Source organism: Catharus ustulatus, chromosome 1, assembly GCF_009819885.2.
Source record: "Catharus ustulatus isolate bCatUst1 chromosome 1, bCatUst1.pri.v2, whole genome shotgun sequence".
Taxonomy (NCBI): Eukaryota; Metazoa; Chordata; class Aves; order Passeriformes; family Turdidae; genus Catharus; species Catharus ustulatus.
In genome coordinates this window covers 60,933,266-61,077,444 of record NC_046221.1, presented here as the reverse complement: position 1 = coordinate 61,077,444, position 144,179 = coordinate 60,933,266, and the positions used below count along the sequence as shown (strand labels likewise).

At 38.8% G+C, this 144,179-nt stretch overlaps 1 protein-coding gene across 2 annotated transcripts; it reads left to right on the top strand.

Annotated features, from left to right (window-relative positions):
• Positions 1-26,702: 26,702 nt before the first annotated feature.
• LOC116993075 (tubulin polymerization promoting protein) lies at positions 26,703-92,649 on the top strand. 2 transcript variants are annotated; one of them, XM_033053350.2, is made up of 4 exons: positions 26,703-26,842; positions 40,786-41,016; positions 72,071-72,224; positions 83,891-92,649. In XM_033053350.2, the coding sequence occupies exons 1-4, from the start codon at positions 26,718-26,720 to the stop codon at positions 84,083-84,085; spliced, it is 705 nt and encodes a 234-aa protein (XP_032909241.1). In that variant the 5' UTR covers positions 26,703-26,717; the 3' UTR covers positions 84,086-92,649. The 2 variants fall into 2 exon arrangements, with proteins under 2 accessions (XP_032909241.1, XP_032909249.1); XM_033053358.2 differs by lacking the exon at positions 26,703-26,842 and adding an exon at positions 27,011-27,095.
• Positions 92,650-144,179: the final 51,530 nt, after the last annotated feature.

Genomic DNA, 144,179 nt, shown 5'->3' with positions numbered 1-144,179 from the left:
TGAGGTATGGGAGCATTGGAGGGTCTTCAAGGCTTCTTTGCTGGTAAAGACAAATTTTCAGAAAAATTTTCAGCTGCAGTATGGCAAAACACTAAAACTCAACACTCAAACTGGATAGGAAAAGTCAAGGCGTAAGCTAAAAATTCCATATAAATATATGGCTAGAACAGCACATAAATGTGTGCTTTAAAATAGAAATATATGTATCTGTGAATATATTAACAAATTATTAGTGTTTCATTAATCTTCATTAATTAGAAGGAGAAATTTTGACATTTCAAACTGAAAAGGAATGGGGTTTAGGGAGTTTTTATTTTTATTTTATTTTGTTAGGGTTTTTTTAATGGAAAAGAAAAAGCAAGATCTTGGATATACTGTAAATTGACATCAGTATGTTATTTGATGTAAACAAAAAATATTTAGTTTTCAGTTAGATAACATAAAGGTTTGATGTTGCTATTTGAATAGAAATGTAGGTAATGTTCCAATTCTATGAATTGATCTGCTACTCTCTTTTCCATAAAGCAGAATGAATGAAATTTCACTCTTATAAATAAATATACTCCCTTACATCCCTTTTAACTCTCAGTTTTCCAAAGGTTTAACTTCATTAAAACCCGAAGACAGAGATAGAGAAAAATATTGCTTTTCCTGATGAGGATGGTAGAATTCATTTGTAAGTTGTCTTTTTTTTTTTTTTTTTTTTTTTAATTTCCAGAATCTAGCACTCTGTTTTTGCAAATACAGTTTACAGTAGGCTTGAGGAAGAAAATAATTATTTTCAACCCTTGACAAAAGTTATGAAGCATAGCTTTTTTTTTTTTTTCTCTAAACTATGTGCTACAGGAAAACCTTACATAGCATAGAGATAACCAATTGTATTTTCTTTCCTTAAACTGATGCAGCATTTTGAAATGAAACTAGTAGGAAACATGTGCATGATCTCATTATAGCTTCGTGATCATTGCACAAAGCAATAACGCAATGAATATTTTAATAAGACCAGAAACCTTAATTGCTTTAAGATTTTATTTCTGTTGCTATGGTGATTCTGAGAAAACTCTAATGCAACAACTGAATCAACTTCCTGCCATGGAAGCAATCCAAAAATCAGAACAAAGGCCTCCTAGAGACTGGACGTGATGTCCTGGATTGTTATCATTCAGCATACATGTCTTAGTAAACTAGCAACCTTTCCTAGTTCTACTCCTTGAATGCTGCAGCTTCTTGTCTAGGGGGGAGAGGCCAAGTGTATTCTGGAGGAACTTTCCATTGAAAATTCTATTTTTACAAGAGATTTAATGGGCAACTGGTTTTGGCATATGTTAAAAAGGCATGAGATAATTACACTCTTCTTCAACAGCTTAATCTTAAAGAAAAATGCAGTGTAGCTCTGAATATCTTTTTGTAATGAACATTACTGACCTTATTTCCATTCCTTCTCTCTTCTGGTCTTTGGGGATATGTCCTTTTGCCTGCTGAGAGAACAGCTGAGATGAGTGGCGCAGGAATACAACATGGCAAGGAAAGGTAAGGAAAATGCCAGTTGTTGCCACCTGTCCTAGTATCCTTGTCTCCCAAACAGCAGCAGGAAAATGAAGCCAAACATTCCAGGTTTAGCCACATGTTTGCCTCTTTTTTACACCATCTCCTTTTGCTGTTTGCAGGAGCAATTTAGATTTGTTCTGCTCATCCTTGGAACAGCTGCCTTCAATCTTGCCTGGGCCATTGAGAAATCTCAAGCCAGTTTGGAGGCAATGTAATGAAGACACAGTAATAGAAATGACATCATGGATAGGCAGTTTTTATGATACTGGTTCTTTGGTAAACTGAGAATTCTTGTATTTTTATGAGACACATACCCATTTTTTGGTGAAAAGAACAGATTTGTTTTTCAAAAGGTTAGGTGTTGTCTGAGAAATAATTCCTAGGAGTCTACAGCTACAAAGGAAACCTGCAGACATAATGTCTAGTCATTTTCTGTGTTAAAAAAAACAGGTTTGAAACTGTCCAACTATACTCATATCTTCAATATAATACCCTCTGTAAAGGATAAGAGAAATGTGAAAAGTCACCTGGGTATTAACAGAAGCCTTAGAAAGGTGTTAAATCCATCGTCAGAGAACTTGAAGCTAAATACATCAGTCACAAAATTAAGTGACACAAGTCTGCTGGGGCTTTTTTGCCCCTGTACCTACAGTACCAAGATGATTTGACACGGGCATAAATATTCCTCTTGGCTGCCTTGATGCTGAGCAATGGCCTTGTGGGTGGCAATGCTTAGAAAGATGCTTGTCCCAATAACAGCAGGGCAGGAGGAAGATGGCAAAATGTGTAAGCATTCTTGAACCCTGGCAAAAGAGAATGGGAACAAAATTCAGAAAGTGTATCCAAAATTTATATTAAGTTCGTGCTATTCTTACTAGAAGAAACAGTAGCAACACTGCAGGGAAAATAACAGGTGTATTTTGTGGTGTTACAGAAAAGATTTAGACAATCCTTGAGTTCAGCGCAGCCTGGCAAGGCTCTTTCAGCCTATGCAAGAGATTTCAGTGGGTCTCTCAACCTAAAGGAATCACTTTATACCACAGAAAATGAAAGGCACTAGTAAGTTCTGGAAAGCAATTTAACTACAGCAGTATATTCCAAAACAATGTTCTTAGATCTGTTGCGACTGTTTTATGACAAAGATATTGCAACAAAACAAAATCTTTCTAATCTCAGAAGACCTATTTTTATTTGATAGTTCTTTATTTTGCTTCTGGTTATTAGCAAGTGTTTGAAATTTCCTTTGTTCAATTGAAGGAATGTTTCACAATTTTTTTTATTTTTTTTTTTTCAGAAAAGAAATTATATGTTTTATATCGATTTTTTCCTACCTTGCCTAGTCCAAGACATACAGAATTGAACAATTGCTTTAAAATAAGGAGTTAACAACCACAAAGAAAATTTCCATGTAAAGAGTGTCAAAAGGCATAGGAAAACCTGAGCTCTCTTCTTTCATGTTAGTATTTAAAAATACATATTTTAAATCTGTGGAACTATAGCGCGTTCTATATATTCTTCCTACAAAGGAACAAGTGAACTTTCTTCTTTCTACATCTTTGATTCAAGATTAAAATCTTAATGTGGGAAATAGTCTTCATTCTGGAGACCCCACACGTAAAGTTTTGCAAATGCCCTTTCAACCTAGACTGTATTATTTTAAATTCGAAGTTGCACCAAATGCTTGCATAGGTATTTTTTTGTAGTGCAAACAGAATTCTGATAGGAAAAGGTTCCTTTTGTAGTCTGAAATCTGTTTCAGTGCTGTTTGGTTCACCTATAAATTCCGTGGGGCTTGTGGGGAGTGGGGCATTGTTCCCCGGGGAGATTACAAATATCTGTGTAAAGAAGTGGCCAAACTTGTTCCTTGTAGCCTGGATTGCTGTAAAAGATAAGAACTGTCTTGGCTGTCTCCAATTTTACCTGGAGGATACAACACACTGTGGGTACTGCGCACACTCACCTGAACTGAATGTATTATTAGCCCACACTGAAATGAAAGTGCACTATTATGATTGATATTCCTAATAAATAAGAGCTTTGAGCAGGTACAAATGCAGTTTTAAATTAATGCACTTCATTAATTAACAATTTGAATAGTAGGAAGACTGGCCAGGGAACAGCTGGTCCACTTCCCTGACCCCTGATTCTGGTGGCTACAGTCTGTTGTGCTGCCAATCAAGAACCACATGCTTTAGTGCTTTCCAGTTCAGTCTTGAGTATAAATTAAGAGCTAATCAGAGTTACTGTAAACTGCTTCAGAAGAGCGTTTGTCAAAGTACTGAAAACTTACAAAATTCTTATGGAGGCATCAGGCACCCTTGAGAGCATCCTGTGGTTCAGTCTGCCTTTTTTCCTGCTACTTGCTATTCTCCACATATGTATGGTGATGGAACCTAGGAGAGCAATTTTTCCTGTTATGAGGATACATACTGGGTTTCTCTGCTTGACTTTAAGTACCAGAAGAGCCATTTCAGCCTCTCCTGAGTCTCATTAAAACCTCATGTAAAACAGAGGGGGTGATCATGTAGCCATATAAGCTTTGTCCCTTACTAAGTGATGCTCTTTCCATAATGAAAAATTGGTGGGACCAGAAGCAAACAAGTGTTAGCTTGTTCTTAACAGGGACCCATGTGTGATCAGTTCCAGTGTCTTTCACTTGGGAAGTAACTGCTGTGGGAATGAAGGAAAGCATTTGTACATCTGTATCCCACATTAAAAGCTCTTGTCTCCAACCAGACCACCACCAAATGGATAGCAGAGTTTGCTGTGTTAAATATGCCTAAAATATGGGGAGTTGTTAGTGGTCAGTGTGTTGAGGAGTGCATTCAGTGCTCATGGATGGAGTATAGCTCCGAGCTGAAGCTGCAGGCTGGGCTCTGGGCGTGGGAGCCCAAGCCCCAGGCAAGGGTCCGTGACTGCCAAGGGATCTGTGACATGTCCAGCCAGGTGACTGCACACCTAGCGTTAAAGAGCCATGAGGTTCCTTTCTTCAGGCTCCCTCCTTAGAGGCACTCAGCTCGAGCTGTTATTTTGTTATTGCTCCAAGATTTAATCATTTTAAGGATCTGGACATCAGAGACTGCTAAGGGAAACCTGGGGTTGAGCCCATAAGGAAACCTTGTCTGACTGGGAGTATGGGGGATGTAGCTGCCAAATGGACCTTGGTCCCAGATTAGGTGATACCAGAGTGGCTCCTGGATGGTCAGACAGGGAAGTCTCCTTAACAGTTGCCCTCCTTTGACCATCCATGTTGACTGAAATTACCTTGTAGCATTAAAACTTTCAGTAGTTTCTGCAACACTCCACCTGTCATCAGTCACTTTCGCCACACATGGGCAAGAACTGCTGGCTGAGTGGAATGGGGTGGAGCAAGTGGATATTTCAGTGAGAAAGATCTAAGAACTACTAACTAAGAATAAGGTAGTAGCAGGTTACTTTTCAGGGTCTTTCCATATAATTCCTTGATGTTCTACTGCCTTTCCAAAGCTGATAAAATCTGCAGGTCTTGATCAACCCCAGTTAAATGCTATTTTGAGAAACAAACAGTGCAGAAGTCACTTGCATATTTTGTGCTAAAGAAGTGCACAGAATTTGTCAGCAGGTTACAGACTGCTTTGACTATTCACTTCAAGCCACTTTGATTGGATAAGGATCTGGAGTTTAATTAATTTTGTCACCATTTTGATGTCTATTTCTATATTTACACCATTTCTACATGACTAATGTCATGTAACAGCCATAAGAGAGTAAGTAAAAACTGTATTTTCTATGTTGCCCTCTTTTTTTTGTAGCCTTTGTATCTGCTTTGGCAGGGCTTTCTGCCAAGATCTAATTGACTGGAATATTCACTGAACTCAAAATCGCTGTCAATGTTTGTTTAAATATGCAAGTATTTGTTGTAAATACCTGTGATGATTGGTCAGCTGTAGCCCTTCATGCAGGATCTGCTAAGATTAAGGACACAGTTTACACTGGAAAGAACTTTTTTTAAAAATTAACAACAACAACAACAACAAAACAAACCTATGTAACTTATTTTCTAATGTCCTTTACCTTTAATTACTTTTATAGAAATTACTAGTGTCTTTGTTTTTCAACATCTAGAATGAAATTTTATTTGGTAATTTTTTTCACGCATTCATTTTTTTGTTTGATTTTTTTTCCATGTACTGTGTGAGTCAGATCTGTTAGTGCAAGGTGTGGATTTCTGGCAGTATCTCAAGTACATACACCATGGAATCATCTGTTTGTTGTTCATCAGATAGCAATCATGTTTTCTACAACCCAAGAAGTAAATGAGCATCTTTGAAGAAATTTGGTGAAAAATCCTGAGACAGAGTAGATACTGGTTTTAAGTATGTAATTATTTTAGATACTTAAAACTTTTTCTTTTAAGTATCTAAGTATTTTAACTGGTTTTAAAGGGTATTTTTTGGTTTTAGCTGGTTCACAGGATTCTTGTCATAGTATACTTACTCATGCTTCAGAAATATTGCCTGAAAACTAGATAAAAGCAGAACAGCTTGTAAAAAAACATGGAGGCACTGAAGCGTAGATTTTATCATTCCAGGAGGAGTTTAAACCACAGCCACCCAACAAACAAGCTGAATTAAGGTGTGTTCAGCAGTTTGAAGCTATGTATCATATGGATGTCAAAACATCTTTGTGTGGCAACTGCTAGAGGTTGTTTCTTCTTTATAAGGAAAGGCACCTGGCAAGTGCAGTACTGAACAATTTAATTGACAAAGCCCTTAAAGAAGACAGAGATAAATCTGAAAATTAAGATGTTTTATTTTCAGTTCTGTTATTTATTTATGTTTGTTTAAATAGAGACTCATCAAGTTGTTTGTTATGAATAGTTCTTACAGCTTTCAGATGGTGTCCGTAATCAGAGCAGTAATGAGGAGCCGTGACATTTTTCTTGGAATTGTTTTTAAAAGTAGCCCTTGCCCTGTACCTTCTGGGAACATATGTGTGCATATGCCCATTTCAATGTGCATAGAAGGAAGAATTCTTTTTCAAGAGCATGAAGTAACACCAGCAACCCAACAAATTTTTTCACAAATTTTTCAAGGGAGACCTGAAAACAAACAAATAATTGCTTGCAGTTTTGTTGGATTTTTTTAATGAACTGTTTATTGGTGCATTGTATTGTGACCTATTTAGCTCGTAGCATGTTTCTACATAGCTGCCCTTTACTGGTTCAGTAGAAATGCTAATTTTCTCTTGTCTATGCACATACTGTCTCTCACAAAACGCTGCTGGGGATATTTTTCTTCCAAGAGACCAGTTTGACAATCTTTTTGACTGAATGGTTGGGGTTTTCTACTGAGCAGTGTCTGGAACTAGATTGCTATGGAATGTATGCAGATAATGAAAATTTCTCTATAATAATGAATAGAAAGAATCCAGCTGTCAGCCCCTGTTTTGTGTGTTCCTGATACAAATAAATGAGGAAATTTTAAAAGGCCTTTTAAAAGCTCTAGCCTCTCTTCTGCAGCAGCCCCTGATGGCTTACCCTTCACTTACTCAATTGTTTGGGTTATGTTTACTAGTCATTATTGACCTCTTTGTTAACATAGCTACTGTTGACATCACTCCCTATCCAAGAGAGATAAGGCCTTGTGTTCTGTTGCATCGTTACAGGGCAGCTGTCCAAGTGCAAATTGTTCATCTATATTCGAAATATTTGTCTTTTGAGCTTTGTAATGAGACTTGTTTACATGGGGGAGGGGAGGAGAAAAATCCTTCTAAATGAATGCAGTAGACTCATTATAAAACCCCACCATAATTCAGTGAAATAACACGGAGAATGTGTTTTCCAGCTGCTGTTTGTAGATCCCTGTTGCTAGGGTGCTTGATATCACACAGTATAACCCTGTCCCATGGTTACGGTCTGCCTATCTTTGCTTTTCTTAACAACAAGGTTAAAGACTATAGCCTCATTACTTATCTGATTAGAACCAGCTCAGAAAATTAATTCTAAGAGAAAAGAATCTTATGAAGCTCATATAACCATCAGGATGTTGGATTTCATTAATGAACTGCTAAAGCCGTGAATGACTCATTGGAGAGGTGGACATGAAAACCTGCCTTGCTTGCATTCATTTTATTGGCTTTAATTAGGGGAAACATGTCCTTCAGTGTGATAACTTGCTGCTGTAAGAACAATACCTTTGCAGAAAAGGGAAGCTTTTGCTCTTTAGAACAACACTGGCTGTTTGCATCTTGCATTAAAAGCATGAGCCATTTAACCATGCAGTCACTGGACAGCTGGATCACACATCTCATTGCCCCTATCTATGCCAGTAGGTTGTAGAAGACTGCTCCTTCTCAGTTCACTCAAACATCTCCTTGGTACTGATTAACCAGTGTCAAAATGTGTTGTAGGAACTGCAGGAAGCAAGCAAGCAAGAGTACTTCCTGACAAAATCCCAATGCTTTGTGCTCTAGACAAATAAAACAACAAAAAGGAAGAAAGTAACACATTAACACCTCTGTCTGGGAAAAAAGAAAGCAGAGGTCAGAGAAAATATCACAAGTTTATTCACAGGTTACCAAAATACTCCTTTGGGCCTCTAGTTTTCGCTGCTTGGTAATTACAGTAATTTCACAATTATAAGCCGCACCATTTTGACTAAAATTTTGGTCCGAACCCAGAAGTGCGGCTTATAATCAGGTGCGGCTTATATATGGACAAAGAACAAAAAGTTGCTGTTTTAGTTTGGAGGACAGGTGTCTGCTGAGAAAGGCAGGAGCTTCTCTTTGAAATGGAGAGTGTAAACCCCCTCCCTCTAAATTATTATAATTTTGAAATCAAGGGGCTTTCAGGCAAAGATATGGGAATTAGGAATAACAGTTCTTTTCTAGGGAAATTAAAAGAGAACTACAGTACTACAAAGAAACAAACTCCAAACCCTGACAAAGTCAGAGTACAACCTGACACCCCGTCAGGCAGGGTGTTGGTAGCAGTTCCATTAAATGGTGGCTGCATCCTCCTGCAGTGACAGATGTGATTCAGTTGAAGCAGTGCTCCTGCAGAAGGTGCAGTTTCCCTCTGGAGGTGCAGTGGTGATGTGGAGAAATCCGGTTTTCCTCTGGAGTCCAGTGGAGAAAGCGGCTCCCTTAGTGTCCCAAAACCTCTGTTTTTATCTTGGTAAGAAATGTTGGGCTGTTCCCCCTGGCTGGAGCAACTTCCAATGGGATGAAGTAATTTTATCAGTCCCACAGTGGGACTCAATGGGCCATTAGCAGAAAATGACTCACTGGGGGAAGGATGGGTTGTGAAAAGATAAAGAACAATGCCCCACCTGGTTTCAATGGATGGCCCATTAGCAGAATATCTGCCGTTGAGATAAGGATCACTGCCCCCACCCTCAACAGACAGTGATAGAATAGATACCTTTTATCACACTCTGTATTGTAATGTGCGGCTTATGATCGGGTGCAGCTTATATATGGACAAAGAATGAAAAGTTGGTGGCACCTGGAAGTGCAGCTTATACTCAGTGCAGCTTATAATCGTGAAATTACTGTACATCCCATTGTCTTCAATGGTAAACCTTGTTTACCATTCATGAGCTGAATCAATCCTTCCCTGACCTCATTAGTCCAGCTGTTGGCTGTATCCTAAGCTATGTGGCTGCTTAGTTGCATCTGACATGCTAGTCTTTCTTTTTCTACCACCAGTCAGGAACAGAACAGCTCAGAGGGCTTTAAACTCCTGAAGAAATCCAACTGCTGTTAGTCTGGGCTGTAAATCCCCTGGCTTGTTATAATCCCTCAGTCCTGTGACCTGCACAGCACTTGAAACTTCAAAGTGCCAAGACTGGGGCTGTTATAAAGCTGCAATCAGTCCTTTTAAGATGGGACATTTTGGTCAAAAATGCTTTCGTGAGTTTGTCAAGTTTTCACTGCATTGATGCCTTGCCATAAAGAACTTTCACCAATAAATTACCCTTCTTTTAAAGATTGAAAAGGAGATTCTGAACAACATCCAGTTACTCTGCCATGGTTCCTCTGTTCTGGGAGCATACTGGCCCAAATTCATCATTTGTGATAAGACAATCTCAGGGTTATTTTTGTGTTTTTACAAGAGTAGTAAGTGTTCTAGAAATGGCTGTTAAGAATGATTTGTTTGTTATGACTCTTTGGCTGTGCTTTCTCTTTTTTCTGCTTATGTCCAAACATGGGGGCAGGATTGAAAAACTAAGATATAGCTTGTCATCTGCTGATTGCCTTCCAAGAAATGACTTTCTTCACTTGAGTTAAGATGGTTTATCACCTCCATATGATCACTATAAAGGACACATAATATCAGACTGTTACTAAGTTTGTAGGTGTGCATCTGCCACACTGACCACATTTTAGTTAAAGGGCACCATTGATCCTTTTGATTTTCCATATTTTTGGGCAACTGAAACCTATTTGAAGGGATGAATAACAGGCTACAGTCATAACGTGACCTACATATGAATGACCAAACACCATGGTCCCAATTGCAGTGGGGACTTGAAAGAAAAACCCTTTAATGGACAAGTACAGGGTCCGACTTCCACCCCACCAGTAACTCACCAATCTCCTGTTTTAGATAAACATAAAACACCTGTAAATGAGCTTCACACATTCTCTTTGCTGCATGTGTGCAATACAAAGGTAAATTTAAAATTTGAGTGACCAGTTCTGAGGAGACAGAATATTAGTCCAGGAGGATCTTTCTCTGGTTTGACAGGAATTACTTGAAGAGTGTCAAGGAACACCAAACTGAGTATTCCACCAGAAGGATGCTCTAACCACTCCTAAATTTCCAGTATTCATGGGATATTTAGAAATACTCCTCTGCAAAAGTAGAGTTGAAGAACCACCATCAAAAACTAAGCAGTTCTGCAAGTAGGCTACTGAAGTTTTAAGTTCCTATAATTTCCATAAAATTCTTACCTTTAAAATGGTCCAACTGCTTACAACCAGTCCCGTGTCAAATCATATGGTAACAGAGGGGTTAAATTACCAAATTCAATTCCGAAAGAGTTCCTGTCTGTACAGGTGTGGCTAAAAATAGTCGACATTACCAGTTCTTAGTCTTATCAGGAATTGTTTGTCAAACTAAACCCCAGATGTGAGAGAATTCATAGATATTCCTGTATGCTCGTGGTGCCAACATGACAGTTCTGTGAAATTCCCTGGTTTGTTGAATTTTCTCTTCCCATGCATGTGCCATAATTTTCTCCCTTTTTAAACTGCTGCTTGTAATGTTCTGTTTTCAAAAGGTTATAAATATACTGGATATCTGGATGATCCAGAACATTTACCACCTTGGTCACCTGCAGCTTTGCCTAGCTGAGTCTTGAAACCTTTCAGGGCTAGAGATATCAAATATCTCTGGCAATCTGGCTACACAGCTCCTCCTATGGCAAGCTTGTTCTGATATTGTTCCTGACATCCAGAACAAAAATGATAAAGCAGGACCTGTGTACTTCATGTTGGAAAAAGTTCACAGCTTTAAAAAAGCAAGACATCTTTCTTCAAACGACATCTAAAATTTTAGCAATCCATATTTTAAAGGGGAGGAAGTGGGTATTATGTCATACCAACATTTATCCAACTAAACAAGGTAAGAACTTGTACCAGGTTGAAAAGTGAACATATCACATTATTTTTGCTAATTTCTTATGGTGAAAATCCAGCAATCCTGAAAATGGTGATTTACTTTCTTTTTTCCTATCCTCCACACTGCTGCCTTTTTATCCCAAGATTTTCCAGACATGTTCATGGGCATCCCTCTAGAACTGCTTGGAAAGATTATGCAGACTTCTGTAAGAACATTATTATTATAATGTCCACTGATAAAGGGTTGTTCCTATAAAAAACTATATAAATCATGTATAAGAATCTGAAGCTCTCAGGTGGGTTTAACTGAAGAGATATTGTTGTGGTAAAACACACTCTATTCTTTTTCCCCTGCGAGATACTTCTTCACTTCCCAACTCCACTTTTTACTTAAAATTCTTGTTCACACTACCTTTGACAAAATTATTATGATTGTGCTACACTGCACATTCTTTGTTCTTAGAAATGACACAAAAACTTTGTTGAGCTCTGTCAACCCCCTTCAAGTCAATGTGTGAGAGAAAAATGTTGCCTTCTCTTTGCAGTCAGGGTTGTCTTTGTGGGTTTAGTGGGTGTTTTCTCATGAGTTCTGTGGGGAAGTAATAAGCATGGGTTTATATCTTTATTTTATTACGGAACATTATTATGCAGATGGTATGATGAAGCAGATTATATTCTCTTCTTTGTTCCCTTGGGAAGGACTCAGACTGTCACAGACTGGCAGCCAGTTTGTTGGAACAGTAGCTTTAGAGTATGACATAATGTGCTTTCAAATCACTTCTGAGTTGGGTCAAAGCAAAAAAAAACCTGAAGGATTGACCACAAAGAGAGGATTTGCCTGCTGTCAGGTTGCTGAGGGACTCCGACCTAGATATAAGTGGAACTGTGGCATTTTCTTTCCAATAGTATACAAACATTTGAAGAGGGGATTCCACTTCCAATTTTAAGTGCGCTTTGGCATTGGTTCTAGAACAGGCTCTGTAACCCTGTCTGTTTTCAACTAAAATTCCATTTCACTTTATTTTTAAGGTTAGTCTTGTGTATAATTTTAGTGTGGGAAAGCAACTGAGAAACTCTACTAGAAATTACGTAATTCCTCTGCAAGTAATGCAGCAACTATTAACACATTCTCTGTAAATTAATTTCATGTGACTTTTAAAGTGAAACAGTTGTAGAAATCAAGCTCCTATGAGAAATGTTGAGGTAATGCTTTGCATTTTGCAGATTCTTCTGTAAAATAGCTTCCAACTTTATTTCTAAGCTTTGACTGTATATCATAACTTTTCATTAGCATAGTTATGCAAAATAATTACCATAACTAGCTAAATAGCTAAATATACCAGGAGTTTAATTCCGTGATCCCTGTGTGTCCCTTTAAACTCAGTATATTCTCCAATACAGTCTCCCAGGAGAAAGTAGTGTAGATTTTTATAGTGGCAGATAAAATGGCACTGGGAGGCAGTGTTTTCAAGAACAGAGCTTTTAGCCATTCAGTGTTCTCACATGAAGCAAAAAAACTCTTGTAAAAGTGCTAATTTCCATGCCATATTTCATTCTTATTTCAGGCCAGGATTTCTGGTACTCTATTGCCTTATTGTGCTGATTGCAGCTTTGCTTTCCCTCTCAAATTCAATTTAGAGCTCTGATATTCCTTTGTACCCTAGTGTATCCCCATTTGATCCAAAGGAGGGAACTGCTTGGAGGTGATGGGGAAGCTGACCAGTATACTATGAATTAAATTCAGTAGTAAATTAAATGAGAGAATGACTTCGGGAATACATACCAGGCAGAATCTAGGCTCTTGTAAATGCATCTTTCCTTTGTTGCTATCAAGGTTTTTTTATGTATTTACAAGAGAAGTAAATTTGAAATGGCTGTAGGTATTAATACATCTTATTCGAGCAGATCTGTGAAAGCACTGTGGCTGGTATAATGCAATAATTGCCTGGGATTTCCAATCTATTCCTGTTCACTAGAATGGCCAGACACACTCCTGGCCAGCAGAGAATGGTGTAGCCATTATTGCTGCTGTATTTTGGTACATGACTTGAAACTGTTGGTTTTTTTTTTTTTAATTGTGACACTGCCTCATGTAGAGCACAGTTAGATCTGTTCTCCTTTCCTATCTGCATGGCTGGAGATATGTGCTAGTTTTTTATTACATCCTGTTGTGTCTAAATTAGCTAATTTCAGTTGAGGACCAATTAATGCAGCATAAAACTCTGTGTCACACAGAAAACTCTGTGTGACCATACAGAATGGGATGGTATTTCACTCATTCTGTCAAAAGAACCAAGGTGTGTATATTCAAGTGGTGTGGCCAGGATTACTTCTGGTAACATGTCCTTGTTTCCAGTTACAGTAATTTCACGATTACAAGCCGCACCGTTTTGACTAAAATTTTGCTCCCACCCCGAAAATGCGGCTTACACTCAGGGGCGGCTAATATGTGAATAATTTTCTGACATTTCCAACCCCAGAAGTGCAAACCGAGGTGCTGAATCAAGCAATTGCCAGTAAAACCCGGCTTTTCGCGATTGTTACAAATTGGTTACACTGTTTTGTGGTGGGTGGAGCCAGGCTCTGTGCTGGTAGTGAGGGTGGGGGTGGGAGGAAAGGTGGGGAAAGGCGGGGGACTCCCTCCTTCAGGCAGCGCAGCCCGGGGAAGAGACGGGGGGCTTCATGCTGCCATCCCTGCGGCCCGGGGGGAAGGCGGGCGGCTCCCGTCCTCGCCTGCTGTGGGAGTGGGTGGTGCTCCTTCCCCTCCTGCCGCAGCGGGTGCCAGCAGGCTCCATCCCCGCCTGCCACCATGGGTGCCGGCGGGCTCCGTGCCCACTGGCCGCCGCGGTGCAGCACCTGTTCGGGGCGAGCGAGCCCAGCGGTGGCGGCAGCTGGCCCTGAGTGGCAGTGCCGAGCTGGGCCACCTGGCCCCGTCGGCAGCCCCGTGCCCGCATGGCCCAAGCCAAGCCAGTAAACGCCTCCCCCGATCCCGCGATTCTGTTACTATTTGGCAACTTTGTTGCATGCGGGTCCTCACTGCGAATGACGGAGCGGCTTATACTCGGGTGCGGCTTGTGTATGGACAAAGAGCGAAATGTTTGCCAATACCCGGAGATGTGGCTTTTAGTCAGTGTGGGTTGTAATCATGAAATTACTGTAATTCTTTTCCTAGTAGCTGGAACAGTGTGATGTTTTGAATTCAGTATGAGACTGATGTCAATAACACACTGATGGCTCAGTTGTTGCTCTGCAGTGCTTGCCCTGAGGCAGGGGCTTTTTAGGCTCCTCTGCTCTGCCAGTGAGGAGCTGCATAAGGACCTGGGAGAGAGCATGGCCAGGACAGCTGACCCAAACTGGTCAAAGGGATATTCCATACCACAGGGCATCATGTGCAATATAAAAACTGGGGAGAGTTGGCTGGGAGGGGCTGATCACTGCTTGGAGATGGGTTGGGCATCAGTCAGTGCATGAAGAGCAATGGTATTGTGCATCACTCGTTTCGCTTGGATTTTCTTCTCTCTCTTTTTGTTATCTTACTTTTCAGTATTATTATTAATTACTATTGCACTTAAATCTATTTTGATTATTAAACTGTTCTTACCCCATGGATTTTTATATTTTTTTGATTCTCCTCCCCATCATGGTGTGGGGGTAAGAGGAAGGGGAGTGAGTGATTGGCTGCTTCGTGCTTAGTGGCCAGCTGGGGTTAAACCACGACATACCAGAACAAGGGACACTGCTTACTAAGTCCTTGGCACATGTCCTGGATTATTCGTTATCTGTAACTATATCCTGGTTCTGCTGAACATAATTTTTGTACCTTTCTAAGTTCTAAGTAATTGTTATCATTCTTTTTTTTTTCATCATGTCCTACCTCTGAGTCTTATTAGCATTACTATTTTATTAATTATTGTTTTGCCTTCTTTTCTAACAATAGTCTGTTCTTTGTTTGCCTAATTAAATATCTCGATAAGCTGCATGTTTATGTGCTGAGACTGTGATGACCTGTTGTTCTGCACCAAGGTCTGGAGTGTGGGTGAGGTGAGAAAGAAGGCGCAGGGCACTTTCTGTAGCTCAGTATGAAAGACCTGACAAACAAAAGGCTTAATAAAAAATCTGATTTAAGAAGACAGAATAAATAAGACAAAATAAAAACAGGAGTAGAGTTGGGTGTAAACCTATTGTCCCTTCAGATACTGAGAAGCACGCAGCATCGTGTGGGCCCTGGGCAGACTTTGGCACAGTATGCTATGCAGATACCATCTGTGGACAGAAGCTCCTCCTCTTTGGTCCTTCAAGATACTTAATGATGCTCTTACAAGCAAACATCTCTATTCCTGGAGGTTATTGAGGTGAGAACTTCTGGCTGCACTGTTGAACATGGGCAAGGTGGAGCAGGAGCTGCCTGTGGGCTCCTCTGCTGCAGCCAGCTGCTGAGGTGACCCTGCAGACACGGGACACAGAGCACAGCACAGCCTGAGGGCTGCACTGGTGTGCACAGCACAGCCTGAAGGCCATGCTGGGTGTGCAGCACAGCACAGAGCAGCTCTGTGCCTGCTCATGCGAGCTGCCTTGTGGATCACCAGCTCCTGTGCCTAAAGCAAGTGGCTTCCCAGGCAGGATGAGCACACCCACTGCTCTAGGTGTTACCAGCACTTGTTGTTTGTTTTTTCCCCTCTGTGTTCACTCACATATATGCTTGATTCATACCAGTCCTGATATTTCTGTTTCTCTGCAATGTTACTTTTGTATGCTGCTCCTGGAAGTATAGTGGAAAATTCTGTCTCTTTCACTCAGTGCTTTTTTTACCCCTTTGTCTCAAAAAATGTAAGAGATCGTGAGTTTAGCCTCTGAAGTGTTTTACTTTGAAAAAATACCTGTCTGTGAAACTAGTTCTACTTTACATTAAAATCACTAGAATCCAAAATAAGAAGCTACATTCAGTATACTCATCTTTCCTTCTTGCTGTCAGAGGAAGTACAAGACTGGATTGTCAGACCAGGGGCCATGAAACACAGTGCTCTGATTTATTTTACAAAATGCTATTCTGGACATGAACTGACAGAGGTGTTCTGAGACAGTCATTATGTAACCTGGGTTTTTTTCAGTCGCTTCTGGGTGTAGTTCAATATATGAAGAATGGCAGGGCAAAATTTAGTGGCTTTATTGCAGACTTACTTTGTTGGGAAAAAAGGTAGACCATGTTACATACTGTAAAACTTTGCCAAATAATTTTCACAGAGATTTCTCTCTATCATGCACTATGTGCGCTTTTATTTTTTTTTTTTTACCCATATATTTCATTTTGGTTTCTTGCTTAGCTCTTTTCCATTTTACCCAACTGGTAGACCAATAGTACTTTGAAAAAATATTTTCCATTTCCACTTAATAAATCAATATTATTTTAAGCCAACTATTCATGAATCATTTGCTTACAGGGGAATGTAAAATTCACTGAACCAGAGCTTTGGAAACTTAGTTATAGAGCTCAGTTGAGATGGTAGCTGCTAAATCAAGGCTTTGAGTACATTGTAGTCAACTGCCTTAGGGACTCTGATGTCCCTAGAAACCTGAAGAAGTTACCCCTTTGATTCCAGTTATTTTCACATCTCTTTGCCATATGAGAAAAACTAATTCTTCTGGCCCATATTAGAAGTTCTTCTGCTGTAACAAAAGAGTGTAGGAGCATATTGAATGAATTTCCAATGTTGAAAGGTTTTTTGTTTGGTAATTTAGTACTGATGGATGGGTTTCTGTTGATATTTGTGGATTTTTTTTCTCTTGTGGCACATCAAGTATCTTTCTTCTGCATCTGTGTGATGCAATCAGAGAACTAGTTACTGTTCTTCCTCTAAATAGGATATACATCCAATGTAAAAGTACAAAGCTGACAAAATGCATCATGTTTGCTCTAAGTAGCTCAACTGACATGATTTTAGTGATCATTCAACCATGAGCATTTAAATGTGATCTAGGGCTATTCTAGGAGAATCTGATCCCCAGTGTAGCTTTGTTGTCTGACATAATTTGTATGGCTGCTCCATGTACATATACACACAAAACACAAACAAACAAAAAAAGCAGCCTCCCCTCACCCCCACAAAATAAAAAGCAAGGACTATACCTCAGCATCTGAGGCTATGAATGTCCTCTAGCAATGCATGCCTGATTTAACCCCATTTTAATGCCCGAGTTCGTTTCCTCCTTACACTAACTTGCTTTTGTTCACCGCAGGATTTTTACATTCCTAGAGCAGAAGTAGCAGAGTGCATTTTCCTGTCTCGGGTATTCCCATTCATAGCCTGACACAAAATAACCTACCTGTAGCAGTACTTTGACACATTGTAGTGTAAAATTCACTGGTTTACATGTGGATAAATACTCTACCCAGACATCCTTTTACAGGGGTGATAGAAGTGGAAGAAGTCTAATCTAAATGCCTGAACACAAGGATAACTTGATCAGCTTCAGCAAAATTTGACAGACCATATGCTTGTGTCTTTTAGTGTGGAAAGAACAGCCTCCAAGTCATTGATTAATAGAAAACATTGTTGTATTAATTGTAATTATTGACCAGAAAATACTCTAATTTTACTCTAGTTGACTGTTTACTACATGTTTTCTAGTTGCTTGGTTTCTATTTGCAGTAGATGAAGACCTAAATTAAGAGTGGGACTCAGCCATTCAAAGGCTTCCAAGGAATAAGCACCAAGTAGGCAAATATGACATCAGACAAAAATCAGAAACAGCTCAGAATTTGAGAACCTTGTTTGCATTTGACCCTTTACTTCATGTTGAACCATAGTCCTAAGCAGTACCAAAGAGATTATGTGTTGATGTGGTTTGGTTTGCTTTGGTTTGGTTTGGTTTCTTCAGGCTTTAATATGACTTTCTTCTTTTTTTTTTTTTTAATGTAAAAGAAACTGAGAAAGTAAGGGAATTGCAAATCAAATGCTACCTCCTTTTATGTTAATGATAAATGTCTTAAATTTAGTGGGGCTAGAACTTCAAGTGTTGATTTTAGGTTGAACTTCCATAAATCCATGTATGGTGCCAGTACATATTCACACTGATCAGATGAGCTCTGACAAAGATCTGTTTGTCTTAACACCAGTAGAAAAAAAGTACCACAACTACGTCTGTTGAATAGGTTCGTGTTATTCTCTCTAGACAAGAAATAAGATGACAGGTGGTAGCTGCTTGGATAACAATCACTACGTTTTAACACAAATCTACATCTCTTATCAATTAATTTCCTAATCAATGAACACTTGTTAACTGTTGTCTGTTAAAAAATGTCACAATAAAAGAATTACTTTCACACAAATAAAATACTTGTGTGATCTAGTGCCAGGGGCACTCAGCAACATTTGAGATGAACAAATAGGTGATGCTGAGCAATGCTTCCCATATTTTGCTACTTGCTGACACAAAGTAATTAACGCTAAATTGAATAAAAAATACTCAGCGTCTCAGATTCCAGCAGCTAACTGCTGCAAGTACCTCCTCAGGAAGCTTCTGCTCTGTGGTCAGTCTTGCTAAAGTTTTCCTCTTCCATTTTGACTTTCCCAGCTCTCCCTGATGCATTTGAGAATGTAGGTTACCTAAGGCAAAGCAGTGCTGAAAAAGCCTTGCAGTAAGGAAACAGCATAGCATGGCCATTTCCATATAAATACCATCAAGTTTTTTTACTGTCTTAACTGCAATGCTGAATCTTGGGTATTAGGCTTCAGTGAAGCTTGCTGTCTCTTCAGTTCTGAGGCCCACCTCCTGGCCATTTCCCCTCCTGTTAAAAAGAGAAATGTGATTTATATCCCTTCTAATAGTATTTTAGGGGTCTGAAAAAGTGCTGTGCTAAGAAAGAGTGAAATGGGGACTATACATGATAAATTGAATAAACTACCAAAAAGGGACAACAAAAGGTTTTCCAATGATTAACTGAGGAAGAAAGAAATCAGAGAATAAATAAGGCTTCAGCAAGTACTTTAGTCTTTGTCCATTGTATGAAATGATATGGAATATAGACATTTGGAAATGGCTCAGTGCTATGGGCTTTTGAATGTGTCGTCTTTAACTACAAAGTCAGTGGTTTTAACTAGAGTCACTTCACATAGAGTTAAGATATTCAGTGGATGAAGGACCTGTCTCGTCATAACCTATACATCCCTGAATGCTTCCCTAATAACTTTTTTCCTTTTAAGTAATGACTTTGTGCTACAATATTCTATGTCACTCAGATTCCTTACTGCAAAATAGACTATCCCAAATTTATGTGAGCAAAACAGGTGTAGAGGGAAACTGAGAACGTTGATAGCTTCCCCATGGAAAGTCTGTACAAAATACAGAATACTGGAATCCATGTTTCTAAAATTGTGATCCAAAGCAGAGTTTATGCTTTCCTACAGCTGTTCTGCGTTGTCCTACTTTTTGTTAATTTTCACTTTTTGGAAGGGCATTGGGGAAGAGAATGTAATAGAAGTTGGAACAGCATTCTGTCTGAGAAAAAGACCATGTGATGAGTTCTCCCAAAAAGGGTTTATGTGCAACAGTGAAGACTGGTGAAAAAAAGAGTGTTTTAAACTTTGCAGCTTCTGAAGCTCTGACTGAAACATAACTTTTCATTCCAATCTTTGATTGAAGGCTTGGCATTGAAAATTTTATCATGGTCAGTCATTTGCAGGACTATGCTCTGTATTGTTAGAATGATCAAGTTATTTCATTAATACATGTACACATCTGCTGCAGTCTGGCTTCCATATCTGCATGATTTTATCAATAATTTATATTTCAGTAAAAGTGATGAGCAGCCCTTATTCCTTAAATATAATCAGATCCGCTTCTATACAAAGTTACAGGAGTGCTTATAGCAAAATACAGAATGTCCTAAGTCAAACTTTTTGTGTATGGGAATGGCTCATAACTCTTTATGCTTGGTTACTGATTCAAACTTCTGCCACACTGTTCATGAAATTAAATATTCCTTGCAATTTCATATATTTAGAAATACTTTTGTATTGCTAGTGGGTATCTGGCAGGTGCTAGTTTTGCCCTCCTGTAAAGTGACTATGCCTATTCATGTAGCTGTACATAAATTGACAGTGTGTAACATAGTAGGACGTATTGACAATATGTATGTCGCACTTAGGTATATTAATGACAATATTTATGGCTACTGGTATAACTTGGAAAGCTGTACATAATTTTCACAAGATGGATTTTTAATTTCTATAACTATTCCAAGAAGTGGTTAAAGCAAGGAAAAAACTGAACAACCTCTCTTTTTCTAAATGTAGTGACTACTAGGCATTTAAGAGTTATTCCATAATTTTGATGGAAGTTTCAACCAAATTAATGCTTTTTGATTTTGAACTTATCGTATTTGAAATTTACAAGTGAACTAAAGTGATCTTTCATAATAATTAGGTGACCTTGGAGATATATTTCCCTACCCAGCCCTGATGGCTCAAGAAATCCTTTTATTTACTCTTTACAAGTTCTGGCTCAAGATAAGATGTGTCTTCTGATTCACTGAGTAACATAAAGTTTATGTAATCTACCATTTTGTCAGCATTATATCTCATGTCTCTCAATCTGGGAACTAATGTTAGCCACAGAGTTTTCCAACTCTGGTGGAACTGGCTTAATGTATTAGCAAAGGAGCTGTCTAAGCAGGAAAGAATTCTGTGTCTTGTGGAGAACCAGGCAAGGAAGAAAGAAATAGAAAAAAAAATTAAAATAACAAAACATTTGAACATGTGAGGATAGGCACAGAAATCACAAAATAACAGGAAGGGGCAGTAAGTGAAACAGAAGTGGTGTGTTAGTTGATGGAGAGAATGAAGTAGGGAAATATGTACAGCTTTCTTTTGAATAGATTTGTGTTCTTCTTGCAGTGTTAATTAAAATCAGTGATATTCTCAAATTCAACATGAAATCTGGCTGTGCTTTTCTTACTGTATAGCTCTGGAAAGGGAAAATGCAGAGCAAGTTTTCTAGTGTCTGTAGAAAGACATCTGTTGCAATCAGACCAGATGCAAGAGAGTTCATCCTTAAGCTGCAGCTTGTAGGAATTTTGTACTCTGAAAGTCCCAGTGGGACCCAGGTTACAGGCAGTGCCTGCCCTCTGCTCCATTCCTGGGTTCTAAGGATACATACTCCTGCTGCAGTAGCTTGGGAGTATTTAAGTACAGTGTGTCAGAGACACACTTGATCAGCCATTTAGTCTGTTTAGAAGAGCAAAAGAGAATTTAAAATGCTAGGTCACACTGAAAAATCATCAGGTCAGGTCTCATGGGAACTCACACAATTGGCCCGTTCTGAGAAGAAAAGATGGTATCCTTCATCCACAGCAACAGCCTACAAACACAGCTGTACTAACCTCCTGGGGAAATGCTGCTAATCTTAGGATAAGATAGTGAGATCTCCAGGTTGTGGTCAAGGGTCTTTTCTCTTGTGAGAGAATAGACTTCCTGAGGAGATTGAGATAATCAAGGGTTGGACTACTCTCCAGATTTTCTGCAAGGCCCTGTTCTGTGGCAGAGCGCTACTGTCTCATCAGTGTACAACTGAATAGATTCTTCTCTGGACTGAGAAAAATCAGTCTTTGTGCAGGGATGAGAGAGGGCTTCTGGGAACTCTCAGGAATTATTTGTAACAGTGTAATTGTATTATGTAACATAAGTGTTCTGAGCTCTGTAGAAATCCACAGCATACACAATAGAATTCACATTATTCCATTTTCTGAAAAATGTCCATGGCACACATAGGACCCAATGACAGCATTATTGAGCTAAAAATTAAAATAAATAGAGACAAAGAAGAACTGCCAAATTTGCTTTAAAATATGGAAGAAGTTAATTTCCATACAGGATAAAGATGAGCCCAAAGTTACATTACTTTATTAAAGTAGTGTGATAATATGCTGACCTTGGCTAGCCTGCAAGGTGCCCACCAATCCCACTATCACTTTCCTGCCTCAGAGAAGGCTCACGGGTCAAGATAAGGGTGAAGATATGACTCAGTAAGAACCATCTTGGGCAAAACAGATTCAGTGTTGGGAAATTAATTTAATTTATTGCAAATCAAAAGTAGAATAATATGAAATATAAACAAAATCTTAAAAGACGTTCCTCCTACTACTGGTCCTTCCTTCCAGGGCTCAATCTCACTCTTGACTTCTTTATTTCTTCCTCCTGAACAGTGCATGGGGATGGGGAATAGGGGTTCAGGTCAGTTCATAATGCTTTGTCTTTTCCTCCTCATGTTCTTCCCCCAGTGTGGAGTGCTCCCATGGGAGACAGTCTTTCACAAAATTATATAACACAGGTCCTTCCCATGGGGTGCAGTTCTTAATGAACTGCTCCAGTGTGGGTCTTTTCCACAGCATGCAGTCCTTCAGGAGCAGACTGCTCCAGTGTGCAGATGGGGTCACAGGTCCTGCCAGAAAACCTGCTTCATCATGGGTTCCTCTCCATGGTGTCAAAGGTGCTGTCAGAGGCCAGCTTAAGGATGGGTTTTTTCTTCTTTGCTTTGTCCAAGCATCCACTTGCTCGGACATAGGATGCTCCTCAGGCAGCAGGGTGGATATCTGCTCCATGAGCTGCAGGGGCACAGCTGCCTCACCACGGGCTACATCCCAGGCTCCAGGGAAATCTCTCCTCCACTGTCTGGAGCACCTCCTCCTACTCCTTCTTCCCCTCCAGACCTTGGGGTCTGAATTGCTGTCTGTACCATTCTCTCACCCATTGGCTGCTGTTGTGCAGCATTTCTTCCCCCTTGTTAAATACACTGTGTGCTGCCACCAGCTTCAGCTTTGGCCAGCAGCAGGTCTGTCAGAACCAGCTGGCAAAACTTTGTCATGCAACCCAAATACTAATAAACCAAAAATGGTTTTTTGTGATTTTATACTAGAATTTTCTGAAAATTAATTTGGGAAATGTAAAAAGACAAACATCTTGAACAACAAACACCAGTTGAAAGAATGTAATAAAGGGACCAACAATTTGTCTCATCCCTATCCTGACCACTGGAGGAGGCCATGAAGGTATAGGGGGCTATAGGTAGACTGTGAACTGAAGAGTGGAACGGAGGCTGGTGTGAATTATGTTGGCAGCACATATAGGCCCTGAGGTATTACTGATTTATTTTTGTGACTCATTTGTCTTTGCCAAAACTTCATAATGCCATATTTTCAACAATATGACTTCACGACTAGGAACTACAGTAATTTCACGACTATAAGGCGCACCCTTTTGACTAAAATTTTCCCCCGAACCCGGAAGTGCGCCTTATAGTCCGGTGTGCCTTATATGATCTACAAAGCTGCGACATTTGCTACCTCGGAAGTGTGAGCCATGAGCTGTGGGGGGAGCCGGCAGTGCCACGGCAGCCGGGTGGAGGCGGGCCCGGGGGCCCACGGTGCTGCCCCTCCTGGGTCCAGGCGGGCCCGGTGGCTCGCGGCACCGCCCCTGATGGGTGGAGGCAGGCCCGGGGGCCCATGGCTGCCAGGTTGAGGTGGGGCCTCGGCCAGCAACCGCGTGAGGGGAGCTGGGGGCAGAGCCTCGCTGCAAAAAAAAAGTGCACCTTATAGTCCGGTGTGCCTTATCTGATCTACAAAGTTGCGAATTTTGCTGACTCCCGAGGGGTGCGCCTTATAGTCCGGTGTGTCTTATGGTCGTGAAATTACTGTAAATTACTAAATTCAGTTAAATTAAATTGCTAAATTAAATCTCTAAAATCCTCTCCATCTGAGAATGTAGTGTGACCAGAAATTAAGTGTTGTTAGGTTCTTTGATAAAACGCTCATCTCCATGCTCTAAATTTGGCACAGAACAACAATATCAAGCAGGAGAACCCTAATCTTTATTGGGAACTCAGAAAAAATTCCCCGTCCCAGTCTCAGGAGTGTCACAAAAGGGAAGTGATGGTCATCATCCAGGTCTGAAACAAACCAGGTAAGTCTGGAAAGGCTCAGAGAAACTTAGGCGTTGAAGTAGTCAGGGATACTATCTAGAGGGTATAACACACACTGTGGGATGCAGGGGAGTAAGAAAGGATGGGATGGGATGGGATGGGATGGGATGGGATGGGATGGGATGGGATGGGATGGGATAGAATGGAATAGAATAGAATAGAATAGAATAGAATAGAATAGAATAGAATAGAATAGAATAGAATAGAATAGAATAGAATAGAATAGAACATTCATCAAGTCCAACAGTCTGACTGTGACAGGGCTGATTGATTCAAAGTTAAAGCTTGTTTTTAAGGACATATTCCAAAATGCTTCACACACTGACAGGCACAGGGCATCAGCAATCTCTACAGAAGACCTGTTCCAAGGTATGACCATGCTCTTGGTAAAGAAATGTTTCCAAGTGTCAAGTTTGATCCTCCCCTGATATTCAGGGAATCTTAGGATTATACAAGACATCTTTTCGCTGGTGTAGGGGACAAAACTAAAGGCAGAGAAAGGGAGGGCTTATCTTGTCTTGGAAAAAATGGGTCATAGATGGCTAGGAGGACAAAAGCAGTTGCCCATGTGTAAACAGGTTGCTGGGCTATGACCCACACCCAATGATCACCTGCTGTCCTGCCATCTTCCTAAATTCCATTTCTAACTATTTTCCTAAATGAGTGAACTCTTTTTGGTGTGGATGTGATTGTATGAATATCTAAGAGTCAGCAATTGAAATCAGACAAGGGATTATAGGGCTTGCAAATCAGCAGTCATCAACTGAAGAGACTGGAGTGAGTAAAAACAAGCACCAACAACTACACTGCAGATCAGGGGCTATATGTCAAAGGGACTATATGGTCAAAGCAATTTGACCAAGTGAGAGTGCAAATATCAAGCCAAACTAGGTGGAGAATTAGAGGCTTGAGAAGGAAGTATGTCTCTGGAAATAAGGCGATTGGAGAAGGTGACTTCCAAAGGGACCAAGAAGTCTATGCCAACTGGTGGAGAAGATGTAAAATCTGAAGATCAGGTGAGAGACTACATGTATCTCTATGTGTGTGTCTGTGTGTGTGTGTACCTGCATGGGAGGAAGCTGGGGACAACAGTGATCCAGGCTGGAAGGAGGGCCTGTCTAAGATATTGGGAGGTGTTTGCTCAGGAGAGACCCACAGTGTGCGTGTTTATGTGCTGCTGTGTGCAAGGAAGTCTGTACCAGCAGCTGAAGTGGACTGTGGGGTCTGGGGAATAGTGTGTCCAGATGCCAGTAGCTCGGTGACCTAGGATCCACAGCCAGTTACTGGGTGGACAGTGTGTTTAAGCCCAGCTACTGAGAGAACCCTGGTGCACATGAGGAGATCTGTACCAGCCCTTAGAGACAGGTTCATTTGTGAGGGTAGAGCAGCTGAGAAGATCAGAGATCCAGGTACCAGCACACTGATGAAAAGCCACTACAGTGGGATTGCAAGTCTTAAGAGCTCATATGTCCAAGGTACAGCAGTGGGGCACATTGTGGATCCAGGGGTAGACTTAGTATCTAAGGTCAGCTACTGAAGGAATCCACATTATGCATATGCATATACGTCCTAATAATACACTTCCATCCTGATTAGCCAAAGGGCAACAAGATGAGGCCATTGGTGTTGTTCATGCCTGTGTGAGTGCTGAGTGTTTCTGGCTGTATTGATCTGTGCAGCTGTGCATGTGTGTATGCACGTATGTATTGCAGAAATGAGTTTGTGCATCTGTGCCTACCAAGAACACGTTTAGTTTCACTACTGAGTACCAATACAGGTAGGGGGTGAAGGGATTTTGAGCAGCCCTGGGGAGAAGGACTTGGAGGTGTTTGCAGATGACATTGGTTTTGCTCTTATAAGAGATCACAACTTCATTTGCACTACCACAAAACCTTCACTCATACGAACAGCCAAATTCAACCCTAACATGAAGGGTCCTTTAAAGTCCCTTTATGATATTCTGGGTCATTTCAATAATTGCCTAAAGTTACTGAAATCAGAGTTTATAAGCTAATTTTAGAATAGTTTGTAAACTATTGTGTATCCTGAGGCAAGTATAGGTGTATAACCGATTTTTAAAAATTAGCCATGTGTATCTCCTTCAAAAAAATTGACAGTCCACTGCACATTAGCATTTTGCTCTCCTCCCTCACGACTGCAGGTAGATTGTTTTAACTTCATTCCAGCACAGCTGCAATCCATTTAAAGTCCACCAAGCTCTGCGGGGTCATCGGACTCTGGTTATAAATTCACAGTTGAGGGTGCACAAGGGCTGTCTAGATTCCTGCTGACTCCTGGACTGTGTCTGTGCTCTAGGATTTTGGATGGCATTGCTCTAGGGGAGGTTTGTGCCTGCGCCTCTCCGCCGTGCCGGCCCCCGGCTGCTCCCAGGCGTCCAGCAAGCTACGGGAAGGCGAGGCTTTACTGCATGCCCACAGGCTGCACCACACAGCCCAGTTCTCCACATGGTTTTCATCGACGATCCTCGCTGAAGCACAGCCGAGCGCCCATCCAGACCCAAACGCGCCAGAGCCCGGCAGGACACGGAGGGCATCGCTACCCCTCGGCGGGTCGGGAGCAGGAGGCGCAGGATGCGCGAGCAGGGCGAGGCTCCACCTGGCGCCGCGCACCTGCCGCCGCGCCCCGGGGTGAGCGGGGACAGCAGGAGCAACGGGGGAAACGGGGCCGGCGGCAGCGCGGCCGCCCCAGAGGCCATGTAAGGAAGGCAGCGCGGGCCGCGCGGCCCCTCAGCCGGCGCGCGGGGCGCGGGCGCGGCCCCAGCCGCACGGCGCGCGCCGCCTATGGGCGCTCGCGGCGGGCGGGCGGCGCCGCGCGCCGGCCAATGCCCGCGCGGGGGGGGCGGTGCCGCTGCAACGGCCGCGCCGGCTGCGGACACCCGCGGCTGCTCCCGAGCGCGCCGGACGGAGCCCGGCCAGCCCTGCCAGACCCGCCGCCCTCCACAGCCGGCGGTGAGTGCGCGGCCGCCGCTCCCGGGCCCGACCGGGCCGGGCCGGGCGAGCGCCGCTCCGCCGGGGGTGGGTGGGGTGCGTGTCGGGTGCCGTGCCCGCTCCCTCCGTGCCATCGCGCCGCTAATCGATTGCCGCTCGGCTGCCGAGAGCGCGAGGGGAGAGGGTGCAGGCGGCGCTGCCGGGGGTCTGGCGGCTCCGGTGCCCCCTCCCGGTGCCAGCCCCCACCGGAGGGGCGGCCGTGCCCAGCCTGGCGCGGCCGCCGCCGCCCTCCGTTATGTAACGCCCGCGGGGGGCTGCGGGCGGCGGCCCCGCGTTCCTCCTCGGGGGTCACCTGCTCGGGGGTCACCTCCCCTCGATGTTCTGCGCTCCCCTCCGGGAGCCGGGGACAAGGGGCGGGCGGGGAGCGGGGCTCGGCGCGGAGCTGCGCGCCTTTGCCTGCCTGCGGGTGGGCTCCGCAGCAGCAGCATCCCCCGATCGCCATCGGGGAGGGACGCGCGGCCGCAGCCGGCGCGGGTCCGGGCGGCTTCCCGGCTCCTGTCGGCGGCAGCTCCGTGCCTGGGCGATGCTAGAGGCTGGGCGATGCTGGAGGTGGGCTGCCGGCGAGCCCCGCGCTGCTCCCGCGGGCGAGCCGGGAAGGAGCCACCTTGCGCGCACACAACAAATGCTCCGCAGTCAACAACAAAGCTGCTCCTCAGCTGCTTCGTGCGCTCGTGTAGAGCCAGCGGTCCCCTTTTATGGAGACCGATGCGGAGAGGCTATTTATTTTCTTTTTTTTTTTTTTTTTTTTTTTACGTCTCCAAGCGGTAGCTGGAGGGGCTTCGTGTTCGAGAGCTTCTGCTGTATAGCGTCCTCCACAAACGCAGCATCAGGTGTGGGAGACCATTTAGCGCCTGCGGGGTAATACCCGTAGGTATACAGCCATGTATGTCCTCCGGGGAGGAAAACAAGGATGAGACAAAATCTGTGAATTCATCTGTAACCCCGGGTAGCTCGTTTGAAAATAAATACAACCTCTCCTCTGCCAGATCACCAGCGGTTGCAAGTATTTCTCTAGTCCTGGGTAAAAGCTTTTGGTGTAAAGCTCCTGGGTAAAAGCTGTTATACATTGGTGAAGTTATTCCAAGGGGAAGTTGGGTGCATGCTGCAAGATGCTGAACGCACATGTGAATAGCATCTTAAACGCTGACAGCTTTGAATCATGTAGGAGATGCTGCTGACGGCCAGTTTCCCTGTTCATGTTTTGCAGGCTCTGCATGGGCAGGTTTGGGAGGGGACAGGTTTTTTTCGGATTTTACGGAGGGTTGCATAACTCCTCATGTTTATTTGAAAAGAAGAGGAGGAGCAAACCCAAGCCCCAGCCTGAAATGAAACACATGATGTGAGACTGTCTTTTACTGAGCCGTCCCACTGTTTTCTCAGCTAGCATCATTAAATAGCATGCTTTAGAGGGATTGGAAAGGATTAGCATGATAGTAAAACGTTAAGGTTTGGGGTTTTTTTTCCTCTAATGCTGTGAAAACTTTGGGGAAAACCAAAGAGATACCTATACGCTTTTTATAATCTTGGGCTTAAAATAGCATTACTGTTTATCAAACATATTAATCCTTTAGTGATGAACCATTTCACTGTGTTTTTAGAGACCCTATCCCAACTCAGCCTTTCATCTCCTCAGTCCATAATAAAATGCTGTTTTGAATGCCTTTGTACATTTCTGGGTCACAGTTACATGCTTTTAAATAGTCCATCATTTGTAACTGCTGAAGTGTATGTCCAGTATTAAATTATAGTACAGTGTAATGTTTAGACAGCATGCCATGCAAGGATCAAATTGCAGATAAAGTTCACAGGAATCTCCTGCAGTGCTTGCACTTGACCCTTGTAAATCTAAGAAAAGATATTTATAAATGGAAATATACATCTAGCAAGTAGCTGTTTCTGTGTCATATTTAAGTTGTGGCTTGACTGTGATGAAAAATAATGTCTTTTTATTTAAATTTTATGGTAGATATATTCATTCCAGTTATTTTCTGGAGGCAGCTGTGTGATAGAAGCTATTTTTGCTTCTTGTATCTTGAGCTTAATTTGAAAAAGTAAAATAATAAAAATAAGGCTCTTTCAAGGAGTGAGGAAGTCAGTTATATCAATTTAAGTGTGTTCTCATAGGTAGAAGCAATTAATTGTACTCAGCATATCTTATAGTGCTTGAGAGAATAAGACATGCAATGTTTAACCTTGATAACTTGCTCCCGGGTGATAAGCTAAAATATAAATTAAAATAATATCAGATATTTTTCTTGCTTTACACAGTTTAATTTTGTAAGTCTCTGGTGTGAGGATGTGACCATACTCGCAGATATCTATGTCTATATATTATTATATCTATTTCATATATTACAACAAGAACAGTCATTCTGTGGCATAGTCAGTCAGTCACTCAGTGATGTCATGTCCTTTTTATTTGTACGTGCATACTGCTTGTAGGCTTGCATAAATGGAAAGGATTCTCTTCAGCAAGCAACAAAATTTGTATTTGTCTCCCCCCGAAACCCATTTTTATGCTGTGCCTAACTGAAATTAAATGCAGGTGTGTAATCTCTACACCTACTGTTTCTCTGCCATACTAGCATGACTGCTCTGGGCATAAGTGCTTCTAGAAGTCTCTGCCAGTTATTTGAAGGGAAATATTTTGCTTACTGTTTGTATTGCCATAGTGTCTGGAAGCTGTAGTCAGGGACCTTTACTGATCTGTTATGTCCACTATAATGGAACAAAAACTTGTGCATAGCCCCCTAAATATTATAATCCAAAGTAAAGATCAAGGAACTGAGTGGTGCAAAAGAGAAATCAAGCTGTTGTTAAGAAGGTTACATTGGTTTGTGTGTGCATTATCCAGCTGTGTACTTTCTCATTCTTGTGTAAGAGCAAAGAGAATTGTAGAACTTAGTGTCAGACCCACACTTTTCTCTGAGGGCTATCCTTGGGACATGTGAATGGCTTGGGTTTGGGGGATTTTGAAATTTATCTGATTTGACTATATGCTGAAAATAAGGGTAAAAAAAAATCTATAACAATCCAATATGAATTTTTTTTTCTTCAGACTACCTAATTTTTACAGTATTTTTAAATTTAAGGTAGTATTTTAAAATTTTGAAATGGAGTTTTCATTTCAAATTCCAGTTGTACAGGAAAAATATGTTTGTCCTGCATTTCATGTTGTTTTTCTATTTCCTCAGTGTTTTCTATAAGCTGTTCTAGCTCTTTCTCCATCTCATCCCCCTCATGTGCCTAACCTCTCCTCAGAAATACACAACAGCAAGTACACCTTCAGCTAAAAGACATTTCTGAGTGAATGCATCACTCTGCCCATCCCAAATTGCCCATACATAGAAATACTGAGCAAGAATTTCCCATTTCAGTGTAGATGGGTTATTGGAATACTTTGGAATAGTGATGAAAAGAACTGTGCAGTGAAGGGATATTACTGGTAGAATATCCTTATGTAAATATGGTCTTTAAGTACCCAGGAACTGTACATGTGTTACAGGACAAGTATGCATATCCTGCTCAGGTTTCAGGACACTCTTCCTGAGTGGGTGTTTATCTCAAGTGCTGACAGAGCAGAACAGACTGATTCTGTGCTACTCAGTTTTCTTGGCTCCCAGTGGTATGTCCATCAAAACAGATAGGAAGTTTTTCTTTATTGTTAGTTGTTACATATGGTGAGTGGGCAATTCACTTTGCTGCTGCTAAGAGGGATTCTTAACTCTGGCAGGACTCTGAGATAGCTGTGGAGAAGCTTAGGCTCTTATTCTTGCTAGTTGTCTTAAGGTTCCCTCTTTCTTTCCTCCTCACCCTTCTGCCTTGTAGAGTCCCAAGTTTGTGGTATGAGTTTACCTTGTCTTTGGATGGAATCCCAAGAGGTGGCGACCAAGAGTTTACAGATCAAAGGTTCAATGCATTCGTTATGTGGTTGATGAAAAGATAAAAATGAATCTGCAGTGTTACTGTTTCAGTGTCAGTGTTCATATATTGGGAGCGTTTGACAAAATGAGCACAGAGAAACTTGAAATTAAAAAAAATCGATGAACTAACAATTTTTACTTGAATCTCTGAGGTTTGCAGTCCTGGTTCAAATTCTTAAATGGTGTTTTATTGGATCAATGCTAAGAAAATTCTTGCGGTAGTAGTGAAAATGATGATGAGGTCTTGCTCACAAAATTCTTTTTTTCATTGTTGATGACACTGTTTATTTTTAACTTAAAAACAAACTCGTTTTGGCCTGTCTCTTCTGATTTGAGTATTGAAAGGAGTAGTACCCAAATGTTTCATCTTAGAAGCGCTTATAGATGTGAAAGAGCTTACCGATTTAGCGAAGGAAGTATTTCCCTTCTTATTTTGGACCAGGCTGTGGGTGGTTGCAAAAAATCTGTACTTAATGGTTAGCTTATTTCTGTGGATTCAGACAAAAGTGAAGTAGCAGATTTTAAGAACATAAGGGATCTTTAGACAGTCTAACCCGATTAATGTATTAGTTACATTGAGTTAGTTATCAGAGAGCAGTAACCTACATTTGGTAAAAGTCTGTCTTTTAGAGATGCTTGATTAACTATATCTTCTGTATTAAAGGCAGTCTAATGTGTGGACATGAGGATGTGAAGTATTTGCAACTATTCTTGGAAGTTACCTTTTGTACCTGGTATGTCTGATTGTTTCTTCATAGGGAAGTCATATTTCTAATTTGCACTGGCATAGCCTGAATTTTCAACTGTTGAGTTTTTTGATATCTTTGGCAGTAAAGAGCCATTTAGTAGGTGATCCAGTTTCTCTACAGAGGTATTTGGATCTCTCAAGAATTCCACCAATGTAATTTGTAAAGTGTCTTATGGTAAAACATCTTGTCTCATGATTTTGCATCTCTTATATTATCTTCCTTTCTTTGATCAGAGGTGATGTTTGTGACTACTAAATCTCAGTGCTTTCAAGTGTCTCTTAGCTCAGTTTTTCTTAGATTTAATTTTGTCCCTGTCAATAGTTGGTTCTCTAGGTTCTTTTACTTATGGGTGGTACTCAAAGTCCCCCCCATCTTACTGGAGTTTGAAGTGATCTTTCTGTAGAATCTTTGATCTGCTTTCATGGAGTGGATCTTCATTACTCATGGAATTTCCAGAAATATTTTGAAAGAGTTCTGTGGATGTTCCAGGTAAAGTCTGGTCTGGATGGGGATGGTGGGAGGATACAATGTACAGTGTGTGAAGAAGTGAGGCTGAACAAGCTGTACAATTGTAGTGGAACCTCTATTTAACTAATCCTGAAGTGATGACAGGCATAGTATGTTATTTGGAGCTGTAAATTAATTGAATGACTAACTACTGTGGAGAGCAGCTGTTGTCTTCCACTCTTTTCGAATCTGTGATTCCAAGTCTTTTTTTGATACACCATGAAAAAATACCTCATCTAAACACTTGAGTCTCCTCTTTTGTTGTGCTTTAATTGGTGGCATATTCTCTTTGTCCTGTAGACATTGGCTTGTATCCTTGCTTCTGTATGAAATTGCAGAATATTTGTGTCCTGATTGTTCATCTACCAGCGGCAGCAGCCCGGCAGAGCTCAGGAGGAGTACTTAGAAAGTGGAACTCTCAAATGGAGTAGTGGCATAATGAAAAAAAAAGCATAATGAGGGTTCACCAGTACGTGTATATGTTGTGGATGCCTTTATTATGCTTTTACCTTCATAGTTAAAACCTTGTGTAAGTGACACGGTGGTATTACAGGATATTGTGGAGCTAGTTAAGAGTCATCTAGATAGAGAATTTTTGTGTGCTTTTAAGTGCTGTCAGGTGAACATGTTTTTTAAAATAAGTAAGTTGCAGTAGATCTCTTACTGGTAAAGATTTGTGTGTCTGTGTACAAATGCTTTGTTTTTACAGAGAGGTGATATTTATGAAGTGGTTCTTTGAAATGTAGGAGTGTAATTTACTGAACTAAGCTTAATTTTGTATCTCAAATGACATTATAGAAGTAACTCGCTGAATAGCAATAGTTTTTAGAAATACAGCAGTAAAAATAATTTGTTAGCAGTCAAAGTAGTCTCTGTGCTTGATAATGTGTTTTCTAAGTTAGATCCTCTAATGGCATATGTGATGGCATATGTTCACAGTCTGAAATATTGTTTTGCTGAGAAGGAACACTGAACAGGTTAAGTAGGTACCTTTTCTGTTGCTCTGTGCATGTCCTTCTGAAGGTCTAAACGTATGTCCATGATCTAGCCAGCCTTGCCCTTGTCCATAGTGCTAAATTCACATATATTGTTAAGAGAACTTGAGGTTCAGCCAGGCAGTTCCTCATAAAGCCTGCAAAAGGATTTAATTTTCTTTAGGTACAAATGGGTTTAACTGTAGATAGAGCTGTTAGCTTTGCTTGTGTTGCAGTGGTCTCTGCTCATTTGCCTTCTGCGTTGTATGCTAGGGAAAATGGATGCCTGTCATTCTCTTCAGCATCACTTGTGGAGAAATAAAACCAGAGCAGATCTCTGAAGAGAAATGCCTAAACTCTTGTTCCTACAGGTAGCTGTGAAGGAAGCTTAAGGGAAACTTTAAGAGTCTAAAGCATTGTTTTTTATTAGGAGATTGTTGCATTTCTCCATCTGTTTATCCTTCCCTAAGCTTGAATGTTTATGCAAAAATATGGGAAAAAGATTCTATCTGCTGTACTTTGTCTCTGCTGTTTTTATTCGGCATAAGTAATTGCAGAGAGAAAAGAAAAGAGAATTCCCTTTCATTGCAATTTTATAAAGTTTTTATAACAAGGGGAAGGTGGATCAAGTACTAAAAGAAACTAGATGCAGTCAGACATAGTCAAATGCCTTGCACAGTTTCATAATTCATTATTCAATTAACTCATAAAAATAACACCTCCTCATTGAAAAGTTGCTTTTTTTTAACTTGGGTTGCCAGAAGGTCTTAAGACATTTTGGATCACACCTATTTGTGGTGCATTGGATAAGTTTTACCAAGAGTGCAGTAACAGATTCTGACAAAAATTGTGTCCTAAGCACCTGCAACGCTTGGTAGGCAGGAAAAATGAGCAGGAGAATAAAAGGTAAAAACAGGTTAACACTGAACATATAAAACTAGTTGTCTGGGGCATGTGGTAGAAAGGGTTAAGAAATTAGGGAGGTATCAGGGCTAAGACTGGGACCCTGAAGAGTTAGTGCATTTCAGGTTGTAGGAGCGTGAGGAATTTACACTGCAGACTTTGGTTGTTAGCTAGATGATGGCCTTGATGCTAAACACAACTGTATGCAAACACAACTTTGGGGTCTTGGGTTGTGGTGTTGCGGGTTGCACTGGAGGTGGGTATTACACCTGGGAAATAAGACTGGCCTGTGCAAAGGGGAGTGTTACAGGGAAGAGGAGACACCAGTAGTACCATTATTGCATTGCAGCTGTGCCATTGTGCTGTTGAATTCTGTAAATTCATCAATCTTAGCAATCTTAGAGGTCTGATTCTTGAATGATTCTGCTGTTAAAAAGTGTGAATTGAAAGTTTCCTTTGGTTCACAACTAGACTTTTGACCTCATTTTATCAAATTCTTTGTTGATAAGTATTCTGAGGAATGGACAGTTTTAAAATACACTGCCCTTTCCATTAACATGAATGTAGTTGAAGCTGTAATAATGCTGTAGTGTTCTAATCTGTTGTTCTGTCTTAGACAGTTACACTCATATTCGTTTTCATGGCAGTTGTGTTGTGAGATGACTTCCATTAAAACTGTTTTTTAACACTGTTTAAAATTTGCTGCAAATGAAAGCTGTTAGAGGTGAGCTAGACAAATCAGAAGAAAAAGTACATGGTATAGCCCAAAAAACAGGGATTCGGGTTTTTGTATCCTGCTGATATACATATCAGCCTTAAACTGTGCCAAGAGTAGTATAGATTGCATATTAGGAAAAAGTTTTTTACAAAAGAGTGATAAAATAATGGGATGGTCTGCCTGGGGAGGTGGTGGAGTCACTATCCCTGGATGTGTTTAAAAATAGGCTGGATGTGGCACTTGGTGCCATGATCTAGTGAAGGTGTTGGGATGGGTTGGACTCGATGATCTTGGAGATTCTTCCAACCTAGTCATTCTGTGATATATGTGTGTGTGTATATATATTTTTTTTAATTTTTTTTTTTGAAAACAGTTTTTTGATGTGGCAATTCTAAAGGACCTTAATAGATTTGCAGCTAGTGAGAATGTATTTTTATTTCCTTTATCAAATCAGAGGATGTCAGTTCTTAGAGTAGTCATTGCACTCATGTATCTGCTTTATGGGACCTTAATAATTAAAGTAGTGTAGAATATGGGTCCCAGGGTCCTCATGATGTTATGAATACTGGCATCAGAACAGACATGTTTCTTCATCCCTCTCCTTTGGTTTCCCTATCTGTGGCATGGCAGCAATGATAGTTTGTGTTACTAATACTAAGCTTTCTGCTGAGCAGATAAAGCCATGAATTAGTTGCCAGGGACGGGACAGGGAAGGTGCTGTGGTGAATTCTGACCTGGTGGGATACGTTCATATTCAGAGAGCTGCATAAACTTCTGAAATTGTTGTCGTAATTTCACGATTATAAGCCGCACCATTTTGACTAAAATTTTGGTCCGAACCCAGAAGTGCGGCTTATAATCAGGTGTGGCTTATATACGGACGAAGAACAAAAAGTTGCTGTTTTAGTCTGGAGGACAGGTGTCTGCTGAGAAAGGTAGGAACTTCTCTTTGAAATGGAGAATGTAAACCCCCTCTCTCCAAATTATTATAATTTTGAAATCAAGGGGTTTTCAGGCAAAATATGGGAATTAGGAATAACAGTTCTTTACTAGGGCAATTAAAATAGAAATACAGTACTACAAAGAAACAAACTACAAACCCTGACAAAGTCAGAGTACAACCTGATACCCCGTCAGGCAGGGTGTTGGTAGCAGTTCCATTAAATGGTGGCTGCATCCTCCTGCAGTGACAGATGTGATTCAGTTGAAGCAGTGCTCCTGCAGAAGGTGCAGTTTCCCTGCAGAGGTGCAGTGGTGATGTGGAGAAATCCAGTTTTCCTCTGGATTCCAGTGGAGAAAGGGGCTCCCTTAGTGTCCCCAAAACCTCTGTTTTTATCTTGGTAAGAAATGTTGGGCTGTTCCCCCTGGCTGGAGCAACTTCCAGTGGGATGCAGTAATTTTATCAGTCCCACAGTGGAACTCAATGGGCCATTAGCAGAAAATGACTCGCTGGAGGAAGGATGGGTTGTGAAAAGATAAAGAACAATGCCCCACCTGGTTTCAATGGATGGCCCATTAGCAGAATATCTGCCGTTGAGATAAGGATCACTGCCCCCATCCTCAACAGATGGTGATATAATAGATACCTTTTATCACACTCTGTATTGTAACGTGCGGCTTATAATCGGGTGCGGCTTATCTATAGACAAAGAACGAAAAGTTGCTGGCAACTGGAAGTGCGGCTTATACTCAGTGTGGCTTATAATCAAGAAATTACTGTACTCTGGAATTTAGTAAGTCTTCCTTCGTCTGAGAGATGAATTACTTCTTAGAGCAATTCCCACAAATCTAAATCAATGCTATACCAGAATTCTTGCAATTTTTTGACACGTGGTGAGGTGTGGATAAGTGAAAGAGTGTAAAAGAATATAAATTGTTCAGTAGAGTTGGCAGTTGGTCAGTACTGAGGCTTTGGGTATTCACACAGCTCTAGAAATTGACACCTGAAATTCTCAGAAACAATTGCTTCTTGTCCTATCTTTGATGGAAGAACCCAGGTTAATAAGTGACTTTATCTAGTGGAGGTCTCCCAGCTGTCTGTCTGCAGATGAGTATATGTTCTAGTCTCTGGCTGGAAGGAAGTTTGATGGCATTAGAAAACTTTTTCTAATGGGTAAGGCACATGCTGACAACACAGCACTTTCAGTCTATTCAGCATAAGATAGTAATGAAGTCAGTGGCTGACATCAGTTAACATGAGTTAGTTTGATCCCTGGCTTAATCTCTGTATAATGTGCTCTATTATTTACCTATTGCAGAGTGAGGGGAGGGACAAGAACTGTTTCTTCATGTCCTGCCTTCCTTCTTTCTACTAGCTCTGGAAATTGGTATTGTGTAATTGTGTACATATTAGACTTTTTGGATGATGATGAAAAGCATTTCTTTGGTTAGCTGTAATGGTTGTAATCAGTATCTACAAAGCTCATGCTTTTGAACAATGGCTTAATTTTATTTTACTGAATTTTAGATTTGGTATTCTAGAGTAATCACTTTCATCTTTCACCTATCCTCTTGCTATGGCCCTGCCCCAAATTACTTCTGATCTTTACTTCTAGCAGAATCTACCAAGCACCTTCTGATTCCTTTGTCCAGGGAAAAAGGGTAAGGAAAACTCGAAACAGCATTTGCTCTTGAATTTTTTTCAGATTATTCTTGATTTCTGTTTGAAGGATCATTTCTTCAACATGACATGATCTCCTTTCTTATCTGTGATCACTAAAAAAAGATGAAGGAGATGGCCCCATTCAAAGTCTAATTTCATATCCTGTGTTGTGCAGTTCTTTACCTTCTAGTTCTTTACCTTCTAATTATAGTATGTTAATAAATATAGTTTCTTCACACTGTGTTGTTTGTAGTGCTGAGAAAGAGAAGCTTAAATTGAGACTATAAAAATTTTTCATAAATCCAGGTAGCTCCTTTTTAATGTATTTCATGCTATTACATAAGATTTTAACAAGTAAACTGTAATTATGAATCAACAAGGAGTGTCCATGATAATATTTGGCAACCATTGCAGAGCCCTGGTTTTAATCTCTACTTGACTCTCCGCTTTAGATGGTGACAATTTATATTGAAATTAGTGTTTTGCATACCAGATTTCACCATTCAAAACTAAAGCCTTTCCTGTAGTATGTCTGCTCTGCCTGATCAAGAACTACTCAAAACACCCCAATACAAAGTACATCTATTAATGAGTGAGAGAAATAAGTCTAGAACTATCTTTCTGAAGGCCAAATATATTCTTTTGAGCATTTTCCTATAACAAGTTTATGAAGTTTAAATTTATTAGCTATTGAAAGTAAGTAAAAAATCCTTTCAGTTGACACAGCTATCATATTAAAGACTGTATAAGATAGTAAAACATGATTCTGCTGAGCTGTGCAAAGTTGTGTAATGGTTATAGGCAACAAAACATTAAGTAAAATTGGCCAGGAAGGCACTGATACTGGCTAAGGAAAGATTTTGTTCAGGAGATAACTTAAAAATGTATGTATGTGGTTTTATTGTCCAATTTCAGATGAGACAGAGGGGCACAGATGTTTTCTTGTTTATAGCTTGTAAACTGTGCTATTGTTGTATCTTTTAAAGATACTCTCTCTGAGTATAGCTTCTTAAGAGAATTGCTAAGAGCAAGAAGGAGCTGTCCCTGAAAATTTCTTCAAAAGTTTATTTGCCACAAGATAAAATTATAAATTGATGCAAACCATACATACCTTACCATGGCAAATTTCCACCTTCTCCTGTTCTGTTTCTTGCATAAAAAGGTAACTTGGGTTTTTAATATCCTACACAGACTTTGTTTTTTACTGAGCAGTGCTCTCTTTTTCTAGCCAGTTAGTATTAGCTTGGAAAATTTCTGGCTCTCTATTCCAGCTCCAGTTGATTTGAAATGGTACAAACTTGGAAGAGACTTCTGCTTTTGGAAGTCAAGCTTCCTTGACTACAGAGGTACCTAATAGATCTTCATGATCTGATTTGTAATGAAATACTCTTTTGTATATGTTGTGTCAACAGTATTTTTTTTTTCTTATGTTCTTTTACTATTGTTTTGGTAGCAGAAGAATGTAGCCTGATGAAACAGGATTTTATCTAGACACATTTTGGTGAAAATATGTGCATCTGTAATGTTTGTAGTAGCTTGTAATTTACTGTGCATACTTTTTGTTTTGGAGTTTCAGATAAGTTTTTTGAGGTAAAATTCCTCTTTGGAGAGTAGGCAGTAAGCAAAGGAAATAGAAATGGGAATTGGTTACTGTTTAAACTTTTTAATGAATTTTTCAAACTCTTTTTGCCCTCTGTGCTTCTCTTATGTCATGGGTACACATACAATTCTCAGCCTACAGTTAGCAAATTTCTGTCATATTAATTTAATATTTTAGTTTGTTGGCCAAAACTTGTGCTGACTGTGTAAAACAGGAGGATCCACAGGCTTAAGATATAACAAGGGATTTAAGCATTTACATGAGTGTTTTCAAAAGAGGCAGTAGTGCTTTGGCCATGCTATGTTTGCTCAAGTGTGAAAGACAAAGGTCTTTTTAGTATGTTTTTAATTAAAAGATTCTTTCTAATCAAAAAGCTTAACAATAACTGCTGCATAGCAAGTAACTATGGTTAGTTCTGTTACAGTGTGCAGGAAAGGGTATGTCATGGTTGTTTGAGTGACAGAGTTTAAACAATATAGGAAGAGGTAGGATTTTAGAACCCTCTCCCTTGCTGAGACACTTGTCCTGGTCTACAGTGTAGAAACCAAAAGAATTTCCTACTGATGAAGAAATAAAACCTGAACTAGAAATACCTACCAATCTCTGCTTGTGCTAATCACATCCCACATACAGCTGGGACTTAGAAGAAAGACCAGGTAAGTATGATGGGCTTTCCAGCCCTTACCTAGCATTTGCCATGTTTCTGATACTTGAACCATCTCTTTATGGGTTAAAAATGTTAGCAGCGCCACCGTTGTGACTGTGGCAACAGTCTGTGTGCAGCTGTGTGGGCAGGCACACAGTGTACCCTGTGCCTAGGCTTTTTAGTGCCTCTTACTTTTGCCATGCATGGGTAGAAAGCAAAGGTTTCTGTGATATGCTTCTGACACTTCGGGGGTTTTTGGTTTTTTTATGGAGACACCTGAAACCAGTAATCTGTTGCTCAGTTTAAGGTTTCATTTAGAAGGCAAATTTATTCTATATGTACTTGGAGTAATCTGAAAGTTCTTGTCTGCAGTAATGACATGCCTTCTCAGTATGTCTCCGTCATGAATGTGTTTATTCCAAATGTTCTTGGGGCAAAAACTTGAGAAATAAATGGTCTGGATAACAAGAGAGACTTGTCTTGTATTTGTTAACCCTTTCATAATGCAACATAAGGGTTCTAGCATTAATATTTCTACTGCATTTCAAAAATACTTAATTTTTCAGTTAAAAAAAAATTAAAAACTAAAATCCAGAAAATGAAGGGATGTTTATTTTTGCTTCAGAAATACAAATGCTTTGTAATACCTACAGTGTAAAGGACATACTTCTGTTCATATCAACAGAGTGACTGTGATGATTGCCATTAAAGAAAAAAGAAAAAGAAGAGCAAATATTAAGTGTTCTTTTGATGGCTGATGTACTAGTTTTGTGTCCCTAGTTTCTTGCCCTACTTTTTTTTTTTTTTTCAAATGTACTAGAATTTTTTTCCCAGATGGGCAGAGAGTTACATAGTTCCCTGTTTAGACTGATGTTTGATGGTAGAGGGTAGTGAGTTCTTGCTAACTTTATACACCATTTATTCTTCATATGAACTTCATGTGTTGTGACATGGTCTCTAGCATGTAGATCGACAGAAAATCATCTAGAGGAAATTAATGTAATAAGTTTACCCTCCTTGTCTTTGTAGCACAATGGCTGACAAACCAGCAAAACCAACAAACTCCCCGGAGGGTGCTGCGGCAGGAGAACTAAGTGCTCTGGAAGAAGCCTTTAGAAAATTTGCTGTGCATGGTGATACAAGAGCCACGGGAAAAGAAATGCATGGGAAGAACTGGTCAAAGCTATGTAAGGACTGCCAGATCATAGATGGGAAGAACGTGACAACCACTGATGTTGATATTGTCTTCAGCAAAATCAAGTAAGTTTTTTTCAGTCCTAATTTCATTGTCTGCCTCCCCTGCCCTCCTCTGATGTTTTGTAGATACCATCTAAATTTACCTTCTGTTGCTTTTGATGTTGTGAGACACTGACAGTCAATCTCTTTCTTGTTCCTTTACAAAATTTTCTTGCTTGGTCTGAAGATACAGCTTTCAGCTTCTGACCTGATGTCTTAAATTGACTTCAGTTTCACAAGTGTTATACTGTACAAAGAGTATGATGTGATCAGGATAAATGCAGGCTATTTCAATAAGCTGGACTGCAGTAAGTGCTGTCAATATTTCCTGAAAGATATCTGAATGAAGTCAGGATGATATTACCAAAGCTTGGCCTCAGAGGACTGAGGCTAAGGTAGGATGTGTACTAAAAGTCAATATTCTTGTAACAGTCATGATGTTAAGCACACCACCAGCTCAACTTTGAAGTGTAGGGCCATGCCAGACTGGTAGTAAATATGGGATGGTGACCCTTGGCTGCGATGAATTAGGATTGTCTTGGCCGTCTGATCTTACTTTTGTGACAGGAGCTTTAGTGAAACTTTCTCCCCAGTTGAAAACCTTGGCAGGCTTAGTAAAAAACTTGTCAAATCTAAGAGAAGATATTAAAGGAAATATGTTAATGAGGAATTAAACTGTTATGGCATATTCTGTATGAAGCCTCAATTTCTTTTGGTTTTGCTTTATGTGTAGAATTGGATTATTTTTACCTTACATATTTCCCTGACATCTGATATAATAATCTTGTATTTTCTGCTTTTTAATCCCACAGTAATTGTTTAAATTGTCTCACCCATCATTGTTTTGAGGGCCATGATTTTAAAGGGGTTTCTTAATTGTGCTTGGAGCTTCTAGGAACACTTATTTGGCTTGTGCACTCAACTGTTGTGGTGTAATGCTGAGAAAACATGCAAACTGCATTGCTTACAAGGTAGTTGGAAAATCTTGCTACAAGCGCTGACAGTTTAGACTGTATCAAAGTGGAGAAGGGCAGAGAAGAAAAGATCTTTAATCTTGAAAGTTGTCCAGTGTAACATACATAGTTAGAATGACCTTACTTATTTCATTGATTTCTTTCTTTGTTTCTTTTCTCCTTTGGGATCTTACCTAGATAACTGTAAACACTACATATGCACACTCCTGCCTTCTTGGCCTTGTATCAGTCCCTACTTGTATTTTCTTGGAAGTTGTGTTAGTGGAGTTAGATATGCCATCAGAGAACTGGCTTATTTGAAATGGATATTGAGGCTGTAGATTTTTGTTTCTTTCTTGATCTATGTTATTTTCAAATTTTCTTTGACTTTCATCAGCTTAAAAATTAGTTTTATTATTTCCTGTTGATAAATAGAATCTTAGTGCTACTTTCTCCTATCAGTTCTGGGCTCTTTAGTGACAACATGACCCCATGATATGGCATAAACAATGTGCAGCATTAGCAGATATAAAGAAGTATCAGGTTTGGTGGCTGTTGGGGAGAAGGAATCCAGTCCTGTTGCGCAGGAGTGAATTGTAAGGTGGCAGGTGCCTGAGGCTCCAGGGGAATGTCAGGAAATCCCCTTGGTGATGTGGAATGCTCCCAGCTCAGCTTGGGGGTTCTTGTCTTTGTCTTTTGAGGGGGAGGGCTAGCTCAGCAGTTTCTCTGACCTCACTCCTGTGGCTGCTGTTCAGTGTTGTCATTTCTCTTGGAAGAGGCATGCCATCTTTTCCCTCTCTCCTGTTGTCCTGGCTTAACCCCAGCCAGCAGCCAAGCACCCTGGGCCCGCCTCCACCCAGCTGCCGCGGCACTGCCGGCTCCCCCCACGGCTCATGGCTCACACTTCCGGGGTGGCAAATGTCGCAACTTTGTACATCAGATAAGGCGCACCGGACTATTAGGTGCACTTCTGGTTTCGGGGGAAAATTTTAGTCAAAAGGGTGCGCCTTATAGTCGTGAAATTACTGTATATTGCTGAAGTGGCATATGGGAACTGAGATTTGCTGTCTTTATTAGAAATGTCTGTATTTTTCAAATGTATGCTTTCAGTAGGTATATGTCCACATTTTCTTAACTGTTGGGATTTTGTAGGCTTTTGACATTTTTATTTTTGAGTGCATGTGTCTGCAATTCTTTTTAGTCTAGATCACATTTATTTCACATATAATATTTTGGGTTTTAGGTTTTGAAAAGGAAAGATCTAATGGCTGTAGGAAGTCAAGTGTTAGTAATATGCTTTAGCTTAGAAGGGTTAAGCGTAAACTGGGTATACAAGATTTCTTGAACATGTTCAGACAGCTGTTTTTCCTTGCTTTCTCTTCTACTTCACATTTAACCCTAAGCTCTAGGATAATGATGGATTTGGTAATGCATCAAAACAGGCATACTCACGTATTCATTTTTATTTTACAAGCAGCTTTTTCCCAGCATGTGTGACTTTTTTGACAAACCAAGCTTTTCCCCATCTATGTTAAATGTAAAACCTTAAATACTATAGAAGAATCTCCAACTCCCTCCAAAAGTGCAAAATGCAGCTTCCATGCCTAAATAAAAATTCTGCTTATAGTTACCAGAAGGCTTTGTGCTTCACTCTTGGTTTTGGGCTCTTGAACTAAATTGTGAATACAGGATTAGCCTCAGCCTGGGATTCTTATAGTCAGCCAAAGTGATGGTTCAGTGAGATGGGGCTGGTGGATTTTGGCAGTTGTAGGCTGGCCAAGGAGCACAACAAACATTAAAAAAAGTGTTTGCCATACCCAACTACAATTGCCATCTAGCGTTGTGTTAGAACTTTCAAACATATTTTCTGTTGGTTCTATTACTGGGAAGCCACTGTATGTAGCAGGGTTGTTTTCTAGCAAGCTGTACATAGAGTTCATGACAATGGCCCATGTTGTTCAGACACTAGAAAATAATTAAACTAACAGAAATGTTATTTGGATTTATGAGTAACTATGTATAAAGCCCACATTTGTTGTTTTGCTGACTTTCCCAGCCTTCATTTATTTTTCTAGTAGATACCGGCAAAATAGATAGGAACTAGATGTTGCTGATAGGGTAAAGTAACAAGGAAAATTAATAAGAGATATATTTATCTGAGAGCTGCTGAAAGATAGTATTTTATTCACTGATTGGTAACTTGCTCTACTCCAGGAGAGATTTTACCTCTGAAGTAATGAACATTTTTGTAGACTTAGCACCCACTCTCCACCTCTGCCAAACCAAGTGAACAAAACTTCTGAAAATTTTAAATAGTCTGTGATACTTCTTGAAAGCTGAGACCTATGTTTCTGTCTTTCAGAGATTAGTTAATTTAAAGTTACGTTTAATGTTGTTGTAAAGGTTGAAGAAATTCCATTGAGCCTTTGTTACAAATAAGAAAATAAGTGTAGAATACATGAGGATGTCAGGTAAGACTGAAATGTAATTTGTCTGTTTATCTTGCATAAAAAGCAACTGAAGGCCTTCATGTGGGCACAACGTTTATATGTACCTGAGGATAAGAAGAAATAGTTTAATGCAAAGAATCCACAGTAGTAGACATGAAAGTATTGTTGCTAGAATTGCTTTCTTTGGTAAGGAAACATGTGAATTGGATGATTGCTCCTCTCCCTCCCCCAAATATTTTTGGTTTAACAGTAATTTGTAGGGTTCCACATGTCCTTCAAATTTGGTGGATTGTAATATGAGTTTATGTTCGTTAAAATCAGAAAGAATTTTGCGATGGAATTACTTGAAATGAACAGCTAAACCCCACTTATGAGAGTAGCCAAATGTATGAATATTTATGATTTGCATCCCTAGAGAGCCGAGTTAAAACCTACATATCCCAAATATTTGAATTGCATTAATGCAGTTGGAATGGACTCCAGTTTCTGGAATAAGTAGAAGAGTAAACTTTTCATATTTTTTAGGTTTATAAAGCATACAGTAAAGCCATCTCTTACAGTTTTATTAACTTTCTATGCATCCTGTACCTGGAAGAGCAAAAGAAATTGTGAAGAGTGAAAGACAAAAGTTCTACCATATCTTATGGAATGAAATTGTTAAAAAATGCAGCAAAGCCAACAGAAGTGTATGTAACTGTAAATGTAATTATGCAGTAAGCTTTCTTCTTTGTAATTTCATGGTCAGTATTTGAGATGTTGTAGTCTTTTTATCCTGTGTTCCTTGGACTACATAAAACAGTAACAGCTGTTGTAGGGTAAATTTTAATTTCAAAGCTAGCTTTAAATTACCTGCTTAAATTGGTACCAGGAAAACCTTTCCTCTGTAAATGGCAGAAATGCAACAACCTCTTCTCAGAAGAAAACAGCTTCTGTGATTGTTAAAAATAAAAAGCCTGAAAATACTTCATAGGAAGTGATTTTTTTTAACTGGTCCATAAATTCACTGCCATACTTGGAGACAAAGAACAAATCACAGTCATATTCTATGGGAAAGGAAGTTTTCATAAATTACTGTATCTGAAGTATTTGTGTCAGGACCAAAACTAGTACTCCAACTTTTTTAGTAATGATAATATTTTCAACATTTTAGCAGGTTTCTGCTAAAATGTAGGAGTTTAATATACATATCTTAGTAATATCAGATCATTCAAAGCATTATTTTTTCACATACTATCTGAACCATATATAGACATCTTTCTTTTATATTTTTTTAATGAAAGGTGATAATATAATCTGTGCTTACTGAATTTAGAGATGTACAATATGTAGGCATGCAATAGCATTTGAAGATGGATATTTTTCATGACAGTGGGAATTCCATGGACATCTTTTCAGTAGCTGAAACATTTGCCTGTTTTCTTGGAAAATTTCTTCACTAACTGTTTCTTTTCTGGTATTCTTCTGGAGTTCCAAAAGTTTGTAGGCTGTGTGTCTTGTATTTTGCTTGCAGAGTGCAAGTACGGATTTAGTGAATCTTGTTGCCTTGGAGAAAGCAAGGTCATTGGTGACAGAGGAGAAGGGCACTGAAGAGTTCTGCATTTGACATGAAAAACAACATGTGGCTGCATTCTTCTTATTCCAACAAGATGGTGAGACACAACAGTCTAAGGACCTCAGGATTTTTGTATTAAGGAGAGCAGAACACCCAAGAATAATAGATGCTACTGAGCTCTGACCAGCATTCCGACATGTTGCCTTAGGAACTTAAATTTCTTTGTTTATTGAGGGTCAACAACTGCTCTGGGAAATTTGATATGTTAGCTATGCCATACACATACTCCACTTGTTGTATGTAGTTAACATGGTAATAGCAATAGCCCCGATATAAATACCTCTGCTCTTATTTTAGAAGTGTTACCACTCAGCACTGCAAGAATATGTTTTAAGCACTGCCATAAAGCTGCTAATTCTATGACATTATTAGACAGAAAAATAAAAATATTTCTGTTTACACTGGCATGTTACTATGGTTGCAGGCAGGCCTGGGTGACGTCAGCCCTTGGATCCATTGTGAGCATTTATTTAGGTAGTCATCTCCATGGAAACATTTGTTTGTTTTGATGTTACTATGTGTTAAATTTTAAACAAATTTTTGTGGTTCTATACTGGATTGTTATTGAAGATTAGTTAAGATATAGAAGCTTTGTAAATATACCTTACTCCCTGCCCTCTAAAATATTCTTGGTTAAAGATCAAGTGGAAGCATAATTGTCTTCTGAAATGCCATTAGGAGTTCCTGATGTTGCTTTGACATGTTTCCTTGTTGCTGAGGAAGCCATGTATTCTAAAGGCCATAAAACTGTCCTCCATCTTTTTGAGAAAGGAAGGTTTTGTTCCCATGGAGAGTCTTCACAACACACTTCATTGTGCCCTGACTTTTGAGCAGACCCACCCGTGTGCTCTCCTCACTGTTTTGCACACTTGGCTGTTTAGCCTAATTCTCACAGCCTGGATCAGTCAGGTCTCTGCTGGAGTGCTTCCACCTGAGAACAGCTGGGCCTTAGTTCACCATGGCTGCAAGACTTGAAATGAGTAGTGTTTGCTCTGAGAAACTGGCAAGGAAACTCTTGGCAAAAATGCTTTTCCCATTTGTCAACTGTAATGTAATTGTTGTCTTTATTGAATAAGCATGATGCTTCTTGCTTTCTTACTGTATTTGAAAGGACTAATACTTTGACACCTGAGCTCATTCAAAACAAATATCTATTCATGAGGTTTCTCTGAAGTAAACAGTCTTTAATGGAGATTTTTACTGAAACCTGTCTTAAATTTTGATAGTATTTAAATAGGTATGAAGTGGTCTTTATATATAAATTAAGCACCTAGCAGTTGCAAGCTGTGTTTTACATCCCTACTGGAGACATTCTTTTGATAGTGACATAGAAAAGGATTTTTGTAATCCTACTTTATGTATGAAGTGGGCATAACAGTAAACATTTGTATTATAATGTCTGCATCAGGAAATAAGTTTTAAGTGGATATAGAACAACATGCAGAGCAAAATCTTTTCTGGTAAGTCTCAGGCAAACTGTGAAGTTGTGCATTTTTAGGTAGAAATGTAGGTAAGTTTCAAAAGAAAGTATTCTTTTTTGCCACATTTATATTTTAGTTGAAATTAAGATCCAATTGCCTTTCTTGCCTAAAGAGCCAAATGTAATATTGCCATTTGCACTTTATTCTTCAAAAGCTTTTTATTTAAAAAAACAAAGCAGCACTTCTTCTTTTGCCAAGAGGCATGAATTCTAAAAGTAAAACAGTGATTGCATATGAGAAGGAAGATAGTTTTAAATTCACTTGCTGTAACACGGGCTTGTTTTATGCCTGTATCATGGGTAAATTTTGTACCTGTAATGTTTTTTGCTGATTAGGATTTTAAAAACACCATTTTTCAGCAGCAGACATCACATGAAAACCTATAAGTATGGTGGTGAGTGATTCATTTCCCAGCTGATATGGAATGCTGCATGATGTCATACACAGTACTATATATAGCAGCTTGCTTGGTATTTGCCACACTTTGTGGCCTATTCCACTTGTGTACTACGAGAACTTCTACCAGAGTAGAAGTCAGTTGTTGTTTTGTTGTTTGTGTTTTTTTGCAGGTCAGCCTATTGCATCATAATTTAAAACTACCTACTTTTCATTTATAAAAGCAGCTATGTGAATCTGCCTTAGTTTTACTGGCTAAATAAACTAAGTAACAAACAAGTATTTTCTAGATAGTTAAATATCTATTTTGATTTCATGGATTGGAGTAGAAGATGATTAAGATGCAGAGGACAAGGCAGTTTTGTCTGCAGCAGCCAGGTGATTGTAAAGTTCAAGATCCTGAGAGGAATGATCAAGATCAGCAATCAGAATTACTAACCTGAACTTAAGAAGGGCAGATCTTGGCCTCTTCATTTTCTCTCTGGAAACTGCCCTGGAGAGTAGAGGTGTTCAGGAGAGTTGGTTGGTCTTCAAGGCAGCTTCATCAGAGCACAAGAACGTTTCATTCCCGTGTTCAGGAAGTTGGACAAGCATGGCAACAGACTGCCAAGAGTAAACATGGAGCTTCTGACTGGGCTGAACCACAAGGAGGTACACAAGAGACAGAAGCAGAGAGGCTTTGTGGGAGGAGTACAGCCCATGCATGAAGAAACAGAGTGAGGAGAGTTAAAGTTCAGACCAATCAGCATAAACTGAGTCCCTGGGGAGATTATGAAGTAAATCCTTTAGGAAGTCCTTTCTCAATTCAGAAAGGACAAGTAGGTGATTTGGAGCAACCAGCATAGATTTGCCAAGGATGAGTTATGCCTGATTGACCTCATTGCTTTCTCTGATGAAATGACTGACACTGTGGATAAAGGGGTTTAGTTAGTACATTGATTATGGAAGGACTTGACCCCAGTGACATGATCACCAAATTGATGAGGCATGAGCTGGAGAGTGGGCCAGCAGTCTAGGAGGCAGCTCTGGAGGTGGTGATGGTGTCAGTGTCATAGTTTAACCCCAGCTGGAAAATAAGCCCTATGGAGCCATGCTCTGTTTCCACCACCAGTGGGATGGGGAAGAGAATCAGAATGATAAGAGTGAGAAAGCTCATGGGTTGAGTAAAAACAGTTGAATAGGAAAAGCAAAAACCGCTCACACAAGCAAAGCAAACCAAGGAAGTAATTTACCTCTTCCCCTGGGCAGGCAGGTGTTCAGCCATCCCCAAAAAAGCAGGGCTCCATATGTACAATAGTGACTTTAAAAGACCATCACTCTGAATATCCCCCACTTCCTCCTTGTATACTGAGCATGATGCCACATGATATGGAATATACCATGGGTCAGTTGGGATCAGCTGTCCTGACTGTACCCCTTCCCAACTCCCTGCATACCCCCAGCCTCCTCGCTGGGGGTGTAGTAGGGGAAGCAGAAAACGCCTTGAAGCTGTTTAAGTGCTGCTCAGCAATAACAAGAGCATCTCTATATTATCAACACTGTTTTCAGCACAAATCCAACATACCACTTCATGCTAGTTGCTGTGAAGAAAATTAACTCTACTCCAGCCAAAACCAGCACAGATGAGAAACTTCTGAAGGTGAGGTGACAGCAGTCCTGGCAGTGAGTGTGACTTGTGGCAGCAAGGAAGGATACCAACATCCTGGGCTGCATGAGTCAGTGTGTGGTCAGCAGGTCTGGGGAAGTGATCCTTCATTTCAACCCGGACTTGTAAGACTGTGTTGGGAGTGCTGTGCCCAGTCTCGGGCTCCCCTGTGCAGGAAATAGATTGGTATACTGGAACAGGCCTGGTGCAGGGCCACCAAGATGATCAGGGGGCTGTGGTACATGGTGACTTGTGGAATAAATACAAGTTTCTTTGTGCTCCTGTATTTAATGTCTTGTTGTGAAGTTAGAGTAGAAATTTCATAGGGAAAAAAGTATGTGTGTATGGATGTTATTTACTCCTAAAAGTAGACGTGAGCTAGAAATCCTTCATCTTGGGAAGAGGATTAATATACTATATATGTTGTAATTAGATATATTTAATCTGCCTATGTATGTAAAACTAGTAAAAGAATTTAAATGTAGTCTGCTTGGGATGTGATGTTTGTGAATGGAAGTGTGCTCCATCTGGCAAGGTGTTTATTGTTCTTCAACCTTTTTGTTTGTCTTTCCTTAAAAAAGCAACAGTGGCTTGACTTGGAAGAGGCTAATTGATGTATTCTTTCCGTTACGGAGATGTTTAGGAGGATTTTTTTACAACTGAATTGCAACAAGTCTCATAAAAGACTGGACATTAAATCCTCGCCAGGATGTTAAAATGGTATTACTTTCTGGGGTTATTGGAAGGGAGTTGCTTATTCTTTTCTTTTGTGTGGATGTGTCTGTACACACATAAATAAAATCTAAATTTTATTTGAAGCTTGACCTCTGTTTCTGACTTTCTGCAGACATTTAGTGCATGTGCATGTACTCCCATGGATTCAAAAACCATTAGTAATTAAAACCAAAAAGTAAATACAATGTTGGTAGGAGTTCTGGTACTCACACCCCTTCACAAAAAAGGACAGACTTTCCCTTTGATTTTTTTTTTCCATGTTACAGTCATTATCTCATTTTTGCAAAGGTTGTGGATATTACCAACAGATCAATAATTTTCAAAACCTTACTGAGATTATGAATGTTGGTACTGATTCTGCAGGCTCCCAAAAGATTTTAATTGCATAAAGAAATCTAAATCTCCATGGCAACTTTTTCTAGGAAGGTGTGCTATTAGATAGTGAAATTTTATGGTTGAAGGAGCAGATGTGGGAAAGCATTGAGTTTCAGGGAGGAAAGCTGACTGCATCTGACAGTGGGGCCAGGAGAAGTGTGGCTAAGGTGTTGTACCCTTCTGGTGAGGAGTAACAAGAGCACCTCCCGCACTGCCTGTCACCCTTGTTTTTGGCAGCGCCAGCACTCCCAGCACTGATTGCTGAAAAGACACAGCCAGTCCCTCAGGCAGGCAGGGAATGTTTCTGTGCAAATGGGCATTTGTAATTCAGGAAAGAGAAGCAAGCAGAAAGCCCTAGTGCAGGGTTTTGCATCATTAAGTTTCTGCCTAAGCTGTGGAGCAGCTTTAAATCAAACCTGAATCTTTGTTGGTGATGGCAAGAGGTGGAAAATACCTTGAGGCAAAGTTGTTTCAGTGGAGCCAAGAGTTCATTGCGAAAGCGAGGGCACTCAGGGTGTGTGTTTGGAGCGTGTGATGTTCCTGAAGTCCAGCAGGTTTTCTGGGTGCTTTTTCCTGCCAGGAATGGGTTCTGGAGAGCCTTTGGGGATGGTGCCATGCTGTGTGCAGAGGTGCCCAGCGCAGAGCTGCCGCGAGCTTTGCCAGGGCTGTGGTGCTTCACGAGTGAGCCCTGTGCAGCTGCAGCAGTGTGGTGCTGCACTGCCCTGCTCGTGGAGGCCTTTGCCCTGTGCCAGGTGCAGAGCTTTTGTGGCATTTGCTCGGGTTTTGAGCCGTAGGCTTTGTAGAAGGGATGGTAACGTGTGCTGACAGCAGGTGAGGAGCGCCACTTTGGCAGCACTGAATGGTCTTTCCTCTTCTTTGCCTCAACTTTGTTCTGGAAGGGAAAGTCCTGAAAGTGTGAGAAGTCTTCCAGTCTCACACTGTTAGCTTGTTTGCATGATTGTGCTACCAGGTTCACATGATGCTTCTAGCCTTTTGGTACAGAAGTTGATTTTGTGGGGTCTTTTGAGTCCATAAAATTCGTCGTTTTCCTGCTGCAAAGAAGCCAAGGCAGCGCAGCTGCAGAGCTCTCAGTTGATATTTTTTTTTTCAGCAAACTGCTATATACTTCTATGACCTGATTTTCATGATTGTAGCACTAGGATGCTCAGAACAGCAAAACGTTTTCTAGAGTGCTCTTTTTCTCGGCAGAAACGTAGAAGAGTGAAGAAAAGGATAGGCCACCACCATCATCTGGTGAGCAGGAGCTAGTACATCTGTTTGTCTCTACTGATACAGGAGAGCATTGTACCACTTGGTGCCATTTGTGATCATGGGCATCAGCAGCTGCAGAACACTGGTGATATTTGGCACCAGGCTGTGACTCTCATGACACATGACAGCACTTGCTTCATTGCCCAGATGTCTTGGGTCTTTTTTATATGCCCTTCAGTTGCAAATATTGTTTAAAAATGAAAATAAGCGAACAAATAGTTATTATACCATCAATATGATTTTTTAATGGTATGAAAAGTTGCAACTGATAGCTTTTATATCATTATAATTGTGTACAATAGAAGGTGTTTTTCTTGCAGTTAACAACAGATAATAAATACAGTAATACTGTAACACGATAGTATTTCATTGCAGCGCAACTGAAAAATTTGTGTGAGAAAACAAAATTCGGCTGTGCTTTTTGTCTGGAATCTATCTCACTTATACAGGATCTCCAGATACACTCATTACAATTTCCAGTGCAGTACCAATTAACTCTGGATCTAGCTACTTTGTGCTATTTGAGGCGTTTGTTATTCTTTGTGGAGTGGTGTTTGTTAAACTTCTGAATGAAACTGACAGTGCTGAGAATGGAGGGTTTAGCTGACCCAGACCAGTGTGAGAGCAATACAAGAAACTACTGATGAGAGGATCATAGAGTAGAGGGTGGGCAGTTCTTACTCATCATCATAAGCAGTCTGTATTTCACAAAAAGGTGTTACGTGTTTGCTTCTGCTAGAACAGACCTCTGTAGTATGGGCTATCTTAGAAGTGCTGACTGCGGTTTACGCCATCAGCTCTCCCATCACTTCCTCTGCCCAGCAACTGCTGCTGCTGCTGCACACTAAGATAGCTCGTGTCACTAGGGGAATACAAGGAGCCCTGTTTTGCTACTCCTGTATGGGCTTCCTGTGTTGCAATTTGAAACAGGTAGTAAGTAACCTTTCTTCCAAATTTAGGCTGTTTATGTTTTCTTCCTGTCATGGATGCTGTATGGAAATAAGTGCCTGGGGCATTTGTAATCAAAGTGGAGATCAGCACGTGTCAAACTGTTTGCATTTCACATAGTGCCAACAGAAGGTTTCATAGGTTTCTAAGCAGTATGCATTGATTAGAGTGTTTTCAGCTCTACAAGATGGTTTCTAGGGAGAATGTTTTATGTGGTTGTTTTGGCACTTTTTTAATTTTCAGCAAAAAATTTAACAGGTGAGCTGGTATTCTTAAAAGAACCTATGAATAGGAAAAATGAGAAAAATGGAATACAGTAATTTCACGATTATAAGCCGCACTGAGTATAAACCGCACTTCCGGGTGCCAACAACTTTTCGTTCTTTGTCCATACATAAGCCGCACCTGATTATAAGCCCCACGTTACAATACAGAGTGTGATAAAAGGTATCTGTTCTATCACTGTCTGTTGAGGGTGGGGGCAGTGATCCTTATCTCAACGGCAGATATTCTGCTAATGGGCCATCCATTGAAACCAGGCAGGACATTGTTCTTTATCTTTTCACAACCCATCCTTCCTTCAGCGAGTCATTTTCTACTAATGGCCATTGAGTCCCACTGTGTGACTGATAAAATTACTTCATCCCATTGGAAGTTGCTCCAGCCAGGGGGAACAGCCCAACATTTCTTACCAAGATAAAAGTAGAGGTTTTGGGGACACTAAGGGAGCCCCTTTCTGCACTGGACTCCAGAGGAAAACCGGATTTCTCCACATCACCACTGGACCTCCGGAGGGAAACTACACCTTCTACAGGAGCACTGCTTCAACTGAATCACATCTGTCACTGCAAGAGGACTGTAGACATCATTTAATGGAACTGCTACCAACACCCTGCCTGATGGGGTGTCAGGATGTACTCTGACTTTGTCAGGGTTTGGAGTTTGTTTCTTTTTAGTACTGTATTTCTATTTTAATTTCCCTGGAGAAGAACTGTTATTCCCAATTCGCATATTTTTGCCTGAAAGCCTCTTGATTTCAAAATTCTAATAATTTGGAGGGAGGGGGTTTACATTCTCCATTTCAAAGAGAAGCTCCTGCCTTTCTCAGCAGACACCTGTCCTCCAAACTAAAACAGCAACTTTTTGTTCTATGTCTGTATATAAGCTGCACCTGATTATAAGCCGCACTTTGGGTTCGGACCAAAATTTTAGTCAAAATGGTGCGGCTTATAATTGTGAAATTACTGTAATTTGGCATTTATAGATTGTCTTTTTCTTAGTCTAAAGAGCTTTGTAGGTTGAGAGATAGGTTTCAAGTCCAACAGAACAATATGAGAAGGTACAGAAAGGTACTTGTAGCGAAAGAAAATGCATATCTCATACAGTAGCTGATAGTCACTCTGTTAGGTAATTGTCCTGTGTTTATCCAGAAATAAAGAATTTTATTTCCAGATGTCAGATGAAAATGGTGGTGAACTGTCTATGAGAGTTCAGGATATTTTTAATGCCAATTATTAGAGATAATGAGTGGTGTGAATGCAAATCTAAAATTGATGACTATAATCTGATTAAATGTTTTTTGTTCCTAGTAAGTCCTGGTGCTAGTTTAAAAAGAACAATGAAGAATATTCAATTTAATAGATCCTTTAGAGAGCCAGTGCATTTGCCATGTGTTTCAGCAGTTCTTCCTTTATTAAAAAAAACTTAAATAGCATCATTTTTCCCCCAAGACTTCGTAGTAAAATCAAATAGAAATGATTTCCTTACCTTTACAGAAAAGCTGGAGTTCTGCTTTCTTCTTTCAGACCGGTTACTTTTCTTTCATCACTTCATCTCAGCTGAGAGGAATGGGAGAGCTGTACATTATGCTGGAGTGGTGGAAAATCTGTTTGACTAAAATGCACAGAACTAGTCTGATCTTTTTTTTTTTTTTTTTTTTTTCCAAGACAACAGACTGTGGCCTGTTGGGACTCCTTTAACAAGATGGACAAAGCTATAAGAGAGGGTACAGGCAGTTAAATAAGCTGCTTGGTTTACCTGCTTCTGTACTGAATAGGTTCAACTCTGTGTGCTGATTTAACATTCTGGTTTTGAGTCCAGTTTGCAAATCCAGCTGGAGGCAGCTTCAGTCAACATTGGCCATTTTGAACAAGTTAGGTAATTCCTTTCCTGATGTGGTTTTGTGTTCTTTGCCCAGTGACACAGTATCTCATGGATGCTTGGAAGATTGTTGCTTTTGTTTCACTTTCAGGTGCTACACTGTGTCACCCAGTCATTGGCTCCCAGTCTTTGAGTACTAATCTGTGAATGCCATAGTCCAGGTGGACAGTGAAGTTATGGTTACCTGACGTAAACACCAGAGGTGTATAAGAACAGTCAGACTTAAGGATTGGCTGTGGAGAGCTGGACTTCTTTAATGTTAGGGGCATTGACTTGATGTTATCTAACATGACATTTGCTCTTTTTGGATGTTTTTCAACTCCATTAGTTAAAGCTTTAAGATAAAGAAGATGACAACATGTACTTTCTGGAGACAGTTACCCAAATAACTTAGGCCAAGTGTTGATTAGATTACTGTATATGCTTGCCCCAGGTGTGATCTCTTAATCTTGAAAGAAGTCCTTTGCTGAAGAGGACAGCTTCTGCAACATACATAGTGGTTTTTAAAGAAGTTATAGTATTGACTGACCTCTCAACAGCATTGGTAATTGTCATGTGCTACTGTTTTAAGAAACTGAAGCATATAGAGTGTACGTGATTTGCATGTACTTGGAAGATTTCTGGCCAGAATTTCTGCTTGTCATCTTCGTTGAGCTCCAATTGAAAATCTGGAGGTTTTTTTGAGCTTTGAAGTGTCAGAGGATTTGGCTTCTAGTGCTCCTAAAGGGGTGGACGCCCTGTAAGTGCTGCAGGTTATAAAGACATGAAGACTTAGTAGTTTTTGTAGCTGTGATCTCAGAGCTTTGTTGATGTGTAGGTATAGGGTACTCTGTAGGTGTAGGATGAGGTGTTCAGGAGTGCATAAAAGTTGCTTTTGATTGTGTTCTATCCTGTCAGGCTTTGTTAAGTAATTGAAGGAAAGCATTAACCTGAAAATTTGCTGTCCTTACTATGAGACATTAAATAACCATAAATACATTCATCAAGAACTTGAGCTAGTTTAAATTGACTACTTGTATAAACATTCCTGATGTAGAGGTTCTGTAATAAAAAAGACTGACATGTAAACCTGCAAAGATGTTGTCAGTTGTGTTGTTTTGGGAGGTTTCAGAGTAGATTTGCACAGGCTGGTACATGCAACACAAGACATAGGGCTGAACTGTGTGTATATACCCGGGGTTGTGTTAATCTATTAGTTTTGTACTATCCTCTTTTCTTGCAAGAGCCAGTTTGCTTTGTGCTTTATAGGTTGTAAGGATATACTTGACTTGCTTATGAATGGCATCTACCCTGTTGGCAGTGCTGATGGAGGGTGAGGACCTATATGTTGAGTTAGATCCCATGGAAATTCATCAGTATGAATTCAGAAGATTTTGACTCATTCAGAAGATTTTGTACCACAAATAATTTGGTATATACCTGGAAATTAAGACAGTTTTCTGACATGCATTAGAATAATTAGAGTACAAAAGTCTAATACTAATATTACCATTAACTATCCACTGTTTAGAAAACTCGCCCTTCTATATAAAACATTGTGGGAATAGATACATTGAATATTCTTGCACCAACATGTCAGTTTGGAGGAATACTTTGTTGCTTTTGCTGGTGAAATCAGAGGCTTTGAAGAAAACAGTTTCAGAATTGAGATAGTAATCCAGGAAAAATGGACCTGAAGCTTCATTTTCTGAATGTAAGTAACTGAGAGTTGCTGGAGATTGCTAGTGTTAGAATGTACTAATTTGTGTTTGTAGATGAAAGTACCCTTTTGTACAAAGCAAAAATCAAGAGGACAGAAAATCTTACCCAGCATTGGCTTGATATCTTCCTTCAGTAGGTGTTGGTCTAAATAAGACACAGATTTCCAAAAGAGTATATCCTTGCTCTTTTATAGTCTCCTCTCTGCTTTCACAATTCATTCCAGCATCTTGGAGTCTTCCCACTTGTTCCTTATCATTTTGATTTGTGATGATGATGTCTGCAAGTATGTGGGTAAATCTCTGTTTATTGTAAACTTTTGCATGTTTTGAATAGAGAAGTGCCATGTAAATGAGAAAGTATCTGTATTGCTATCAACTGTCATCATTTTCTGCCTTTCTTTTGGATTGGTTTCAGATGCACATGAGTCAGCACTGTAAGGACTGATACACAGATCTTTAATTCAGGGGAGGTGATAGATCCCCATACAGAATTTGGTCACTCTCTGTTTATAGCATTCACAAAGTGCCAAGACATTACTGGCATGGACTGTTGTGCAGATTCTGCGGCACAACTGAGAGTTCCATTTGGAAAATGGATACAGAGAGAGAGGATCAGTCTCACCCAAGGATTCAAAATGGCTTCTTTCTGAAACTGGATGTAGCTTTATTGTAACTATTTGTTTGACAGACTTTCTCTTTCTCTGGAGTTGGGGTCTTTTTGTCAGGAGATGGATAAAACTCTGTGCTTTGCCTGTGTTAAATTATTGTGTTCTCTGAGTTCACAGGCATGCCCTAATTACTTGTAAGGTGTATTGGGGTAAGTGGTCAGATGCATTAGCTATTTTTTCCCTAAGCTGTGCAAATATAGATATCATCTCCGTAAGATAAGGTAAGGAGAAATGATAAAGGCATAGCAGAAGAACTTACTAAGGAATATTCTCTGAATTGGCAATAGCAGACATGGAATTGGCTTGTGGATCTGTAGTGGAAATGAGGTGCTCTCATGTGTAAGTGTTACAGGAGTTTTGCTACTCTATAATTTAGCCTTAGCATTTCTCATCTGCACTTTGTAAAAATCTCTTCGAGTGGATACCTCTTCAAATACTCTCCTACTCTCATTTGTAAACTGTTCTACCTATTCTTCCGTCTTGCTTTTTGTTTTGTAAAATGAGAATGCTGCCAATGCAGACAATCGCATCTCTAATTGCTGTTTCAGAACGCATGAAGATAAGGAGGACATGGGGAGCAGGACATCATTGTGAATGTTGTCATTTCAACATAGAGTGAAATCTCCTTTGCAAGAAACAGACATAGAATGGGAAATTCTTCAAGACTGGGGACTCTATACTTTGAGCTTTGCAGTGACCATCCAATTTTCCCTTTCATATGGGAAGGCAGTCTTCCAGTAGGGGAGAAATGTGCAGTTTCTTCATTATTTCTATTATAGTTCTTGTTTTCTTTGAAAGAGAAAATGTCTGGTTTCTGCTCTGTACATAACTGCAGTCTGGATTCTCCTTTCTTGAAGGTCATGATTTTGTTCTTGGCTGTCAGTTATGGCAAACAGTTTTGTCGCTTTCTCTGCGTGTGACTTATGGATATGGACTAATACTGTAGTTAGTTTCTCATTTTTCACTTGGTGTGTCATTCTTGATTTCACACCTTTCTATCTCCAACCATGGCCAATGACTCTTACACACTGAGATCTTGCTGGCGTCAGTTAACGCCAGCTGTCTATTTTTAATGCTGCCACCTTCTCATATTGCCAGTAAAAAATTCTAGCATATATACATACATCTGTGTTTTCTCTCTGTCATCAGTATAACTGAGACAACCTCTCCCACAAATATGTACTTTTTTACTTAGAAAGTTCACTATCACTGAGCTGTCACTGGGTTCAGAAATTCCTTTTGTAGTTAAATGTGAATTTTCATGGAAAACAATCCAACTCTGTGAAATCCTTTGAAAAACTGGAATGGTGCTGTTGTAAAACCATATGATGATGATACTTTCTTATTGAGACAATCTGATAAAACTCTTGGTTTTAAATTCTAATTTAACTCTAAAGGAAAATTCCACCTTGGATTAGAGGACTGCTGCTCTGCCTTCCATAGTTGCATTTTAGTAAGCAATGAGTTGCTTACTGTTGAGCCTATCTGCTGAGCTGGCTGCAATTCCCAAATACATGAAGCTGTGTTGCTTTGTTTAAATTATGTTTCAGAAATAACTATGCAAAACTATTTTTGAAAAATATGTATAATATTTCTTATTTATAGTATTAAATGGTATTGTATCTTTCTCACAAAAAACTCACTGAAAACCAGTCTGCAACTGGAAATATTTACTTGGAGGGTAGGGAGGAATGTCCTGGAGCTGGTTACTTCAGCAATCAGATGGTGCTTTCTGAATTTCTTAGCCAAGAAATAAAAGTAAACTTGCTATATTCTGGTGTGGTATGGTGATTAACAAACAGCTGCCATCCCTGAACAATACAGTGAATATGCTCTATATGAATTCAGGATTGTGTTATTTATCCCTTTTCCTTCATTTGTCTTGTCATCAACTGGGGACTTATTTTCTTTTCTTTATATGGACCAGTGTAATTTCTGAATTAGGATGGGAGTTTTGTTAGAGGACTCACTGAAACAATGATCCAGACATCTTTCTCAATAGGATCAAGGAATAAAATGTTCAGGTTGTTTACTTGAGCTTAATAGTGATTTAAAAACATATCCCCACAATACTGACCCTTTGCCTTGCCACTATTTTGCATTGTACTTTGCATGCTGCTCTGATCTAGATTGGCTCAGTGTTGGAAAAATAGCTAAAAAAATTGTTAGTTATAAAATTCCTGTCTGGGAATTAAAAATCCCTCATAATATTAGACATTGTAAGGATACACAGCTAGAGATTTTGCTGAAACATCACAATATCTGAGGAGGAAAACAAGAAAGAAATTTCCTGGAAAGTCAAGAGCACATTAAAGTACGGTTTTTGTTTTAATGTAATTTTAAGGAAAAACTGAGAGGAGAAGAATTTTTAAGTAATATGTTGCTAGACAGAAGCTTGGATGCTCACTGTTGTTCCATAATAAAGAGTTGGATTCAGTTATTATTCTGTCCCTTGTGCAATGGTTTACTTTCAAAGTCCAATTCAATTCTTAATAAAAGCATAATTTAAGGTCTAATATCTTGAGACTTAAGGAGTTAAGATCTTACTCTGTCCAGTCCTATTTAATAATGCCATTGTTCTTTGTCCTGAGTTTGAATTTTCTCTAAATTGAGTAGGATGTCATACCACGTAACCATTCAATATCTAATTATTAGATATGAAGCTTTTCTATTCTGGGTCTCATTAATAAAAACAGCGCTGTTGTATGTAACTCTGTTTTCTGTTGTAAAAATTCTGCTTTTTGTTCCCTTATCAAATGTCATGTCGTGTTCCTGGTTAACCGGTCTCATCAAAAAAGGTAACGTCTTCCCTGAATGTTGACTCGGGCAAAACACTGGTACTGTATGGTAGAGGGAAAGCCGTAAGGAAGGCTACTGGTTACCAAAAACCTGAGGTGCTAACATGAAAGTTCATTAGGTTGTCTCTCTTTTCCTATCTCTGAGTGCCATGTACTTATATACAGTAAATTTACGAATACAAGCCGCACTGAGTATAAGCCGCATGTCTGGGTGTTGGCAAACATTTCGGTTTTTGTCCATAAATAAGCCGCACCCGAGTATAAGCCGCTCTGTCGTTCGCAGCGAGGACCTGCGTGCAACAAAGTTGCCAATTAGTAACAGAACCGCGGGAGGGCGGGGTTTACTGGCTCGGCTCGGGCTGTGCAGGCTCGGCCCGCTCGGGGCTGCCGACGGGGCCAGGTGGCCCAGCCCGGCGCCGCCACTCAGGGCCGGCTGCCGCTGCCACTGGGCTCGGTCACCCCAGCCTAGCGCTGCCCCGCGGTGGCAGGCAGGGACGGAGCTTCCCCCGCTCCTACGGCAGCGGCGGTGGGCGGGGACGAAGTTTCCCCGCTCCTGCCGCGGTGGTGGTGGGCCAGGATGGAGCCTGCCTGCTCCTGCCGCGGCAGGCGGGGACGGAGCACCCTGCCTCCTCCCCGAGCCGCGGCAATGGCGGCGCGGGGCCCCCCCGTCTCTCCCCCGGGCTGCGGCAGAGGAGGGAAGGAGGGAGCTCTCCCGCCTCTCTCCCCGCCCCCTGTGCTGCCTGCAGGGATCCAGGCTCCACCCGTGGCGCAACAGAGTAGCAATTTGTAACAATCGCGAAATGCCGGCTTTGCAACTGCTCCGCTCGGCTCTCTGGCTGGCACTTCTGAGGTTGTAAATGTCAGAATATTATTCACATATTAGCCACGCCTGAGTATTAGCCGCATTTCCGGTTTGGGAGCCAAATCTTAGTCAAAATGGTGCGGCTTGTATTCGTGAAATTACTGAAAATTTGGGTTAGTAATATAAAGGAAGTCCTGAAAAATAGCTAGTAATCTGAAAGCTGTCCTTGAGAATATTTTTCTAGTCATACTTATGAACAATTTTGTATAGTTTCTATGGATTAACTGCTTGGGATCAAACGCATTCACTTGTGCTTAGAGGATGTTTGGCCATACAGCATTGACCTTCCTCATGGTCATGGCTTGTCTCAATGTTCTAAAACAGTGTTTGTGTTGGATGTGGTTTCATTATACTTTGATTGGTCAAATTTGATTTAATCAAATCTTTTCATACTAGGTGTGAAATCCAGAGAGAGAATCAAAATAAACGCAAATGCTGGTTTGTTTTTTTGTTCTGGGACATGAGTGAGACATGTCAGCTCTTACGGGATTGCTGATGAGCTGTAGAAGGATGCCTTATCTGTGTATCCTGCTGTTCTTTCCCTGGGTTATCAGGCAGTGTGTTCGTATGCACTGCTTTAACTGGTGGAGAAAGTACAGGTGATGTTGGTTCTTTGCCCTGTCCTCTCAGCTGTAAAGCCTTTGCCCTAAGCCTGTGCACTTCAAAAGCAGAAAGAGCTTTCGAAACTGCAGTGGTAGTATCAGCTTTTTCAGCCCTCTGAAGATAAAATGGCAAGTATTGTTATATGAAAATAGCTTCTTACCTCTAGCTTCTGTGGTAAGCTCAACCTGGGGAAGACTGACAGATGAAGTGATTAGCTATTAAGAATGCTTAGCAAAACTTCAACCATTCTTAACTGCTTTATTTATTTGAGGCTGATTTAATGAGCACTATGACATCATCCTTATGAATTTTTGTATTTTAGATGTGCTCAGCAGTGTCTCTGGCAACTGTGTGCTGTATTGGGTTATTACACTGGTTAGTTTCCTGCTCCCTTCCCCTATGGTCTGTGTGTATGCCTAGCCTAGTGCATATCCTTAATATGACAGGAACCAAAGAGAATAGCAAATAAATTGAGCCTTCTAGAGAAGAAACCAGCATATATGCCAGAAGCCTGATTTTGAGGCATTGTCTTTCTACTTCAGCACTAGTTTGTCCCCTACTATTTGTGTCTAAGACCTGTCTGCAGCCTCTTTTTTGAATTGCTCCTAATTTCCCACCTCTTTCTGTACTTTGGCTAATATTCCTGCTAGTTTCACTCACCTCTGCCATGTCCTTTAATGTCTTTACTTCCACCTAAATTGTGCTGTCAAACAGTATCAATCCTTCATACACCCAAGGGATGGATTTCTATGTTACTGAACAACATTATCTGCGAGTTGTATGTCATTTATTGGATTCTTTCACTGGTTTAGACAACATTCTAAGGAATGATAAAATTATTGTCTTCTATCTGTTACGTGTAGTTTTTGCATTCTTTGGGTAGAATTCACAGCATTGACAACCAGAAGATGGATATCTCTCTTCTGTAACAAGAAAAAACTGTAGTACTCTCAGAATACTTGGTATTACATGTTTCTGTCTCTTTCCAAACTCTGGTCCATGCCTGTCATGCCAAATACACTTGCAGACTCCCTTAATGTAAGTTGGGGCATATTCTTTCTTCAGGCTTCACAGAGTTTTCCTTGTTTCTTACCAGTAGTTAACAGAATCTTCATTATTAAATATTCAAATCTAACATTATTTTTGTTCTCTTAAACTGAAGAAAACCCCAAACAAATGTGAAATAATTTAATTCTACTAGTCTGTTTAGCTAATTTTATCTTTTCCTCTAAGCCATATGTAGCTATCAGACCTACCGTATGCTTGGACTTTCTCCTATCCTCTGTTAATCCCATTAAATCTCTTTAACCCCTTAAACTCATTCTGGGATTTACTTTCTTTTGGAAGCTTTAACTTAGTAATGCTTTTGCCAAATCATATTCTTTCTCCAGTCCCCTTTCAATCCCTTTCCAACACTATTTTATCTGATAGGCTTATAGCTATTGGGTTTGTCTTTTTTTGAATTTCAGATTTTATTTTAAAGGAAACAAAATTTCACCATGAGTGAAGCACATAGGAAGCACATAGGATTAAAAAAAAAGTCAAGAGGAGAGACGTCTTAAGTATTAGAAAACAGAGTTTTCATAAGAGAAACCTAAAATATTTAAGTTGCAATTAAGTCTAATCAACTGCTTGTTTAGTGAGCTGTTGATGTCCTCTTGCTTCAGATTTTCACAGCTTCAGACACTTAGAATAAACTGGGCATACTCTACCCTTGCTCATTGATGAGACAAAAAGCACCAGGATGGAAAACTGACCATTCCAGGTTTAGTTCCTCCGTGAATGATCTGAGGTGTTCTGCCCCTGTGGCCCACTCCCAGAGAAGTTTCTGTAAGTCATGACTATTTGCAGTGATATAGTGAGAGAATTTTGTCCTGCATTTTGCATTGTACTTGTCTTGTTTTTCTTTCTTAGAAAACTGATAATGGCATTCCCTTGTGGTCATGGGATATATGAAACCATCTAGTCCAACTGCTATACTGTGACTTGGCCAAGATGCTATCTATCTTAGAGAGATTAATTGTGAAGGTCATCTGGATGTTGTGGAGGTCATCTGGATATCTTCGTTGTCAGTCATACTCTTCCTGTCAAAAGAATCCACTTGTGGTAAATAGTATTCAAAGCTGCCTGTGTTCCAGAAGTGACCACTACTTTAGCTGAAGATCTCTGTTGTAGCTTCTTCCTAGGATCATTTTTTTAAAAAATACCTTCTATGCCTCTTTCCTCACAATTTGCCAAATTACTCCTGCTTGCATCAATATATGGATGTCTAATTTCAGTATCCCAGTTTTACCCATTAATTGGGCAGAAGTCTGATGTGAGGTGATATCTAAAGTTTGGTTACCTTAATTTTGTTTTTTTAACTGTGTCTCTTTAGAGCTGTTAGTACAATGCAAATACTGTGATAGTATTAAAGTAGCTTTCTTTGCTTGCTCATCTGTCTTCAACTGTATTTTTAAGATTTGTACACATGGGTTAATCATACATTGTTCTGTTTTGTCCAAGAAAATGGTCTCTTTTTAATTTTTAAGGGTTTTTTTTGACTATATATCTAAGGGGTTTTTTATCCTGTTCTTGACTGATACATAGGAAAAAACAAACCTTCACAGGATATCTTCAATACTCCATTAGATTGCAAGGTTCTACCAGCCTGGTTAGCTACCTAGGGACCTACCTTTAGTTTGGGACTTCTTGGCTATGAATTGTCATGCTGATAGCCTGCAGAAATTCTGAGCTGTGTGAGAGAGGAGAAGGGGAAAATAGTAAACCACAAAAGGAAAAAGATAAACCACTAGCCCTGCAGCATAATCTACTTCTTGGCTAAACAGTCTTGCACTTTGTGGTGATAAAATACAAAAAGAATACAAAAAAAAAATCTGTTAGATGAGTGTTGTGTTTGCAGAGACCAATAGAAACCTATTTTGCTTTAAGGAATTTGGATTTGTCTGTGGTACCTTATGATTATCAAGGTGTGCAGTACAAATACCACTAGCAATTGTTATCTACATACATTATGCTTATAGATCACATAATGAGGACTTGGTGTTTTGACAAGTGTCAAGGAAGAGAAAGTGTCCATTCTACTAAACAGAGGTGTGAATACTCTGGGCCATAACAGTAATAATAATGAAGTTGCTGCTATAAAGTGGTAAATTAAGAAAAATCTTTGCATGTAAATCAGTAAGTTTCAGCTGTAGTGAGTTTTCAGTATGACTTTTTAAGATAAAAGAGAAATGGCTGAAATTTGAAGTCAGGGCTGAATGTCACTCGAGATAGGACTTTGGTTAGCCCTTAGGATAAAACACCTGACTAATGGTCTTGTTCTCAGTGATTATGCCTTTATATGATTAATTTGAATAATTTTCAGTGTTTACTTTTGATAATTTAGAAATGTTTTTAGTATTAGTTAACTGTTGCCTACATAGATGTGGGAGCGATAGTGGCAAATCAGAAATAGCCTGATCAGGCTTATTGTGCCAGAAAGTCAGAAATTGTGACAAATAAGCTGCACATGTGTTCTCTTGTAAGCATGGTCTTTCATTCTGTTTTTGAATGAATGAGACTGCCTTGAGAAGGGAATAAATATATGAAGTACTCAAAGTCCTGTTCTAATTTACAAGAAATGATGCTGTTGAATTTTGCTTGACTGCTCAGTTGATCAGACACCCAAGTCCCTGGTGAATTTAGAATTGCAAAAGAAATTCCTTCTGTTAGAGTTTATGCAAAAACATTTGTTGGCCTCCCACTTCTAGTTATGTTGTTTTTAGAGCCTTGTCAGACCTGCTATACTCCTTAGAATCATTGTAGATGACAATTTCCACAGCAGAACAGTCCTGGTTATTGTATCCTGCTGCAATCCTCTCTGACATGCTAACAAAAATAGAAGCTTCTCTCAGTAATTCTACATCTTCTTTCCTATCTTCAATGTAAGAAAACAGAAAAGTGTCCTATTGCGATGGGAATTTGGGATGACTTTTGGTAGCTTGGAGATTATAGCAGGGCCTATTAAGTTGCAGACCTTGTTGTATTAACACTGAAATGTTTTAGTGCTGTGGAGATAAAGATCTCTAATGCTCGTCAAGGATTTTGTGTGTTGGGTATATGGAGAAATTGTGTAGCTTTTCAGCTGAAATTATGGACAACTGTTAATCCAAATAGTATCCAGGTCCACAGTATCCATTTGCATCAGTACACTTTCACATTTAAGAACTTGGGGCACTGTTAGTAGTAATATTTGCAAATGAAAACTGCATCACTTGCTGTTCCAATCTACTTTGGGCCAATGTTTGATACTTTGCACTTTGTTTACTGTGCTAATGTCCAGACACAGAACTGATGCTTTTATATAGGTGAACTTGGGCTCCCAAGAGCAAACTGAGGATTTCAAACTTCAGTTCAGGATCTCCCAATATGTAGTAACCACATGTGGAGAGATGTGTCAAGGAAGGGGAAGTGATGGGGAGCTTCCTAAAATTCTTGTGAGTATGTTCATTCTGTTCCCAAATGTAGGCATAGATACAGGAGGCTGTCATTATTGTACCATGAACATGGTTTCTGCCACTGAAGGGTGATGCATTAGAGTAATTCTGTTTGTCGTAAGAAGCAAAGCTTAAAATAGAATGGTATGCAAGAATGTATCCTTTCTAAACATAAAGGTTTCTTTCTGTCATAATGAAGTATAGGGCTTTAAAAATTTTTATTATTAATGTCCCTCATATATTTTGTTCTTTTCATTGAAGTGGCCAACCTTACAGCACCTAGTTTTGTAAAAATATTTTTTCCCTCCTGCTTTCCCTTGTTTGTTGCTATTTCTGTTTTGTCTTATTCTCTGGTCAGTTTTAATTTTCATTCTGATGCCTTGGTTTTTTAAATTTTTTTTTAAACATACCGTTTTTTATCTTCTCTCTATACTAACTCTCTGGAATGCTAAACCTAAGACATGATTGTTAAGAGCTGAGTGATCACCCTTGGCATACTTAATTGTAGACAAGTTGTTTGAACTTGTAACACTTGGAAAATGGAAGTGAATATATTTGTTTTGTTATTCCCATGGAAACGAGATATTTATAATGAGCTTCTAAAAACAAGTTACAAATATACACAAAGAAGCTGATTCTTTGTAGCAGTTGCTTAATAGAAAGGAATTAGTTTATTTAGGGGGTTATGGGTTGGATTTTTTTTCCTAAATTAATGACATCTGAAAAGCTGGTGGAAGGAGTGGATTTCCTGAATGTGAAAAGGGCATTAAAAATTGTGAGAATAAACTGGGGGTATGACAGCCTTGTGTGTTATGCTGTGTTCATAGTATTATAATTTTTCATACAGTTGGAGTCGGAGGGAACCTTTTACATGTTGTCTGGGTGAACACCACCACCTTGCCCTTTGCCCAGTGAGCAGGGACATATTGCATGAGGTCAGGTTGCTCATAGCCCCATCCAGCCTGACCAGGGGTGGGCCATCTACTATTTCTCTGGACAACCTCTTGCAATCTTTCACCACCCTCCTAAAAATGTTTTCCTTGTGTCTGGTCTGAATCTACTGTATTTTGCTTTGCAATCATTACCTTATCCTATCACAAGAGCTCTGCTAAAAAGCCTGCCCCCATCCTTCCTTGTAAGCCCCCTAAAAGCTTCAGTAAGGTCTCTGGAGCTGTGTCTCCACCAGACTAAACCCCAACTCTGCCAACTTTTCTTCATGGCAGAGGTGTTCCTTTTCTCTGGTCAGCTCCGTGGCCCTCCTCTGGACTCGTTCCAACAACCTGAGGTCTTTCCTGTGCTGGGGACCCCAGAGCTGGATGCAGTGTTCCAAGTGGGCTCTCACCAAGAGCAGAGCAGAGTGGCAGAGTCCCCTCCTTCACCCTGCTCCTGGGCTACTTTTGGCGCAGCCCTGGATACAACTGTTGGTTTTCTGGGCTGGGAGTGGATGTTGCTGGCTCATGTCCAATTTTCCATCCAATAGTACTTGCAAGTCATTATCCCTAGGGTGTTTTTGTGGGCCTGGATTGGAGAGAATGTAAATCAAGGTTCGTTGAAAGACTTTTTCTCTGTCATTTCTACCTACTCCATTAGTGGTCTCCTATACATTCAACTCATGACTTTACAGACAGAGGAGAGGGCAGCATGCTGTTCTCGTTAGTAATCATGATGACAGCAACTGCTCAGAGCTCTTCCAGACGTGTCTCTAGAGACAGGAGTGGGGTATAGGACTGCTGCTTGGTAATTTAGGTGCATGGTATCCATGTACCGTACCTCACATACCAGAAGTGCAAGAACATGTTGTGTTCCTAGGGTCTTCCACAAGACTTGACACATGTTGCTACTGTAGAGTTTTGGAGTCAATGATTATGTTTTCCAAGTGGATTTGATAATATTGTAATAGATGGTGGAGTGAGAGGGGATATTTTTGGAGTGTAGAAAAAGATAACAAATTTCAAAATTAAAGCTGTTTTATTTAGGAAACTTGGTATATAGTTGCAAAAATTCCTTCACTCCCTATCCTATTTTTAACATTATTCCAATTAATGTTCTTTGCTGGTAAAGAATATCATCTACAATGTGCATTTGTTTCTCTTTCGGGGTCCAGCTGCAGTAATACATTGGTAATATATGTGTCCAGTTTGTGGTTATACCTTAAGCTGAAGGGGAAAAATCCACTCATTTCCTTACCCCCTGTAAGTGACAGGGAAAAGACCAAATGTGAGAGGTAGGTTTACCTGTGTCTTAGACCAAATGCTCTTTGTTCCTCTTAGCAGTCATATTTACATATTTTTCCTTTTAATTCACACACAAAAAAAGTTATGCTCCTCTATTTAATAAGTGTGCAACCCAAAGTTCTCCATGTGTTAATCAAACGCTGAAATCAGTTCATTTGTTTAGAGTGTAGTGCTAATAGTGACATGGGTTTGATCACTTTAGAGTTGAACACGATCATCCTTGTGGGTCCCTTCTGGCTCAGAATATTTAGTGAAAAATAGGCAAGTTAATATGAATTTCTGCTGGTTTTGCTGAAAGTGATCATTCTCTTTCCCATTGCAATCATCCTGAGAGATGAGCTAAACCTATGTTCTACAGAAAACTGCATTTGGCAAGGCCTGTATGCTAGACTTGGCTGTGAGTCTGTAGAGAATTTAGGGCCTTAAGGTGTTGTTATGCTGAAGGCTTGTAGAGATTGCCAGTGATTTCTTTTTCTAAATGAGAGGCAAAGTAAAATGAAGTCTTGACCTCTTGTGCTACTTAAAAGTTCTTGGACGTGTTTCATCAGAAGAGAGATGTTAATCCTATTAATGAGAATCCTGGAGAAATTCCAGGTAGTTAATTGCAGTTTATTCCACCTGTCTTTCTGATTAATGAAATACTGGATTATATTCTTTATTTCTACTGTCATGATGTTCTTTTACCAGCTAATTCTGTGAGATACTCCAGCACATGCTTTACCTACAGCAGACAAGTAGTTGCAAGCAGCAATGTTTAGTCAAAAAACACACAAAGTTTATTTTGTGGGGGTTGCTGACATTTGCTACATTATGTTGGGCTGCATTGAAAATAAACAATGCTAGTAATGAGCAATTATATAAAGGGTTCCCTTAGTGCTGAATTTTGTTCTGAATAACCAATTTCTCTTTGTTTTAAAAGCCTGGGATAAAATTTCATTTTGTTTAGTTAATTAAAGTAGAAGTCATTTCTAACTATTGGTTGCTAAACCAGGAATCTCATTTCCCCTTTTCATTAGTGGAGGCATCCCCTAGCTGAGAGGGATTTGACCTCTGAAGTTGTCTAAGAGAAGATCAAAGATAAATCCATGGCATATAGATGAATTGCTCTTTACAATGGTATTTTTGACACTTGAATTAAAATTAGATTTCTCTGTACTACTTTTTTAGCCCAAGATTTCTGTTGCTGGTGCACACTTTGTCTATCCTAGCATCTATTGTTTATTCCTATATAAACAGCTGTCTCTGTTGAAAGGGCTGGTCTGGGTTGTGTGGTGGTGCTTGGTTATTATTTTCCTCTGCTTTACTTGAAATGTTCTGTAAATTGGCATAAAAACAAATGCTCAAGCACCAAACAAAACTTGTGTAGTAGCATGTTTCCCAGCAACATGAACTTTAAAATATTACTTTAACTTTGAGAGTTTTGTAATGTTGTAAATGTTTTCTGATTTTGAAGATGGTACTATTTAAGATTATTTCAGCATAAGTGTCAAAACATCTTGAAAATGGTTCTATTTGATCTGCTAAATTTTAGTTTGAAATATATGGCTAAATTTTAGGATATAAATTCTTATTCAAAAGATCAGAGAATCTGCAGTTTACTGATGCAGGAAAGGATGTGGATTGTGTCTGCTGTAATTCATAACAACTAAAAATAGTTGGTTTTTGTTTAATGGTGAGTAAACTCACTAATGCTGTTGCTTCATACCTGAATTTTAAATTGAGGAACACTAAAACTAGGTTAATATTTGAGGATTGAGTGGAACAGTGCCTACTCTGCAATGTTATCTCCTGCCTAAACTGAATATTTTAAAATGCTAGACAAAGGAATATTTAAAATGCATTAACCTCCTTTTGGTTAAACACACCACTGTAGTGAATGCTTTGTAAGAGTTCTATCAACTGAAACCTTTGGTGTGATGGACCAGAAAAGATCTACAGGAATGACAGTATAAACTAGTGTTTGTAAAGTGTGAATTTCCCATTCATCAGAATTTGCACCACTCACTTGTACAGCAAAATCCTCTCAATTAAAAATAAATACAGAGAATTTACTAATGTGAAAATACGGTCTTCCTATTACTGAAAACTACAACAAGTATTCAGCTCCAGATTTTTGGAAGGTTTATGAGTTTACCAGACTACTATATTGCATTTTCTGTTACTTTTCTGTTACCTTTAAAAGTTTTTTGAAGATGATGGTCTATGAAGGAAAGCAGGTATTGAATTTAAATGTGTCATTTAAAAACTTGTCAGTCTTCAACTAAGGAGGAATTTCTAGGTTTTGAATGCTTTTCAATAGTTTGCTATATACAGTAGCAGAATAATTCTTAATTTATTTGTGAATACATTAATAATGACTTGTAAATTATATGATAACCGGCTATTCAAGGGGGAATGAAAAATAGTAAAAAGACTCACCTTAGATGCTTCAGTTCTTGTCTTATACATACAGGCTTTATAAATGATGAACCAAATGAGACGTTATGTACATTAATTTCACGATTATAAGCCGCACCATTTGGACTAAAATTTTGGTCCGAACCCAAAGTGCAGCTTATAATCAGGTGCGGCTTATATACGGACAAAGAACAAAAAGTTGCTGTTTTAGTTTGGAGGACAGGTGTCTGCTGAGAAAAGCAGGAGTTTCTCTTTGAAATGGAGAATGTAAACCCCCTCCCTCCAAATTATTATAATTTTGAAATCAAGGGGCCTTCAGGCAAAAATATGCGAATTAGGAATAACAGTTCTTTTCCAGGGAAATTAAAAGAGAAATACAGTACTAAAAAGAAACAAACTCCAAACGCTGACAAAATCAGAGTACAACCTGACACCCTGTCAGGCAGGGTGTTGGTAGCAGTTCCATTAAATGGTGGCTACATCCTCCTGCAGCGACAGATGTGATTCAGTTGGAGCAGTGATTCTGTAGAAGGTGCAGTTTCTTTCCGGAGGTCCAGTGGTGATGTGGAGAAATCCGGTTTTCCTCTGGAGTCCAGTGCAGAAAGGGGCTCCCTTAGTGTCCCAAAACCTCTGTTTTATCTTGGTAAGAAATGTTGGGCTGTTCCCCCTGGCTGGAGCAACTTCCAGTGGGATGAAGTAATTTTATCAGTCCCACAGTGGGACTCAATGGGCCATTAGCAGAAAATGACTCACTGGAGAAAGGATGGGTTGTGAAAAGATAAAGAACAATGCCCCACCTAGTTTCAATGGATGGCCCATTAGCAGAATATCTGCCATTGAGATAAGGATCACTGCCCCCACCCTCAACAGATAGTGATAGAACAGATACCTTTTATCACACTCTGTATTGTAACGTGGGGCTTATAATCAGGTGCGGCTTATATATGGACAAAGAATGAAAAGTTGGTGGCACCTGGAAGTGCGGCTTATACTCAGTGTGGCTTATAATTGTGAAATTACTGTAATTTGATGAGCTGCCGGCATTTTGACAGTAGACCCAGTCCCTTTATTTCCTCTTTGTTATTGAACATTCATCAAGGGAAGTCTATGAAGTGCTATCCTACTGATGTACATATAAAGTGATACTCCTGGGATGTGTTTTATTTGACACCATAAATGGACTACCATGGACTTTCCTGTTCTGTTGCAGTTTTCTATTGTTGACTGTGGTAAACTGAAACCATTCTGCTATTCTTGAAATGCTTTTTGTGCTCTCTTGTAATTTCTTTCAATTGCTGTGTGTTTCAACAGGGGAAAGGCTGTAAGAACTATTACTTTTGAGCAGTTTAAGGAAGCTCTTCAAGAACTCTCCAAGAAGCGGTTTAAAGGCAAAAGTGATGAGGAAGCACTTCAAGAAATGTATAAACTAATTGAAGGAAAAGGCCCAGGTTTAACTGGAGTAACGGTATGTTACTGATCTGATGGACAGATTGTTTCTACCTGTCCTTTGTTCTACTGCAGTGTTGTTGTGTTCACCGCTTCCCTCTACAATCCACAAATCCAATTTCTCTGTGAGCCCAAAGGCAACAACTGCTCAGCAGAATGGGAGCAAAAACTTTGCAGCAACTGAGTATTGTGCTACTGTGTGTCCTTGTGTGGCACTGCCATTGCTCCTTCTAGGAATTGGGCTACCACCTCAGAGCACCTCAGGAATATCCTGAGCTCTTGTGTATGCTTAGAACAATGAAATGTGTATGAAGAGTGGTGTATCGAAATCAAAAAGAGTAGAATGACATTACAGCCTCAATAAAATGTTGTAAGGTTTTTTTGAAGTACCAAAAAACAAAGGCATCTTAAAATGCATTTAATTACACCATGTGAATCCCAGAACACTGGAAATCTGGGAATAATTATCATGTGGTCCAGTCTTTGTTTCTTGTTTGTTCCAAGTCTGTCAGAATTATAATGTTCTTTCTTTTTAATTTTATAATACGGGTATTAAGCTTTGTATGTGAAAAGGAAGCTATAAAGCATACTGTACATAAGCTTGGTTGTTCTTTTAGATGCCCAGGCTAGGCAAGATTTTACCCAGTATTTTAGGGGATACTGGAGTGTTTACCATCAGCTTGAATAGTTCTGTCGGTTTAGTTCATCTGCTTAAAATTTGTGATCCTCCTGAATTTTACCTATAAAACTGTGAATGAAAATATAATCTTTTCAGAAACTGGTTCTCTACAAATGATCAGTGTTAATATCAAGTGGCAAGATCTCTTTTGAGTTGTAAAGTAATTCAGCTTTTTACAAGATTTTATTTTAGTACTCTTGTACTCTCATTTAAAACAAGTGGTAATTTTGATACAGACTTTAAAATATGGAACCTTCCTTTTTGTTCTTCACTTATCTCAATAAATTTGAATAACTTCTTCATCTCTTCAGAGATTCTTACTTCAAATTGTGTACATTCTTCTAGGCCTTACTCCTGATTCCATTTTTGGTGTTTCAGCAGGCAGACATTGAAATGATCAGTGTCTGCTAATAAGGGAACAGTCTCTTTCTGTGTGGGGGCCATGGATGAGAGAGCTTTGCAGATGCAAAGTAGTATCATCCAAGTTCTGCAGAGGTATATGACTGTTCCAGCAGCAGGGTGAGAAGAGTGGAGGGGGAATATGAGCCAGCAGTGCGAGGCTTGACTGTTCAATACGTGCCTTTCTAGGGAAAGTTGAAGAACTGAAGAAAAGGGGATCAGACTATCTTCTTCTGCCACCTGGAAATATAAGGATCAGGAGGCAGAGATTAAAATGAGGGAGATTGCAGACTGGGAGCATGTATGTGTGTATGTAAAACCAAATTTCATGTTTGTTTGGTCATGCTAATTTAGTTCCTGGGTAGTAAAAAAGACCCACAAACTTGGCAGTTAAAGACATTGAAATAAATTAATGACTACATGGCCACTCTCCTCCTGCAACCCAGGAGAGCAGATATGAAATATCTATACAAGCTTTTAATGTTTGGTTTAGTTTGGGAAGTCAATATTGTGGAAATTTCAAGTTGTGCTGCTTTTTGTATGGTTAGATAAAGTGCACTAAGCTTTTCTTAAAAGTTCTAGGGTAAGTCAGTCATGCCATGTAGTGTGTGCCCTGCTCTGTAAAATTCTGCTATAGGTCATGTAGATTTGGTTCAGGTTTCAGACAGAAAACTTTGTGTGAGTACTGACACATTACTCTAAACGTATTAGGGAAAGAGTTGAAAGCATGATTAAGTGAAGTTTGTGGATAAGAATACTTCAGCAGCATTAGGGGAATTTTGTGCCTTAGCTTCTTGTGTTCTGTTGGGGAGATAGGCAGCAGGGGCAGTATGTCTGGACTAAATAGCAACCTGGGGAAAGCACTCCTTCACCAGGACAGCTGGAAAGTTTACCTTCACATCAGACAATGAGGATTTTAATGCATGTTGTGATAGAAGATTTTTTAAAATCTTCTTCTGTTTATTTTTTCTTCTTCTTCAGAATGCTGTAGAGTTACAAAAATCCCAACTTGTGGTTGAGAAGGCTCAGCAACCAGACATCTAGACATTGAAACCTAGTGAACTTTGGGCTGCTTTCTAATATTGGAACAGAACATGTAAGGTTTGCTTTGTCACACAGGAAGAAAAACACAGGACAGTGATATGGGTTAATGAAGCCAGCTCACTTGGTAGTGGTCTGTCAAAAGAATATACAATGCAGGTTGTGTAGCTTGGACAGCTTATAAACAGACATATAAATCAAGTCTAGGGCCTTTTATTTGTCTTCATTCCTACAAAGAGCAAAACTTAGGTTCTTTCTTTTCCTTTACCAAGAACTGTGTGCTGTAACAATGCTGGATGCATTTCTGCACCTCCTGGGGAACAGATCCTTGCTTTGGTCATTGGCTGCTGTTAAAATAAAGCCAGTCGAACTTCAGTGTGTATTCATCAGGGTCCTTGACATAGAAATGCAGGACAAATTCAAGTGCAATGAATCTCAGATGATTCCATTCAAACCTTCTGCTCACAAGGGGCGAACTTAAAGCCAGGTCAGGTTGTTCAGGGCTCAATCCAGTCATATTCACGGAGAGGAGTATGGGTGACCATGCAGTACAGCAGCAACAGCATTTTAAAAGCAGGATAATGGGTGCTGAGGGAGATGTTGGTGTGGGCGAGATCATATTCTCACCAAAATATACCTGTTAGGGAAAGAGCAAGGAAGAATGCAGCACACAGAGTGTGGTAAATGAGACAAAACAGTTGTTGCAACAGAAGTGCAAAGAGGCCTAGGAATTCCACTTCAGACTATGTGGATCTGCTTGAAGATTATACAGTGGTAGTCTGAAAAAGCTGCAGGACATACTGTCCAGCACATGGATATCCATTAAGATGCAGAAGAAGTCTGCAGAGCTGCCATTAGCACATCAGAGTCCTTGGCTCTGTTAAGAGGAAGTCCTGTATCCTGTTACTTGCTTCAGAGAGCTCTTGTGTCTTCCTGGAGGTCAGGGTGGTGGTGGCCACTCTTGTGGGACATGTGCTGTGGTCAGGGTCCTGAGATTCCAGATGGTGGGAGAAGATGAAGAGGACGCTGACGTGGTATTTGTGGAAAACCCAAGCTACACAAGGTGAGGAAGGAGTGACAGCTGGAGACCAAGTGGACAGAGACTATTGAGATAGGGAGGGCTGAAAACTTGTGGCTTCTGGCAACAAAAAGTCACAGATCTGCTCCACCTGCAGTTCTTCAGTTTCAGAATACGTGTAGTATCCCAAGCACTGGTGAGGATCAACAAGACCCATCAGAGTCCCTGAGCCTGAATTTAATGTTCTCACAAAAGGGGGAAAATGAATGGTAGTGTTGACCAGCTCTCTCTCACACTGTGGAGACAGACAGGCTCTTTTAAGGATCCTTGTTTGAATGAGAGCTGGCCACAGATTTGTAGTTATATCAGGCCTCAGCATGAGCTGGGTGTTAGTGAAAATCTGGAAAGGAGGTGAGTGAACAGTCACAAAAGATTCTACCATCCTGAATATTTGATGTGCTATTACACTTCCCTGTTCTGTAATGGGTGACACTATAGCAACAGTGCTGCACCACCATGAGTCTGGAATAATGAGTACCAGTCACAGAAAATTACTAGTGAGTCTTCTCATGGATGATCAAGGCATGTATTTTCTGATCTCATCAGATGTCTCAGGAGTTTTATTGCTTGGTGAGTGCCAGGATCTGTGAATGTTGCAGATGCACAGCCAAGATTTGTCCAGCCTCCTTTTCTTCCTCTTCCTTGTACTCAGAGTACTGCTCTGGAGGTAACCTGGAGCATATAAAGGGAATTACAGAGGTTTAGGGGTGAGGCTGAAGGGTATGGAGCTCAGATCTTGCCTTGCCAATCCTGGGAGGAGGAAGGATTGGGTATCAGTGGACTGATGGGGCTTTGGCTTCTAGGACCAGAGAAATGAGGGCTACTCTGCAAGGATGGAATAAGTTTAACAAAGTGGAACAAGTGTATCTTTACAAACTAGGCTTTCTGATCTGCTGGGGAGACTATTAGACTGGGTATGGAAGGTTACCATAACCTGAAGATTGAAAGATCATAAGGGGCAAGCCTGACATGGGAGGTTCTTTGCCTTCTGTAAATGCAGCAGGATATGGAGTCCGTCTCTAACACCTGCATACAAAAGCATGTAGTATGGGGAAGGCAGGGCAAGTCATCTGCAGAGATGTGATTCTGTGGGATTGTGCAGGTGTTTTGACTGGAGTACTGCACTGGATGAATAGACACTTTTATAGAAATACAGGAAAAAAATGAGGAAGAGGGATTGTAGTCTATGTAAAGGCTTATGTTGACAGCATCTAGTTTTGGAACCAGTCTCATTAAAGACTAGTTGTAACATTAAACTGAAGAAGGATTCAGTAACACCCTCACTAAAACAAACAAACAAACAAAAAAAAAACCCAAACAAAAAAACCCAAACCAAACAACTTTGTAATGTATTTCCCTTTCTGTTCTGTTTTGTCTTCACCACCAACAAGAATGAAAAACTCCTTCTCAGATAAATGTTGGCACACTCTTTTTGGAAGGTCATATTAATCAGGCTGCTAGATCTCATCACTTGGGACCATGTAGTGACTTGGACTGTTGAAATGCTGGAGAACTGGAGTTAAGGGTCTAATCGTAGAGAGGAGGAAAGGAAGGGGTGTCTTGTAGGTGCCAGATGGGCAACTCCTGATCTACCCTTATGGCTGGACATTACATCGTCTTCTCTTGATGGAGCTAGACCTGGATCAGGCAGATTTAACAGGTTAATGTGAATTTTTTGCTGGAAGTGATGTCACATATAAGGCACCTTTTTGATGTCTTTTGCTCTAGCTCTGGCTGGACTCCTAGTTAGGAAAAAGGTTTAGGTACTGTGCATAGAACTGGAATTTGCAGTGCTGTATTATCTTAGTGGCGATACTGGGAACCACTCCACTGAAAGTCCTCACCAGGATTAGTTAAAATGGTGTTACTTTCTGGGATTGTTGAAGTGGAGGTAGTTATCGTTTTCGTTTGTGTGGGTGTGTTTGTGCATGTCCTAAACTGAAGGAACATGAATGATATCCATGGTTTTTTTTAAGCTTGACCTTTGTTTCTGACTTTCTGCAGAGTTTTAATGCATGTGCATGTATTCCCATGAACTTAAAAGCAAAGTAAATACAATTTCGGTAGGGAGTTCTGGTATACACACACCCCCCCCCACCCAAAAAACAAGAAGGCAGACTTTCCCTTTGATTTTTTTTTTCCATGTTACAATCAGGTTTTTTTTCTCATTTTTACAAAGGTTGTGGATATTACCAACAGATCAATAATTTTCAAAACCTTGCTGAGACTATGAATGTTGGTACTGATTCTGCAGGCTCCCAAAAGATTTTAATTGCATAAAGAAATCTAAATCTCCATGGCAACTTTTTCTAGGAAGGTGTGCTATTAGGTAGTGAAGTTTTATGGTTGAAGGAGCAGATGTAGGAAAGCATTGAGTTTCAGGGAGGAAAGCTGACTGCATCTGACAGTGGGGCCAGGAGAAGTGTGGCTAAGGTGTTGTACCCTTCTGGTGAGGAGTAACAAGAGCACCTCCCGCACTGCCTGTCACCCTTGTTTTTGGCAGCGCCAGCACTCCCAGCACTGATTGCTGAAAAGACACAGCCAGTCCCTCAGGCAGGCAGGGAATGTTTCTGTGCAAATGGGCATTTGTAATTCAGGAAAGAGAAGCAAGCAGAAAGCCCTAGTGCAGGGTTTTGCATCATTAAGTTTCTGCCTAAACTGTGGAGCAGCTTTAAATCAAACCTGAATCTTTGTTGGTGATGGCAAGAGGTGGAAAATACCTTGAGGCAAAGTTGTTTCAGTGGAGCCAAGAGTTCATTGCGAAAGCGAGGGCACTCAGGGTGTGTGTTTGGAGCGTGTGATGTTCCTGAAGTCCAGCAGGTTTTCTGGGTGCTTTTTCCTGCCAGGAATGGGTTCTGGAGAGCCTTTGGGGATGGTGCCATGCTGTGTGCAGAGGTGCCCAGCGCAGAGCTGCCGCGAGCTTTGCCAGGGCTGTGGTGCTTCACGAGTGAGCCCTGTGCAGCTGCAGCAGTGTGGTGCTGCACTGCCCTGCTCGTGGAGGCCTTTGCCCTGTGCCAGGTGCAGAGCTTTTGTGGCATTTGCTCGGGTTTTGAGCCGTAGGCTTTGTAGAAGGGATGGTAACGTGTGCTGACAGCAGGTGAGGAGCGCCACTTTGGCAGCACTGAATGGTCTTTCCTCTTCTTTGCCTCAACTTTGTTCTGGAAGGGAAAGTCCTGAAAGTGTGAGAAGTCTTCCAGTCTCACACTGTTAGCTTGTTTGCATGATTGTGCTACCAGGTTCACATGATGCTTCTAGCCTTTTGGTACAGAAGTTGATTTTGTGGGGTCTTTTGAGTCCATAAAATTCGTCGTTTTCCTGCTGCAAAGAAGCCAAGGCAGCACAGCTGCAGAGCTCTCAGTGGATATATTTTTCTTCAGCAAACTGCTATGTACTTCTCTTCTACCATAGACAAAGTACATGTTCTTGATTTCTGTGCTCTCACTTCCTTTGTACTGTAACTCATTTCAGTTTCCTAAGGGCTGATAATAAATTTCTGGAACTAATTCAAATTGTCAAAAATAATTAAATGGATTGTGTTGCTTCCTCTCTAAGCTGCTCCTTGATTTATTAGTTGTCTTGAGGCAGCAGGCAAAATCTGTGTAAGTTTGCCGAGTTATCTTTCTCAAGAAAGGGCAGTGGAGGAATGTGGCATTTGTTAAGGTTTCCGGAGTTTAAAGACTACTGCTTTCACTTCCTGTCTTTGGTATGAGGGCTGTTTCAGACAGACAGAAGTTGGCCTATTAGTAATATGGAATTTGGATGAGATGTTGGATTGTTTTGTTTTATTTACTTACCTACACTGTGGTCAAACACTAGAATAAGTTGCCCATGGAGGCTGTGGAACTTTGGAGGTGTTCAGGACTTGACTGGAGAAGTTTCTGTGTAAACCTATTTGAGCCTTGCTGTGAGTAGGGCTTTATGCTAGATAAAGACTAATATTCAAAGGTTCTTTCCAACTTAAATTGTTCTGTGATTTAGTAATTTTAAGTTTTGGTAATCCTCAGGGACAGAGAATCCCCCACTCTTTCCAGGCTTGACCAACCACAGTGGTGAAAAATTCTCATGTGTCTAGTTGGAATTTCATATTTTCCAAATCATGCCCATTATTGTTTACTTCTGAACTGTCTCTGTTTCTAATATAACTACTGTTGAGGACAGGAATAAGATTTGTTTCTCCCTTTTTTATTCTGAATCTTGATAAATACATTCCCGTCATCTTTTCCATGCTTAAACCCCTTGCTGTCTTAGCAGCACTTCTTTGTAGACACTGACACAAAGCGAGGAAAAATACTGAATCGCTATGAAAAAATACACAAAAAAATGAATAAATTCAGTTTGGAACACTGAATTATTATGTTTGATTCTGTTGTGCTAAGTAAAACTTTCTTCCTAAGAGAAAGTTTTTTAACAGTAAAAAATAAAAAATTGAAGTTCGTAGGCATCCTCTGTGATATGCAAACTTTGTGGCTAAATGTATGCGCAAATAAGAGATGGAAAATGAAGGACTCTGTGGTCCCACAGAAGAAAAAAGGGAGGAGGTTTGCCCAAAGGAATTTATTGCCTTTAGAATAATGTAACTAGAGAGATTATATAATTTACTCTAGATAGTAACCAGTTCAAGCAGAATTACTATATGACAAGGAAGAATCATTTTTTTGTGATTCATAAAGAAGGGAAACTAGTAACTTGCTAATGTGCAAACTGTTCTCATCCAGCCCTTTATGCTCTTCACTATATTTCTTCCTCTATTTTTCTTCTCCTAAGAAGTATGGTCACCTTTCTCCCCCCACCTCTCACTTTTTATTTGCCCTCCCATACCCTTGTGTAATTAATAATGAGCAGATGGGTTGTAGAGAATTGGTTTTGCCTTTTGCTCAATATCCAGTTTAGTCTGCATACTTGGTTTTGTTGTTCAGAAATAGAAAAAAAACATTTTGATAGAAACAGTTGGTTGCACATTCAGTTCATAAAGACTGTTCACTGAAAATAAATCATCAACCCACAGAAGAATTTTTATGGATAAACTTTTCATGTTAAGACACTGAAAGTAATGGTACAGCTAATCCTAGAAATCATATCCAGGTACATGAAGGACAAGAAAGTCATCAGGAGTGATCAGCATGGCTTGACTGACCTGTCAAGTTCTACAATTAAATGTCTGCCCGAATAGATAGGGGAAGAAGAAAGCAGTACAGCATCTACCTGGGCTTCGTTAAGGCCTTTGATGTGGTCTCTTACAAGAGTCTCACAACCCCTCAAGCTATTACTGTAGAAACTGGATAGGCAGACACTGAAGTGGATTGAAAACAGGATGAATGGTTGGGCCCTGAGGGTGGTGATGAACAGAGCAAAGTCTAGTTGGAGGCTGGAAAACAGTGGTTTTCTCTATGGAAGGGGATCCATACTGAGTTGAGTCCTGTTTAAAATCTTCATTAATCATCTTCATGTAGGGTGTGGTATACTCTCAATGAGTTTGCTGATGACATAGAGCTGGGAGGAGTGGCTGATAGATGGGATGGTTGCCATCCAGAGGAACCTGGCAGGCTGGAGGTCTGGGCTGACAGGAACTTCAGCAAGCTCAGCAAGCACTGCAAAGTCCTGCAACTGGTGAGGAAGGGCCCCACACACCAGTACATTCAGGGGGCCATGCAGACAGAAAGGAGATTGGTTGAAATGGACCTGGAAGTGCTCACAGACACAGAGCTGAACAGGAACCAGAGAGGTGTTCTTGCTGCATGGAATGTCACTGGTGTCTCAGCTGCATCAGAAGTATTGCCCAGCAAACAGGGTGTTCCTTCCCCTCTGCTCAGCACTGGTGAAGTCTCATCTGATATCTTACATTCAACTCTAGGCTCCCCAGGAGCCTAAACTACTGGATAAACTACTGGAGAGGGTCCAGAAAAGGACCTTAAAGATGATGGAGGGACTGGAGCATCTCTCCTATGAGGGAAGGCTGAGGGAGCTGGCACTGTGTAACCTGGAGAAGAGAAGGCTCAAGGGTGAATTCCATCCATGTATATAAATACCTGAAGGGAGAGTGCAAAGATGATGGAGCAAGGCTTTTTTCAGTAGTGCTCAGTCACAGGATTTTTTCTATGATTCTGTGATATATAGTACCTCTAGTTGCTTCTGGTTGAGGAGCCCAGGATGGATATGAAGTTGTATATTCTACACTGTATTTACAAAGACTTTTTTGAATAAAAGCATCTTTGCACAACCTTAAAAATGTTAACACAACCTTAAAAAGAGAGAAGTATTTTCTTTTTAATGTATATATGTTCATCATAAGAGTGATGGAAAAGAAGAAGAAAATGGAGAAATGAGGTGTGCTGCATAGCCTTGTAGTGGGATCTCATATCTGATCTTTTATACAGATAGTTCAGGGAGTGAGAGCTTAACATACAAGGAATTAACATTGCTTGGATTTTGTATTGCTGGAAACAAGTTGGAAACAAAATTTCCCATTTCACAGAAATTTTGCCAACAGCAAATCAACAGAATTGCAGTTGTAATAGTTTGTCACATGTGGGAAGGGGTACCTCAGTGACTTGACACGCAACTGAGAAAAAGGCTGGAGTTCTTAATGAAAAACAATTTGGAGGAAAAAAAATGTTTGCCTTACAGCTACTGCCTTTAATGTTCATTTCACATGAACATTAAATGTGATGCAGGAAACCTTCTCATCCATCTTGGGCTGAAAAACCACCAGATGTGGGATCACCGTTGTTCTCGTTCTGGATTTGTGCTGTTCCTTGTGCTGGGGTTTTAGATTTTGATTGTTTCAAAACAAATATGATCAAAAAGATCATATTTTTTAACCTGCCAAGCTGTTGCTTATCCTCAGTTTTCTTTGTTGTTTTGAAACATTACTGTTTACCCTACAGATTAGCAGGAAAAGGAAAGGCTTGTGTGGCATGCTGCTATCAACTTATTGCAGAGATGCACCTTATAAGTCATGTGTTGTGGTCTTATCAGAATGCAGGTGTCTTGATATAAATACCACATTTCTCAAGTTTACCACTGGGAATAGTTTCCTGGGAATATCATTCTTTACATAAGCTATTCTATTAATCCTCCTTTTACTGTTCCTTCTCGCATGTTAATATGTGTGCATTTTCATCCACTCACACAAGTTTTAGTATCTATGTTACTAAATGTGTTACTGTGCAAAAATTCTCATGTTTTTATTGTAGTTTGTGTACTGAGGGAAATTTCATACATTTCATGCCACACCTTTGAAAAAGAGGAGCAGAAGTCGTAGTCTTTTCTTTTTAAATGGTGATTTTCAAATGGTGTTTACAATTACAAGTTCTCAGAATAGCAGTCTGTCCTGAGAATGAATTTGGTAAAGGAAAAGGCAGTCAACTAGAGTTTCTGAGACTTTTCTGTGGATGTGACGGTAGAGTGTGTATGCACATGTAGATAAACTGATTTTCTGTAAAGTAGTGGTGTTTAAATACAAGGAAAGCAAATATGTTTTAAGTTTAATTAACTCCATATTGAATATATTGCCCTTGTCTTACATTTGGAGTTTTCCTGGTTATAAGGTGCTACCAGGTCAATGTGAAGAAGTAAAATGTATATATTAGACCAATACTTCTTCCTTAGCATTGTTGTGTAGAAAAATAACTACTTCTGCAAATAGTACTCTTAAGACTGCAAGACAGAAGTCCCTAAAGGTCATTTAGCAATGCTCCAGTGGACGTTTTCTTTCAGATAGTGGCAAGTGATACACATAACAAAGATACCCAGATTTTAGCACTCTTTGTTCATTTTAGCTCAGAAGTCCTGTGTGTTTTTTCTTGCCCTGATTTTAAAATACATATTTAAGGATCAAAGAGGCTGCTCCTACTCTGAGCACACAGGTTTTCCTGCTTCTATAGTGTTATGTGAAATAACTTTTTTGTGTTTCTATAGTAAATTTTTTTTGTCTTGATGACAACAAAAGGAGCCTGATATGACTCAGTGGAAGGAAAGTCTTAGTTCAGTGCCATTTCATAGACTGCTAATTTGCTAACATTAGAAATAACTTTCAGTCCTTCTGGTTTGTTACTTCTCTTATGAATCCTAGAGTTTAGAATGAAATTGTCTTTTGAAACAATGAATTCTAGTTGTATTGAAATACTTCTATATTGGTGGAGCCAAACTTTTATTGCTTTCATGTTGACATAATGGATTTTGAGCATGGTTCAAAATGTGAAGTCAAAATACAACTTCTATGTATCTTTGGTGTTTAGAACTTGATTATTAATCAAAAGTATCTCATACTGGAAGTCTCTTCCAAAAGGTTTTTGCATAATTTGTGCTATTTCCTTTTCTGCTGTATTATTACTGTCATTGTATGTATTGGCAAGAAACAAACATCTTTTGTATCCTGTTGCTGGGAATGAATAGCAAAGATTTAAACCTTGGTAGCATGTAAAAGTATCTGTATTAAGAATAGCTGATTTTTGATGTGTCGTTTTGTTTCTTTTTTTTCTTCCAATAGAAAACTGTTGCATCTCCAACTGTTTCACGCCTTACAGATACTTCAAAATTCACCGGTTCTCACAAAGAGAGGTTTGATGCCAGTGGGAAAGGAAAAGGCAGAGCTGGCCGAGAAGATCTGGTGGATAACTCAGGATATGTATCTGGTTATAAGCATGCAGGCACATACGATCATAAAGTACAAGGAAACAAGTAAGGCTGAGGGTTTACAGCACAGAGGGGGATAGAGTATATATTTGTAAGGATGTTGTTATGAATCCCACATGTTTCGGTTATTGTGAATGTTGAGACTATGTTGTCAAGAAGTTGTCTTCAGGAACTGGAACTGATTTCAACATCTGCTGAGCTACTTGCAGCACAATGCCACTTCATTACATTCCTCATACATATATTGGCAAAAATAAATAAATATGTAGATATAAAAAATACATCATTTTGTTTAGCCTTAGGAAAAAAAAACCCAAACCAACAAACAACAAAACCAACGTCAAGAGCAGTTATACCACACTTCATCAATTCAAGCAATATATCTCAAACATTCCTAGATGTTCAGTTGCCCTGATGATGTCAAAGAGAACCTCTTGAAAAGAGGATCTTTTGTAGCAGTCTTTCTGAAGACTATCCCATTACTTACGCAGTTTCATTTGACTACTGTTTTAGGGTTTTTTTAAAATGTCTTATACGGGATCTAGCACTTTTCTTAAAACATTCAACAATATACTATTGGGAAATAAGTGGTAGTAATATACTAGGTTCTAGCCTGTCATTGTCATATACCAACCATGGAAAAACTGAAAAAAAAAAGCTATTTCTAGGACAATATAGGCTCTGAAGTATTTTATGTCAACAGAAAGAGTCGGAAAATACCAGCCCTTACTTTCCTTATGTCTATAGTTTGTGCTTGTTCACGTGTGTACTGTAGCATGGTTCTGACTGGCTGGATTTGGATGGAGCTATTGTACTAACCTGAAAGGTGAGGAACAAAACATTACTAAGAAAGTCTAGTTAAGGATTTTCACAGTCTGTTTTCAAGTTTGCACTGCCTCACATTGGAAGTGAAGGGGGCATTAAGCTAATAATGCTTTAAAATATTGTCTATGACTAAACACTGCCAATCAGATTGCTATTAAATGAATGTAATTTTGCACATATGTTGTCACATAGTCCCTTCAAGCTCTAACTATGTAAAAAAAGCTTATGACCACTTGGAGTAAGGACATTTACAATTAATATATATATAATTAGGTGCAATTTACCCACAAAGAAGCCCCAAACCGTTATAACTGGGCTACATTTTAGGATAGATTCATTTGAAGCCAAGGGATTTGATTCCCTGTTTGCTCTTGCTGCCAAACTTGGGAGAATTAGTATTGCTGGGAATGGCTTTCCAATGTTACCAGGAGAACCAGTCCCACAGGTTTAAGGTACAAGCAGCTGAGTGTGACCTAGCTAGGGTCCAGAATGACAAAAGAAATTAATTGGAATAAAAAGAACATCTTTTTAAAATACTGATTGAAAAGGAGAGAAAAGGCCATTCTGATTTTCTGCAAGAGCTGAACAAGTACCTTGATGTATTACTCTGATTCGCTAAAGTTAGGAGAGATAGGGTGTTCGCTATTCAAAACCAACTCTTTGCAGTTCTGCCTTGTTTTCTTTCAAAAAGAACTTGTGCACTGATTTTCATGTCCAAGCTTGAATAAAGGTTAATAGATGTATTGCTCTCCCTCCACCCATATCAGTATCCGACTCAGAGTACATAAACATAGGTGAGCAGTGTGTGCTGTCATGTACCATGCAGGTGAGCAGTCTGTTATTTGACCAGTGTATGGAAAGGGAGCACTGGTTTTCAGCCCTTAAACTGTTCATGTTTTGCTCTGCTGACATTGTGTGGTAGCCTGTCTTGTGACTTCGCCCTCAGTGACCCTTTGAGCCCATATATCAGCCAAAAACCAAAACAACAATAGCGAACAAAAGGCAAGGCCTTCCTTCCAGACTTGGACTTTTGTTTGTTTATAATTTATTTTGATGTTTGTTTGTAAGTGGGAGAGATGTTTGCCAAAACACAGCACATGCTCTTGTATAGATTTAAATGGATTTTTCCACAGATAGCTTTGGTTACCTGAGGAGATTTTAGATGTGTGTAAAGATGCTCAGGATGCAAAGTGTTCAGCTTTATGAACCCTTTCCAAAGTTACCCAGTGTTCTTTAAGAGTGAAAAGTTATCCACTCCTATGTTGTACTGGGGACCTGTTACACTCCAAAGCAGAAAATAGGATACTCAATACCAATAGTGGCTAAATTATTCTGGCACGGTAGTAAACCTTCTAAATGTAAAGAACCTTCTTCATCACTGGTGCCTGTGTACCTGAAGACGGCTCCAGGGTAGTCCTGTTTTTTTTAATGATTGAAAAGGCTGAACCTACAGCCCTTGATGAACCCTTCAGCTGAGATACAGGCAAAATCAGTATCCCTGTTTTTCCTTTTGACTTCAAGACTTGACTAATAACTCAGTGTTAAGTGAAAAGTTCTGGACTTAGCCTCACTAAAGGGTGAAGTCCAGCCTACTACAGAGTCCAAGAGCACACTGTTGACCTGGGAGTTTGTTTGTTGCTAGCTATCTGCCTTGGCTGGCACATCGGGTGACACTTTGCTTTTAGGTACTCAAAGGACAGGCTTTCTCTGTACCCAAATACAGAGTGTGTGTAATGCCAGAATGTTTCCATACATTTCCATACACTCTGGAGGAGTGATTGATTAGGAAGATTTTAAGATATAATTAAGTTTTAAATTGTTAGTTCAAAGTGAGAAAGATCAGAACACTCATAAGATAGAAGGCATGCAAGGGAATTGAGAGTGTGGACAGATCCAAGCTAACGTGTCTAGAAATTGAGTTATAAGAGGCTGATGGAACGAGTTGAGGTTCTGCCAGAGTTTACTTTGCATTGCTTGTGCAGTATAAACTCCCTGCCATGAACCAAAGCACTTTATTTGGACCTGATGGAAACTTTGAAATTCTTTCAGTGGCATAGTAAGCTTGGGATCAGAACCTGAGAAGATGGTTCAGATAGCAGTATTTTGTTTTGAGAAACACACTTCTTTTTTCTTCTTTGTTTCTACAGTCTGATAGTTTTGAACCTCAAAGTGATACATAAAAAGAAGTCATTCTGATGTGACAGTTACAAAGGAAAGTTGTTGCTGGGAGGATAGTACTTAGTCAAGGTTTTTCTCTTTTACTATGCTTGGTGTGAAAGATGATGGCTATGAATAAAAGCATCTTATGCAGCTGTTTATTAGGGGTTCACTACCTACTTAAGCTCTTACTATTCCACTAATATTGGTAGGAAATTAAAAGCCTAAGTACTTGCTTCATTATTAGCTCTTAAGTTCCAGGCCTGCTTGGGAATGAGGCAAAGTACATTTTCTTACTCATCTGCTATTCCCTCAACTCTCAGGACAGTAAGTACAGCTTATACCTCAAAGATGACAGGAAAGGGTAGCTGAGGAGGTGCCCCATTTTCTACCCTTAGTGTTGTAAAGCATATTGTCTTCTGATGCACCATGCTGCAGACTGTAACTAAATGTCATGACTGAAGTGAGGACATGGGAATCTAATAAGGTTTACTGTCCTCTCTTTTTTGGGGGGCATCTCAATTCATTCCATCTAAATTTCCAGCTTGATTTTCAGCATCTTCCACTACGTAGCACTGTCTTATGTGGCATCTATAAAATCCTGTTGTTCCTAGTTATCTTTGCTTTCATTACTACAGTAGATGCTACCAAAAGAAATGTGATCAGAAAGTTTAGGTATCTTTTAGAAATAACTGCCTTAAAGAACAAACTCAAATTTTATTTAAATACTGTGACAGTACACAATCCTTACCTGTATGTCTACTGAAGCTTAACCTGACCATCAAAACCTTTACAAGACCGAGGACAAGAAATGAAAATCCTTACTTAGGCAAATGAATAGTCATTACAAATAATTTTCTAAAAATAACATAGTTTTAAAGTAAAATATACAGCAGTAAAAAGGGAATTTCTTATTAGTGCTTGCTTACTAATTCCATTTAGTTACTCCATGAGCTTTAGTTGAGTTTTACAACCATCAGTATGGAAATACCAAAACCAAAAATTATTGTCCTGCTCTTTGTGGTTATCAGAGCTATCACAATAGCATTACTGAGAAGCAGACATTAAAAAACACAGTTTCATGAGTCCTATATGAACAGTTGTAATTAATTGTAATTAAATATTTAGAATCCCAAGTAAATGTTGGCTATTATACTATAGCCAAAATTTAGCCCCTATTTCTTTAAACCTATAATACATCTTACCTCCTGTTCATCTAGAGAAGGGAAGGAGACATTTCAAAACTACTCACTTGTCACAGCTTGTGTTTTTCATCAGCACAGAGATTGTCTTCCAAAGATGTTTTGAATTGAAGTATGTATTTTACTGACCTTATCTAAATTAAAAATTCTGACAAATAAGAAAGTCTGACAGTTGTTTAGCATTAATACAAAGCTTTGTTCACAAATTACCATTTCAGTCATCTGTATTTTCCCTCTCTTGGCTCAATTAATATTTTTTATGGTAGTTGGAATTAGGCAGAACAAAAAGGCAAATGACTACTATGGGTTTGACTTGCAAGTGATAGGTATCCCAGCCATCTGTAACCATCTGTAGAGAAAATCCTCATGTATATTCCTCCAAAACCAAAACTTTAAACTTGTAATTGATGGATTTTTTTCTTAAGGCTTTTCATAGTTGTGAAATTAATTTTAATTCTTTGTGCCTGCATGTATGATAGTCAAAACATAACCCTGCCTTCAGGGATGCATGTATTCTGAGGGCACGTGCCTGTCATCTGTGAATAAGAATTCTCTGTTTGCACTGACCAAGAGCAAACCTTTTACCTTCATGATAGAGCAGATGTAACACTGCACTGGTATGTGTCCTCTTAACTGTCAACCTTGCGTGTGTGCCAAAATAACTACACCTTTGTGTACATTGTTTGTAGTGTGAATATTATGTTTTTGGCTTGTTGCGTAGTTGGTATTAAGTAATGTAATGCACAAGACTTGTGTAGGTTTGTGTGTATGTACACATGCTCTTTGGATCCAGCTTAAGTAATTAAACTGTATAAAAGTTGATGAAAAACTTAAATTTTATTAGGGCCAGGCTCTAGTCCTGCAGCTGATGCTGTTCAGCTTGGCTGGTTGAGGACATTGTCATTCTCCCTTCATAGCATGAAGGTAAAGATCTAAGGAAGCATTTATGGTTTTACCTGTCTACCCTGTTCTGAGAGAAATCACTCTTCAGCAATTCTAACATAAACTTAGTGTGACAAGAGGACTTTCTCCATGGAGAGGAAGTAGGAGAGTTAGGGTGAAAGCAAGCTTTCCTCTGGATGCTCTTAAGAAACCATTTTAAACTATGCTCTGCATGGGCCCTGTATTTTCCTTTGCCCCAGCTTTGTGAAGCAAGTTGACACACAGTTGTTCATCCATTAGTAGTATAAAGCTGTGGTAGAGTGAGATGGGAACAGGAAACAGGAGTGTTATACATTGCCTAGGGACTCAAGTCTTGCTTGCACCTTTATACAAATAAATACCAGAAGCATAATGACAGCTCTTAAACTTGGGTGAGATTCTTAAAATCTGGATTACCTCAAATTAATACATGTGTACCTCCTGTATTTGGAGTGTTTGCCTATAAAATATCATTTAACATTCAGTTGCTTATTTTGTGCAATCCCAAAGTGCCCATTTGGCTTACTTAATATAAGCTGGAAATTATGGTCAGGGCTGTTCTTTTAAGTCTTCAGAATCCTAGAACTACTAAGAAACCTGTAGTTGCATTTGTGCTTGCTCACTAAACTCAAAACTAATGCTTTGAATGATGTCCCATCTAAGAATAATTCTTCTGGAAGTAAAAGAATACTGCAGATAGAACCTCCACGTCTTAATTGTCAAAGTAATTTATTTTTGCAGGGAGAAATATCTGTTAATATATTCGGGTTTTTTTTTCATGTTTTTCAGTATATTAACCTTGGTATATTGTTTCCAAAACCCTATGGAGAAGGTGGATTTGAAAACAAGTTTAAGATACAACTTAAGATACATTTTAATTGGCTTATTTAATTCAAGCTAATTGATCATTCACTCAAGGTAGACTTTGGCAAGAGTAATTCTGAAGGGGGAAAAGGGGGAAAAATCCAGCCTCTTGTCTGAGCATTCTTGACAGACATTTGCAGTTCTGGTAGTCTGAAACAATTTTGTAAAAAAGAAGTTATCTTCTGTATTCATGAACATGCGTGCATGCATGCACACAGGCACTACTTGAGGGCATGGATATACATGAGGGCAAAACTACAGAAGAGACTTGTTTTCTCTTTAAACCTTGCATTTAGAAATTGGCATTGAAATGCCCAACTGACTAACATGATTTGGAAAAGTGATAAGCTACTATCGTTCCATTGCAGCTAAATAGCCAATGAGTTAATTTTCAAATACAGTTATACAGCATCTCTTTTTTGTGAGTTACTGTAAAGCTTATGGCACTGAACAAAGCGAGTTTTGATGTAAACATTTGGAAGGGTCTCAAAGATAATGCGCATGATAATTTGCCCTTACCTCCAGTTATCTTTATGCAAGATTTTTCTACTGCTTTGCACATATTTCAGAAAACATCAGAAACATTGTTAGACTCAACCAAATTAAAAATATGGCCCTAAAAGTACACTCAGTTCATCCATCTTTGCATTTTGATCAGGAGCTACATTTGGAGATGAACCACAAAATAAGGAAAAAAGATGGCAGTCTGAATCCCCACAGTGGTGAATTATTTGAAGTTCCAGTTTACATCAGATGAGTTTCTGTATGCTTGCATTTACTGAAATACTACTTTTAAACAAAATAATTAAATAATGTGAAATAATGCAGCCTGGGCTCTGTTAAACAGGATTATATTAATGCAACTGAAATGCTGTGTATGTCTGTAATATTCAAGCTAAATATGTACTAGATCTTTACAAAGGCTTTGTGTAAAGTTAGTTAACCTACAAACTGATGTCCTGTATAAAATTGTGTTGGCAAACTACTTTTGTTAGCACTGTAGTGTATGAAAAGGTAAGATTATAGACAAAAATAAGTTATAGGGTGCCAAAAAGTGTGTTTGTTTTTAATCTTTGTGCTGGGTTCAGAATATATCAGCTTTGGCAAATTCTTGCAGCAGGGAAATTTTTTTGTACAATGCTTATAATAGAAAGTAATTTGTCTTTACATTCTTTAAAGCAGAGAAATGGTCAATGTTGGATAAGTATATTGAAATTTATTCTTAGCAAGGTGTTATGTTTCACAGATTTAAATATTAGAGGAGAAATATATATTTATACAGAAGTATAATTTTTGAATGAGATTGATTTTTTTTTTCAGTTGTGAACCATTTATTTATCCACATCATGCTTTATTCCTTTGCTAGCTTGTTTATCAGTGCATGCTGTTCCAACATTCATTTCTAATTCGATTTAGATGTTTTGATTCTTCGTTTGCACAAATCTGGATGTGCATGCTGTCAGGACCTGATCATAAAGGGTGGAGGCAAAACTGTTTTGTCTTTGATTACCTAGAGCACTAATTAAAATTTAATCATTAAACAGTTGGGATATGGAGATAGGTCTTGACATAGTCTTCCTTGGAGCACTGTACACTATGGAAAAAACCTTCAGTGAAGCTTACTAGTTTTTGTTCCTATTTTCATTTGTCTTTCATCAACCAGGAAGCTGCTGTGTGCTAATAATTACCTGCAATATTTCTAATTGCAGGCATTGCAAACATTAACATGCAGCTGTACTAGCCTACTGTGTTCACTGTGAAATTTTCAACACGGTAAAAATTTTTACATGATCATTTAACCTTACAAGTTTACTTTTTCTCACTAATTTAACACTGCATCTTCTTTTCATTACAGCGAAAGAACAACTTGAGCATAGCATTTCTTAATCTTAACTATAGTAGATAAACATGTCCTAAGCAAAGATTTTTAACCACTTGATGAAGGGGGCCAGCCACCATCCAGTGCAAAGCACACTGGGCAAAATCTTATCCCCACTGCAACCAGTTCCAAAATTCTAGCTGGTGTTAGCAAAAAAAGAACCACCATTACCAAGGGGTTAATAAGCTTAGTAACCATGACAAGAGGTTATGGGGGAGCACAACAGTGATTCTCTGTTTCCATGTCTTTGTTTCTGTTAATTTAAAACTACTACTCTTCAATCTTTAAAATAAGTAAAAGAAACTTGAAGGGGGGAATCATATACTACTAGTTTGTACTAGGTTTTTTCAGGAAAAGGAAACAAATTTATATATATATATATATGCAATATATTTTTACACTGTTTATTAATGCTAGAAAGTATTAAATGTATCACTTTATCTGTGTGAATGTTAAAGTAATGACAATGTTATGGATGTTTTAAACCTTTTGAAGTCGTCTTGTTAAATTCTAAACCCACATTAACAATGGAAAAGCTACTTTGTCTGCAACATGATTGTTGATGTTTTAGGGAAAAAGTTCAAGTACAGCAGTTGTTTTAATTAGCACTGTAAAAGCTTGGCTTGAAAAGTTATAGTGAAATCCATATTTTAAACACCATTTTGTTAATCATAGCTTCTCATAAAGTACGTTACTGCTGTTGACTGACTGTATAAAATTGTATTTTTAGTTGGTAAAGTGATCAATAAATGTGTTACTACATAAGTTCTGGGATTTATTGAAGTAAATGGTATTTGCTGATAAACTTTGTAAGCAACAGTTATTTTACAGTTTAGATGTTAATTTAGTTGCTGATGAGTTTATAAATTGCATCAAAATACTCTCTGAACATCCAGCTGTCTGGTTCTGAGCAGAATCTATTTTTTCTTTACCATTTATTTTCCTAGTCTGAATAATGACTGAAGTTGGCCATTGATATTTTGGGGCTTCTAGTATGATGCTTGAATTGCCATTATAATGGTGATCCACCAAATGGGATCTGTCAAGGATGAAGCCATTTGTTCTTAAGTAGCTACTTAAGATAAATTGCTCCTCAGTGCAAAAGCCAGAGTTACTTCTCTCAGTTTCTTTAAGTGGTGTTGAAAATATTTTACTTGTAAGGAAAGAAAGTCATCTGCTACACAGAACATTGTTTTAATGATGTTACATCCAAAAGCGAATATGGACCTTTTGTTTATAAACAACATCACTCAGCTTTCCAGTATCAAAAATACCAATACTGTACTCAAGAAGCAGAAGACTGAAGTATTTAATTCATGACATTGTAATAGCATAATTAATAATGTGTCCAAAAAAAAAAGAATGTTGCTCTAGAAATGTAGCAGCGTCAATTGACAAACTGGCAATTGCTAATTGACAAAATGAGTGAATTGCTAACTCTGTAATTAGCGACTGCAAGGAAACATAACTAAACAGCTTACAGCTATCCTGTCTCTTCTCCTGTTGTTCTCAAAGTGGAAATGATATTCCTTGTTCTCACATACTAGGCAACCTTCTTTAGAACTGCCTTTTAAGTGAAATCTAATACACTGTGTCCTGAGATAGCTTTTCTTCCTGCACAGAGACCATAGACTATCCCCTCCTGTACTCCTTTTAACTCTTAGCATGTATGGTTACTGAAACTGTAAAAAACATAGTGAAGCACAACCTATGGGAAAAACCAAATTCTTTACCATTCAAAAAGCCTTTAAGATAGGGGAGATAGTACTCTTCTGCCCTGTGAGAATGTAAGACTCTAAGATCTGTGTTTTCAAAAGAGTTAAGGATTTTTTATTTTTTTCCTGTAGGACCTCTAGAAATGCCCACTTGCCCCTACAAACCACTTACACATCATGGCTTTAAAATGAAAATAACCCCCCTCTGCTAGGATGTGTTCTCTTTACTCCAGGAATACAATTATTTGTGCTAGTTTTCAGTCTGTGTAGCTACTCTTTCAATCGGTACACACTCCTGCTCTCATGTCTGTACGTCATATGCAGGCTGATCTTTCCTGGTTCTATCAAGCTGTTCTGCCACAGCCAGGACTGCATGGACAGAGGTGTGGAGGCAAAGGCTACCTCTGCCAAGTCTGAGTCTTCAGGGGACTTAACCTGGTTTTCTACGTAGCCTTTCTTTCTTTTCATTTCTTCAGATTTCTATGTAACTCACTGCACTGATTTATTAATAATGTAAACTAACCCAAGCACACTGGAAGTTCACATACTTATTAATAAGTATTCATTAAATCCCCTCTCAGTCATCTTTTCTCCACAACAATAGTGTATATATGTGGAAGGAACCAAAGGCAGGGATGTAGGTGGTCTGGGAAGGAACAAGCTTAGGAAAATAGAGGGTTAAGAGACTAGTCCCTGGTCTATGCAGTTATTTCGTGATGCCCTGGATCTCCTAAGTGTCAACTGCCTTGTCTTATTAAATTTAATTTCTAACTGTTTTCTTGGGTGAGGGGATTCTCTTTCTGTGTACATTTGGCTGCCAGCAGATACTGAGCTGAACCTAGACAGCAAGCAGGGGCTTTAGCATCAGTTACCAAAGCATTCAAAAGACTGGGCCAGATACATGTATGTCTCTGAGACAGCTGGAAGCACATACCAAAGGGACCAGGCAGTCCATAACAACTGCTCAGAAGGCTACAAGGTCTGATGGTGTGTGTCTTTAGATGGGAGATGATAAAATTTCTGGGATAGTTACTCAGCTGGCTGCACATCTAATAGTTACTCAAGGGATCCAGCATGTGCTGGTCTGCATTAGGTAGGAAGGGAATGTTGACATGGGATTGTACCAGCAGATGAAGTGTAGATGTGACCTTCATGGACTTGCATGTCCAGATTCCAGCAGGATGGGAAAATAGGGATCTAGGCACTAGCCATTGGATAGGCTGTCTGGAGGGAATCCCATTAAATATATGCATGTTTCCTACTAGCAGCCCTTCATCCTGATCAGCCACAGACAGGTAGTTGGAACTGATTTTGGTTTTGTTGGTGTTGCTGACTTTGTTTTTTTAAGTGTGAAGGGTTTCTGTCCATCAACACTACCATCAAAAAAAAAAATCTTCGCCTTCTTTGCAATGGTACTGACATCTGTTGTTGCCTGTATTGTTGCAGAAATGTTGATTTGTTGTGTTTCTTAACTGATAATAGGTCCTATTAAGTTGCTCAAATTGAGTCTCAAGGCATGTGCATGTCTGCTAATTCTTGATAGAAATTAAAGGTCATTATTTAAAATTCAGGTAACCAATTTTGTTCATTACCCCAGCTAAACTGAATTATTTTTAAAATATTTCCTTTCAATAGTATTTTGGTAGGTTTATTCTATTTTATAGTACTACTAATTTGAACTTTTTACTACAAAGCAAACTCTTTAAAGGAACATTTCTTACATGTTTCTTACTGGAAAAATTTCTTGTAGTCATACGCTGACATTCAGTTAGAGTAGGTTTCATATGTTGATGTCACTAGACCAGATGAAATATAAAATATGAATACAGTTTTTTTAATCTAAGATTAAACTTTCTTTTATTTTTCTACATAAAACATATCAATATATATATACACATATTAAAATTGGTATAAGATATTTCCCATTATTTGAAATTCCATCTCTGTTTTTAGGTACTGTCAGCATTATGAAGTGGTTTTGTATGTTAATTTTGGCATCTAATTGCCATGACACAGACATCCTGAAGGATGTAATCTTCTTTTACTTAAGTAGATCTTGTCTACCTTAAAGCAGCATCACAGTGTTTTGTCCTATGTGCAGTCTTTGCTTGTTATCACCTTCTCATCCTCATCATCCTCATAAACAGCACTTGACAATGGCTTTCATTTTGAGCTGTGTCTCATTCTGCTCTTCCCAGCTTCTTGTATGTCTGCTCTGTGATGTCCCACCCTGTGGGGAGGGAAGCACCCAAGCTTGGTAAATGCTCGTGGTCAAAAGGAATAACAAAAGTCAGAGGGGTCACATAGTTTTATTAGCAAATTACACACTTGGCATGGAAATTGGTATGTTAATCCCTGACCTACTCTGTAAGCCAGCAGTGGGTTTTGGGTAAAGGGGTAGGGTCAGAGGGAAGAGAGAAAGGAAGCAGTGAATTAAAGAGGGGAAGAGAAAGAGGGAGAGTATCTGTATGGCTAATGGGAAGTGCAGAGTCCTGGAGATGTATGCCTGGGCTTGATGGGAGTTCTACAGATCAGTTTTGCCTGCCCTGAGGACAGGTTTCTTGCTTTCTATGCAAATTAGTTGCCATTTGCAGTCCGTTCTTTCAGACCTATCTGGACATGGTTTGTAAGGTCACAGGGGTCTTGGGTGGTCTCATACCCTCCTACTGGGTTGGCCCTTGGTTGACAGTACCTGCCTGTTTCTTCACTGATGCTGTCTTTTGTTTGTTGTGCCTCCAGGGACTAGAACTAGAAGGATGTTTGTCCCTGATCTACCTCCACATGGTCCTCTTCTTCTTGGAACAAACCCCCAAGGCTGTCTGGTTGTTGGTGTTTGAGACATACACATTAGCCCCTTGTTGTCTGGACTTTGTATACTCCTGGGCTGTAGCTTGATCTCACTTAAACACTACCTGGGATAATTTTGGACAAAGTGGCATTTCTAATCATTTTTAGAAGTAATATGAGATTGTCTTAAAAATTTCATTTTAACCAAAAATTTTACTTCTCTGCAGAAGACAGACCATATAACAATTCCTGTTTTAATTACTGAATAAATAGCTGTTTTCCTCAGATATTTTGCACCAACTAGAATGCCATTAATTATGATTATTGATGCCATATGTTAAAGTAAGAACACTTTATGATGTTGCTAAATACAACTGGATGTTGAACAGGAAACATGAATTAAGCCTTATTTGTGATAAATTAAGGCATATTTTCCCACCAAAGTAATGGGATTGTGAGTTTTCTTTTTGGAAACAAGTAAATCCTGTATTTCATGGACCTGTGAAAGGATAAATCTTTGGCAGGATATTAAAAAGAATCCAGTAGGTGGTGCACCAGGCATAGGAGAGACAGGCAATGCTCTGGAGACCTAACTACCACCTAGAAACTGTTTTCAATTTAAAAAAGAAGTCATCACAAAGAATTTAAAGTAGATTCTCTTCATCAATGAGAAGTCCAGTATATAAGCAAATTTGCCTTTGCCAATGAAAGTCTTCTTGCGTTTCTCTGCAGATCCAATGACTATATCTGGAAGAAAACCAAATCTTGCTGCTAAAAAGACAAAACCTTTTGTCCCAAAGCCTGCACAATATGATATTGCTAGAGTAGAGCAGGGCAAGTGTGAGCTACCAAATACCTAATGCATGACATTGAGCTGAAACTCAAAGGTCACATCCATTTTTCCTACAACGCAGGAGGAAGGATGCAAAAAGGCTTGTGGGTCAGTTCCCTGCCATTTCCACTGCAGCATATGTGTCCATTGTTTCCAGTATTAGCTCGAGATATTCTTCTGTGCAACCATGTGCATGTGTTCCTCCACAACACTATCTCCAGTTATTAGCAAAATTCCCTAATGTTTACCTAAGCCATTACCTCCCTGTGCCCCAGAAGCACTCTGACACACACTGCCTGCTAAGCAAGAGGCAATTTTTGGCCAGTGTGCACAAAACTCAGCCAGTCACCCACCACAGGTATACACAAATGACTGAATAAATTTCTATGACTGTTCTTGTGTTGATCATCTCCTCTGTGTTCCAACTTGCATTTTATAAATTGGAAATGTCAATCAGTGTTTTTTCTGGCTAACAGTCTCTGTCATTTTTCGTCACAGTTCTGCATGCGACTCCACTAATCCACATTGCAACTTCAGAATAGGATTTAAATGAAAGACAATTATGTCTTTGATAATTTTCCAACACCATCTTCAGAGAAAAAATAAAATTTAAAATACTACACTGTATGTAACTTGATTGTATCTCAGTTAGAATCATAAAATAACTCAGGCTGTAAGGGACCTCTCACGTCCTCAATTGTCCAACTTATTCTTAAATGAGCTCTCTGACTTCAATGTCAATAAAGCTACTGCACAGTGTTCTGTTGAGTCATATTTCAAAAATCATATCTAGGTGCCTGACCAGTGGAAGAAAGTCCTTCTTTTACATCCTGCTGGAATTGTCTTTGTTGCCATGGAAATGTTAACTGGTTCTTGTCATTTTACTGTGTGTGTTGGTGAAAATCTGCTTTCATCTTCTCCATATGTCCCCATGTGGAAGACAGTAAATAGATTCTCCTCCTCCTCACTCTTCCCCATTTCTTCTCCAGAGTAAACAAAACCATCTCTCTCAGCCTGTTCCTAGTGTATGTTCTAGCCTATACTATCTTCTCTGGGCTCTTATTTTATGATTTTTTTTACGTGGGGAAACCCTTTAGTGGAATACAGTACTGCCTCAGAAGCGTTGAGTAGAGGGAAATAATTTCTTCTCTCTATCTGCTCTCATTAATAAAGCCAAACTTGCACTGCAGTCATGTTCAGCATATTACCCAGGAAAAGCCCAAATTTTTTGCAGAGCTGGTACATAATCTGTCAGATCCTGCACCTGCTGCAGGGTTTATTCTACCCAAGGTACCACTTTGCATTTGTCTTTGCTGAACTCAATTGTGTCTGCCAACTTCTCAAGCTTGGTTAAGTTCCTTCCTAACAGTAAACCATGTCCAGTTTGTTATCTGCTATACATCTGTAAACACAAAATTCCTTGTCATTTAGAAATTATCTTGTTGCTTTAGGATTGGAATAGGAAAAGTGATACAAGTCTACCCAGAATTTATTCAGAATAACTTGCTCTATTGACTCACCTTTTTAAAGATATCTATAGAATCACATGATCATATAAAAACACTAGGTATAACTGAAGGTGATGGCCCTGAATATAAGTTGATGGGTCCACTTCAGACACCTGAATTTGAGCATGCTGAGGAATTATGTAATTTTAGTAAATGACAGTGTTTTTTACTTGTTCCACAATTTTCTGGCTGCATGTCCAGAAAAACAGCTTACTAAGATGAGCAAGGATAGACATACTAGAGTGTAAGGATTCTCCAAGTGAGCAAGTTCTACATACAATATGTGCTGGAGAGTAATTTCAGCTGAATAGAAACTAGACAACACAAGTACTTTTTAGATTTATATTGATTAATTTTCTTTATGCTACCCATAGCTTTACAGAAAGGAGGCTGATAAAAGTATTTCCGTGACAGGTCTGGTAAAAATGACGTAAAGCCTTTATTTTTTTTACAAGTAAATAATTGTGAGAGCTTTTAAAATGTAGGATTAAAAGCCTGATGAGTTAAGTGTCTCCACAATTAAAATCAGATGGCTAAAATAAGTCTGCTGATTTAGACCTGTTAATAGCAGCATGGTTTGCCTGAGAACAGCTCTGAAAGCTGCAGTCTGCTAGGTAAGAAGGAAACAATGGAGCACTACTGAACTGGAAAACACTGGGCAAGCTAAAAATTATGTTGTGCCTATATTTACGTGAGCATACATATTTTTAATAAAAAGTTATAAAAAGAATTCACAGAAATACATGGAAAATAAAACAATAAAATTAGTCTAATTGTAGATACTATATTCTAATACTGTATCTTGGCATAACAAAATGATAGTACCAAAGCTAATATTCAAAAGATTTTTTTTAATTGCCAAAGGGGTGCTTAAAGGCACAATATGCAGTTACATAAATAGAAAGAACCAACAGAATGGAAATTTAAATGCAACCAAAGAACACTCAAACCAGGTATTTCAAAACAGCACATCCATTCTGAATACATCAGAAATCCTTTCTCCCCTATGCTGACTGGTGATACTCAGTTCCCAAAATGCTTGCAAACCCATTCCAGGTTTCAAAACAAGCTAGCAGGAATATAGGATGCTAGTGTTGAAAATTAATGTCTTAACAATCCACCAATGATGTATGAATGTCAAGAGACTAATTAATGACAAGGGATGCCAACTGAAAAGGCGCCTCCACAGTGAATTAATGCACAAGAAACTGATGAGACTTGTTAGATGTCTCTGCTATATCTGTGCTGCTGAGCATGCTACAAGACAGCTATTTTTAAATGAGACATGTGATGCACCAGAAACGTTCCAGCCACTGAAGCATGAAGCTGTATGTAACCAGTTCACCACACTGCAAGGCTGCAGTACTGTATGTGTAATTATCTTTAAAATAAAAAATATTTAGGCAAAATTCAAATGGTGAGTGAAATAGGGTTTTTTGAGTGTTTCACTACAGGTTTTTTCTGAACTCACCTAACTGTACTATTCACTTTTGAATGAACCTCAAACTTCTGTGAGAGCACTGCAATATCACTGTTTCAATTAATGCATTTGTACCTTTGATTGCTTGATTCTGTTACTTGGGAAGACCTAATTTTAATGCATTATTTGTACTGAATTGCACCAAAGATACATTTCATTCACTTATCACTCAATGGACAATCATCTAGAAAATGAATTGATTAAATCAGGACTTGTACAAGTCAGGAAGTATGAGCAATGCCACAAAATCTTTCAGATTTGGTTGATAAACTGTCTTATAATTCAATAATGTCATGGAGTAATACTGAGGTGGGTAATAAATGTTAATGAAAAAAGTAAGTGCATTCAAGATAGCATTGTAGGACATGAAATCGATGCTGAGATAGTAACTGTACACAAAACCTTGACAAGTCATGTAAATCTAGCCATTTTTCAGAGGAAAGAATATTTTAATTTTTTTTAACTCATATTTCAGGGAAAGGTTACTTTGTGATGGCCATGTTGAAAAAATCCATTATGTTACTTAAGTTGCTGAAATTCATCTCCCATTGACAGCACATGCTATAAAGGAAGCATTAGAAACAAACTTGCTGACTTTGTGTTAATGATACTTTTAAAATATCTAGGAATATAAAGAAAGCATGACAAATTTAGAACAGCAACGTGCAACAGCTAAGCATGTGGAAAATTTAGTTTGGTATTGAACAAAAAGAATTTTTGACAATAGGCTCTGTGGCCAAAATTGATGAATAATGTCAGTAGCATTGGGGCTTCATGTACAACTAGGAGAGCTGAATACTGTTTGAATATGATGACTATTCTTTAACTTAGTCCTACACATGAAGTAAAGTTATTTCATTTATACAAAGGTAAGCATGCAAACTGTCTGCTTTGAAATTTGATAACAGGGAAAATTGAACAAATAAGTTTACTTGCAAAAAAACTACAGAAATAACTCCACAAAAGTCAGAGAAAACATAGAAAGGTCTCACAGTTGACTTCCACTGCAAATATACTTCTTGCTATATTGTTCAGTCAGTTAATAGTGTTAGTTATACTAGTAACTATTAATAGAAGTAGCTATCTTTAGTGTGGCCTTTGATATCAGTGATAAAGCAGTAAACTACAATATGGATGACAGATGGAAGTTTACAAAGCAATAATACGGCAATTTGTTTTGCAGCTCGAAAGACGATTAAAAACAGCACAGCTACCCAGGTGAAACAGAATCTAGTTTTCTTCCCTGATGCTACCATGAGCACAAGAAAGACAACATTTCCAAGGAAAAAGAAATAAAGCCATCTTCTCAAAAACAGTTGTCTATACTGTCAATTTGTAAGTGATATTTATGTATACCTGTGAATACCCATGAATTATTCAAGTCATATCCTCATAGGACAGTAATATAAAAGATTAAGTGCAAAAAATAGTACTGTTTTGTATTTCCTGAGTTTTACTTTGATCCCCACTTCAAAACAACAGTCTGAACTAATTTTGTATTTCCAAAATACAGTCCAGACTGATAGAAATTTAATATTTTACAGAAGCCAGGGTAGCTCAAAATAAGTCTTTTAATTTAGATGAGCATAAAGTTAGAAGAGGAACAAGAATAAATTACAAATTCTGTTCGACTTTAATATTGGTATTCATCAACCTGAGACTGTGATGTGTCAAGATGACCTGATCTAAAAGCTCACATACCCTGAAAGAGAGGGAGATGACAATCCTTTTCCCCTGTTTTTTCAGTCTCTTTTTCATGCTTCCAATCAGAAGTTGCCAATGCACATATTTTTTACCTTTCACAAACTCCTGTGTTCTGTGGATTCCTCTGTGAGCTCATGTCATATGTCAACTGCCAGAAAACAAGTTGATCAGGAAAAAGAAGACTCTTCCCTGCTAGATTAATGAACCGAACTGACTTGAAGAATTGTCTGATGAGTGCCAGAGGGAAAGCAAAGGAATGTACAGGACTTTGTGGCCAGGAGCCAAGGATCAGGGAGTGAGGTAGGATCTCTGCCATGACAAGGAGGATATAGGAATAAAAGCTATCCTTTTGCTGCATCAGGAAGGCATTAATTTCACTCCATTTTTTTTTAATGAAAATATCCTCATTGTTACAAACCTGGGAAAAACAGTGATTTTATTTTTGTATTACCATTGCAAAAAGCTATAAAAAGTAGAAGTAAAATTAGCAAGTTTCATTTTAATTACAAAAAAAAAAATCTTTGTGTAATGCATGACAACCAGCTTTTAAAGCAGCATATGAAACCTAAGTACTATTTCTCCTTTGCCACTTCCAGTCACTTTTTTTTTCAAGTTCTATCACCATTTTCTACATTACATCTTTTGAATATGTCAGATTTTACATCACGACAGTTAACCAAACTGGAAAGCTGGTCCAGTTGAAAGATAACCAACTGGGGAATTTTTTTGGTGTTCAAATATATATATATGAATTCTTTTAGATTTATTTCAGCATTCAGCCATACAAACATCTTAGTGTTTGTGATAGGGAAGCAGCAGATATATTTGGTTTTTCAACACTACTGCTCAGCTTCAGTTCCATATAGACTAAATTGCTATCCTACCTGAGTCAGAAAAACCTCAAAAGTACTAATATACTGATGCCATTTTTTCAATAAAAATAATTAAGTACCTAAAATAACTCTAAAGCAGAAACTGATGCCTTTTCCTTGGTCCTAAAAATTAAGAGTCAGACATAGGATAAGGGATAAAGGGTTTTTACCTTTGTATTTAGTAAGGATCTTTATGATGCACCACTTTGCCAAGGTGGAATGCACCGAAATGCACACCCCCAGTAAATCACATATACAATTTTATAGACCTTGCAAACTAGCATATCTAATAAAGATGCCTCAAGGAGAAGCTTGAATGAATAGTGTGATATCTCCCCATCCTGAAGAATTCTCCCCTGGAGGTACCTAATCCTAATTTACAGGGTGTATTTTAAAGAGGACCTTGGTTTCTCAAGAGTGTAGGGTTTTCCAGCCTCTAACTTCCAGGCCTCTGGGATGTGTGGTCATCTGGCCTAACGGAATACCAGGACTATGCTAAGTTATAAGTCTTAAGGAATTACAAGTATACATGCTAAGAGCACTGAAGATACAAAAAAAGTTGTATAAAAAGTTGTATAAAAGGTGTATAAAAGGTATATAAAAGAAAGGTAAAAAATAATCTTGGCATCAAAACAACTATTCAGGATCCTCATGTGAAGCACCTGGGAGTCCCATGATGCTGCCAAGATTTCTGTGGTCTGCTGTGTTTGAGTTCCTGTGAAACCACAGTTGCTATTCAAGAGAAGTTCCTTCAAGTGTTGTCAGTTCAACATGCAGACAATATGTCCTAATGCATCCTCACCCACTGATGCAATATAATCTTTGTGAAAGAAAAAAGTTTGAAATACTTATCCAAGCTCTAAGTCTACTTCACTCAGACTACTGCTAAAGTTGGTTTGTTCCGGCTGTTCATTTTGAAATAGACTGAATCCATGCATGCATTCTGAAGTGCCTTCTGAATAGCTACAGGAAAATGTAGCTATTCAGAAGGTGATGGTGATGAAGTGCAGAAGATGCTGGTGATGAAGTGCAGAAGTACAATTGCCATCCCAGCATGAAACCTATCCACTTCTTAGGATACAATTCAGGAATCACCACCTTATTTACAGAGATATGTTGTAACTGGAATTAGGCATTGAAACGTCCCGTTTCAAAAATATAACTATAGCAGTGTTGCTCTGCACAACTGACACTGTCCTGACCTTGTCTTCCGTAGGCTTTCAAGACTTGGTGTGCATTGGTTACATGTTTCGTAACCCTAGTTGTTAAGAAAACTCCAACCAACCAACCAACCAACCACCAACCTCCTTACCTGCAAACTAACCAACACATTATAAGAGAGATCTAGGGATTTCAAGTTACTATTTTTTTTTAGAGAATTTCAAAAAGAAGTACAGTAATTTCACGATTATAAGCCACACTGCGTATAAGCCGCATCTCTGGGTGCCAGCAACTTTTCATTCTTTGTCCATACATAAGCTGCACCTGATTATAAGTCCCACGTTACAATACAGAGTGTGATAAAAGGTGTCTATTCTATCACCATCTGTTGAGGGTGGGGGCAGTGATCCTTATCTCAACGGCAGATATTCTGCTAATGGGCCATCCATTGAAACTAGGTGGGGCATTGTTCTTTATCTTTTCACAACCCATCCTTCCCCCAGTGAGTCATTTTCTGCTAATGGCCATTGAGTCCCACTGTGTGACTGATAAAATTACTGCATCCCATTGGAAGTTGCTCCAGCCAGGGGGAAGAGCCCAACATTTCTTACCAAGATAAAACAGAGGGTTTGGGACACTAAGGGAGCCCCTTTCTGCACTGGACTCCAGAGAGAAACTGGATTTCTCCACATCACCACTGGACCTCCAGAGGGAAACTGCACCTTCTGCAGGAGCACTGCTCCAACTGAATCACATCTGTCACTGCAGGAGGATGCAGCCACCATGGAATGGGACTGCTACCAACACCCTGCCTGATGGGGTGCCAGGTTGTACTCTGACTTTGTCAGGGTTTGGGGTTTGTTTCTTTGTAGTACAGTATTTCTATTTTAATTTCCCTAGAAATGAACTGTTATTCCTAATTCCCATATCTTTGCCTGAAAGCCCCTTGATTTCAAAATTATAATAATTTGGAGGGAGGGGGTTTACATTCTCCATTTCAAAGAGAAACTCCTGCCTTTCTCAGCAGACACCTGTCCTCCAAACTAAAACAGCAACTTTTTGTTCTTTGTCCGTATATAAACCGCACCTGATTATAAGCCGCACTTTGGGTTCGGACCAAAATTTTAGTCCAAATGGTGCGGCTTATAATCGTGAAATTACTCTCCTGTGAGAAAGGAGCAAGGATGGCACATCACCTACTTCAGAGCAAAAGGGCAGGTTAGATGGGAGCATGACTGGGAACATCCATAACCTCAGCATATTTGTAAGAAAGGCAGATAGTATCTTCTACACATTTTAATACTTAATTGGGTTAGTAAAAAATGCATGATGAAGCTATTCTGCAGTATATCAAGAATTTGGTATTAAACAAAAATAGGAAATTTTATTTTCTTGTTGCTTCTTGAGGGGTTTTTTGGGTGATTTTTTAATGCTAGAACTAGTAATATTAATTACATGGTAACCTTTGCGAAAGGATTCTAGAATAAACTGTCTTTCAAATGCCACTTAATATAAAGCTAGTTCTTGCTCAGTACCCTGCATATCTACTCTCCAGGATAAAATAACTGCTATGCTGCCAACTTTTCCTTGAAAACAAGTATTTATAACAGGTGCATGTAATGTAAATTAAATCACTCTCATATCCATGGAGAACACACATCCGGTACACAGATCTGTATTTGATCTTCCTTAGGAAATAAGATAGAGAACAATAAAAACTCAATTTCTAAACATATGCGGTTTTTGCCCACAACAAACATTGTAGATTTGTCACATGAGTCATAAATATAACTTTTTTTTTTTTTTAATGTAGAGGTAATTTATGAGAAGGAAAGTGGATTGTGTGTTCCCTGGGTTTTGTGGCAGTCTTGGGATTATCTCTGCTGAACTCTGTAACAGTATTTCTGTAGGAACAACTGTAAAGAAAAGGTATTAATACAGTGCAGGAGGCAATGAGTAAAATCAGGCCAGGATACAAGAAGCAAAGTATGTATTTCTAAACTGGGAGCTCCTACTCTCAGTCTGTGTATCAGGCATTATCGTTATCCCTCCCCCGATTTAACTCCACATGTAACATTTTCTTTTGTGAAGAATTTATAAGCCTTAATGAGCTTAGTTTCCATATCTGAGTTTCCAAGGACCCTGGGATGTTAGAGCATCACAGTATTGAAAACTTTCAGTTTTCAAGCTTTGAATTATGAAAAACATTTTGTAGTTCACATTACTCAAAGTTGAAGAAACAATTCAAAATTTACTAAAGTATGTCAGTGGCTCATCTAAATGTCTCAGCACTGAAAAGACGTGGACCTGTTAGACGGATTCCAGAGAAAGGCCACAAAAATTCTTAGAGAGGTGGAACATGTCTCCTCTGACAAAAGACTGAGAGAGTTGAGGGTGTTCAGCTGGAGAAGGGAAGGCTGCAGGGAGAGTTTTTTGTGACCTTTCTGCACTTAAAGGGGGGTTATGAGAAAAATGGGGACAGACTTTTTAGCAGGGCTTGCGATGATAGGAAAGGGGGAACGGTTTTAAACTAAAAGAGGGTAGATTCAGACTACATATAAGCAAGAAAAATTCTATGATGAAGATGATGAAAAACTGGAATAGGTTGCCCAGAAAGGTGGTAGTTGTCCCATGCCTGGAAAAATTCAAGGCCAGGTTTGGGTAGGGCTCTGAGCAACCCGGTCAAGTTGAAGATGTCCCTGTTCATTGCAGGGAATTGGAGTAGATGAGCTTTAAAGGTCACCCTTTTAGGGCCCAACCATAACCATTCTGTGAATTTATGATCCATAATCTACTAGTAGAGGTAAAGGGTTACTCATGTCAGCTCAGCTGAAAGAAATAACAGCTGCCACTACCTGCAAACAGATGAAAGGGGGTTGGGAACCAATGGAAATGCATATGCAGGAATTCCAAGACTTCTGGCATATTTAAAGGAGAAAGATAAGTTAACCTAGGGTTTTTTACCCCCAGCCTTCAGTTGGCAACTTTTAAATCCTGCTCTTCCCATATCAACCTTCCTTCCAGGTATGTTCTGTTGCTTTAATCTGCATTGACTCTGGTAGTAGCTTAGTCAACTTTCATGGAGTAACAGACAACAAAACCAGAATTGTGCAAGAACTTTTTGCTGGATTACCAAATTGAACTGTAAATACCAGAGATAGTGCAAAGTAGAAAGATACAGCACTAGAAATGAGGAAAAGAGAAAGAACAATGAGGAAAGACAACAAGAACAAAACACCCCCATATATCAACCACGTTTTAATTAACCTTGTTAAGAAATCAAATTTTAAAGCGTGTTTCTCTCTTCCAGTACGTTTATGTGATATATGTACATCTGAATAAGAAGTTACACATTCTGATTTTGTAGAGATTTATATCCCTTGAGCACACAAAACAAACTACCACCTAAAATGCAAGATGACAAGGGACTTAATGAATCAGCAAACTATAGCTATTCTGGTGTATTGTGTGCACAGCAGCTAAAAATCAGCATGTTCTTGTGTGCTTGGCTTTTTTTCCTGGTGATTCTTGACCAACAAAACACTATCTGCCTTTTTTTGTGCTTGGGAGCGCGTTTTACTGTCTGCATTTGTAGGCAAAACACAGTGCTTGTGATTAAATACTCCGAGAGGACAGTTATCTGTGGTGCCAAAACCCCAAAGCTGGGTTAAGTGGTCGGCTGCCATGAACCGCTGCGGTGGCGTTTTATGAATTGTTGGTGAGGGCAAAGCGACACCAGTGAAATGTTCCCGTGTCAGAGCGGGGCAGCGCGTACCCGGCTGTGCTGTGCTCCGACCGCTGCCAGGGCGGGCCCTGCTGCCCCTCCCGGCCCCTCCCGGCCCCAGCCCGGGCACTCCGGCACCGCGGGGCTCCTGCTCCGTCAGGGGAAGCGTGTGGGCTCGGCAGGAGCGCGGGGGGAGCGTGGCCCTGGTTCCGGGCGGGAAACGTGAGGGGCTTTGACGACGCCTTGGGAGACTGCTGGGCCTGGCACGGTGCCTCTGGAGACCGCCGGGCCTGGGTCAGCTCTTGCAGCCCCCACAGCCAAGTGCGGCCAGGGCGGGCCCCCTGCGCTGGTCCTCGCTTCGGCACACGGGCCTGCAGCACCGCTGCCCCTTGTAAGCTGTGCGCTTCGCATGTTTTATATGTTGGTGGTGAGAATGTAATCGCATTCTGGTGTAAAGCTGTATTATGACAAAATAAAGTATGTTTTAGCTTGATGACCTTCCTGGGTTTTTTTAAACTGCTGTGGAGAGTTTGAGCTGTAATATGAGTATGGTCTGTGAATGCAACCGATCAGTTTTTACAAAGTTTCAGTCTAAAACAGCAAACTTGCACCAAGGGTTTGTGAACAAATCCTCTAAACTGTAACCATTTTTCGTTGCTATCTTCAGCCGTGAAAGTGTATTTTTTTTACCTGCCTGTACTGCCAGCCTTTTAAAAAGTGATATAAACTCCCTTGAGCACTGATTGCCTAACTGGTTTTATCTCTGTTGATCTTCCCAAAATATTTACATCATGTTGACTATGAATCTGATATATTTCCTTTCAGTATAAGTAGGAAGTCTTTCCGTTGGTTTAAGGGGAACTGAATTAATGATAAAGAACAGATTAAAAGCCTGATTCTGAGCAGTGGTGAATTTCTTAAAGAGAAAAAAAACCAAATCTCCTCACAAGATCTGATCTTCTGCCTTAAGAACCGGTAAGTGTAAAATCTGTACAGGTACTGTGAATTGGGAGAGGGCCAGGATGTATGTAGTTATGTTAATGTGCAGATGGGTCATTCCTATATTCCTCTAAAACTTGAAGTGCAAGCTATATAGTGTGTCTTTGACTGGTTATGGTGTTTAAGGGATGTTAGGAAGAAGGAAGAAAAGAGACTCAAAGAACAAAGTAGTTGCAACATTAATATCCATCATCATGTTAAACATCTGACTTGTGTGCTTTTTTCCTCTTAATTCCTGTACATGAAACAGCACCTTTATTTGAATTATACTCATGTCGTTCAAAATACCTGTCTAGTGAATGCAAAGCCACAGAATCATTGGATCTCTTGGTTTGGAAGGAACCCCCAACAATGGTCAAGTCCAACTCCCGACTCCACACAAAGCAGCCTAAAACTGGAACCGCCTTCAGAGCGCTGTCCAAACACTTGAGCACTGGCAGCTTGGGGCCATGCCCACCTCCCTGGGAGCCTATGCCAGTGCTTGGCCACTCTCTCACAGGGACAGTCTCTTTTCTAATACCCAGTCTGAACTTCCCCTGACACAGCTTTATGCCATTTCTTCACATCCTGTCTCCTAGAATTCTTTCTACTTAGTAGGAGATGTTTTTTTAAAACTTTTTTCCTGAATTTCACTTTTCATAGTAAACATAATTGTTCCCCATAAGACTTTTTGTAGCTGAAATATCTTACCTCTTTTATTCGATTTACTTTAGGCTACCTGCCATTCTTTATATTAGCTGTTCAAGTAAGTTTATCATCATTATAATATATGGCTGACTGTCTATGTAGGCTGTTTTCAATTCTTATTCAGTTTTTGGATATTGGATAGTGTTTTATTGCTAACAAAATATACTTATCAATCTCTTAAAACCATTATCAGTTACTTTGAGATTAGGGTGAAAGACAAAAGCTCAAAGGTGAAACGTGAAAAGCATCAGGGTCAAATAAATATAATTGCCTTTAAAATAACTTCTAAAAATAGAGTTAGGCTTTTTTTCCATGTGATCATCTTCAAAGCAACTATTCCAGCATGTTTTTGCTAGTAGGTCTGGGAAGGATTTCTTTTCTTTTCTTATGGTCAAGAAAAACTTTCAAAGATTGGATGACAGTTTTAGACCACTATCTATCCTAACTAAGTCAGACAGGAGGCTTTTGGCATAGATCTGTCAAAACTTTGTCCAGACTTTAGTCTAATGCTATTCTCAATTCAAGTTCTGTAAGTATTAAAGTGGATGAAAAAGAGTGTATTTACTATGTACATTGCCCATTACCCTACATTTAGGTGTTATTTTTTTCCCATTTTATTCTAAGCATACAAATTTTGCCAAGAATGACAGGACACAGTTCTATAAAGTAATGGCTGGGAGTGAATATACCAAGTGTATTGGGTATGGTAGTCAGCACCATTTTCCTCTACAGATCTCCTGATTTTCAGCAATACTTGATCATGTAATGTAGCCCATCTGAACTATTTTTCATCAGTGGAAATGTCAATCCAATTATTTTTTTCATGTTCAGTGTTTTCATGGTTCATCGTAGTGATGGATATGAAGACTAAGAAATTTACAAATCATTAATATTTCAAAAATTAATACTGTTTAGACATACAAAGGACAGTAATTTATGTCTACCATTATAGAATTTTGCAATACAAGTTTGTTAAAACAAAAGCTACTCTCATAAGTTTAAAATAGTGTAGTTAGTACCCAGAGTGCTTTCAACTGGACATTAACCAGGGGAAAATGAAATGTTGCTTTCCCAAAATCTTTTTGACATCCAAATCCTTTACATTCTACTGAAAACGAACCCACTCCATATAAAGCTGCTAAGAAGTCCCTGCAATCAAACAGTCAAAAGAGGATTTTGAGTAGCTGTTGAAAGTTGCTGATAGGAAAAACAAGGTTGACAAGAAAATAAAGTGGTTAAGTTTAGAGTTCTTTTTTTTGTTTTGTTTTTTTAAGATTGACTCAGAGATATAAGTCTCCTGCATTTGTGTAGAAATTGCATTCTGCTCATGCACTGAAGGGTTAATGCGTCTAATCCATGTTCTGTTCAGTGGGACTTTTTTCATTAATCAAAGGTGGACAAATAATGCAGAAATTAGAAGAAATTAATGCTTGTTATTCTGTGAAGGAAGCACACGAGAAAGTATTTTGATGTTCTACCAGTGTTCAAAAGTTTCTCTTTAAATAAAGTTTTAAGATGATAATGTCTGGCACTGTTTATATTATTGTTAGTAGGATTTCTCCAATAAATACATACCAGCCAAGGAGAACCCACCATGTTAAAACAGACATTGTAATGTATTTCCATGAATTGGTAAGATTTTTTTTTTCATAGTGGACATGTGTTTTTGCAAGCACACACAGTTCTGAACCAGGTGCCAAATGCTAATTTTTTCAGAGCAGTATAGACAGTTTGTGTCAGCAATTTTTATTGCCGTCAACATGTTATCAACTTTAAATAAATTACGGCCAAAAAAGGAACAGATGCATTATATTGTTAATGAAGAGACTCAAACACGGTACTAAGTACCAGAATTTTCACCATCTGAACATCTCATTCTAATGTCAGTTATCTTAGCCCCAAAACAACTGACTGTTGGTTGTGCGCATGTTTCCTCTGCTCAGGACAGCTGATGTTCATGAAGTGCTGATTTCCTATGTGCTTAATTTTTTGTTCAGCCATCAAGAATTATGCATAGCCATTAGAAATTGTTCTCTCTCTGTTACTCTAACATTCTTTTGCAGGTCTCATGCAAGTGTATGCAAGGAAATTTCCAAAGGCATTGCTGGAAAGTGAGACCCAATGGACTGTTTTTTTCTTGATTACTGATTTTTTACCTGCTGTTTTTGGCTTTGAAAAATGTGCCCCAAAGAATTTCTTCCTGTGAAATGCCTACAGGAAAACAATTTCTGGATGTAGTGATATAAAGCTAGAAAATACACTGTATTCAAGATAAAAGACTACATTTTTTTTTCTTAAGAGAGTCTAATTTAGGAGGAAAATTAGGAAGATCCTAACCCCAGATTTATTGACTTGATGAAAAACAGAGAATTGTAAGATACTGAGTAAGGTTAAAAAAGTCTACAAAATGTTTTTGAAACTAGCCAACCCATTCTGTGATTCTCTTATTGCATACACCATTCAGATATACATAAACACTTGGTAAGATCTCCCTTGAACCTTCTCTACTAAACTAAACCCCATCTCTCTTGGTCTTTCCTCATTAAGTATCAATATATTTCCTTGACTCAGCTGATACAAACCTTCATTTCAATAAAAATTGATGTTTTTGAAGGTCAATAATACAGTCCCAAAAGTAATTTAGAGACTTGAGAAGTCATTTCAGAATTCTAAAGTCATCTTCCAGTTGCAAAGCCAGGTATGTAAGTGTATAGCTTACTATGTTGTGTTTGGTGTCTAGAAAGAAAATAAATCTGGAATGTTGGGATCTAATTTTCAGTTCAGATCTGTGTTCTCCACTGTGGTGAATAATTAGTCAAAAATCAGTTGGGTGGTTTCTTCTTTTTCTTTTTCTATTTTTACTTTTTTAATTTCTGTAAGTTTTGTGTGCCTAATTCCTCTGAAAATATCTTTAAAATCTGAATTTCATGACTGAAATCATACAGGAAATTAGAATTCATCAATTTCTCTTAAGTTCTGACTTCTGTTCTAGTATGTGCATATATTTTTATATGTATTTCTATGTGTAGATATATGTAAATATAGATAAGTAAATCCTTATATTTTTCATTATTTGTTATTTTCTCTTTTGTGTTCTTTGGCAATTTCAGTTGCTTTCTAGAGATAATATTTACTTTGATAACTGCTAATGAAGTTCTATATACTTTGGTGAATATGAATTCTGAATTGATTAAATTGCTTAATGGACTGGATACATTTTGAAGAGCGAAGTGTAAATAACCAGGAAACAGTAGTATAACTGAAGTATTTTAGCACCTTTTTTTGTAAATATTTCTTTTAGATAAAATCCAAAGGAGTTGGTTATCCAAATCAACACCATACCACAGTTTTTACTCCCTTTTTGAAGTGATTCAACAGAAGCTGTGGGCTAATTAAGGCTATTTATAAGAAAGTAAAGCAGGTCATAAGACATTTTGTGCCATATTCCTTCAAGATAGGATAGAAGGGGAAAGTATTTCTTACTGAAATTATGAAATAGGTGGTTAGAAACAAGTGTCACCCTAGAATCAGTAACCCTAAGAATGCTTGGATCGTGTGGTCCATGTGGCAAGGATGTTCTGTTGCAAACATAGGAGTCTGGACCTGATGACTACTATTCTTCTCTTGAAAGATTGTGACATTTTAAAAGCAAAGTCACATCTATTAATTTCTTAAATCGCAGTAATAAGGTTTTACAGGTATCCTGTGTTGGGCAACAATCAAGAAATCCAAAGTAGGTTCAGATAAATGTTTGTCATTTCTGTTTCCTCATGCAAGTTTCACATTCTACTCTGCAGAACTACTGCACCTACCATCTAGCAACCATAGGTACAGCGATTTGTGAGTAGTGACAGTCTCACCTCCCATGGGAGAGAGGTGTTTTTCTGATGTCTGCTCAAGTGCTATGCTCACACCCAAGCCAGCAGGACTCCACGTTTAGCTCAGTGTTGACATCAGTACCAGGAGTGTTAATACACTTTGCCTGTCACCACTGCCTTAACTGAAGCTGTGCAGCATTAAATCTGTAATCTGAACTCCGAGTGGTATGCTAACTTCAGTGTCCTTTGTTTTGGAAATGAAATAATTTCACACTGCTGCATTTAACCCTATGATGCTTCTGGTGTTTATTGGGATAATGAATAAAGATCAGGCAGGATTGGACCTTGGTGAGGAAATCTCTAAATACCCCTAAATGCTGTAGCAAGCAGTGGTGGTTACTCAGCAGATGCTGCTCTTTTGTTCCAGTTAGTTAACAGACAGTGCCATGTCGGGACACTTGGCTGTTGTTTTTTTTTTTTCTCAAGAAAAATCAAAGTCCTGCTTAAAAACCTGATCAGAGAATGGAAAGTGTATTTGAAAAATAATTTTTAAAAAATTAAAATCAGATCCTTATGTGTAAGACTGACAACTGGAAATTTTCCACTTAGAGCCAGAAAGAAACCAATTTATGAGTGTCATGCAACTAGTAAATTAAGAACTTGATTTCCTTGGGAATACTGTAACATGAGATACTTGAGATACTGCAGCATTTCAGTGTATAAATTTAGATTCTGAGTGTCACAAGTCAAGTGGAAACACAGGGATGATAGGCAACAGAGAAGCAGTCAGCACAGCTCTGTGGTGTGGAACATTGGCATGGAAGCAGTTACAATCACTTGGTATTTTAGAAGCAAGCTTTAACAACAGTTCTGAAATTGAGCTAAGCTACATTTCTTTCATTTATACTTTCATACCTTTAATGTATCTGAATCTAAGCTAACAGTCCCTGGAGCAGTTTTTACATGTGATAGTATGTTAAGAATTTATTTCCAGAAAGGATATTGTACTCCAGATCCTTCGGTGGCAGTATAATGTAATTTCTGTATTTTAATAATTTTTCCAGTAGGTGGCAGTAGCCGCTTATTGGCTGATAAATGAACACCATCATAGTGCACTGTATGAATATACAGCAGTAAAACCCAAATATCTTCCTATGCAGATACTTAACACCTGTTACATGTGCCACCTCTTTACTGTATCTAAGCATGTAATCTTCTCTGAATATTTTCCTTTTCAGTCTGTTGTTTTACTTAGATATGTGTGATAGTATAAAACTAATAAAGCTGTTACAGGGCTACTAAGGGTTAGGGACAAATATGTCTCAAAGTGTGCTTGGTTCTGGGGTAATTTGATTATGTCTACATCTAAAAACTGTTGTGGATTATGCTGAGTTGATCAATTTTTCAATGTCCTACATTCAGATTAGAATGCTTTATTGTAAATTATGTGACATTAAATTGTGCTTTTATGATTGGAATTCTACTCAAATAATGTTACAGGTTTTCTTCTGCCAAAATCAATATGGATGATTCTGCATTGCAAAACATGTCATGTCACAAGATTGTCAAAACCTACCATTGTTTTTCTATTTTGTTTCGCTGCTTCTAGGCTTTCTCTCCATCCGTGTTGCCTCTCCTGTCCTGGAGGCATGTTACAAAAATTGTTTTTGTGCTGTTTAAACACTGACCTGAAGACTCTTATGTGGTCGTACCAAATTCATATGGAGTTCACAAAGCTCTTGCTTCATCTGCCGTATATGATGTTGGATGGAGTCATATTCTGAGAAGCTTGGAGAGAAGACATTTTTTCACCAGAATGACTTGCATTATCTTAACTGATCTGCAGTTGTATAAACAGTCACAATTATGCAGATGAAGGCATACATGGGTTTAAATCTGGTTTTGCCAAATATCTCATAAGTAGATTTTGGATAAGAATTACAGTGATCTGGTGTTCTGGTCTGTTCTGGTATAATGAAAAGTTTGATGATATCTTGGTAACTGGGCATTAGCAGTCACAGTAACACAAACACGAGAATGTCAAACACACTGGATCTCAGAAACCCCTAAAGAGACGTGGGGACCTGGAAGACACTGGAAAACACTGAAGAATTGACCTGAAGCACAAGCGGAGGACAAAATGAGTACATAGGGTCAAATCCAGTAAAACAGAAACTGATACAGTGGTATTCAACTTCAGTGTAGGAGGGTAGGGAGGTTTAAATAAGTTAATGACACAAACGCATTTTTCCAGCCTTTTTTTGTTTCATGGATTAAGTGCCTTGCCTGCTACCTTGCTTGCATCCTGGCTTCTGTTCAGCTGAACTTCCCCTGGTAGCACTTCCCCATTCCTGTAAGTACACACTAACAGAAGCAGTGTCCCACTCTGTCCCAGATCATGGTGCTTCACCTCTTCCTTTCTGCCAAGTTCACCTTGATTCTCTGGGAAGGGTGTTGTTCAGGTGACAGTTTTAAAGACAGAGAGAAGGGTGTGAGTGATATCTTTGAGAGGATCAAAGAGCACACATAACTCTCAGCTTTTCACTAATACACTGTCAATATGTGTCTTTACAATATTCACAGGACCATCCAGCTTATCAGTGGTCATTAATTTCTCTGGCTTGGCAGGGCTGCCAATTTTTACTGTGAGGCTTCATATGACACCTGGGGAGTAGCTATGCATGTGAGGAAGGTAATTTTTTCTCTGTTTTGCCTTATAACTCCAATGCCATGGAAAAGAAAGGGTGGGGAGAGGGAAGGGGTAATCAGTGATGATGCAAAGGCCAACAACTTCTTGACATGCATACTGAAGTAGTCACTTGAATGTACATAGTGCTAGACTTTTTATACAAGATTTTTATAAGATAAAATAATTTTTTTGGTACTGCTATCTGGTGAATGAAAGACGACATTTTCTTCTTACTGTTTTGGGTCATTGATGCTCCTTTTATTTCATCATCATAACATATTCAAACACTCTGAAAAAACATGGAAAAGTCAACCTTGTTAGAAGAGCTGGATTACAAAGTATGCATGAATTTGCAGAAAAGTAACACTAAATGTGGTAACATTTATCAAATCTGATTAAACTATGATAAACAGTACACTGAGTCAAGAAGACATACAGCATTCCTAAGACATACAATCAATGAAAAAAAAGTGTGCTGATGAAAAGTTGAAATTAGTATCAGTATGTGAGTACAATACCTTCCTCATTTTTTTATTTTGTCTCATTTTACTGAGTTTTCCTTTCTGGCTTACAAGGCTTGCTTTTCTCCTACTCCCTTTGCAAAGTCCTTTCTTACTTGCTCTCCTGAGTTTCTGCAAAACACATCCAGCAGCAATCAAAGGGAACATTTTTTTTTTCCACTTCTAGAATCTGAGTCTTTCAGTCCTGTAGATGTAACACTGTATTATGTCTTGGTCTTTCCTATATATCTCATTACTGTAGGCAAATTTTCCATGTACAGACCAAACACTGGTATACCACAGAGGAAGATTTTTCTCTGTTTATGAACCTTGGGGTATAGAGTTAAAAAAAAAAAAACCTCAAACATTTTAACAATCAATAGACTTCATTGATTTAGAGAATGTCAGCTCTGTAAAATTATTTGCTTTTGACTGAACCTGAAGCCACTGCTTTCCTTTGCAGGTCATTCTGATTCACAAGTTACTCTCCACTTGGTACATATTGGCATACCTGTGTTCATCATAATTTGCTCCTCATTGCCTGACTTCACTGTGAAAAAGAAATAGGGTAATAGAACCAAGAGGGTAGTAAGACAAATAGAAGGGAAACACTGCTAATGACAGAGAAGCTTCAAGATTTAAAGAATTTGTCCCACAGTGGGAGTGTGCACAACAAGCTTTGTACAAACCAAGTTAGACAACAGAAAATGAGTAGAAGTTCAGCACAATGGTCACAGACACATCACACAGTGTCCTGCTCCATTTGCTAAGCATGACAGAGACAGGGTGGGTCACTGGTGAGCAGCATCCTGTAATAGATCATTTCCATGTGGACACTGCAATTGTAAAAGCAAATTCTGGCTTTGGACCAGTTGACTCCTGCAGAGTGACCAGCTGTCCCACTCTCACAGGTATCTTCCACATCCCCAGCAAACATGGATTTGTTTGCTCCTACTACTTCAGGCACAGTGCTGAAGATTTGCTTCTCTGAGTGGAGAGATAGACAGGAGGTAGAAAAATTGTGCTGGCCTTGCCTTGAACTCTCCTTGCACCTGCTCAATACAGGCCTGTAGAAAGCAAAAGTTCTTCTAGGCAAGACCTGGCAAGCTGCCCAAGATGTCAAAATGATTTACTGTGACCCTGCTCCATGACAACTCAATTAGTTCTAGGTCCTGTGCAACTTGCTGGTCTGGATTAATATTTCAGCATCAATGACATATTTCTAGTGAACACTGTATCTTTCAAGTTGTTATTGGACTAAAAATATGACAGGTAGTTGGCTTCTAGGCTAGTCCTTTCACACACATTCTACACAGCTGGCTGTCTGACCTTCCTGACACTGGCAATGTCAAGTTCCTGAAACACAAAGGGAACTTAAGCTTTGGCAGACACCAAGAAGTTATCCACTGCCACAGCAGACTGACCTTTCCCACTCTAGGTAAGTGTTGATTTCCTAGGCATACATGTCTTGATTTCCTGGAAGGAAAATTTAGAATGCGTGTATCATTCATTGAAATGCACTGTTATTCTGGAGATGATACATTTCTCCAGGGGTATTAATCTATGCTTTATGTGTAAATCACTTAGCTGCTGAGATAAAGAAGTAGGTTACTACTCCCAAGCAGTATTGGCTCCTAGTGGTCAGCTAGCTCCTCCTGTTGCTATTGAAAGCCTCTAAAATCTGTTTACAGAGCTGTTTATATGAATGATCCCTATCCTTTTCATTTGTACTTTTTATCCTGATCCCATCTGAGCTTGTTTTACTGTAAGCTTTACACTCACTGTGAACAAACATACTGCTCCAGGGAAGACAGAATTTCTTATTTTCCAAAGATTGGCTGTGTGATAAATACTACTTAGTTTGAATTAAAACTAAAAATTCTGCCTTAGTACAGTAATTGTATAAGTGAAAAAAATGCCATAGAAGTGTTTAATTATAGTAATTTGAAAAATACATTCTGATTCTTTTCCCTCAAAAAATTATTTTATGGCACTTCTGGGTAGTTTTAGGCTATATAAAGATGGTTGATTCTTAAATGTCACAAGTCAAGCAGATTAGGCAGAAGGACAGCTTGGCTGAACAGGGATCTTGTCTTGGAAATAAGATTGAAAAGGAAGGTTATGTCCAGTGGAAGCAAGGCCAGGTGAAGAGTACAGGGTCAGGGAAGAATGCAGGGATGTTACTTGCCAGCTTAGGGAGAAAATTCGTGCAGCCAAGGCTTGGTTAGAGATGAAGCTGGCAAGAACTGTGATGAGGCAATAAAAAGAGGATTTTTTCAAATACGTTAATGGTAAAAGACAGTCACAGCCGATTGCAGGACAAGGGTGGTCATTTCACAAGCAGGGACAAACAGAAGTGTTTAATGTGTTCTTTGCCTCCGTCTTCAACACCGGACAGGAGTTGGACTCCATGACCCTGATGGTTCCCTTCCAACTCTGCATATTCTGTGATTCTATGATTCCAAGTTATTTCTGTCATTCCGTGCATCCACCTAGCCCCAAGGTGTGGAAACATAATTAACTGCTCTAGCAGCAAAAAACACTTTACAGTGTTTTTCAGTTTTTCTCTAATATATTTTAAGATGAGGAAAGGGCATGAACATACCAGAGTGCTATGGGGCATAACTAGCACATACTTGTGATCTGTGAGTGATTGTGAGGCAGACAAGGGTCCTGCAATGAATCTAGATCCTCAGTATAGTCTGCTGCTCCCTGCCATAGTATGTCTCAGTAGGTGGAAGCACTCAGTATTGAACACTATGTATGTGTTAATTGTGCTATTTGCTGTCACATAGTTCTTTAAAAACCTAATCAGACACATTGGGACCAGCCTGAAGAGTAGTCGATGGTATTGTTCCTTCTTCATTGTCATGAACTCTAGAGGTGCTTGAGGTTGGGCCAGGAAATGGATAATTCCGAAGGCAGAGCAACTGTTTTGTTCCTACAGTCCTTGCAAATGGATCTGGAGCCTTATCTAATCCTATTATTTTCTTGACCACAGAGAATTCACATGGGATAGTTCACAGATGAGCATTGTCTTTCAGGACTGTGCCATTCAGTTTGAATGCAGATTCAGCAGGTGTTAAACAAGTGAAAACAGCTCAGCTGGCAGCAGTTGCAGACTTCATGAAATAATAGGTGGGAAAAATGAATATTTGCCTCAGTTAAAATATGTGTTTCATTAATGAGCTAATATACCTGTGAGGACATAGTATTTTTTCAGCCAAGAAACTACTGAGACAAGTTTCAGGCAAATGCTGACGCCTGAAAAAATAGATTTGTCATGTATGTAGACATGTCACTAACTTGTATCATTTCAGGAGCTAAGGACAATTCCTGCTTTTGTTTTTTCACCAGTAGAGCAAAAGGTTATTTTATTTAAAAGGGAAAAAAAAAAGGTTGAACTTGTGTTCAACTCAACTAGTTGTGTAATTCACTTAGTTTGTGAAATCAAAAAGCAGCCAAGGACTTCTTGAGCAATAAATTAGTAGGGCTTTTCTTTAATTGTAAGACTCATGTGTTCACAATGCTGCAACTCTGATTGGAACTCTATTAGAGTTTAAGGACAGTCTCTCTCCATCTCTATGTGGATGTAAAATGTATAAATTTTAGTTTTGTTTAAAAAAAGATCTTTGTTTAGCAAAGTATTTTTTAGCAAGATCATAGTTACAGAAATGCTGAACAAACCCGGTATCAGAGTTTTTCATGAGAACTTGAGGTTTTGACCTTTATTTTTCCATCCTTCAACAAGAAGCAAAGTTTATGAACATTTCTCTGTGTCAGATGTCTAGTTTTAAATCAGAACTTCTTCATTTGGTACTCTGAGCAGAACAGATCCAGTGGTCCAGACATCCCTCCTAGTAGAAACTTGGGATCCTAATGGAAACATTTCACCCACAATGAGATTTGATTAATCGTGGTGCTGGAAATTTGTTGGTTATCTGCAGCCAGAAGTCATGAGATTTGGGAAAGGGGGAACTGGTAAGCCATCTTCACTAAATAAGGTTCTTCCCTATTATACTGTCATCTTAAAAAATCATGTATTTGAGGAAGTTCTCATTCCCTTTTACTAAAAGACCTCCTAAAGTATACAATTCAGTTCCATTTAATATATGTTTAACTAGCTTGAAAAATAATGCATTTTTAAACTTCCACATGAACTGCATTTAATCATTGCCAAGTCTACACATACCAGCTCCTGCTGATCTGAGGGTTTCCTCGCAAGCTGTATGAATTGTTGCAGGGTACTCTCTTGAGACCACAGTGTATGTTGATTAAAATGTCAACATTAATATGTTCTTACTGTCTAGTATCAGAAATATAATTTACTGTAAGTAAAGTAAGACAATTGACAGCACATTCAATGATTCAGACAGTAAAGCCAAGATTGTGCCCCTCCAGAGTTTAATACTTTCAAAAAGAAAATACATAAATATCAGTAACAGGAAACTGCTGTTGAGCAAACACTGTAATAACCTCTGCAACAATTAAGAGGTGGGAAGCACTTAAGATTTTACTCAAATGTGCACATACAGACACAGGCACATCCCCTTGTATTAGAGTCTAAACGTCCTAAGAATTCTTGCATTTTTGGCTCATTTTGTTTCAGAGGCAAGCTTTGAATACCCCACCTAACTTGCGGGAAATCCTTTCTCTGTGTTTACAGATGGGGTTTCTTGTGTTTATATCATGCGAGCCAGAACAATGGTGCCTTTTAAAAATTCTTTTTATCTCTTGGAATTGTTAGAGGTCCCACAGCTCTGCTGTCACTAGGTCACTTAGATAGTTTAGCTTTTCCCCGTTGTGTGTACTGTGACAGAGCACCTCTGCTTCCATACTTAAGGTCAGACTTCAAAGAATTCATCCAGTTCTGAAAGCTGGCTGAAGCATTGCATTTTTACAGAAGAAGTAAAAAACAATTTCCTGTTCTGGACACAGTTTTTCAGCTGATATAACTTTACCAAAATACCTTGGCTTGCTCTCCTCAGGTGCATAGTAATGGCAGAGGGATGTGGTTTCACTTCCATTTGGTGACAGGATTTCCTGAGATGAGTCCTGCATGAAGTGAAAGGCAGGGACATGCATCTGCATTGAAGACCACAGATAAATCCTGATTGCAGCCATCCCTCCTCAGGACCTGTAGTTTCATAAACAATGACCAGGACAGAGAGCAGGGCTGGTCTGCTCTCAATTTTTGAGGTAGTCAGTGAATTTAGGCAATATTCTTTATATCATTGTATCTTGATTTACAAGTGATAATGATTAGATCTCTTTTCACAGCATATTAACAAATTCCATGTAAGATTTAATTAAGAGTATTGTTCAGTTTCTCTTTTTGTAAAGACCCAGGGTCTAAGTGTCCTCATCATGGCAATCACAGACATTTCTTTTATCCCAGGGACTTTATATTAAATGAAATATAGACATAGGCAGAGACAGAAACATATCACTCAGACACTTAGATTCTTTATTGATCACTTAAAAAAATTTGATATTTAATTGGATTGTAACGTGAATTTGGCTAAAAGATGATGTGATGTGTACAGATGATGAATAGGAAAATGCTTCTATTCAGAAGAGCTTATCATTTTTGCAAGAACATTTTTCAAACCATGGCATACATATAACCTTGCAAGAAATAATTTTTTCAAGTGTAAAAAATAATTTATTACTCAAACTTAAAAAAAAAAATATGTAGTGCTAGATCATGAAACAGAACTTCAAATTCTTGTCCATTCATGTGTTGGTGATCAGTATTGTGCAACTAATCTAGGAAAATGGAAAGTGATCTTGTAACTGTCTAAACTATTAGTAACTTATGTACTTTCTAGAAAACTAAAAAAATATATAGCTACCCAGCAAATGTGTAAAGATGGCCCATGTCTTTTACAGTTTAGTTACGACAGAAAAGCATCATTCTGAGAGATGGTATTTAAAATATACTGAACATAATATACCTTATTTCTCCTGCATAAGACAATAACTTAGTAAATGCTGCTACTGAGTTTTTTAAACCTGATGTGCCACCTGAGTTGTGTCTTTGCTTGTGTGTTAGTGCCTGGCAAGCATTTTTATTTTTGTTGATGCATTTCCTTTTAGACATGATATTATGGGGGTTTGAGTATGTCTTAACTGGTTTTGAATCTGGTCTGCTGTTTCTGACACATTATTTTTCCTGTAGCATCTCCTATGTGTGCTTGATAGACCCAAAATCTGGGTCTGGTGTGGTTTTCCTGGTGTTTCTGTTATCTTTTCCATTCTTCATTATAAAGTTCACAACAACGCTAAACAGTAGTGAAGAGATGCAAACCTGTATGAACTTGGTGATTTCCCATGGAAATATTCTGTTATCAGGTGGTTAAAACCCTACAAGTCACTACACACGTCTGAATATGATATTGATGGACTGGAATTCCACATATCTGAAAGTCACAGGATAATACCTTCTAAAAAGAAACAAAATAGGTGTTCGGATTAGCTGCCTGTTCTGTGCATACATCTTTGAATGTTCTTAGTGTGAACTCTTGCAAATACAGGGCATGTTTAATATGCAGTAAAAACAGTGTCTCTGTTTTCAGCTTGTTGTGAGTTTTGTATCCTGTACATTTTGCTTTCGTGCAACAGGATTTGTCAAGATTTGTGTCCAGTTGGACACAGCAGAATCTCCTTTGCTAGATATTCTATCAAACCTTCCAAGTTTTTGGTTTTTTTTCAATGAGCAGTGGGTCCCTTTTTTCAGATTTTAGTCAACCGTTCTGCAGTTGACAAAAATAGCAACAGGGTAGCTGCTTCAAAATCACTTTTCTCCTTTTGCTTCTCTGTTTATCAGTTTCTTGATTATAGTCTATATCTCTGTCTCTCATATTTCCACTGGACTGGTGGTTCAGGCATTTTTCCAAAACCAAGTAATGTGCTGAGCTAGTGGACTATTAGAACTCCTTTGAAATGCTGTGCCCATCTACTTATCTGCTTTATCTCTATTACAAGTAAGTTAATGCTGACTGAATAATTAGTTATTACCAGTAAATGCATGCAATATGACTTCTCTCACGTCCAGCATGTCCCTGACTCCTTTAGGACTCTGTTAAGTGCTTGGGTTATACTGCTTCACACAGCAAGCAGACATGAACTTGCAACATGAACGGTGCTTTCCATGGTGTGCTTAGTAAATGGGTTGTTAGCAGGCAGTAGACTCCCCCAGGTAACAGTGCAGTCCAGCGGAACCTTGTTAGGAGGGCAAAGCAGACCCTTCTGTCCAAAGCCTGAAACTTTGGGTGTGTCTCCATCACAGCGGACAACTTTACACATAAAACTAGAGCTAGTTCTGAGTAAACTGCTGTTTCTACAGAGGGAAGCTCAGTGCCATACAAAAGTACAGGCCTTGACTGACATCAGGTCAGACTCCACTCTCAGTAACATACCCTGCTTCAGAGTTAGAATAATTGCACAACAACAGAGCTTTACACTGAGGTACTCACTATACTGACCCCTTGGCTAACTAGCTTTCAGTTCGAATAAATATCTTGGAAAGTCTGTTCCCTATGCTGCAGAGAGGTATTCTATACTGCTATGCTTATATATTATATCATCTTGTTTTCTTGAGCATATATATCAGAAGGATATGGGATAAAAGTGTAAAACTTCCCTGACTACTGCAAATCTGCTTGTAATTTCAAACTTCAAATGTTTCCTGGAATGCATCTCTTAAGGAACATGCTTCTTGTCAGTGCTGGTAAATAAGTAATTATTCTTCTTCCCCAGAAACAGCATGGAGTCAGCTATCACAATCCTGGAAGGACAGAACCTGCCTTAATTTTATTGTTGCTCAGCACAGATCTGTTCTCTGCTCTTTGCCCTGAAAATAGTACTGTAGTTGTGCTATATTCGGACATATATAGCACTTAAAAGATATAAAGGATTGACCTTGACCTCAAGCCCTTAGAGAGGATTGAGCTTTAAGAAGTCACCTATGGGAGGGTAAAAGAAAGGTTTTAGCCCATTATCTTCTTTTTGAAAATTTTGTTATCAATATTTCAGGAAACACACTTACTGAATATGGTGTTAACTGTTGTATTTTATGTGCATTTATTTAATAAGCCAAAGGAGCTAATGGGTGCTTTGTTGGTTTTGTGTAACTCTGCTTATCTGTGTTGTATATTTATTTTGACAGTGTCTCCCATTAACAATAAAAGCTTTTTCCCTGTGCTTTTCCCCACCTAAGCTCTTTATAATCAGCACAAATTAATGCAAGTTTTTCCCCAATTTTTTAGGAGAAAATACTGACACAGCACTGGATAACATGAAGAGTGTTACAAAATAAACTGCAAAGGATCAACTTGCATGCTGTTGGCACTTGTTGAAAAGAAAACTAAACAAATTCTATCCAAATCTAGACAAGATTTTTTAATACAAAAACTAGGTAGCCATGATGTGTGATAGTAAAATGAACAGCAACACAGTGCCTTGCTTTAGCAATAACTTTTCCTATAGTAAGAAACTCAGTAATAGTAAGTTTTCATGGAGAGTGTGTGTGTTTATGTGTGTCTTGAAATTGGCTTCACCTATGATCTGTGTCTCTCTGCTCTCAATTGTATAGCTGCCACTTCCCAGCTTTTGGCACTACTTCTTTCATCACATGCTAAGATGACTCAGTTCACTAACTGAGCAAAAATACGTGTGTGTTTAGCTTGAATAAGTTCACAAGGTAAGCAGACAAGTGCCAGTGTTAATAGAAGGTGAAAACGGTGTTTGATTAGACAAGGAAAATGGAGGAAAGAGGAAGTGGGATCTTGCCTTTCGAGTGCTGTAAAAATATTAATTTGGCTCCCTATAATAAAACCCCATATTTAGCTATACAAGTGGACTGCAAGCACAGGGGTTTTTCTGCAGAGACAAGAGAGAACATGCTCTAATGCATGTTTCTCATTTCTTTAACTTGCATGCTTGAGAATTCATAAAACAAATTTGCAGAATGGCACCATCATTATTAAGAACAGGCCAGTTTGAATGCAGTTCTTCTAATGGAGGAAAGTTAGACATAACTGTTCAGTTGTTATGGTTAAAATAATATATTTTCATCTACATCTACTTTATATAGCTTTGCACTCACCAACACAATTGGTAATGAAAACAGGCATGAATTAAATGCTGCATCTTGCTAAACTCTGTTTCTAAAGAGTAAATAAAGTTTGCCAGAAAAAAAAAAAGGAAAAATATCTACTGGAGTTCCAGTTTTCTAAAAATTATCTCCATAACTTTTTTTTAAATTATTTTTTACAAATAATTTTCATGTCTGAAGGGGACAAATATGTTGACCTTTCTTAGAGTCGCCCTTCCACTGATGGCAGAATAATGATCAGAAAATTCTGCCTAAATAGAATGTGACTGTTAGCTCAAATCTTGCTGAAATTTTGATTGTCACACAGGCCATGCTAAGGCCATGCTGAGAGCAGTGCCATTGGCTCAAAATGAGGGCAACACGCAGGCAGGGTATGATCGGGCAGAAATAGCTAAAGGTGATTGTGCAGCCTATAACGCACAGCTTGTGATCTCCTGCAAATCCTTGCATTAGCAACTTTCTGGAAGTTTCCTCACAATCCAGTAAAAATGAGTGGAAATAGACCAGACTTGCAAATTGGAAGATATAAATACATCAGCTTACCCCCAAGAAATCTGAGGTGGATCTAGCAGCAACTGGGTTCCCAAAGTTTTCATGCTTTTTGGTGGAATATAGGGAGTGCCTGCATCATGGGTAAGGAGGAAGGATGAGCATTCTCACCATCAACTAGGTAACTACTTTGTCATAGGTGCATGAGTTACAAGTTTATGATTTATAGAACATCTGAGTTAGAAACTTCATGCATTAAATAATGAGTTAGTGAATTCCTGTGTTGGACTGTTCTATACAAATGGGACTAAGCTCTTGTTGGTCATGTTTATTGGTTTTCTTTCATGATGAGCTTATAAGATAATGTTTGTTTTATAGGATATATTTTCCCCTTATATGTGAGAGATCTGGACAGACAGTGACAGATGAACTAAGTAGAACTCAGGGACATTTGGGCTTACTTCAGAAAAATGACTAGCAAGTGAGGAAGAGCAGGCAGATGTTACAGAGGGATGTAAATTTATGTCAAAATGTGCTGGACAGATGTGTTTGAGCCTGACCAAGTCCCACTGTGTACTGGTGTGATCTTGTACCCTGTAGGTCAGATAGCCAGGTAACACTCAATGGAACACTGCTGTTTCCATTGGTGGAATTACAGATCAAATTCCAATACTTCCAGGTAAATTCCTTTAGGGACAGCATAAAAATAAAATATAGAAATAAAAGTTTAGCAAAGAATTTTTTAAAGTCATCTTGTCTTTAAAACACTAAGATGCACCTCATCCTAGTCTGATTTCACTTTCTGTGTGAGCCCAGATTCTTAGTATTTTACATTAGGAAAAGATTTCCTGCCAGCAAGACTTTACTTCCTTTATCACCACTTTAATTTGCCATCCCACTGCTTCTCAAGCATAGTCCTTCATGGAGACATCAAGTTTCCCTGCAATGTGAAAATTATGGCATGGTAATTATTGCAGACAACCTAATGCATACATTCAGCATAAAATACAAACTGGTATTTATAATTTTATTCAGTCTTTTCCTCCCTCTGGCCTAACCTCTCCTACTCCAACCTCCTTTTCATAGTTTAAGTGTAGCTATAAGTGCTTCCCCAAAGCACTATATTCTGTCAATTCAGAACACTCAGTGTTGAATTTTCCTTCTTTTTCTTCTTCTTCTCCAAAGTTATGTACTTCATGTATTTAAACTTAACCACCCACCCCCACCAAAAACAAAACAAAACAAAACAAAACAAAACAAAACAAAACAAAACAAAACAAAACAAAGCAAAGCAACCCAAACAGTAGAGTAATTATAGCCTGTCAATATACCTCTATAAGAGAGAAGGTTTAATGCAGAACAATAATGCTTGGAGTTTGAATCTGCTCATCTCAAGATGGCAAATGAATAAAGAAATTTCTGTCTTACTGGAATTTGAACTAGGATATGATGATTTACCTAATGGAAGAATCTTTTGGCTTCAAGGTTACCAGTCCATTGTGTGCTATCAGATCAGGCAAAGTTTAATATAGTACTTCCTGTCATGCACCAAGTCTGGTATGGGGAAAGAATTTAGGTGCTTGTAGAAAGACAAATAAATATAAGAACATTGCACTCATCCAACTGTACTTTTGGTATTTAGATTTATACCTGGAGTGAATTAGACACCAAAATAAAGACTATTTTGTACTTTTTTCTGGTCACTGATATGAGCATATTAAAAGTAGTGCTAGTGAATCCAGATGAGGGTCATGAAGATGATCAGAGGGCTGGAGCAGCTCTACTAAAAAGATGGGCTGAGAGAAAGGGGGTTGTTGAGCCCTGAGAAATCTCCAGAGAGAGCTTGGATCAGCCTTTCATTATGTGAAGGGGTCTACAAAAAAGCTGGAGAGGCACTCTTTCCCCATATTAGAAAGAAATTATTTCCTGTAAGGATGATGAGGCACAGAAATACATTGCCCAGTAAAGCTGTGGTTGCCTCATCTCTGGAAATTGGGTTGGATGGGGCTCTGAGCAATCTGGTCTAGTGAAAGGTGTCCCTGCCTGTGGCAGGGGGTTGGAACAAGGTGATTTTTAAGGTCCCCTCCAACCCAAACCATTCTATGATTCTATATTGCACATGAATTACAATATTAATGTATTGTATACATTTTGCATTCATAAAGAGGTCATATGCCCATGTTTTACTTGAGAAATTCAAAAGCTCCAGAACTGGATAAATTAAAGATGCATTTCTTAAGCATGGTCCTACTCCAGCAATGCCCAGGCTTGTAAGTTCTCCCACTTCATCTAAATTGGTAAGTTCTTGAAAACATATAACAAAAGGCGGCCTTCCTTTGTTATTAATGGAGGTCAACAGTCTACAGAAAAGTTTAAAAAAACCTCAACATTTTAAATTATCTAATTATAAAGCCTGTCCTCACCTATTGGTTACAAATCACTTTCATAACTATTATATATATATATATATATATATATATATATATACATATATATATATATACATATATATATATATATATATACATAACTTTCCATAACTAATGTAGTGCCATAATTTTACTGGTTATCCAGTTGCCATGAAGTCTGTATGACAGGTAAGACAGCAGGTTGAATCAGTCTAAAGTGTATTTTGTTGTGGTACAAACACGAACATATATGTTACTAAATGAAGGCAAATTTATACCACTTTATTCATTTTATAGATTTAGGAGGAAATTAAATCGTAATATCAGACCATATATTTTTTCCATGTATTGTTAGGTTAAAGCTTTAACACATTCTGCCATATCATACTTGAGATTTCATGTCCCCTCTGCATTATTTAGCTCATCAGCTTTTTTCAAGTTTCTAAGGATAAAAACAAGATAAGGAAGAGAATGAAAAGGATCAAAAGAAAGAAGAAAGAAGGCCTAAATCCTTCTGTATAATTGTGAGAGTGAGTGAACACAGTGCATCTTGAAGGGAGCCACACCTAGATGAGACAAGACCAGTATTCCAAAATTTCAGAAACTACTTGGGTTTTAAAAAGAATCATAGAATAATCTGGGTTGGAGATGACCTTGAGAATCATCTAGTTCCACCTCCCTGCTATCAACAGGGACACCTTTTACTAACCAGGTTGCCTAGAACACTTCCAGAGATGTTTGGAATTTTTCTGGACAACCTATTCCAGTGCTTTACAACCCTTCACAGCAAAGAATTTATTTCTAATATCCAATCTGGATCTACCTTCCTTCAGTTCAAAGCCACCACCCCATGTCCTATCATTATGCCCTTGTAAAAAGTCCCTTTCCAGATTTCTTGTAGGCCCTGGTTAGGGACTGGAAGGCTGCAACAAACTCTCCCCAAAAGCTTCTCTTCTACAGGTTGAACAGCTCAAATACTCTCAGCCTTTTCTCAATGGAGGTGTTCTGTCCCCATGGTCATCCTTGTGGCCTTCCCCTGGACCCACTCCAATATATCCATGTCTTTTCTCTTCTGAGGGCCCCAGAGCTGAAGGCAGTACTCCAAGTGGCATATCACAAGAGACTAGAAGCAATGATAGTTTTGAATCCCATTGTATTTGGGCCAAATTTTGCCCAGGAACATATTCTGCAAGACTGTAAAGGAATTGCAGTTCTGGAGAATGAGAAACTCTAAAACTAGTGGCAGGTGTAGAGTTCTATCATAACTTATTGTAGCAGGAGTAAGTCAGAGAAGCCAGTTATTTAGCTTAGTTTGACCCTGTCAATCAGTAAAACATGATAGAAAAGGAGTCTAAAGTCCTCTTTTTCTTAAAGGAAAAGGGAAATTGGTGTATATCTGTAAGACTTCTTTGCCCTATGACTTTATTGAATGGTTTTGCTTTCCCCTTCAAATTAGTTTAAACCTTTACCTTAAAGATGGTTATGTCAGTGGACAACTGCAAATTTAATAAAAAAAAAAAAAATCAGGTTTAATAGAAAGAATTAAAGTGCCTGCACTGTCTTTTGTCTTTTTGGTAAAATAGAAGCAAGGTTTTCTTCATGGCAGGAGAATTTTTATGGGTTGATGAGTTTCAAAGCATAAACCAAGCAAGGAACCAACAAAACAAAACTAAGGCAAATTTCTAGGTGCTAAGGTATTTGGTTAAGTTTGCGAAAAACCTTAGCTAAATCAATACTTTTAGGATTCCAACTATTTCATGAGTTCTAGTGGAATATGCAACCTTTAATAAGCTTTCTCTTTTATTTTTCAATAATTATTTCTTCCTAAGATATTGCAAACTATTTTTTTACTATTTTTGCATATAATGAAATAAAGTCCAGCATATAAATTATTTTGAGGTTATTTATATGAAAGAAATAAAATGAGCAGAGCAAGTATGCTTTTCTTCTCTCCAAGCCTTATTTTTCCAGGGTGTAAGTACTACTTTCTATTCTTTTGCCTACAGCTAGGTAAAATAAGGAATTACAAATAAGTAGTAAATATAAATTATATAGAAAATATTAATAAAAACCATAAGGAAATGCCAGGTCTTGTGGAGAATGTCTATACAAATTCAGTTGGAGATTCAGTTCTCTGCTGGCTTATCTGGACCAGACACCTACAAAAGTAATTGCGGAAGGAAGACCATCTCTTACACACTTCCATTCCTTTCTGTGCGCAGGCAATCTTCCATGGCAACATTCACAACCTTCTCAGAGCTTGGGGACAGACAGAAAACATGAAAGAGAAGCAGTCCAAGCCTCGCACCACACAGGCTACAAGGTGATGGGCAATGCTACTGATTGAGTAGTAAATTATTATCCCCCTGAAGCAATGAGGAAACAGTTTGGCCCCTGAGGTGTGGCTCCGGGACATATTACCTGCTGTGACTCCTTCTGGAAGGTTAAATACCAACCTTTGCTTAGGGCTGTGCCCAAGGGCATCTTTTGGGAGCAAATTCAGGCTTTTATTTCTGTGCTTAGCTGTATGCAGTCAGCCAAGAAATTAAGTGCTAGCCCTGTCTTCCTCTGTAAGGGTGCAAAGCAAAGCCTGACCAGCATTCAGATATTCCTGAATCAATTTTGCATCATTGTACTTGGTTGTAGGTGAAATGCTGTGGCTTATGGAGCTCTAGTTTTGTAAAGATGCAGATGACATTTAGTTTCACTGCATATTTTTTTGGCTGCTTTAGCTTTCCCAGAGCTTTGAATATCGGAGGTAGATAACTGGATGCAAAATGATGGTGGTAACCTGGGCTGCAGAAAACCTTCCTTTTATAAGACACCTTCTCATGATTTGGGTGATGGGCTTTTGATTCTGCTCTGCTTCCAGTATGTATGTGGTTGTGAAGACTAAATATAATTTGGTATCTTGACTTTTCCAATATTTTCTCAGATTTGAATTTGGCTGCTAATGTGGATGCTGTAATATATCTTAGTGCCATTATATAGTGCTGTTAATTAATACATCACATATGGGGGAAATCCTAAGAATTTTTTATTGACTCTATATGTGGTCAAATAAAGCTCAAAAATAATGTGAATGCATTCTTGTCATGCTATTTGTTACCTAGAGTATTCAGTAATAATTACTTCTTTGCCATAATTTTCTACGAGGTTTCTGTGGGGCATTTCTATGTAATAGGAATTTTACTGTGTGAAATAAGTCTGCCTGAAACTAGGAAGCACAGATCAGTTTCTGACTTGCTTCAGCACTAGTTTTGTCCTGTTTATTCCGTATTTCAAAGCTACTGTATGGCTTTGGGCGAGCCTTAAGAAGTCCTAGCTCTTAATACCTGCAGTATCACAGGCAGTTTGCTGGATGTCCTAAAGTGATGGTCGCTGAAAGCAGTGGAGTGAATATCCTGTATTTTTCAGTTTGCATATCTCTACCAGATGTAGTTGTTAAGCTTTGGGGCACGTCCTAAGCTTTTTTCTTGAGAAGTAGGCTGGAGAGGATTTCACACAATGTCCTGTCTTCTGATACTAAAAATTAAGGAACTTACAGGATACAAATAGATATAGTCAATATGAACATTAGCATCCCAGAAATTCCCAGAAGTCATTACTGAATCTCCACATGTATTGCTTCAGTTAGTTTATCCATAGAGAAATTCCCAGGTAGGAGCCAAAGGTCATTAAATGACCCTTTGTTCTCCCTGGTTAATGGTAGTCTACGGCCAATAGAACTCCCTGATTCATTGGAAGCACTAATATTCCAGTGTCCTGAAATACCGAAGATAATGAAGTAGTAAACAACTTTGCACAGTGGTAGGTGATAATACACAAACAGAGACATGTTCCTAACAGGAATATCCATGCGCTGGTCTTTTACAGTTGCTGGAGAGCAATTTCTTATCCTTTTGTCTCGTTTTGACGTCAGAATAATTATTAAACAATTGAGTACCCTCATTTGGCAAACGGTCTTTATAGGAAATCTGCCCACAAATATAAAAGGGTGAGAGTGAATGACAGATATGTATATTTTGTACCAGTTTGTGCAGATGTGCTAAAATATCAGCAGAAGACCACACGAAAAGAGAGTGTAAATTGCCTGTTAACAATCCTGTCACAAGGAAGAATGTGTGTATGTGTCTACAAAATGGGAGTAATTTTTAGAAGTGACTCACTCCACAGGAGTCTTCAAAACAGATAAATGTGGTTTAACAACAGAGACACTATGGTTTAATGTCCTCCTTTGGTAAGTTACTGACCAGTTACTAATGGGTACTGAAAGAACACATTGCATCTGCCAATCTTTATTCAAGGGTCTGGGTACTAACTTTAAGAAACGCAGTAATGTGTTTTGTCTGGTTTATGTGTACTTCTGTCCCTGTAGGAATAATTCACTGAAGTGTTTTCCTCCTGGGCACAGTAAAAATACAATAGATGTTCACAAGTAATTCCCACTTGTTTGTTAATGAGTGGTTCACAGGAGTAAGATACATGGGCACCAGAGATAAAATGTACCACAGGACCCAAATAAATAGACTCTGCTTGTGCCAGAGTACAGTTCTGCTCTCTGCACCCAACATTGCTGGAAGCAGATGTGTTGAGCAGCACAGTGCAGGGATGCAGGGAGAGTTCTGACAGCATTAACTCACCCAGTTTGCTTAGCCTTGTAAGCCAGAAAGTGACAGCAGCAGCCCTGGAGCAGTGCGAGGTGAAGCCTCATTTCAGAAAGCTGATCCCAGTGAGATGCAGAACCCTGGCAGTCACTTTCCTGTGCCACAAACAGATTCAGAAACCACAGGCTGAAACTGTACTGGTATTACCTGATGTTCCAAAGCAAGCAGACTGTGTGGTTTGTCTCTCTGACAGTAATGATTTTTTTGCTTTTTCTTTTTGCAAATATAAAAACGCTCATCAGAATTTCTCTGTTCTGCAGCTTGAGAAAATGTTTCTCTTTCTCAGTTGCAGATTCTCCCAGCACACCCACATATGTAAAGACACTTTTACACACTTTTTTAAAGTAAAGGTTAGAGTGTAATAAATACCAACACCAATGTGCTTTGATTTGTCTAGGCTTATTGGAGTGATTTGAAGTAATTCACTCAAAATCTCAATCCAGTCAGAACATTTCCATAATATTCATCTAAAGTTGCTTTAAAAGATAGATTGACTTAGGCTGTGGTTATTGAGCTCTCAATCTGTTACAAAAACACGTGGGAAATATTACCAATGAAAAAGGTTTAAGTGAATGGTTCTTAGTGCTATTTCATTTCTCTTGTAGCAGACCATGTACACACCTCTCTTCAGTGACAGTAATTTCTTTATCTAGTGCTATTTTTCAAAATTCTGACTTGACTATGATGAATTGGAGATGTCAGTAGGAGGAGTCTCAGAAGTAGCAAAGTTTGCTTGTGGAAAAGCAAAAACATAGTGCAGGCCTTGCCTAAGTAAATTTAAGCTAGTTTTTAACAGAAAAGCCATTAGACTGAAATGGACGGGTGAATAGTGACTGGCAAATATCTGATTTTCAGTTTTACATTTTTTAATAATCCTATAAAATTCATCCTTTCATTGTCTTGATGCCTTTATAATTGATGCTGTCTTGGTTTTTGTGGGTTTTTTTCTTTGTTCTTCTCGAGAAATTATTTGCTCATGTAATTTTTTCTGCCCAAAAAATGTCTACCTGACAAAATCAGATTCGTGGATAGCTATGATACTCAGATATGCAGTTTGAACTGTTCTGGGAGTGGCAGCTAAAAGGAGTTTGAACAACAGTACTTGCTAAAGATGTGTTCTCATAGCTATGAGTAAACCAGCTGAGAAATCCCAAATGCAATTAAACCATTCACAAAATACAATGAAGTGTGTGAATAGGATGGCTGAGCCATCTTGCTTTGATTAATAGCTGCTCTTAATGGGCTTCTGAACTACCTTAGATATGAACCACAGCTGTAGAAGAAACAGTCAGCAAAGCCTACTTGTCTAATGCAAACAGAAGCAATTCAGTTCCAGGAGGATGTTAAACAGGTGAGAAAGACTGGATGGAAATTGTATCAGCTATTGCTGTTAAGAAATCAAGGACTGGAAAATTCAGTAAAAAAAGCCATTTTCCCATAACATAAAACAGCATGTTGATCCAGCCTCTTGAAAATAACAAAGTTAAAGAAAGCTCAAATTAATATAAAAAATAAAGAATCAAATATGTATGTATTGACTTTTGAAGAAGACTTTTTTCCTGTAGAGTATCAGAAGTAGTATACAATTTTTCCTAATAAAAACTAGTTTTGGATTACTGAATCCTTCTTGCACCTTTAAAAGGAAGTATGATTTCTTGGGTCTGAAGAGAGTTTGCATAGATAGCATGATTCATCAAATCTGCCATGATATTCACCTCCTCATTTACATTCATGAGAAAGTAAAAATCGACCAAAAAAGAGATTATTTGTTCTCTACCCTATCCAAGTCTGATAATGTGATATCCTTCTTCAGCTGTAATAACTAGACAACAGTATCACAAATCTTACAGTGAAAGGAAGGGAATGGCAAAAACCATTTCTTCCTGTTGTGTCTGCCTCTCTTCTCAGCTTCAGTCTCCAGCATTGCTAAATCTACCATCAGTGACCTACTGAGATGCTAGAGATCCATTCCAGGTACAAAAATTGGTATAAAGCTGCTTCCCAGTGAGATCAAATTATGGACAGTCATCAGGATATGAGGTGTGTGCCAGAACCATGGTCCCTAGGCCACCACACACACCTCTTCCATTTTCTTGCTGTCCCAAGCAAGTATTTTTCTTTTACCCTGTGTTCATTTTGTCCCTGTTTTTCATCTCAGGTTTTTTCAATTTTCTTTGCTACTCACACTTCTTATACTGTACCTGCCCTTATACCTGAAAATCAGGTTTCTGACTTTCTCTCATTTGTATTTCTTCTCATTCTTAGAAGTTTTGTAAATGAGCATGCTGTGGCTACATCTTGACAGAAGAAGCCAGGGTCGTTCATGCTAAGAGCTACTCCTAAAACCTGGGATGCATGAAATTGAGAATAATTATATTCACCATTATTCCCAGATATCCAGGCTGACAAAACCTGAAATGCCAGCAAAGCCTTGCCAGCTCTTACTGTACCATGTAGTTATTTAATTGTTAAAGAATGCCACTGTGATAATTCCTGCATTCCTATCTCATAGAGGTATCTCACTATTCATAGGTGATGTGCTGTGGTCTTTCTGTGTGTGAAGAGATGCAAAAGATAAAGCTTACACCTCAACTTTCCTTAGAAGAGTGGACGGATCTCTTGAGGAAGATTCATAGACACTTCTCACTCACTGGCAAATCCTCTTCATACTGCAGTTAGTAATAAACTTTACAGTGAAACAAAAATCTGTCAGAAAATACTGATTTCTTGACGAAGAACATCAGTTGGCTTTTTTTTTCTTTTGGTGTGGAAAATCCTGGGAGCCTAATCTCCCTCTCCATCTGGGGGTCATGAACAGTTAGTGTGGCTTTCATGGCTCTGTGGCTTCTGGGCAGCCTGCAGATGGGGTCCACCCTGAGGACAGGTTTTGATGCCCACACAGGTTGCCCAGAGAAATTGTTGCTCCTGTCAATTCTGATTATTAATTTGTTAGAAGAAAACCGATAGCTGCTGAACTTTAAATTCCTTGAACAGCTGCAAGGCACCTGGGGCACTTTCCTTGCAGCTTCAGGTTGTGAGAATACAAGTAATTCCCTGAAGAGAATGTCAGACCTTTTCCAGCCAAATGTAAATGAGAATAAGCAAACTCTGCTTTTCAGGGAACTTGACAACTCCTTGTACTTTTAGTAGTCTGGGCAGCAACATTTTGAAACTAACTCATTCTCTACTATGCTAAATCTTAGCTCACTTATATTTTCGTGTCGTACTGTACCAGAATGACAAGCTGTACTTAGTTAGAGACCTATCATAAATTGTAACATTTATGTGATATGTGTTGGGGGATCAACATTTGGAATTAATATAGCAGAAGTTTGTTTTCCAAATATCATTGTTCCTATTGATCAGTGCAATTTCATTTCTTTAACTGTGTATTGCAATCAATAACAGGAAAATTTTGTTTTCTACTATATCCACTAGAATAATCCTGGAGCACTTTGATTCTTAATCAATTTTAATTGCCAAAAATGAACTCAGTACGGAGCAATCAGCTTCAGACCTAGTTATCCCACAATGTTTACAAACAGCTGGTAAAAATGAAAATGGAGTCTGGTTCCTACTCAGGTGTAAGTTTATAATCAGAATCTGTCTTATTAATAGAGAGACACCAAAAAGATAACACTCATGGCAGGAAAATAATAAAAACAAATTAATTCTGTTTTCAAAATTTTTGGGGGCAAATCAAGACAATGACTACTTCATATATGCTTATCATTTCCATCTTTGTTATTTATAGTTAAATATGACATAGGTTATTTTTAAAGGGAAATTCAAAGAGAAAAGTCAAAATTTCTAGATATATTTATGATCCCAGGTGAAAGATTGCCAAAGGCTACAAGCAAAAATACTGCTGTCTGCTTTCAGAGTCCCAGGTGCAGAATTTACTTGCCTGCCGTGAGCTATTAATCTGATTTCACATGTATTTTCTATAAAATGTATTTTAATGGTCATCATGGAATATATATGTGTGTGTATATATATAAAATATAAAATTAAGTGCAATAAAACACTTTTTCTGAGGAAAAGTCTTATTTTCTCTTGATGGGAATCTTTCAGTTTCTGCTTAAACATATCAAATATGCCAGGTAACAATATAGCTACAAAAGGATAACATGGAGGAGGAAAAAGAAGTCCCACAAGTAAACGCATCTTTTTGCCTAGTGTGTATTCCCCACTCCTCTGTGATATCTTTGGTGTGGTAGTCACTGTATTCAATTTCCTAAAGCAATACAATTTACAAAGACCCCCAAGAGGGAGAAAAATGACCAAGATTATATTAGGCTTTGTGTTTGATATATGGGAAGTTACTCAAAGCTGCAAGGAAGAACAACATGTAGAAATGGCTTTGTTGTTGTTGCATTTGTTACATTGCCAAAATTTGAGTTTACTGAGGACTATAGTTCAGTTTGCAAACTAAAGCAATGTCTTATTTGATCTAAAATAGGATCATACTCTCATCAGCTCAAAAGAAAATACAAGTAATTTTTTATATAACTATGAAAATGCAAAGAGATTTTAGCTTTTCAAATATGTAATTTTTTCAAAGAAACCATATCAACTGATATGGTTTTCTTTGTAGCAATTGCTTAAGAACTTTTGAAATGGTAGGCAATTAGCTTATTGAAATCAATTACTCCTTGGTTAAAGATGCTTTAAGTTCAAAAATCCTGAAGTAAATCTTGTCATCTTCTGGACAGGTCATATGTAAATCTTTTCTTGGAAATTCAACCTGGCAAGCATGTATCAGAAATTAGAGTTACTTTAAAAAATAGGAAAAGGAAAAGAGAAATGACAATCTTACTTGTAATATTTTGTTCACTATCTTTAATTTCAGTCTTCATTCTTCTCACGTAATAAAAGTATCATTTAGATAGTTGAATTATGAAAATAGGACCACTTAATGCTACTTTAACAGTAAGAGGCATCTCCAGAAAGAAGTTAATTTTTATTTTGGAATATCCTGAGTTTCCCTATGGACTGCCTGTGTCATTCCAGTAATTAGGGAATGCTGAAATGAGTATGGTCCTAACTTTAGTGAGGTATATCATGTAAGGTTAAATTAAGTTGTATCCCACTCCAAAATATTGATGTAGTAATTCTAAATGAAGCCACACTGAGGAATCTGGGAAGCATGGCAAAAATGCCTCTAAAGAAAAGGTTCAAAGCATTATATGGTTTAAAAGAAAAGTGAATAAGATTGTATATGCTAAATATACATGGTAGAATAACACAGGAAACAGGTTGCGGAATTTTTTGCTCTTCCTATCAGGAACAAGGAAATATTCTGTGACATTGTAGGATAATAAACTCAAAACTCATGAACACGAAAAAAAAAGTCACTGAGTCCATAATTACAATCCTAATAATTACAGGTAGGAGTGGCAAAGTTCTCGTGGGCATAAGTCACATGACTTCAAGTAAATAATGAATCAGTTTCAAGTAAATCACTGAATGCTCTGGTCTGTAAATAAAAATCTTGTCTTTTATTTTTTTTGCAACACTGCAGGCTTTAATGTCTCCTAATTTTTTTTACAAAATCTTGCTTAAATAAAGTCTAATAAGTCAAAATATTGCCTAGACTCAATCCCCATTAATGATTTTATTTTTTTTAAACTGTATTGCTCATATACTACTGCTTTTCAGAAACTTTCTGACCTTTCATAAACCTTTCCTATAATGAGAAGCTGGCACTGTTTAGCTTCTTTTTCCTTTGTTAGATTATTTTCTAGGTCATGAAGCTTCACGTTAAGCGTTACTGTTAAGCACACTGCTAGAGCTAAATGAGATATGAACATAAGAGTGTAAGAAAGGTCACCCTGATTCAGACCAGTCACCTAGATCTCTTACAGAGGCAAGTACCTGTTGCTTAGTAAGGAGTTCAAAACAGGATAATTATGCCCCTGGTGTTTCTTGTTGGAAGGAAACTGTGTGTTTATTCCTAGAGTTTTGTTTGTACATTGTTTTCCAACTCCTCTTAGAATTTTGAGCAGCCTGCAGGTTTTGAAGCTGCTTTGGTAGTAGTTGACTGGGATTGACTTCTTTTTCTGCAACTTGTTGTCTACAGAGTATTAAAAGAATTTCAATCACATACTTCCGCTGAAATACATTTGGGCCTCTTCCTCTTTCCTCTCTCCCACCGCCTAGAAGTCATTATAAACATGCTTCCATTGATATAAATAAAAAGTAAATATGATTTTAGGAATAGTGCCCCATATTAATACCATCAGCTAAACTGTGATAAACCTATTATATATAAGAAAGCAAAATTTAATCTACCATAATTTATTATTGTTCAAGACAAAAATAAGTAACGGAGATGTTTACTAATATTTCTTCTAGATCTACCACCACTGATAAGCCAGAGTATTCAATCTTATCTCAAGACTATATATACCAGAATAAATAAAGAGATGATATGACAAGCAGTTTCATTCATCCTTGGATTTGGTGATCAACCTATCATAGTCAAGGATGTCTTGACATAGTGCCTTTATGGACTATGTTTCATAGTTAGTAATTAATCCATATTAACACATATTCTTTGATGTAGAAGACAGATACATTTTTATCTTACGCTACTTACATTTTGATATCTACTTTTTAATGCCATTAAAGTTGCACATAAGGACTCTCCCAAAGTAACACAACATACACATTGGGACATAATTTCCCTTAGCAATTTGAGGTGTCTGTGTATGTGGGGCCAGAAAATTAAATAGTGTCCTTTGATTAACAAATATGCCATGTTTGAGGTTCAAAGAGATTTAGAAGAGTGAGAACTTTAATATGCAGCTGGCATGCACATCTGTATGGGATGACAGTTTACAGGGCATTAAAGGTCCTGAGCTTGCTTACTTGATTGCTTTAGAATGTCTTTGTTTCCTCAACATGGTTATTTTCACCCCTGCTCTGACATGGGAGGAATGGGATAAAGATAGTTGTTGCAAGGTCAGTGACACAGAACATGATGATGCAAGGTGATGCAGACTGATTTAGAATAAACCAAGATTTATTGCCTGACCTAATAAATGGACTGTCATAGTTGTACAAGGCAATAGGGAAGTAAAAGCTTGTAGCTTGTCTGGTTTCTTCATATACAGAATACTGCAATGTTGAAGCAGCATTCTCCCTGTCTCTCTGCCTCTCTTAAACAAGTAGTTAAAAAAGAAAGTAAAACTCGACACATAAAAATAGAATAAAAAAATAAGCAAAGGACATAGAACATTGAGATCGTAGTTTTAAATATTTTAAAATTATTTTACTGTATCTCAGTAAGGAATGTTAGTTGTACTTCTCAATGATTCCTCTTTTCACAGTAAAAGTTAAGTGAAATATAAATAAGCAGAAGTAAAAATGAAAAGTTTATTTTGCACCGTTTCCTACTCTGTCTTTATAATAATATCAAGAACAGTAGGTCTATAAATTTATCTGGATCTGTAAAATAATGGTTGATGCTGGCCTTGATAGACACTTAAGAGCTCTAGGATTCAGAGAAGGAAAAATTAAGAGACATTTATGAGACAGGAGGCACAGGGAAAAGTAGAATTCTCTTGATGCCCAGGTGTGACCCTGGTTTCCCACTGTCCTAGTTTGGAGGACTAAGAAAGGCAGGTGCCTCTCTTTTAAAATGGAGAATGCAAACCCCCTGCCTCCAAATTATTGTAATTTTGAAATCAAACGGCTCTCAGGCAAAGATGTGGGAATTAGGAATAACAGTTCTTTACTAGGGAGATTAAAACAGAAATACAATACTACAAAGAAACAAACTCCAAACCCTGACAAAGTCAGAGTACAACCTGACACCCCATCAGGCAGGGTGTTGGTAGCAGTCCCATTAAATGATGGCTGCATCCTCCTGCAGTGACAGATGTGATTCAGTTGGAGCAGTGCTCCTGTACAAGGTGCATTTTCCCTGTGGAGGTCCAGTGGTGATGTGGAGAAATCCAGTTTTCCTCTGGAGTCCAGTGGAGAAAGGGGCTCCCTTAGTGTCCCAAAACCTCTGTTTTTATCTTGGTAAGAAATGTTGGGCCCTTCCCCCTGGCTGGAGCAACTTCCAGTGGGATGAAGTAATTTTATCAGTCACACAGTGGGACTCAATGGGCCATTAGCAGAAGATACCTCCGTGGAGGAAGGATGGGTTGTGAAAAGATAAAGAACAATGCCCTGCCTGGTTTCAATGGATGGCCCATCAGCAGAACATCTCCCATGGAGATAAGGATCACTGCCCCCACCCTCAACAGATGGTGATAGAATAGACCTTTTATTGCACCCTCTATTGTAACCCAAGACACCCACTCTTGCAGGGAATATGCTTAGGACATGGGAATATTTACCTCAGCTTGATGTAGGTACACCACATTCGTGGTGCTCATCTTGTCAAGGTGCTAAGCTATTTTTTGTAGACTGCAAGGATCTGTGGGGACAACAGCTATTGAATAAGCAGAGGGAGAATCAGGGTGGAAGAAGGCCAAAAGAAAGATACCTCAACCCTACACTTTGCCGCCCATCTTTTTTCATATTTTCATTCATGTTTTTGGCACACACAACTGATTGCTGATAATGCAAAGTTTGGAGTCACCATCTATATAGAGGATGTGTTGAAAGGACATGGTGATACTGAGGACTCAGGAAGTTTTAATATAATGAAATGAAGATATACAATAGCAATACAATAATCAGCTATAGGTTCATTCATTGGGATCCATGGAAAAGAGTAGGACTTGGGTATATTACTGGATTTCAGGGTGAGCATTGTGATAATTTCTGGGATGTAGCCATTGAAAACAAATACTATTCACTTGTGCTTCAGTCTGTATTTTTGTGATGAGGAAGTATTGTTGCCAGTCTACAAAGCTTAGCCAAACTTCACTTGTGTGTGTCCTGGTTGGCTCTTTTCAAGAAGGATTAATTAAAACTTCTTTTCAAGTGTATGATTTCTTGTAAAGGGTAAAAAAACAGCAGCAGAAGAAACAGTGTTGAAGGACAATGCTTACATAAAAATAAATAGGTTGTGAACTTTCTGATTAAATTTAGTCTAGAAATGATGTGAGTATGCTTAGCCAGTAGAAAGTGGTTTTCAAGACAATGTGTGGCAAATGTATGCAGAAAGTGTGCAACCCAGTGCCTGTAGTCCCAGGGGACTGGATTTAATGACCAGGGCAGACCTCATAGTCTCATCTGATTGTATCTCTCTTCAGTATTACCTGCGTATCCATTTTTTGTTCCCCCCACATTTTAAGATGAGAGTACAGTCCATAAAGCTTGCTGATGTCATGAATCAAGATTAAGCTAGAGAGGGCCTTTCAGAATAATTATCTCTGATTTTAGTGTCACCTCACTTCAGCACTGCAGTGAAAAATGGTCCAGCAAGGAAATAGAAGGAAAGCTGTAGAAATGTGCACCCAGGGGCCAAGTGATAGGATTGAATCTTTAGTTCCAGGAACAAAATTTCCAGCAGCTCCCAAAACGGAATGCATGCCTGGGTCATGATATCAGAGTCAACAAGGTGGTACAACAGTTAAAATTCAGAAAGGTTTCCCAAATTACATGTTTACTATCTGGATTCTTATTTTCATGTAGGAGATGAAATTAATACTTCTAATCTGCAATGGTTCAGCTTATTTTTCTGTATTTCCAGTGGCGAGACTTCGTAGGAGACAGTAGTTTAAAATACATTAGTCTGACAAAACCTGGATCCACTGCTTAATTTTATTTGGAGCTTCACAAGAGTAATGTTCTCATAATTTCCTTTCTTGTTTTCCCTTTAAAGTTATCATGTTCTGATTCTAAATTGTATTCTTGAAAATTCACTAATAATGTTTCTGATCAAGGCTTCCAGATGCAAAAAAAATTTTCAAAGCAGAGTGATTTAGTTAGTTATAGAATATAATAGTGTCAAAATATTTTGCATATTTGGACAACATCCCTCTTCCTGTTTGTTTACTTATTCATTTACTGGTCTTAGTCAGTTAGTTTATGGCTGCTATTTTGGTAATGTGGAAGTGCATGCTGTGTATACTCTGCACCCTGTGGCCTTTGGAACTTCAGTGAGATAAGCAGCAATGCAGTTCAGATTCTCTCAATTCAAAGTGGAGTGCCCTTCGACTTCAAAGAATCTCTGTCACCTTTCACACCAGCAGTGGCAGACAGAGCGTCTCTTCCCATTCCGCTCCACTACTGTCCAATGCACTGCAGTACAAGTACAGCATTGCTTCTAAATCAACATTTGAAATACCACTCGCAAACTTCTCCACATTGGTTGTCACCTTTAGTGAAGATTTATGTTATAATATAATAACTGTTTTTAATAAACCAAACTGGAGGAAAAGTAGTTCTCTTGTTTTTTAATTTTCTTTTTCCTCACAAATTGAAGTTTCAGCTATTGCTTTGGCTTCAATGCAGAATAAAATAAAATCAGAACCATGTTAATATCTTCTGAGTCATGATCAGGACATTCATCTGAAACATATGTGATTCAAGGTTATGTCTTTGCATTAAAGGCAGATTCTTGACGCTGTCAGTTCTGAAGTTTCTCCTTCCTCTGTGACTTTAGGCAGGAATCCCATTCTGATCATGTGAAGACTTCCAAACAAAAGATTTATAAAAATATGTATGTTCCACCTGAATGTTTGGATTTTAGTAAACTGGAATTAACTAACAAAAATCCCCACTACACCTAACGCATTGTTCTTAAATAGCAACGTGTTTTAAAGCACACGTCAGCAAGGAAGTAGTATCGCCTGCCATTTATGTCTTTGGTTGCTGATAAAATTGCCATAATGACTACCTCAAGCCATAGACTGGGTTGGCAGATTTTTTTTTTGCATCAATTAATTTCATTATTAGACTTTTCAAATTATGTGATTTAAGTTCAAAGGAATTGGTAATTATTAAAAGATTATTGCTGCTCCTCAGCCAAGGTTCACTTTTTCCTTTATCACAATTTAGATAAAGAAAGAACACATGAAATTTTGCACTCACAAAATCTCAACTGCCTTGTAGAAATATTTTAGAGGAAAATTCTTTTATGTACAATGACAGAGGGGAGGCTTAGGTTGGGCATTTTGATGTTGGGAAGCATCTTAAAGGTCGGAATAGCTTTAAACTATCATCAGATCCA

What these genes read in the sequence shown, in the direction of transcription:
- LOC116993075 (XM_033053350.2), top strand. Translation starts at nt 26,718, where the DNA reads ATGCGCGAGCAGGGCGAGGCTCCACCTGGCGCCGCGCACCTGCCGCCG. An exon ending in GCGGCCGCCCCAGAGGCCAT is followed by an intron (nt 26,843 to 40,785) that starts GTAAGGAAGGCA and finishes TTGTCTTTGTAG; the next exon opens with CACAATGGCTGACAAACCAG. An exon ending in ATTGTCTTCAGCAAAATCAA is followed by an intron (nt 41,017 to 72,070) that starts GTAAGTTTTTTT and finishes GTGTTTCAACAG; the next exon opens with GGGAAAGGCTGTAAGAACTA.